This window comes from Pieris napi, chromosome 22 (assembly GCF_905475465.1).
Source record: "Pieris napi chromosome 22, ilPieNapi1.2, whole genome shotgun sequence".
NCBI lineage: Eukaryota > Metazoa > Arthropoda > Insecta > Lepidoptera > Pieridae > Pieris > Pieris napi.
Window position 1 is genome coordinate 7,976,371 of NC_062255.1, and position 131,345 is coordinate 8,107,715.

The 131,345-nt window shown below is 32.5% G+C and overlaps 10 protein-coding genes across 11 annotated transcripts; 6 read left to right on the plus strand and 4 right to left on the minus strand.

Annotated features, from left to right (window-relative positions):
- Positions 1-6,214: 6,214 nt before the first annotated feature.
- LOC125060833 lies at positions 6,215-12,484 on the plus strand. Its single transcript, XM_047665940.1, has 3 exons — positions 6,215-6,344; positions 10,500-10,707; positions 11,490-12,484. Exons 1-3 carry the CDS (start codon positions 6,342-6,344, stop codon positions 11,690-11,692), a joined length of 414 nt encoding a protein of 137 aa, XP_047521896.1. The 5' UTR covers positions 6,215-6,341; the 3' UTR covers positions 11,693-12,484.
- A 7,412-nt stretch (positions 12,485-19,896) lies between these two features.
- On the minus strand, positions 19,897-34,604 carry LOC125060857. The gene is made up of 11 exons (XM_047665966.1): positions 33,966-34,604; positions 32,919-33,884; positions 32,599-32,770; positions 28,493-29,022; positions 26,722-26,884; positions 24,030-24,162; positions 23,532-23,616; positions 22,741-22,826; positions 22,325-22,447; positions 21,232-21,352; positions 19,897-20,409 (listed from the first exon to the last, which is right to left on the minus strand). The coding sequence occupies exons 2-11, from the start codon at positions 33,761-33,763 to the stop codon at positions 20,217-20,219; spliced, it is 2,451 nt and encodes an 816-aa protein (XP_047521922.1). The 5' UTR covers positions 33,764-33,884; positions 33,966-34,604; the 3' UTR covers positions 19,897-20,216.
- A 42-nt stretch (positions 34,605-34,646) lies between these two features.
- Positions 34,647-41,131, plus strand: LOC125060858 (5-methylcytosine rRNA methyltransferase NSUN4). The gene is made up of 10 exons (XM_047665967.1): positions 34,647-34,859; positions 34,934-35,120; positions 35,268-35,508; positions 35,839-36,017; positions 36,767-36,895; positions 37,507-37,690; positions 38,294-38,414; positions 38,986-39,110; positions 39,890-40,027; positions 40,964-41,131. The coding sequence occupies exons 1-10, from the start codon at positions 34,773-34,775 to the stop codon at positions 41,109-41,111; spliced, it is 1,539 nt and encodes a 512-aa protein (XP_047521923.1). The 5' UTR covers positions 34,647-34,772; the 3' UTR covers positions 41,112-41,131.
- Positions 41,132-41,759: 628 nt separating this feature from the next.
- LOC125060956 (sialin) lies at positions 41,760-58,696 on the minus strand. The gene is made up of 11 exons (XM_047666086.1): positions 58,509-58,696; positions 54,635-54,843; positions 50,787-50,877; positions 49,804-49,952; positions 49,098-49,245; positions 48,066-48,232; positions 46,400-46,549; positions 45,391-45,523; positions 44,532-44,687; positions 43,703-43,788; positions 41,760-43,486 (listed from the first exon to the last, which is right to left on the minus strand). The coding sequence occupies exons 1-11, from the start codon at positions 58,540-58,542 to the stop codon at positions 43,304-43,306; spliced, it is 1,506 nt and encodes a 501-aa protein (XP_047522042.1). The 5' UTR covers positions 58,543-58,696; the 3' UTR covers positions 41,760-43,303.
- Positions 58,697-59,600: 904 nt separating this feature from the next.
- On the plus strand, positions 59,601-70,753 carry LOC125060621 (graves disease carrier protein-like). Of its 2 annotated transcripts, XM_047665577.1 has the most exons (7): positions 59,601-60,050; positions 60,313-60,539; positions 64,250-64,438; positions 66,580-66,736; positions 67,170-67,311; positions 69,389-69,391; positions 69,883-70,753. In XM_047665577.1, exons 1-7 carry the CDS (start codon positions 59,987-59,989, stop codon positions 70,058-70,060), a joined length of 960 nt encoding a protein of 319 aa, XP_047521533.1. In that variant the 5' UTR covers positions 59,601-59,986; the 3' UTR covers positions 70,061-70,753. The 2 variants fall into 2 exon arrangements, with proteins under 2 accessions (XP_047521533.1, XP_047521534.1); XM_047665578.1 differs by lacking the exon at positions 69,389-69,391 and having other exon boundaries at positions 59,604-60,050.
- An 864-nt stretch (positions 70,754-71,617) lies between these two features.
- On the minus strand, positions 71,618-91,319 carry LOC125060622 (serine/threonine-protein phosphatase 2A catalytic subunit beta isoform). The gene is made up of 7 exons (XM_047665579.1): positions 91,042-91,319; positions 87,168-87,377; positions 79,420-79,724; positions 75,863-76,048; positions 74,816-74,869; positions 73,384-73,463; positions 71,618-72,474 (listed from the first exon to the last, which is right to left on the minus strand). Exons 1-6 carry the CDS (start codon positions 91,141-91,143, stop codon positions 73,391-73,393), a joined length of 930 nt encoding a protein of 309 aa, XP_047521535.1. The 5' UTR covers positions 91,144-91,319; the 3' UTR covers positions 71,618-72,474; positions 73,384-73,390.
- Positions 91,320-92,942: 1,623 nt separating this feature from the next.
- Positions 92,943-95,080, plus strand: LOC125060661 (guanine nucleotide-binding protein subunit beta-like protein). The gene is made up of 5 exons (XM_047665652.1): positions 92,943-93,131; positions 93,411-93,619; positions 93,846-94,052; positions 94,359-94,610; positions 94,826-95,080. The coding sequence occupies exons 1-5, from the start codon at positions 93,023-93,025 to the stop codon at positions 95,003-95,005; spliced, it is 957 nt and encodes a 318-aa protein (XP_047521608.1). The 5' UTR covers positions 92,943-93,022; the 3' UTR covers positions 95,006-95,080.
- A 405-nt stretch (positions 95,081-95,485) lies between these two features.
- Positions 95,486-96,978, minus strand: LOC125060660 (diphosphomevalonate decarboxylase). Its single transcript, XM_047665650.1, has one exon. It carries the CDS (start codon positions 96,831-96,833, stop codon positions 95,667-95,669), a length of 1,167 nt encoding a protein of 388 aa, XP_047521606.1. The 5' UTR covers positions 96,834-96,978; the 3' UTR covers positions 95,486-95,666.
- Positions 96,979-97,492: 514 nt separating this feature from the next.
- Positions 97,493-125,913, plus strand: LOC125060739 (wiskott-Aldrich syndrome protein family member 3). Its single transcript, XM_047665771.1, has 10 exons — positions 97,493-97,692; positions 114,311-114,459; positions 116,301-116,452; positions 117,477-117,745; positions 118,399-118,579; positions 119,048-119,179; positions 120,458-120,599; positions 121,338-121,459; positions 121,770-121,979; positions 122,288-125,913. Exons 2-10 carry the CDS (start codon positions 114,338-114,340, stop codon positions 122,476-122,478), a joined length of 1,521 nt encoding a protein of 506 aa, XP_047521727.1. The 5' UTR covers positions 97,493-97,692; positions 114,311-114,337; the 3' UTR covers positions 122,479-125,913.
- Positions 125,914-127,619: 1,706 nt separating this feature from the next.
- LOC125060905 (inhibitor of growth protein 5) lies at positions 127,620-129,331 on the plus strand. Its single transcript, XM_047666021.1, has one exon. The coding sequence runs from the start codon at positions 127,860-127,862 to the stop codon at positions 128,682-128,684; it is 825 nt and encodes a 274-aa protein (XP_047521977.1). The 5' UTR covers positions 127,620-127,859; the 3' UTR covers positions 128,685-129,331.
- The last annotated feature ends 2,014 nt before the right edge of the window (positions 129,332-131,345 follow it).

A 131,345-nucleotide genomic window follows, 5' to 3' on the forward strand; every position in this document is an offset into this window, starting at 1 on the left:
AATTAAAAATAAATAATTATAATTGCATAAGTTGACTTTGAGATCTTTATTTTGTCATACGGGAGTAAATAGTAAGTCTAATTTCTGAATCGCACTCTAAAAGAGTGGTAATATGGAAACAAATATCCTAGTAAATTGTCAAAGTGACAAATGACCACGTAATAGGCGGAATGTCATATAAGTTTTATTTATCACAACAGTGATATTACTACCATAATTGCGTCACGCAGCCTAATGACACAATACTATTAGTATTCATACAAGAACACTAGACTCAACTCAAGAATTTTCATAGATACTAGGTACTTAAATTAAATGTAAGATAAACATAGCTACTTTCGGATATTTTATTAATTTATGATTAAGCTCATAAATGATATGAAATTAATAAATACTATGCGTGTCAATGTTTATACTGTCAATATTAGATTTTGATTTCTGTAATGTATCGAATTAAATATTATTTACTATAGTACACAAAAGATACGAGTCAAAAGTGATTAAAGAATAATAAAGTATCCTTTCCTTATACAAGAAAACTTTTCTAAGTGATTTGCTTTTGGATAGTTGTCCCTTGTTATATATTATTATGTAAGGTGTATGTAGATTTTATTTGGTAGAACAATAAATGTCATCCTTAGATAAGCTCAAAACTATGTATCGTTTTTTAATGTTTCATATTAAATGTGTTTACAAAAATCTTGTTTTTTTCCTGTGCATTTTAACCCCCATAACAATATATTAGACCAATTTGCCGTGACAACAAATGTATACGCCTGTCTCTTTTCATCACAGCGTTATCATAATTTGATAGTAAGAGGCAATAGTGCTTAAATAATTTGTATGGCTATACAAGCAGTCTAGTTTCACAGATTATGTTTCTTTAGATACATAATCTGCGGTCTTTGTTAAGTCCTATGAGACATTTGTGCGCTATACAGATAATTTTTGAATATCAGCTCCCATAAGTACTTATGTACTTGTAAGTTTTATTTGTAATTATTTTTCATTAAGCGGTTCTTATATCCAAATTACTATTTGAAATTGCAACTAAAAAGTCAGTTTCCTACGGAAAAAATACTCGTAGCAGTTACGGCAAATTCTTAATGTAGGAATCGGTCGTAAATCACCATCGCACTAACCATGAAGATAAAATCAAAGTCTTTTGTATACCTGTAATTATTTGATTCCGCAAACAATAGTTTCGTAACCGTCACGGTGGTAGCAGCTCTCTCTGATTTGAAATGCTATCTAATGAGCGACGACCCGTTAAGATGCTAGGATAATGAACAAGATTTCTAGATGAGACAGAAATGGCACAACCTTTGTCTCGCAAATAATCTCATAAATGGCAAGATTTAAAAATAATTTCAAATTATTAGTGACGTTAGATCCTACACAAATTTTAATTATGTTAACGATTGGCTTTAGAAATCCTGGGTTCGATCCCCGGCTGAGACGAACATCGATGTGATGAGCATTTGGTGTTGTGCTTAGGTCTTGGGTGTTTAAATATGTATTTATATGTCTATCTATCTATAATATGTATGTATATCCGTTGCCTAGTACCCATAACACAAGTTTCACCAGCTTAGCATGGGACTAGGTCAATTGGTGTGAATTGTCTTAAATAAAAAAATCTACAAGGAATTTGTTTAAACTATAAGCCGCTAGAAATTGTTGTAATGGGTAAATTGGTATTTTTTCTTTTCGTTCTTTATAACGAAAACTCTCTATAACGCAAAAAGGTAAGTCCCTTGAATACACTGTATTTGCAATTTTTATCAGAATATTATTCGAAAAATACTAAATTTCTTTAAAGAATACGAAACGTCGCGTCCGGATCATAATTTGTAAGTAAATTGTTTGATTCGGTTAATTTAAATACAATACTTGGGTAAATAAAAGTCGAAATTATAAACTTTTTTGCAATAAAAACTTATTGTAACCGTAACAGCTGTAAACAGTTGTTACTAATAGCAATCATTTCCGGTTACGAAGTTTCGTTTGCTTTCTTTTTTCTCATTATTCATGTTTTATCTGTTTACGCTTCTGTAAACTTAACTATTCATTATGTATTCAAACATATGTCATACCTAATATATTTAGAGATGAAATTACGTGATTTTGATAAATATCATGATTTTTTGTTGTGAAATTGAATAACTTCTACACAAATATTATAAAGAATAAAGATTTGATTGTTTGTTTGCATTGAATGGGCTCTAAAACTATTGAACGTATTTGAATCATTATTTCACCATTAGAATCCTGCATTGTCCTGATGAACATAGGCAGTAGAATATATTTAATAATTTAGGAATCCCTATGAAAACTTCGATAATGTCAAACTAACACCCAAACTATGCAAAAAATAACAATTAGATATTTATATCGCGTACGCTGCGATGACTATTGACAGTAGAGCAAAGTGATGTTTTATAGAAAACATCAATATCCGAAATACCATATGTTTATTACATATATAATCATATTCAGCCTCATTCAGCATTCAGAGTAAAATAATTTAAAATAACAATTACATCTGTTTCGACTGTGATGTCCGTTAAACTAGAAAAGACCTCAATAAAGAAAACTACGAAAATACTTTGTTGATTCCAGTTTTACTTTACGCGTTTTATTATCATTATTTCCATTATGTTTCACAATATACAAAGCTGAGACATTTCTAAAGATTATTCTAGTCTAATTAGATATTTAATTACCACATTTTTTAAATTTAAATACGTTCACTATGTCGTTAGGTAAATGGATTTACACGAACTTACTACGCTTACAAGAGCGTAAACATTATATTCAAAGTGGTTTTCTTGTCTATGACTAACCAAAGAATGAATTCATTAAATTCTTTTAAATTATTAATATATGTTCACGAATTATGTATTTTGTTTATTTATTTAGGCCAATTAATTATGTACTCAATTGATGACAACTTAAACTACGCTACATATTACATCTAAGTATCTAAGAGAATTATGTTAAAATAAATGTAAAGCTGTGTCTAGAAACAAAGATATTAAAAATTAGTTGAAAACAGTTTTTAAAAATTTAAATTAAAAAATATATATACGAGTTTATCTATAATATATTAAATTTGTAATATAATTAAGTTTCTTATGAAAGAGCTGGGGACCCTGACACAGGCATTTCTTATTAACCAGTAAACAGATTTGGCAACCACCAAATCTGTTTAATGCATAATTATAATGAATAAACACATTTTTATTTTATAAATTAATACAACATAAACTTAAATAAAGATTCAGTTAATATCTTTACGGTGAAACAGAAACCCAGTGATCTGAGTTGCTCTAGACTTTCACAATTACTAAACTGGATCCAGTAACATTGGGCTTGTTCATCAAGTACCTAAGTATAGCTTGTATTTGCGAAAGCGACTTTGGAAATCCACACCATTTTAGTACTTCAAATTAGGCTAATTATTTCTACTTAAGTTTACTTTTTAAGGCCACGGACTATAAGTATACCTAGAACTTATGTCTCAGATTTGGAGTGGGAGTCTCTCAGTGAGGTCTAACGCCCACTCTAGAAGGGGCTACCGATTTTCAATCCAGGCTGGGCACGTACAAGAATAACCATGGGGACAAAGGAAAATATCCGTAGCTGCGAGCCCTCAGGCCATGAAAAGAAAAACACACAATAAGTTGTTATAGTGAATAGTTTTAAAGGCTATTAAAAATATTTGCATATATAATTTGTAAATTTATTCTGTACAAACATTAGGTACCTGTCCACATCGTATCCCTAACTTTAATAATACCTACTTAAACTGACGCGAGTCTGATCTTAAATTAAATTATTATGATTCATGTGCACTTTTTATTATTATTATTATATTTTTTTCATGTATCCTTTATTAGTTTAGTTTTTTTTGACTTTTACATGTAATGATGTTATTTTTTCTATTATAATGTGTAAATAAATATATATAACATTTATTAAATATTTTTCTATTAATTCTGACATGTTTTAACTCAAGTAGACATTTTAACTACTTTAGACGTCAATAGATTTAGAACATACCAATTATTTATGATAAAATAATGACATCAACATCAATGAAACAGTAATTGAAACTAGATTAATTTAGATTTAAAGTGTTGAAGGTAATCACTTTCATTTCTTAATAAACTTGCTTGTGAGTTTTTTTAATTATCTGCTCCGTTGATTGCGACAATTATTATGTAATAGCAACACCATTGAATAAAATAAATAATTGCGGAAGTTGCAATATGCGGTAACTTGGAAAACTCTTGCGGTTTAAGAAAAAGTAATCGTTACTAAATACCATGAATACATTTAGCTGAACGCCACACGTTTTGTATATTTTGTTCGTTGGTTTTTGTTACAGACCGCGGAAATAATAAGATTTATAGACATGGATATATGCGAAGGGAAGCTAAAAATCGTTACATATTATTAGTAGTAGTACCCCACATACATAAAAAGAAGTGTTAATAAGGGAATAGACTAAGTCGGAAAACACAGGTCAGGGTGGAATAGATGAAGATAGAGAACTTTGTCAAGAATGATAAATGGACGCATGAATAGTAAAAGTAAAAAGTAAAAGTAAAAAAATCATTTAATCACGTCATAGGTGATCAATGTACACTTATGACATGTCAGTAAAGAAATACATATTAAAGCTTCTAATTTTACATTTACTGCCAGTTCTTCAATCAAGGGCGTAGAAAGGGAGAGAAGAACTGGCAATAAACTCTCCGCTACTCTTTTTAATCGCCATTTTTTTGTTTTACAAAATGTTTGTAAGGAGCCGCAACCATTGCACCATGTCCCATGTGACATTTTAAGTAATAAAAATAAATGGCAAATTTACAACGTCGAAACTCATTAATTTATGCAAACATTTCTCATTCATTTAATTTGTCTGAATACAGACTATAAATAAATAATTTACTTTCGTAGAAAATGATAAGCTAAGTTATACAAATACATAAACCTACTGTATACGTTATACGAATTTCTTTTTTTAAAGTTTTTATTTATAAACTTTCTGATAGATAAACATATAAAATATGGGTAATTAACCTTCAGGTCAAACAGTATTTTATTAAAAATCAATTGTTAAATGTTTAATATAGACCATATTCGGATAATATGAAAATTCCTTTCGCAAAACATTTAAGCGTTAAGTGAATGTCAAAAGGAACTCGGCTACGACCTTGAATAAAAAAAAAAACAAAGTTTACTTAAAGTACATTACGTACGTTTACTTTATGTTAATTAGTCTAGCTTCAACAGTGATTATCTTCTTATTTTAGTACTAAATCAATTCCTATTCTCCCTCAGTTAGTTAGTAACAACTTAATCTAAACTGATTTAATAATTAAGATTTTAATTTTGTGTAGGTACGATACTCAAATACCGCTGAACTGCTTTATATGACTTTCATACAAACCAATAAGCGATACATAAACCCCAATTTACAAAACTAGGTTACAAACGATATAATTTTAGCAGCTGTAAGCAAATGTAATATTACAATTCAAATTCAGTCCGCTCAACTTTTCAAAACTAACTTAAAAAAACAACTTCAACAAAAACTTGAAAGAGGTTTTACATTTCGACGTGTATGTTTTTTTTATTCTGTGCAATTATTTTTGACAGAATACTTGCGGGGATCGCAAGCTTTATTTACTGTTTCCTGGTGGTATACTTCTGACCTTTAACAATAAATTATTCAGTCACGTACCTCAGCATTGTGCGTATTATTATCTGTGAATATATAATATTAGTTATTGTGTAAGTATTTGATAATGATACCGGAGCTTATGTGGTATAAGGGCACTTTCGATTTTCTGAACCCACGGCCTATTGCCAAGCCGAACTCCGAAGGTTCTATTGTTAACTTTACGGCGGCCTATTTCAGTAACTACATTGATTGCGAAGTTAAAAAGGTATAAACACCGTATTTGGCCTCTTAAAACAATTTTAGGCTAATTTCGTCCGACTTATTACGATAATAAAAATTATTTTGGAGCGAATAAAAACTTTATTATATAAAAACCAAAAATAAACTACAAATGTTTCACATATATTTTTTTATATATGTATGTTTTTATATTGTTCTATTTAACCACTTATAATCAGAACACAATGAATATACGTTCGTTAATGTAATCCTGGGTGGTGTCTGTACGATTAAAGGTACGATAAGTAGATCAGTCGAGTCAAGAGAAAGTGAAACTTGGTTGGCCAGAGGTTGATATAAGATTGTGCTGCGCTGCGCCGGCGCAGTCGAGAAATCCCCTCGGACGCCGCTTGTCACGCCATACACCATGGTCAGTTATAGTGATTATCAATGTGTTTGAATTTAATGGATTTTTTACAATATCTTGTTAAAAAATCGTGAAAACTCCATTGAATTCAGTGTGTTTCTTGTGCTGTGTTTTCTGTGCTATTTCTTTCTTCTCTTCTTTTATAAGTATTACTTAGATACGTATGTATATACTTCTTTCTTGTGCTTTTTCTATCTCTTTAGTTATTAAGATTTTTTATGTATTTTCCATGTCGGACGAAATTCAAATATAACTTTTGTTATATTCAGGCCTTATTTGTGTTCATTCATACAAACTAAAGTAGACTACTTGAGTAGAATCTTTTAACTAGAGTTCTCTTTTGTCTCTTTCTATCAAATTGTATTAACGGTGTGATACAAAGAGTCAGAGTACCTTAGTTAAAACGGGGTTTACGTGCTTTATTTCGATTTTTTGTAATTATTTTATTTTTCTTAATACAAAATTACATAGTCTAACGGATTTTTAACGTATTGGTATCTTACTCTCAATATTATACGGAAATAATTTACCTTTGTAATAAATAATTTATAGAGTGAAACATTTTAATTGCAAGGCCGTCGACCAATTTATGAAATAATTACGAAACATAATTTTTTCATAAATATTAACACCAATAATATTCATCTCAGCTAAACAATAATTTCGACTAATCAATTAAAGAACTCATAAAATGTTTTCTATAATAAAGATTTCTTACTAAAATGCAGTAACAAAATATATTGACCCTGTAAAATGTACCAAACATTAGTACATCGTGAAACGCAGTTAGAAATCACATATTTAGCATTGAATTAATTACGCCATATTGGCGGAAAATTGCATGAAATTATGAAAACCTGTTCGACAAAAGCCCTTGTACTCTTTACTTCGAGGTTAATAGAAATTTAATGCAAAATTGTATTGTATTGTTAATGGATATTTTGCAATTATAATACACTTCATTGATTTGTTGTGTTTAATGCATATCTATTATAATTTGAACCTAATTTATTCTAAAATTCTTCTTCGCGTACATGCTTTGTTGAAGCGTTTTCATTACTATTAATTGTCAGATTCGTTAACGTACTTTAATTTCTTTTTTATTTGGAATATGTGGAAGACAGAAAAGAACAAAACATTGCTTAGCTATTCGAAGTTTATAGTACATTTATCCGTATACCTTCATAGTTCCGTGGTACAAGGAAAACGTCAATTTCGGATTCGGCTATAAATAGAACTGCAAAAAACTTTCAATTACTCATTAGTAAAAGCGAAAAGATATTATGTAACTTGACCGTTACTTCATGGTTATTTACGTTTTTGAGTTTGTACGCTGCTTTAGAAAGTGAATTGTAAGTAGGTACTGTCTGTTTACTACAATTTAAGGAGTAAAGTTTATTACTATAATATCTGAGATTGAAACTTCATATTTTAAGTAGTTAGTTATAGTGGCTTATTTTAATTATTAATTTTGATTAGTAAAAAGTCAAATATATATTTGTGTTCATAACATTATATGCCGCCTTTTGTTAAGTTTATGTACTTTGAAAGTAAAAGTCTTAAAGACACAAACTTAATAGCTATTTAAGGTACGTTTATTAATAACGGAGTTTAATAATTGCTTAATAAACGCCATATTAAGTCGGAAAAATCGCAATTCGCCGCTGTGACAAGACTCTCTATGACCCGTGTGTCAAAATACAGTTAAATTAAGTTTATGACAATCGGGAGTCACACTTATTTCTAAGTCTCGACTCTAAAGAACCTTAAGTTTGTCACTCAGATATTGATAACGGATATATCGATATATCATTATAACTCTGAACGAAGTCTACGCTATACTGGCTGACATTAAAACCTTTTTTGTTATTAGTACAGGAAGTAATAAGTATAACAGCCAACGCCCACTCGTTCACCTTCAGCGAGTAAAAGGTATTAAGAAAACAAAGCAAATATTTCCGTCGCCACACCAAATCAAGGCCTCGTTACAAAATCGCTCTTATTATCGTGTTTTTATTTGTACAGAATCCAGTTTGTGAAGGGCATTAAAATGACCTTAATGACATTTACGATTATTACAACCAGAATTTATTAAAACAGTATTCAATTGTCGAGGAAGAAACCTAATTTATTGATTTGTTTATGTAATGTTGTTGAAAACCGTCGGTTTAAGAAATAAACAACTGGACTGGCTTTAATAATTCGATTATGTCCTCACCTCCTCCACAATGATCCTCAACTTGTCTTGTTGGAAATCTTCCCCCACCTCGTGAATTCCCATTATATTCCTGAACGCAATCTTTCAGCCAAAGAAAGATAAGAAGACTTAAGAAGACCTAAGACGTTTTCGTAGGTCTCTCATTTTATTTTAATTTCTAACGTCATTATTTTAATTAGATTAATTAATGCGAAATATTAATTTGTTACCGTCGATACATTCTTGGGGCCAATTTGAAAGTTGTTTCGTATTGCGGAGGCGTTTAAGGGCCAAGAGGTGGGCGCTGTCATTTTACTCTCCATTAATTTTATTAATCATATTCTTAATATTACGGTCTCGAATGTTACCTTTTTAAGAACATAAAACATTTTAAACAAAATAAATCTTCTACAGGCTTTAAATTAATGACGTTGAGTGTGCCCATGGTCCAAAATCTCCGAAAAATTAACGGAGAAAGGGCAAAGTATGCAATATACGCGCCTGGCGTATAGTCCTAGAATCGATTTCAGGCAAAATTACAATCATTTCCGGTTGCTTACCAAAATCTAACTTGCCTTAAACATAAAGTAGAAACGATTCAAAATTGTTGCGTTAATCCGTGACTATCGTTATAAAAGCATCAACTAAACTCTGGGAATTTGAAACAATATATTCCGCGGTCAGTCAGCGCACTCCAATTACATAAGTTGCGCAAACGCACTGTCCGTGACGAGACTTACTACATCTTAACTTTACTTGACATACTTTAAATTTTCTCACGAAAATACGTATTATCTTAATCAACGATTACACACAGATAGTCCGAATTTTGCAAATTAAAATATGTAAACGAAATATATATTAGAGAGCAATTCAGTTCCAGCCAACTTCGTATTGAAAACTAGTGACAACTGAGCGTTTTCTAAGGCAGTTTTTGCCATGCACCACCAACTATGTGGAACCAGCTGCCCACAGAGGTATTTCCGAACCGATTCGACCATAGTGTCCTTCAAGAAAAGAGCGTACCAATTCTTGAAAGGCCGGCAACGCGAGCCTTCTGGCAATTTCAGTGTCCATGGGCAGCGGTATCACTTGACATCAGATGACCCTCCTGCCCGTTTGCCTCGTATTACATAAATAAAAACAGTATACAGTCACAAAACTTTCGCTAATAGTGACGATATATAAACAAAAGTTCACTACGCGATACCCACTGAATATTATTTATATAATAGCAATTCAATGTATACGTCATCGATAAACATTACTACATAGCTACCAAAATAAATGGGGCTTTCTAACAATAATGCAACAAGTATAGTCTTCGTAATATTATTGATACACCAATTTAATGGTTATTTAAAAACAGATGTAATCATATTAAATCTTACAACAAAATCTGCATTTGTTAAAGCAACAGTACCGGTACATTACCGCTATCATAGCGGCTATCAGCGCGATCCCAAAAACCATAGGTTTTTAAGAGAACTATCGATAATTACAAAACGTTTCGTTCAGGCACGTAAGTCACTTTCGCTTAAACATTACCGGTATTTGTTACGACATATCCGTCACAATGTTATCTATTTCTGACGTATTGTAGTTACACTCATTAATTTCGGCACGTTCTGTACGTGCAAGAAATACTTCAATGTTGCTTGTGCAATGGAACTTAAGTAGGTTGCATTCGATTAAGCACGAATGCACCACAGACTACAGCAGCATTTAGTTTCATAATATATTGGGAACTATGAAAATCTACTTAAAAAATAAACGCAAATAATAATAAATAAAAATTATTACAAATCCTTTAGAAACTTTTCGCTGCAAATTTGAATCAATTGACACCTATACTTGAAAATTTCGAAAGTTACCAATCAGTTTGAATTATGTGATATTTTTAATACATATTCTAATAGGTTATATTTAAGAACCATTTTAACCAACTCCGTTATCAACAGAACCTGTTCATCTTTACGGCAGTACTTGGTGCAGCATCAGCCCTTCCTTCCTACATAGCGGTACCATCAGATCAGATAGCCTTTCTGGATCTGACCGCTCTCCGCGCTCGTCGGGTGCCAAGGCAGACTCTGGAACCACCTTCCCTTCCACAAGCTGCTTACCAAGATGATTACCAGCCTGTACCGTTGGAACAGTATAACCAACCAAGTAAGTATTGTTTAAAATTTTATTAAATATTTTTTTTAAATTTATTTATACAGAGTTTAATTTTATGATTAACTGTTTTAATATAAAATATTATTGTAGACAAAAAATATCTTTAAAAATAATTGAAAGGAATAATGGAAATACGAAGACCCCCATAAGATACTTAAGGTACTTTATAACACCAACATATCAAGTCCTATTTCATGTCGCAATTCCCCTAATGTCCTTCTGTTATTATGTACACATTATGCTCAATAACTACCACAGACAGGACTTAAGTATTAAAATACTTGTGTATTGTACAATCACGTGGTAAATCGACCTCAACATTGCGACCTCAAGTGAAAGTTACAAAGGATCACTTTCTATTTAAGCGTAACATGTTTCACTTTGAATGGCATTCAAAATCACTTTCCTCTATTGTCCATTATATAAAGTCTAGTGAGCGGTACTTTCGATAACTTATATCATGTATGGTACAAGAAATTACCCGTATTATGTCATATGTAATCGTTATGAAAGCGTACGAGGCACTTTAAAGGTTATGGTTTCCATTCTGAATTGGTTTCTATCCAATAGATATGTTAATATAATTATATTATATAATCAATGAGCTTCATTGCCTATAAAAAACAATTATTTAGAAAACCGGTCCAGGAATTTGAGGTCAAGTCCAAGAGTTAAAGACGCCGCTGAATTCGAATTAATCGGTTTACACGTACATTAGATTGCGTCTTTAATTGTTAAAAAAAAACAGCTTTAGAAATGTATTACCTTTTCAGGCGTAGCTCTCGCACCTCCCCCACCACCACAAGCCCCAAGAATACAGCAACAAGAGAATAGAGCTGAACCATTAGAACAATATGCAGAAAGACCTGCAGATTTCGGGGAATATGTTGACTTTGGGGCTCAAACTGGAGATAACGGAGCCTTTGGATGGTATGCGGACTATCCACTCAACAATCAAGAATCGTATAAACATTAGAGTCTTTAATGACTTATCCAATCAGTATTAGACAATCTTGCCAAGTTAGGTATATAACCAAAGATTGACATTGCAGAATTACCGCACATTTGTTTTAGACGGTTAATTCCGCATTCAGAGATAGTTAGATAGATTAATAATGCAAAGTAAACTGTGATAAGCGCTACGATAGTTCACTTTAACACTCTATCTGCTTAAATAATGCATCTATCAAGATGCAGTATTGTATTTCCTATTACTTTTCTTGCTTCTTCTTACTTTCTTAAATACTTTATTCTTGTTCTATATTTCATGCTTCCTTTCTTTCTTCGCTTATTCTACGTTATCTATAATCTTGATTCTTTTTTTTCATTTCTATAGACATGCTTCTTTCTCTCTATCACTTCCTTATCGTACTTATTTCCTTTCATTACTTTCTATACTTATCTACGTTTATATCTTAATCTATTTCCACTTATTTTTTTAGACTTAGACTAGACACATACTTGATTTATATTTAAGAAATATCTACGGCTGATTTAGATTTGGCTTTGGTAATCTAGACAAGCAATTGCTGAGGTCGAAGATTTTATAAATAGCAACTATTTATTAAACATTTACAAAGACTACCCACGGCAATTTAAGCTGCGCCTTCTATTGAGTAGACTAGTATATGAAATATCTGTTCATGCAAGACCTATTGTGTCTAAAGTTTCATTTCTATCTTCCTATCAAGCCTTTTCTCTCTATTCTTAATCTTTATACACTTTCTCTCATCACGCTTTATGTCTCCAATCATCAATTAGTTTCTCTGTTTACCTATTTCATTTCATTTTCCTCATAAATCTATCATCATAAATACTACTTCCTAAACCTTTCTCTTCATTATTATAATTTTTATATATGATTTTTCTTCTTATTTTTCTATATTATGTACAGTAAAATCTCTTTATTCGCGGGGTATACGTTCCATAAATATGCCGCGAATACAGAAACCGTGAATACAGAATGGTAATTTATATGGGTTTATAGGGGATACGTTCCTAGGTGCCAAAATAAATAAACACAAGTATATAAGAAAATCAATTTTATTGATGTTATTGAACATTTTGATTATGTAATCATTATCCTCAGGCTTAGGCAATGGTTTGAAGAATTTTGTTATTTTCTCTTGCTTGGCAGTTTTAAATAGCTCCTTCAATTCAGACTGATACTCAGCAGTCGCATTAGCAATTTGCCTCTTAAAATTAAGACTTCGTTCCATAGATGAATCAATGTTCATAAAAAAATCGCAAAGCTCATTTGCCATTCTTAAACCAAAGTCAAAGTTTGAACTTGCACGGATTCTTCGTCATTTTCTGCAGTCAGAGCAGGCCATAGATTTTTCCAGCGTAACTTCAATGTGTGTGGTTTCAGTTCGTCCAATGATTCTTTTATGTTTACGATGCATTTTGCTACGTCAAATTTTTTCGAGCATTCCATAACATTCATATCAGGATTACACTCCATATTATCTATATGATATTGCGTTAAACACCTATTGGAATTTTGTATGAAATTTTAGATCCGCGAATAAAGAAATTTTTTACCGCGAATAAAGAAATTGGGTTGCATTTTTTTAATCCGCGAATAGTGAAAACGCGAATAAAGGAAGCGCGAATAGGGAGCTTTTACTGTACTTCCTTCAACTCAGTTTCAACCTTATTACTTTTTTCTATATCTATTATTAGCATAAACGTAATATTTTTTCTAGTATGAACTATCAATTTATACGTATTTGCCATTTCTATACTCTATTCACATTCTCCTTCCTTTCCTCTATTTATATTTTTTGTTTACATTCATTTATTTTATTTCACTTATCTATATTTAATTTTACCTATATCTTATCTTGATCGAAATTTCTCTTATTTTCTCATTATACATTCATACGTAATACATTCTCATTATATGTATATATTTAATATTATTTTTATCTCATCATTACCTGTTTTTGAACAAATTTTTACATACATCTTTTACTCTTTTCTTGATCGAAACTTCTCTTATTTTCCCACGATCTATATAATTCAATCTCATTATATTTATTATTATTTATTTACTCTTTTCTTGATCATTTATTTACTGTGTTTCACGAAACTTCTCTTATTTTCATACCATATATATATAATTCATTATTTTTATACCTACATATATTTATTTTTAATAATTTTTCTATCTCATTAAATATAATGTGTTTAAACAAAACTGTCATTTATCATGTTTTCTTTAAACCTTTCTTAGGTAAATACAACTCAAGTATTTCTTAATATTCAAACTTTCCATTTTTCTCTTAAATCTATCTACTTTGTTTTCATTTCTTGTATCTTCTTCTTTTTCTTAACAATTCTCTCTACTTTTCTTTCTTTTTCCTTCTATCTATATAATCTTTTAGTAAATCTATAATAATTGACAGCATTAAATTTTACTTTCAGTATCTTTTTCTTTCTTCTTTTTTCTGTCTTATATTTATATACCTAATTCTACATTAAAATTGTATTTTCCATTTCGTTTTTTATCTCATCTTCTATCTTATCATTTAGGAGCTGTTAAATTTTACTTCTTTTTTTAATTTTTAATAGCCCATTATTTCATTTCACTCTTGTACTCTTTTCTACCATAAGTCACAAACCATTTTCTATTTCTTACTCCATATCATATTTTTCGATTAGTTCTTTGCATTGTTTTCTTTCATTCACTATACACATTCACATTTACTACCACACTGTATTACATTCTTTCCTAAATTACTTCCTTATTCTTTTTATCACCAAAACTTCCATTTCAAGTACATAAATACATATTAAAATCGCCACATATTCTTTCTTTCATATTCACAATTTCACCAATCTTGACATATTGTTTCTTTATTTTTCTTATTTCAATTATATCCGCCATGTTTTAAAGCTATCGTGACAAGGTTTTACAATCTTTTACTTCTACTCTCTGTATTATTCTTGTTCCAATATATATTCTTTTTTATTCTTTAAACTTAAACACACCTTTACTTTATGTCTGTGCTTTAAACTATACTTTCCTATTTATACTTACATATGAGAATACCATTATCAATATCAAAATTATGTATGTATTAATTACTTAATATTTTATTTTCTTAATTTCTTTTCTTACCTATTTCTCTCTTATCTTCTTGCTTCTCCTTCCTTTCTATTTTTCTTATTCTATTCTATTAAGCATGCTTTTCTACTTTTCTACACTTTTTCTATCACTATGAACTATCGTTCGCTATTTGTTACGTTGTTGGTTTTATTGTTATTGTTATTAAAAATTTGTTACATATCCTGTTGTTTATTTTAAATCCTGAGCTAATAAAACACATTTTATTTTTCCCATTTATTATCATACAGTTAACATACATTTCATACAATATTTAAAATAGATTTTTTATTTCCATAACAGAGTAGTAGTAGGTGAGAAATACTAAGACTACATATCTACACACACAATTTAAATGCATTGGGATTACATCTGGTAAATCTTAAAAAATATACAGATAACAAAAAATAAATAACTACACGAAAAACGCCAGTAATTTTGGCACAATTCTTTAAATATCTTGATGAATACGCAAAACAACGAACAAAAAAACGTTGTGAGCATAAAAACTAAAAAAAAAAATATTTTGTACAACAACCATTTAAATAAGTTTTTTGGTCCTAAAATAATACTGATTGAATACAGAATCAGTCACAATAACCATCTATAAACCTAAAGTGTATTTGTGCTTACAACCCTCCTCAAGCTTTTAAACCTATATCCCAGGTTAATGCAAATATTAGAGTATCTCTAAATATTTAGATGATTCTCAAGTCGTTATTTAAATGTTTAGTAGTGGTTATATTTCTAAATTAATGATTTGTAAAATTTTCGGTCAAAATAATGAACGCACTTACTTAAATGTCGGTGTCAATGAAGTTTATCAAAAACCAATAAACTGATAAATTTTGAAAAATAGTTTTCTATTTGTTCATATTAACTATTTTTGAAGTTATACTTCTTTAGGCGCGTTATGAAAAATTTATGAGAGTGAAATTTTACGATGCGCGCGCACCGTGACACAAAATTAACAGAATGAAGTTGCCCACGGAAGATGCTATGGCATTGGACATAATTTAAAAACAACATTCGAATAATAATAGAATTTATGTTACAATTAATGTAATATTTATTTATTTAATTTTTCAAATGTAAACTGAACTTTATTGACTATAATGACTCCTTTTCCAGTCTTTGATTATTTAATTGTAATTCATTATTTGCATGCAATCAATAAAAATAGGTAAAAAAACTTTTTAAGTTAAACGGTTTTATGTTAAACATACATTGCAATGTTTAAGATAAATGTACTAAAAACCAAAAAATAATAAAATAGATACAGTCGTGGGAATTATAAACATATGCATAGACTAGACTAAAATAAAACCGTGGGGCACGTCAATTGTCTACAAATTATCGACTTAATGTGCGATAGAAGAATCGTTTAATTCGTCGTTAAAATAGGCAGTTGGCCCGCAGACGGTCAGGAAATTACTTACTATTTTCTTGCTCATGGAAATTCCAATAGTTATACACTCCATGTAAATAAAAGAGATGTTTCAACTAGTTTATCGTTGGACATTCACACTGCTGGCTGGCGAGGAATCGTTTCACTGCTCGTAGTTTGTCTTTAATCGACAAAACATATGATAAAAGTACTACTCGCTCACCACTATGAAACCCTAAAACTCGCTTATAATTGAGCTTGCTAGCTTGTTTCCACATTCTAGCCCTACTTATCACACGTCCATCGTTGAACAACTGCCTAATTATAGTGTAACATTACAAAACAAACATTTTAATCAACGATTGTAGACAATTGACATGCCCCACGGTTTTATTTTAGTCTAGTCTATGCATATGTTTATAATTCCCACGACTGTATCTATTTTATTATTTTTTGGTTTTTAGTACATTTATCTTAAACATTGCAATGTATGTTTAACATAAAACCGTTTAACTTAAAAAGTTTTTTTACCTATTTTTATTTTCTAGTTTTTAGTTTTTATTTCGCATTTTGTTTAATGCATTTAGTGCTTCATTATTGCAAGGTTCCTTGCCCGTTAGTTTATATAAATAAATAAATTCTAATATAAATATAATATATATTTAATTAATAAAATAGATACAGTTTTTAATATAATGTTATATATATATATAATATATATTTATATATTATATAATATTTATTTATTTATTTATTTTTATTTTATTTATTTAGTTTATTGTATTGTCACCAAAATCCAAAGTGTATACAAAATTTCAGATTAATCGGTTGACAGGAAGAGGGTGAAATTTGAATTACTAAATTTGACCCAAGAATAAAACAAACGGGGTGAGCTAAATAAAACCATTTAAAAACTATTTTAAATGCCAAAGAAGTATAACTTCTTACGCGCGTACATAAGTACACGCACCCTTTTTTATTAATAATTAAACGACTTTTCTGACTAAAGGTATTAATTAGTCTTTAATAAGCATTTTAATATTTGCGATAACCTCCATACTCGCCGCGTTTCCTAATATTTAGTAAGACACATTTTCTAATAATTACATTTTTAATATATGAAAATAATGACTAGATTAACGTATGCACGCTTTACAACAAGAGAAAGATTGAGCACCAAAACTTAAATGTTTAAAATATATACGTAAATATTTCCTCGCTTACACAATATCTTTTGAGATGAAGGCAGAAAAAAATAATCCATAAACATTATATTAATTACAAACTTATCATACACTTAATGTTTAAAATATATTATTGAAACAACCTGTAGTTTAGTCTCTTTTAAATTTTGTGTATTTGTTGAATGAAAATATTCCTACTGTTTTGCCATAACTAAAGGTTTTTAACACTGCTCAATATTAAGTTGCAACACCGTTATATTTTACCTCTACACGTTATTAAAATAGAATATTTTGTGTTAACAAAACTTTTAATAAATTTTTCGGCGGAAATTGATTAATTAAGCGTAAAACAAAACGTCTTGAGCACTGTCAACTGTCAAACTTGACGTTTGACAATTCATAAAAATGATTTATGTCTCACATATTTTTACAATAAAAGTATAATATGCACAACGAGACACGTACACATTTCTCATTATTATAAGGATATAAGGGGTACATAGTACATACTATATATATAATATAATTGGGTATAAATGCATACAACCCCAAAGAACGTTTTACACCTAAATACATATTCTTGAACATCTATTTTACCTTCATATTCCATAAATACGAAGAAAAAGATGTTTGAAGCACGGCTTAGATCAATTTTTTTTAAATATCATTCTTATAAGTTATGAACATTGTATAGCCTGTTACATATCCAGGCATATATTACTACACACATAATGCGTACAACTAGCCGATCAACATTGAACACCGTAAGTTTATTTTCAATTATTACACATCTACTTGTTTTTAAGTAAGTTTATTGTAAGGTATAGATACCGGCAAACTTCTTGAGCATTAAACAAGGGAGTGGGGTAAAGTTTGCGCTTCGTACACAAACGTCAACTGATTTACCAATTACGCGATCGACACGTCACTCTGCCGCCGCCCCCTCCCAGTGATACCTAAAGTCGCTTCTGCACAGGCAAGGACATATGTTCAAGATGTTTGCCGGTGTTTTTTATTTATAGACATTAGGGCTAAGATTCAGAGCCGAGAATTAGCGCTTAAAATGCCTGCCGTATGTCAAATCCAATACATTTTTGTTACAACGGAGATTGCGAAGTTTTACCCCATTAAAATATACGCCATCTATGGAAGAACTGTAGAACTAACAAATCTGAATAACCAAATATAGGTAAAAGTGTTTGCCGTGTCATACATCTGGTATGTTGATTGTTAAATAAACATATTTTTGATTTGAATGCGTTATTCAAATGTGTAATAATTGAAAATCTATATTAACATCCATTATTGATAGTTCCTACTCTACTGATATGACGATTACAAATAGTAACACTGTCATAAATACGTCAAAAATGTTACCTAACTTCAGAATTCTCACTGAAAATACATCGAAAATTCATATAAAATTAGATTTGTTGACTAGGAGATATTCGGATATATAATTAACACCTATTTAAAAACTTTTAACTATAAAAATTGATCAATTCCTTTATTGTAAAGTGTACTCGTACAAGCAAGTGCGAGTTAATTATTTAAGGCGCCATCTAGTTGATTCGATAATTAATAAGAGAAGACCAGAATTTTATAAGTGCCAAGACGACTTTTTGTGCCCAATTTCAATATTGTTACAATGCTCTAATGTCGCAATATTGGTACCACTGGTACAATAATTCCGGATCCCTATTTTTTCTGGCATTTACTAGTGGACAAAAATCGATGCTAATATTAATAATAAATAAAAAATAAAAATAATAAAATAAAAAGGTCTTTGAAAAAATGTTTTTTTATGAATTTCACCGTGAAACTAGGCTATGAGCAATTAAAGGATCTAAATAATCTACATTTACGTGAAAAGACAAAACATTCACAAAAGTGTTATTCAAAAAAGCGCGACATAATTAAATGAATTTTGTACAGTCTTAGTTCCTTTAAAATATTGTTAAACATGACAAAAAGCTACACCCGAAAACCTCCTAGTTACAAGACGCCTGTAAAGTAATCAAATATAAGAATTTCTATTAGAAATACCTTTAAATACCGATATTAGGCCTTAGTACTAAGATGAGCGATTTTTGCTTACATAGGATCTTAAGATTATCTTTCGTTCTTAAAATTACTTTACTTTCCAATATTTCGCTTAAAATTTTGACTCAACGTCAAATTGGTACCGATTACGGCAATACCGAAATACCGGCATATTTAAGTTTTCGAGTTATAAGACTTATTTGACTCCCGAGTCGAAAAAGACAATACCATACTCATTTTTAGTATTTCACGTATGTACAAATTTACACGAGATTTGCCATTCGATTTGACATTCAAGATGTTTCATATAACGTACAACATTATCTTTATATATATAATTCTACACTACGTGTGTATGTCACTGAACTCCGCTTAAACGGCTTGACCGATTTGAAAATTTATGTATGTATTTGGGTGGCGCCCTGCCTGGTTTAGATTCACAAATCAGTCCGGCTGATGGCGCTGCAGTCGGTAATTTCATACTTTGTTTAATATCCTAATCGCTTAAAATATTATACAGGACAACATCTATCGGGTCCGCTAGTTTTAGTACCCCTTATAAAAAATAAGTTTTGATTACTTAAAGCACTCTTGTCTTACACGATTTGGCAGACGAATATGAGCTCTTTAGTTTTTTATAAGGGAGTCAATTTCTGAGATTTTAAAATACCAATTCAACCATTTATTATGAAATTTTCATACTTACAAAATCCTGTTCGGATTCAAAAAGTGATGGTCCTTCGATCCGGAATCGATGCCAAATGCAAATATGATTTTAATTAGCCCACGCCATTACTATTTTAGAGAATGGCACAAAAACGGCTGTATTTTGAGGTGGAGTAAGGAAGTATCGTCTGCCCCGGTATGTACCGTCGTTACGGGGAAGTCCCGGATACTCCATACAGGAGAATTCAGCGCCTACAACAATGCCACTGTTGGCGGCAGTTCCACCGGCTATGCCCACGTATCTGAAAGAATTAAAGGATTAATTGCGAATAAAAAGCTTTTGTGGTTAGCTTAATAAACAAGAAGTCACATTAGGATTTTCTTAATATGTGCGTAATTTTTACTTGCTCCTTAGTAAGGAAACATCGTGAGGAAACCAGCTTGTTTCAAACCCAACGACGACAAAATCAATGGCGTGTGTCAGACACAGAAAGCTGATCACCTACTTGTCAATACAATAACTGATTGAATTCTGAGGCCAAGACTAGCTTGTAACACTGAATTATTATTATTATACAAAATTTAAAAAAAAATATACTTAATATACAAAAGGGTAATAGAATTACACGTTTTTTGAAGAAAAAAAAAAGTGTGTGCGTGTAATCTTTACGAGCGATTGAAGTAAAACTTCTTTGTAAAAATAATAAATATCATATTATAATTCAATTATGTTTATTATTCATGTAGTATGGATCTTCATTTTAAATATAAATATACTAATAATAACATAATTACAAGAATCAGTATTAAATAAAACTAGTGAATGCTATCCTAAATAAACACTACCAAAAAACTGAGTTAAATCAGTTTAAATAATGCACCACTAGATGGCGCTGACGGACTTATAAAACGCGCTATAGTTGTTATTTTTAAAAAGCGGATTACACAGACTATAGTACTTCTATAGCGTTACTCCCGTCAGAAAAAAAATCTGAGTTACTCCCTAGTCGCGCCTAAAGAAGTTTTACTTCAAAAATTACTCAGATTTATTTTGCTTATGTCAAGAAATTTACACTCCGCTGCATATTTTTGTTAATATAATAGCAGAATAAGAAAAACTGTACCTGACTCTGCCTACAGCCAATCTGCCTTGCGGAGTTATGAGTTTAACAGTATGCCCCAAGCGCAATTGTTTCGGCTCACCGGGGATGTACGGCTGACCAGTTCTATCAAAATGTGCGTCCACTGAAAATACATTTATCATATACAGCACTTTATTCATCAGACATTTTAACTGTGTCCAGTTTGTGTTTCCACCACGCCAACTTCTTTCTATTTAGGATCATGTATAGAATAAATAAATAAAATAAATAAAAAAAATAAAATGAACGAGAATGTAAGTGCGTGCTCCTATTTCAACATGCCTCCTGCTGATAGAGGACAAATCTTTGCTTTTAATTTATGTTATTATTATTAATTACTTAAGATGTCATGTGGAACATGGTGTATTGGTTGCAGCTCCTTACAAACGTTGTGTAAAAAAAACATGGCGATTAAAAAGAGTGGCGGAGAGTTTATTGCCAGTTCTTCTCTTGCGTTCTAAGCCCTTGAGTTGTGAACTGGAAGTAAATGTAAAGTTAGAAGCATTTAATGTATTTTTCTTTTTTTGACGTTTATAAGTGTACATTGTGTAACCTACATTTTTTTTTTAGGATATTAATGTAACATTAGTAAAGGAGACAGACAAAACAATTAATTATAGACAAGGAGAAATTAGGAGAAAATCATGAATTAAATAATAGTTTACATAAATTCCATGTCACCAAGCAGGCGCCTGCTTGGAACCGAAAGGGAAAGCGGAACACTAGCTAGCAAACTTGAGGACGTACAGTTGAGGCAAAGAGAGTCACAAAGACTGGTGAGGTAAAATGTGAAGCATAAGACCGCGATAGGAGGATAGAGGTCATAGGACATTAGGTCAAGTAAGTCAATAGTTTAGAAGCTTTAGTTATAGATAGTTAGTTGATTGGTAATAACTATATACTTATGCCGACTAAATCCTACTCAAGGCACCATTTTGAATTTTAATAGTAACATAACAGCTCTTTTAACGGAGCTTTTAAGAGACGTGTAAAAAAAGAGGAGAAAAGGGTTTTGTTGGAGAAATATTCGAAATACTAAAGAAAAAAATTACATTGAATAATCTTATCTACTTACGATCGAGTGACGTAGAGCGCAAATTGTCAATGGAGCGACGTAGGAATGTCTCAGTATCGCGGAGGAGAGTATCTGTGTCATCCCGAACATCCGGTAGAGATCCGCGCCAAGACATACACTCACCTGGTCAAATGAAAGTAAAATTAGAATTTAGTATCTACTACTGCCATTGTTGCATCAACGCACGAAGATACTGAAAAAATCCTTGAAAAAGAAGCTTTGATGGCGAGGTCTATGACCGTGATAACGATTTTACAATACCAAAGATTCTTCGAAATGTCTAATTGGAAATTTTCGGTTTAAAAAAACGAATAATTGATTGTGATTGGTCAACGTCCAACCAATCAAAATGAGGCATTCTGTTGTTCCATTTTCAAATATTTATTCTAACCTAGAATTGAAAAAAAAAAGTATACCTCGTGAAGTGTGACGCTGGTGCGGAGTCCACTCTGAACTTCGCTCTACACTCGCACTCGGCGAACGGTACGAACCACGGGTGTACCTAACACATAATACACAATAAGACCAATAATATATTACCCAGCTTTGTTTTAGTATAGTTCAAACATTTTACAAATATAGGAATAGGCCAAATACATAAAATATTCGCAAGCCTAAATTAAAATAAAGTGCGTGAGTACAAAGTACACATGTCAGAAGTGAATCTTCTTTGGAAAACTATTTTTTTAACTCTTGTTCATATTTATACAAATTTAAAACTTTTGATTTCCGAGACTTAGAGAGAGGGAAAAAGGAAGTTGTTAGGAATTGAATTATCATTAAAATATTAAGTGTCAAAAATTAATACAAATATTTTTTTTTTCTTCGATAATAAAAACACGTGGCATTTTAATTTAAAATTCGTTATTTGAGATTTCAATAAATTATTTTGCATAAAATATAAAATACTAATATTTTATAAATTCTCTTTACGCAATTTTTATATAGAATTATATATAGAATTTCTATAAGGTAATTCGCTCCTCTCACTCTATCTCAATCGGTTTCAATCGCTCTCTCCCTTTTCTTCATCAAAAACGCTGCACATTACTGTTTTAAAAAAAAATTACCCTCATAAAGAAAAATCTCACTTCAAAAAAACTTTGTATAAAAGCAGTTATATCTTTTATTAAACAAAGAGTACGCTGGGACGTTCTAGAACGGACCTTAGGTCTTAGTTACCTTGGTCTTGAAATGATTAAAGTACCTGTTATCTGAAGATTGTTGGGCTCTTCGTAGAGTCCACAATGGTTCAGCAGAGCGTGACAATTCTGGTACCATTGATGTGAATCCTATAATATAAGGTTTTATCTTTACAAACTATTTCAAGAAGTCTATTAGGTAAGTATGAGGGTTTGCAATTATTTAATCAATTACGCAATTTTTGTAGATTATTAAGTAGTAACGCGCCGTAACGTTTTTCTGTACCCAATAGTAAAACGTTTCGTGGCCACCCAGTGACTCTTTATAGCTAAAAGATACCATTATGTGCTGTAAAGTCGAAAATAATATTAACAATAACGCGTGATTCAATCCCCGCCCCGCATCGTAACGTTTTACAAAAGGACCAAATAATTCGTTACGTAATACTTGAACGCTCCCTAAGCCACTAGGCCAACATTGTTCTGCTTGGTGAAAATATCTATAATTATTTGATAATTATTACGAGTTCGTGAACAAAAAATAAACAAATTTAATAACTTACCTATGTCACTTAGTAGAACCCGCCTCGCTTCATCAGAACGGCGTTGGATGGGAGCTTTCTCTGGTATCGTGAGACGTCGGGCGGGACTGGCTCGTTGGGGCAAAGTTGTCACAACGCAGGGTGGAGGGGACATCTAAGTAATTGTCAATAATAACCTATACTATAATAATAGCCACTTTAATCAACTTTAACTGACAATAGGACAAATGCGAGAAAAAATCTCTGAAATCTCTTGTCGGATGAGCATTGCAACAAAATCTTAAATCTAGACATAAATAATAATAATCTAAACCACACACTTTAACAGGAAAACAGCACGCTTTGTACTAACAAAATAATCAAATAAAAATATGGGGCCGTTCAATTATTACGTAAGCAGATTTACTACAATTTATACCCGTCGTGTCGCCTCTTGTCAGCAAAAGTAAGCAAAGCTCAAAAAGCTCTCTCTCTCTTGTAGGAATCCTTGATAGTGAATTTCGTTTTCAAGCATAGACAATGTGTGGGTAATATGTGTAAAAAAGTAAATAATTAATCAAATATAAAAATCAAAGAACCCACCCCCTCTATAGTGCTTAATAACTACGTTGTCGGGTAATTAAATAAAAGAAACATCTTATATTCTCTTGCGCGTCTAAGTAGAAGCGAAGAAGGAAGAAGAGGATTTGATCCAGGTATGTGCGACAGGGCCTAACCGACTTCACCATCCACGATTGCCTTTGTATACTCTACTTGTTACCACTTCTGGCTCATCCGTTCTATATGTCCAAAGCACTAAAGCATTCCCTTTCATATCGTAATTACGTCCTGCTTTAACCCACACTGTTCACGTATATCACTATTGCATATCCTATCACGCAATGTTACAGCACCCACACTTCGTAACGCCCTTATTATTTTGAGGGTAGAAACAAAATTTGAAATTTGAATTTTTCAGCGGTTTTAAAGATATCACATTCTATTACTTATCCTATCACGCAATGTTACACCACCCACACTTCGTAACGCCCTTATTATTTTGAGGGTAGAAACAAAATTTGAAATTTGAATTTTTCAGCGGTTTTACAGATATCACATTCTATTACTTATCCTATCACGCAATGTTAAACCACACATACTTCGTAACGCCCTTATTATTTTGAGGGTAGAAACAAAATTTGAAATTTGAATTTTTCAGCGGTTTTAAAGATATCACATTCTATTACTTATCCTATCACGCAATGTTACACCACCCACACTTCGTAACGCCCTTATTATTTTGAGGGTAGAAACAAAATTTGAAATTTGAATTTTTCAGCGGTTTTAAAGATATCACATTCTATTACTTATCCTATCACGCAATCTTAAACCACACATACTTCGTAACGCCCTTATTATTTTGAGGGTAGAAACAAAATTTGAAATTTGAATTTTTCAGCGGTTTTAAAGATATCACATTCTATTACTTATCCTATCACGCAATGTTAAACCACACATACTTCGTAACGCCCTTATTATTTTGAGGGTAGAAACAAAATTTGAAATTTGAATTTTTCAGCGGTTTTAAAGATATCACATTCTATTAATTATCCTATCACGCAATGTTAAACCACACATACTTCGTAACGCCCTTATTATTTTGAGGGTAGAAACAAAATTTGAAATTTGAATTTTTCAGCGGTTTTAAAGATATCACATTCTATTACTTATCCTATCACGCAATCTTAAACCACACATACTTCGTAACGCCCTTATTATTTTGAGGGTAGAAACAAAATTTGAAATTTGAATTTTTCAGCGGTTTTAAAGATATCACATTCTATTACTTATCCTATCACGCAATGTTAAACCACACATACTTCGTAACGCCCTTATTATTTTGAGGGTAGAAACAAAATTTGAAATTTGAATTTTTCAGCGGTTTTAAAGATATCACATTCTATTAATTATCCTATCACGCAATGTTAAACCACACATACTTCGTAACGCCCTTATTATTTTGAGGGTAGAAACAAAATTTGAAATTTGAATTTTTCAGCGGTTTTAAAGATATCACATTCTATTACTTATCCTATCACGCAATGTTAAACCACACATACTTCGTAACGCCCTTATTATTTTGAGGGTAGAAACAAAATTTGAAATTTGAATTTTTCAGCGGTTTTACAGATATCACATTCTATTACTTATCCTATCACGCAATGTTAAACCACACATACTTCGTAACGCTCTCTTTTATTCTGCTGTAATTTTTTCTCTTCCCCATATTCACTCCCCTGGACTCGGCCAGTCGAGCCTTGTTTGAGATTTCTTGGCTACACACAAAGCAATGAAACGCTCCATTTACTCTATTCCTCTATTGATACTTAACGCTAACTTAATACTGTGAATCTTAGTGTAAATAAGTTTGATACTTCATATAAGAAATAGAAAAAGAGTGGCGGAGAGTTTATTGCCAGTCGTTCTCTTCCTGAGAACTGGCAGTAAAATAAGAAGCATTTCATACATTTATTTTGACGTGCATAAGTGTACAATGGGTTACCTATATGAATAAATAATTTTAAAATTTGAAACATATTAATCATCTCCTACCTTCTGTCACTTACATCCCAAGACTTTTAGGACTAACTCAAGTTCAAAAAATATTTTTAAACACTTTAATTAAGGAAGAAAACAAAAATAAGAAGCTGGGAATAAGGTATCAAAATAATACCTTATAAGCAAGATATCCATCTGAGGTCCATCGAGGTGGTAAGGCGGACATGTCCGTCTGAGCGGAGCCCTCTCTGCGCGGTCCATAACTTTCACGAAGGATGGGTCGTACCCGTCCAGCAATGGGTTTTTGTGTGCGTGATGATAAACGGGATGGTTGTAATCTGGAATTAATGATAAAATATTGTTTATAGATATATAGATATAAATATATTCACATGTGACTATGTTTCGTAATTATTATTTTAAATATAGTTGAACATATAAATATTGAAGAATCTAGTCCAATTTTGAACTATTTTGAAGTTTAAAACGCGTACTAAATGTATGTAAGAAAAATTGTGTGCCTCGCTATAATGTTTAATTCAACGATGTTTATTAGAATAGAACATACGCACAATGTTAATACTCGGAACAAACTATCTAAAGTTAGTAATTCTTTTTTGGGAAAAGGGATACTCTTCTTTAATAAAATCCCAGAGGCTCTTTTATCTCTGCCTAATAAATTTAAGAAATGTACGAGGCGTGTATTTAAAGTAAGGTCTCCATTTATTTTTTTCACATTAAATAACATGTATTTACAAAGTTTAATACATTGCTGTAAAGCTTGAAATCTAAGCTATTTTTCTATATAATCGCCATTCACTTCGATGAGTTTCTTCATTCGTACGACAAACTTTTGTATCCCCTCCTCGAACCATGATCCCGCCGCCTCGCGCAGGAACGAAATGAAACCCCGGAGCACAAAGTGAAACGTGTCCAATGTGCCCAAGAATTTCTCGCCAGTTTTGAAGAGGAAGGGGAAGAATTTCTCGCAAATTTCATTCCTCCTAGATGTTTTTTCAGGGCAGGAAACATGTGGAATTCACTAGGGGCGACGTCGGAACTGTAAGGAGTTAGTCGTACGAATGAAGAAACTCATCGAAGTGAATAGCGATTATATAGAAAAATAGCTTAGATTTCAAGCTTTACAGCAATGTATTAAACTTTGTAAATACATGTTATTTAATGTGAAAAAATAAATGGAGACCTTACTTTAAATACACGCCTCGTATTTGAAAAAAGCTATGTAAAAAGGCTTACAATAAAGTTAACAATTATCTAGTTGATAAAAGGGCCTGGGACTAGTGCTAGACAGGCTACTTCAAATTATTTGCGATATTTGTTTTAAAATAAGTGTTGTTTGACATTGTCATTTTGTATGATGATTTGCTATTTTAAAAAGTACCGAGAGTTTTTTACGCCGGCTTTTTCTCTCGGCCTACACCCTCTGTCTTCTTTGCCGATGAGTAGGGATGTCTACCGATTCAAATTTAAGTTGAATAAGTAATACCTGTATCTTATATTCCATAGTAAACATATTTCTTATTTTCATTACAAAATTCTGAAATTAGCTCACTATACTTCATAATTTAGTATAAAAAATAAAAATAAATCAGTGGCGCTCCAACCTCTTTAGGTCTTAGCCTCAGATTTCTGAATCTGTTTTATGATCATTTTTAAATCTAATAGGAAAGTAGGAGATCAGCCTCCAGTGCCTGACACACGCCGTCTAATTTCCTCGTGATGTTTTCCTTCACCGTTCGAACAAATGTTAAATGCGCACAAGAAAGAAAGTCCATTGGTGCACAGCCAAGGATCGAATCTACGACCTCAGGTATGAGAGTCGCACGCTGTAGTCACTAGGCCAACACTGCTTATAATTTAGTATAGAACACATAAAACACTCTCAACATATCAACTATTTTGATATAATTTCAAAAACTACTTACCTGTACTGATACGGGTTGGGGCACGTGTTCCTCCTCGAATTGAGATTCGCAGCCAAATCATCTTCAGAAATACCACATTTCGATATATCTGTTTCCCCAAACACTGAGAATCTATCAAATCTCGACCGAACACTATCCACACTCGCTTCACGATGAAGTATATCCATACTGGAACCTAATTCAAAGCTGGAGGACTTTGTGTGGTCCAAACTCCCCACGCTGTCCAATCTCCTAGTACTGGCATTTGGACTTCTTCTATACAACATATTATCGGACTTATTGTTAAAACTTTTCAAAATACCGCGTCCAGGCAAATCTAAACTTCCCTTATGTTTAAATTCTTTCTCGTTCGGCAGAGAGACTCTCTTCATTCTCAGTTGGTCGATATTGCCAAAGCTCTTATTGGCTGCCATTGGGCCAGTTTGAAAGTCAGGATCGAGGGTATGGAATTTTATCAGCACTGGAGTCGAGTGGGTTGACGCTGAACCGGGTGTCCAGTGATCTGAATCACGTATCGAGACGAGATCCTCCTAAAAATTACATATCATAAAAAATTGCAAGGAAAGCAATATATATGTTAACGTAAAATTGTAAAAACCGTTAGATTGTAATCTATCGGTTATCGGTTATCGGTATTCGGTAGATTGTACTACACTAACTTAGTTATCATTCAAACTTCTTTGGTCAATTACAGATTAATTTTACTTCCCAACAATTTCATATAACTACCGAATAATAATACGTTAATTTGTAAGCAGTTCGTTGAGGTTCACAATCTTTCGACAGTTTACAATCTCGCGAGATAGATTACAATCTAACGGTTTTTACAATTTTACGGTGACATATATAAAGAAAAAACTTTTTAACCGGATTAAAGTTATGTATAAATTAATCCGACGTTTCGCGTGCTTTACAGCGTGCGTGGTCACGGTGACCATATAATTATAAATTTATAATAATACATAACTTTAAACCGGTTAAAAAGTTTTTTCTTTAAATGTGTAAAGGTTATGTTAATCAAAGACAATACTAGAAAGCAATATAAATAAGATTGATTCCCTTTAATGGTCACATAATGCCTTATGTTGTGTTTTCTTTACACTTAGACTTACAAGCAGCTTACACACGTCGCTGATTGCTGGCTCATAGTTATCGCTAAGTGTCGACTTTGAATCAAAAATGATGAAAGATAATGCGACAGTTTAAAAACAATTAAAAAGTGGTAATAAAATAAAATCTGTTTCACCAAGGTCGTACAATTTCTACGAAAAGAGTGGTAATATATTAATACGTTCTAGACATTCATCAAAATGTGCCATCAGATACTGTGTCGGCAGTAATTAAGTTTAAATAGGGAAACAAGGTAAAACGCTTTTGCTCTTCATAATTACTGTAATGTACATTTAGTAATTTTTTAACTATTTAGGGAGCGTTCAAGTATTACGTAACGCAATTTTTGAAGATTATTGACCCCCCCCCCCAATGTAACTCGCCGTAACGTTTTTCAGAACCCAAGTATAGTACTGTTCCCAAGTCTAGTAAAACGTTTCGTGACAACCTGGTGACTCTATAGTTAGACGCTCCCTTACACTAAATAAATCACAACAATATTTAAATCGATATAGGAAAGAAATAAATATATATAATACATATATTTGTTATATACTTAGTATCCTGGTAATAATAGCATTACCTTCTTTTATTTTTCCTCAAAAAAATTTGCTTTTACGACTTTATTCTACGGGGCAAGCGAATACAGGTTAATTTGAATATTGTAAGTCGTATAAGAGAACGCATATACGATATCATAAATACAAAAGATAAATGTACAGTCGTGTGCACGTATCATTGCATTAAATCCACTTGAGCATGCAATTGAAGTTTTGAATTTACGACGTGAATGTACCAGGACTAACATACTTCGCCGCGATTGATAACAGTTTTACACGCAAGGCTCTTCACAATCGAACTGAAAATGGTGGTTAGAACCTCAATCGATTTCAGATTAAATCTAATTGAATTGCTTCGCAACGTGGTTTTTTGTCAATATATGTCGAACTTTCATTTAAATGTAGACCGCTGAAGAGGTTTTTTTATTGGAAGAAAAAATTATGATAAACATAATATATCACCTACTCCTTCTATTATGTATAAATCAAATACAAAAGACCTAATTTAGCGTTGTTCATTAAAATAAAATGTTTAGTCTTTTTAATCACAGGTCGAATTGACAACCTCTTTCTTCGATGTTTTTAGGAGTAGCAAAAAGAACATTCCGGTTCCAAGTAGGTATTGCTTAATTTTTTTTATTTATATAAGTCTTTATCTTGCAATCAGTCAGCTAGACTATGAGCAGATGTGTTGAGAGCTGTTAGGCGTTCAAAGCAAAATCTCCATCGAGACTGCTCCTCTCTTTCAACCGTGTCTATCAAGACTTAGAATTTGTCGCCTTTTAAGCCTATTTATTAGGTCCGGTATGGTTAGTTGCGTGGCAAGCTTATAAAAATGCATTTCTAGCCTTTTTCTGTATTTTATACTCCAGGTCTTGATCTCCTCTTTGACAGTCCTGGTATTGTTTAATAATCTCGTAATTATTTTTTCATCAAGGATTAACTCCAAGATCTTCGATGACACTAATGTGTAATCTACGCCAGTAGTAGTAGGCCTAACGAAATATCTTACTAAAACTAATTTAGTACGAAACTGTGTACTATATACTACATTGCATGAATAAACAAATTTAACTCCGAAGCTTTCAGTAAAAGCGGATTAAGTGATTACTTTCTCGTTATGTTTTAATTAATCAAAGTATTTTATGGGTGAATAAACATGCAAACACGAATAGCGTGATGTAAAATATGTGCAAAGCTTTACTATTAGCTAAATAGTTTTATTTTTTAAACTCAAAAGTATATTCGAATTATTGAATGTCTTATGTATACATTATTTTTATTTAATTATAATAATTAACTGTATGATACGATGAGTTAACATTTGTTTCAGGTGCTTGCAAATATTTTGTAAAAGAAAACTATTTAAAAGAGTGGCGGAGAGTTTATTGCCACTTCTGCTCGTCCGTTTCCTTGATTTGAGAATTGGGATAAGCATTATTTTCTGGCGATACCTACATGGATAAATGATATTTTAATTGCATGTAGTTTAAAAGAAAAAGTAATGTTATATTAAATAAATCACAACCATAGTTTTCAAAATCCCGCAAAACCATTTCTAAGCGCGATATAATAATCTTATTAAGACTTTTAGTAGATATATTAAATCATTTAAATATAATCCAGCACATTTCGCTTTTATTGCTACGATCATTATTTGCTGGGACTCAATAACATAGCCACCTTCTGGCCAGGTGTGCTTAAAAAGATTTGAAAATCAAGATTTGATTATTATTGATGTTTGGTAAGTTTGTTTGTTGCAAATCAAAATGAGCACAAGTCCTTTTAGGAGTTATTCTAGAATTTTCGCGGATGGTAAATGGTGGTTTCGGGAGGTCTAATAATTTAATACAATCGTGTACCTTTTGTGGGATTATTCAAATGGTGAAAAAATTACAGGGACTAGTTTTTTGTTCAATATTTTATAGCCTATACCTGGGAAGCATGGATACTTATTTATGGATTCACATTCTTTTTATTTCGTTTATAAAATCTCTATGTTTGCTATAGACTATAGTTTCTTGTAAGTATTGGGTATGGCAATACCTATTAAAGTTTAGTTATTAGTTATTTTATTGACTTAATCTATGAATGTTCTGTCTTGTCTATTGTTCTCTATATGACTTGAGCGTGTAAAATTTATGCAAATGATTTTTTCAGGGATATATTTATAGTATGGTTACTTAAATGTAAGTTTCTGGTGTATTATTATTCTGTGTAGTATAATATAAGTTCCACATCGTTTATTAGGGTTGCCTGGAAGATTTTGGAAGATTGATTATGCCACCTTAGGTTGTCTTTAAGTAGGTTTTTTTTAAAATAAAGAGTAAATAAGTAGATAAAAAAAAATTCTGCCTCAAATGTGGATAATTATTGAACAGAAAAAAAAAGTCAAAACCAATATCTTAGAAACTACTTGAATTAGCCGGGAATTACCTGTAAATTACTTATATCCTTAGACTCGTCTGTGGTAAATATCAGTTCTATATCATCAACTTCTTCCGACTCATTCCCACTATTTTCTTGATCCTGCTTCTCATCAAGAGCACTGTTCTCCATTGGTGTAGTCCCTTCAGAGAACACTGAGTTATCTCCTTCTGACATTGATCTGTTAAAAGAATATTAATATTAGTATAAGAAGAGTTGGTCTAGCACTTCTTGAACGAATAGAATTTATGTTCTGTAAGACAGGATAAAATTGTGTCTGACACATTGGAATGTGTGAAGACTCAGCAAATTTTCTAACTTATTTATACCTGACACTCAAAGTATCCACATCTAAGTTAAAAGTCTCCTTTCTCTTGGCTTTCTCCGTAGTCTCTTTAACAACGACATTATCCTCTGAAGTGATCTTCACCTGAACATCAAATTTATCTTTTTTGCTATCTGCTTCACTGGGAACGGCCATTTTTATATTCTCACTTGACACAGTCCTAATATTCACTATATCACCACTAGGAGTTTCAAACTTTTCAAAATGTTCTCTCTTTTCTTCAAATTCTGTATCAGCAGTTGGATTAACTTTATCTTCAATTGTTGAATCTGTTTCAGAGGTAGTTGTAGACAAACCTTCTTTTAAAGTTGTTACTTTAATTTTCACATCAAATTTTGATAATAGTTCTAGTTTAGTTTTAAAATTTGCTTTATCTATTACTTTTACTTCACTTTTTGGCTCTTCCTTATTTTCAGATGTCTCCGATTGATTTGATATAGAGGTCTCTTCAATAATTTCCTCTAGCTTATTGTCAAATTGGGGTTCTTGTGATTGTTCTATGTCTTCTATACCCTCAGCAGTAGCTGTTCTTATATATACATCGCTATATTCTTCGACATTGGGACTGTTTGAATAATTAATGTTTTGTGGACTATCACCATCAATAATTTTCCTTCTTAAAATGTGATTTTCAATAGTTAGCTGCTCTATAATATCTGTGTGTTCTAAACACCGTGACTGTTCTTTGTACTTTTCTTTCAATTCCTTTAGTTCACTCTTAGACAATTCCAAGGCAGTGCGAAGAGAGACTACAGTCTGATGCAAGGCTCTTACAGTGTCCAGATGGACCAACCCAGGAGGCATAACCTCCAGCTTACCGCCTTCCATGCCGTAGAACTCGCCTGATAAACAGTTTGCAACATCCCATACATGACTGGTAAATATTCTTCTCTAAAATACTTTTTAACTAGTCATCACTTTCACCAAAGTACGATACGCAGTTTTAAATCTACAAGAAAAGCAAAAATCATTCATAGTATCAGTTTAAATATTTATTCAAATTCTACAGGTATGTATATGAAAAACATACCTTTGCATCGTGATATCCGTACAACTGACACACATTTTAGTCTCACTGCACATTTTTTTATTCTTATCAAGTTACAAGATCGTATATCCAGTGTGTCGAATCACGGAAGGACTTTGCAATCGATAATACGTCTCGCTACACAGGTAATTAAGCTTAAAAGACCCCTAAAACTTCCAGGGGCTAAACTTTGCCTGGCACGATTAACTGATAAACACCTCAACACGGAAGGTGGTAATTAGGTACGATTATTATCTCCAAATCGTTTTCAGTCTTGACAAGGTTGTCGAGATATATGTAGTATAATAATATAGAACAACATCCAATTCTCCCATCCCAATCCTGGTAAACAAATCAATACCAAGGAATTTGTTGTTGGCGCGCGTTGTAAAAGCGGGAGCGCTAAATATTTTATCTCTTTCTTCCATTTTCTGACTGTGACAAACTATACAATAAAATAAACGTACTGAACAGCAACGACTTGTTTTGAAAACTTTAGAATTTAAGGATTTATATTTTATTGTGTAGTTTAAGTATGAGAGTTGAGACACTGCTAATCGAAAATGTTTCTCATTCACATTTCACACGCTAATTTTTAAATCAAAGATACCATAAACATCTCCAATCACCATTTTCGTATTAATCTGCTCTTAATAAACGGTCAATTGTCTTATATGACAATTAAAGCCATAACCTCTTAATATACACATAACACAACAAATAGTAATAACAGTATTGTTAAATCTTGTAAAAGTTATTGCCGCTTATTTATATTGTTTTAAGTAAATTATCAAGCCACTGCTAATAACAATGTTAAATGTTTTGAAGATTAATAAAAATACGTATTTATACCCATTAATTACTGCACAAATTCGACATAAAACCAAAACACACTGGGTATGTATTTTGAGTATTTTATATTGAAAATATTTGTTTTAATAAAATAAATTCTACTGAAACATTTACTGTAGGCGAAGCTGAAAAAGAAAACTGGACCCAAATATAAGGCAATAAATCATTTTGATGATTTTTACGGTTCTGTTTTCGGCGATCAGTGGATGTCAATGAGGGAAGCTCTCTTTCGACGTTCAAAGTATGTTGCTGTAGTAAATAACTACGGGGATACTGAAGAAACAATGGAAGACTTGTCGCACAAAGGTAATCATCCCGTTTAACTTATGCTTTAAAGATTTATTATAAAATTACAAAGCACTAATAGTTAAGTTTTTTAGATGTATACCACAGAGTTTTATATGAATATTATAATGAATATATGTCACATACATATGGAATTTATGTTTTCAGGAGCACACTGTTTAAAAAGGTTAATGTCTGTACAACAAGACTTTCATACAAATTATCCATTAGAACCTACTCAGGAGAAAGAAAGCAATGATAATTCAATTGGAAATTACATATCAAAACTTCAGAGTGATGAAATTACTAGTATTTATCCACAAAGTCAGGAACTGCCAGAAAAATTGGAACTAAAAGATACAATATTAAAAAACACAGACACAGTTCAAATTGAAAAAGAAAAATCAGTGTAAGTGTAAGAAGCTACCATATATTATTAACTTTATAAAAAAAGTTCAGTGAACACTCCAAATGTCAAGAACTGGGAAAACATTATTATCAATTCTTGAAAGGCAGCCGGCCTTCACACACTTTTTGGCACACTTGCTAGCCTTCTGGCATTGTGAGTGTCCATGAGCAGCGGTATCACTTAACATCAGGTGAGCCTCCTATTACTTAAAAAAAAAACCTTGCTAGAGACCAAAAAAAAAGAGAGAGGAGAGCTCACAAAATATCCGATATTTTCCATTACATTGCTGTTTTTTGGTTGTATATTTGGTTTATTAAATTTATTTTTAAGACATATATCAAAAAACTTGGACGAAGCAATAGATCAAGCAGACATAGACTATAGTCGAATCATAGATCCAGCAATGGGAATATCTTCAGAATCTTTATACCAGTACGTGCCAGCAACAAAATTAAAGGGCATGGAGGATTTTGTTCCTGAATCCCTACATTATTCTTTCTATTCTGCCCGTAAGTATTCTGTTTTATCATAGTATCTCAGCATGATAGGATAACATGCCAATTTAAGAATATTGTTTATTATTTATGTATTGTTTAGTATAATATGTTATTGTTAGTATTTGTACAGTCATCTCTCGATAATTTGAAACTCAAGGGACCAGAGATAAAATTCAAATTATCAAGAGTTCAAAATAACAAGTGTTTGAATAACCACGAGGGGGAGGGGCGACTGAAGGAAATAAGAATTTGATCAAAATTTGTTACTTATTATTTCTATATTCTTATTATGTATTCACAATTATTATAGCAATTATTAAAAAAAAATATTAAACAATTGACAAGTCTGTGCATGTATGTAAACAAACGACAGGTATGTGCATGATAGACACTTCAACTTATAGAGAGTAGGGAAGACCGGAGTTCAAATTATCGCATGTTGGCGAGCAAGATAATACTTTTTCAACTTCAAATTACCGAAGGGACCAATTATCATTGATTTTATTCAATTTATCAAGTATTTTTCAAGGGACCGGAATATTTTTTCAACTAATCGAGAGATTCAAATTAACGAGTGTCAAATTATCGGGAGTCGACTGTATTTGTTTTCAATGGCCTGTTAAGCTTAAGTTATAGAAAAATTTCTATCTTATACCTTGCTTACAGAATCTATTTTCTCTAAGAAAAATGTCATAGCAAAATTACTATTTACTGAAGTAACTTTCAACTTCAATTAAGTTTTTATTTAAATAATTTTTCAGAAAGTGGAGATTTCCCATTAGTAATAGAACCAGAAACTGAATTTAAATTTCCAGAATATTTGAAAATTATGACATATGAAACTGGTAGTGAAATGTATAAATTTTCTGAACCAAAGAGGTCTAATACAGGTATGATTAAAAGTTTTTTTATGAGTATTAGTCATTTGTATTGAAATAAATGATTATAGCTATGAATTAATTTTTTTCCACATAAACATGTGAAATGTATTCAATAACAAAACTTTGTTAATCCAAACCATTTTTTCTCTATTCTTACATTATTGTCAATGCTCAATTCAATACTCAATTCTGATGAAGAAAGATTTGATAAAATCTCATGTCAAGACAAAAAAGGCTGTAGTTCAAGTATAACAAAAATATCCAAACCACTTTAGTTTTTATTTATACATACTTAAAACGGTAAAGGCCGGCAACGCACTCGCGAGCCCTCTGGCATTGAGAGTGTCCATGGGCTGTGGTATCACTTAACATCAGGTGAGCCTCCTGCCCGTTTGCCCCCTTTCTATAAAAAAAAAAAACTTTAATTTCAAAAAAACACAACAAATTGACATTTAATTCCCTTTGAGACAAGATTTTATTGCAATAAATTAATTTAAGATGTAAGAGCAAATTTATTACACAATTTACATTTCTTGAAGTTTTGAGTGTTTTTCAGTTATCGTCAGCAAAAGACCACCACATCAAACTGACTATTTCATATTATGATTACTTTGTTTCAGGTGTATTCAATTACTACCCACTAGATGGTAGTAGTGTGCTGCCCGTATTGGCATTGTGTCTACAACAAGGCGATAGGGTATTAGATTTGTGTGCAGCACCTGGAGGCAAATCACTTATAGCTTTACAGACTTTGTTACCGGATGTACTTGTGTGTAATGATAGTTCTATATCTAGATCTAATAGGTAATGTATTAAGGAGCGTTCAAGTATTACGTAACGAATTTTGGAGGGGGGGGGGTCCTTTTGTAAAACGTTACGATGCGGGGCGAGGATTCAATTACGCGTTGTTAATATTATTTTCGGCTTTGCAGTACTTTACACCACATAATGGTAACTTTTAGGTATAAAGAGTCACTAGGTGGTCACGAAACGTTTTACTATACTTGGTAACAAAAAACGTTACGGCGCGTTACACGGGGGGAGGGGGTGTCAATAATCTCAAAAAATTGCGTGACTAGTAATAATAGTTTGCAAAGTTGTATTACAGGAAGCCTAATACACAATTATATTATGTTTTCATATAGAATTAGTCATCAGCTTTCTGTGCCCATAGGAACTTGTAAAGTTTTCATCACGAGAGCGAGTGTTAAATGTTTTCATAAAAATAAAAATCCATTGCAACGGTTTGAATGCACAACTTTGATAGAAATGCTCTATAGATGTAAAAAAAATATTTTTTTATACTTTTTCATTTTAAGAAGAAATTCATCAACGTGTTTTTGCCTTTAATTTAATTGCTTTGAATTTTTAGATAAATATATCATAAAAATTTGTTCTTTATTTCAGATTAAAAAACATATTACGCAATTACTTAATTGACTTTAGGACAAACAACAAATGGCAGGAGAGAGTTGTGTGCACTAACAAAGACGGAAGATTGTTCACAGATGATATGGGATTTGATAAGGTGATTTAATTATAAATGTTTAAGCCTTAAAAGTGCTCTATCGTCTCTTTCTGTCAAATTATGTTTACGCTGAGATGAAAAGAGACAGATGTATTTAATTGGTGCAATTAGACTTAATTTATAAACTATATCCGCGTACGCAAACAATTTCACAAATAATTAGGTAACTAGGTAATCAAAGACTGGAAAAGGAGTCATAAATTAAATAGATAAATATTCATTATTATTCTCTTACATAAAGTGTAACATAAATTCTATTATTATTCGAATGTTGTTTTTAAATTATGTCCAATGCCGTAGCATCTTCCGTGGGCAACTTCATTCTGTTAATTTTGTGTCACCGTGCGCGCGCATCGTAAAATTTCACTCTCATCAATTTTTCATAACGCGCCTAAAGAAGTATAACTTCATAAATTTAATAATTACTGTTGACGTAATCACCTCATAAGAAAATCAAAGATCGATTTTGATTATTTTTCTTTTTTTCGAGTGGGTTAGAGAATGGTTTAGATGTTTTTTTACGTGTGTACAAAACGTTTGTCGGGTCCGCTATTTTTAATTGTGTTTTCAGGTTTTAGTAGATGTTCCGTGTACAACAGACAGACATTCATTGAATGAGGATGATAATAATATATTCAGACCGGATCGGATAAGAGAGAGACTTAGGATACCGGAGTTACAGTCGCAGCTGCTGGTGTAAGTAGCAAAGTAATATATTTAATAATAATAATTTATTTGCAAGAATATCGTACAAAATGGAGGAGGCCTGTACCCGTAGGGTCCATAATGATTTAAAAAATGAATTATGATTTTGTTCCTTTTAATTTATCATTTAAAATTTATATACGTTGAAATTATTAATTACGATTGCAATTTAAATTTAAGGATTATTAATAGTAATATTTTATTTTGTTTAATGCATGCACATAGTATATAATAATTACTCATATGATATGATATGATTGTTAATTTTATTGTTCATTATGGAAATAGAGGCTATAATAAAAAAAAATATTATGGTATCTAGACTTCGCATATTCTGCCACACATAATATCGTCCTGTTACATAATTATAAGGTAGTGTTGGCCTAGTGGCTTCAGCGTGCGACTCTCATCCATCGTAGCCGTCGGTCGTGGGTTCGATCCCTGGCTGTGCAATGGACTTTCTTTGTAACCGGCTTGCCTTATTGGGTCTAAGGAAAAGTCGACGGCGTGTGTCAGGCACAGTAGGCTGTAAAAAGTATGACTGAGAAGCGACTTACCATCCAAGTGGGGTTAGTAGGCCTTGGTCGTATCTGGACCAAATGCAGGACGTACTAGAAAAGACAAGTTCCCATAATTGAAGGGAAGGTGAATTTCATGAAAGCAAATAAAACGAGCGAGGTATGGATCGTAGCAATCCGTGGTCCCTACCTATCCCTTCGGGAAAAAGAGACTTGGGATATTAAAATATTATAGGCGTTATATATTTTTAGAAATGCTCTACGGCTGGTACGTGTTGGCGGAGCGGTTGTATATTCGACATGTTCGCTAAGTCCCATACAAAATGATGGCGTCGTGCATTTAGCTCTCAAACAGGCATTTGTTGGTGATAATATAGTCGCTATTGTCAAGTACGTATCTTTATGTATGGATAAACCACAGCTTTAAAAAAACTTGATAAAAAATATAACCAAAATTTATTGCCCTGTGGGGTAATATACTATGTTTGTGAAGCTTAAAAAAGCCGTACAATTAACAGCCTAGCATTTTAATTAAACAGTGTCGTTTAACTAGCGGCCTGAAAGATATTCAGCCAGTTGATCAAATAGCTAGTTTTTATGTATTTCCGAACCAATTCGACTTAGAGTCCTTCAAGAAAAGAGCGTACCAATTCTTGAAAGGCCGGCAACGCACTTGCGAGCCTTCTGGCAATGTGAGTGTTCGTGGGTGTCACTTAACATCAGGTGAGCCTCCTGCCCGTTTGCCTCCTATTACATAAAAAAAAGTTGGCTTGGACATATATACGACGAAGATGAACTAATAATTTGCCTTTTGTTGTGTGTATGAAAATTAGTTTTTATGGTGTATTAAATGTTTCCTTCAATATTACGCGTTTAGAGTAAGTCGAGACTCACGTAGTCTTTATATATATTTATAATACGTGTAATTATCATATTTTGATAGTTCGAACCAAAATATGACATAACAGCTCAGTATGTCGACTTCTATTATCGACGATATCGATAGATATCGATATTAAACCTTTAAGTTTAATGTATTGTTCCATAAACCATTAATCTGATCTTAATTTATATTTATATGTTGTTATTTTGTACTGTTAAATTTTTATATTCTTATTTATTTCGCTTGTCTTAGAAAATGGTGTCTTTATACGCTATAGGAATCATTTTCTTATTTTTATACTATGACGTTTTTTAAAACATATCTTTGTCGAAATTTTGTTGTCCAACTAAAGAACTAAAATATAGTTTCCAGTAGTTTTCCTTATCCAAACGACATATTAATAATTGTATTTAAGGCGGACTTTGACCTAATTTTTTTTTCAGAGACATGACGGTACCCTTCAGTAGTCTTACTAGCACATTGATGCTTGGCCAAGGAAGCGCCAAGCCGAAGTACGGTCAACTTGTAGTTCCACATATTGATGCTAACTTCGGACCCGCCTATGTCGCCAGACTTGTAAGAGTTAAATAATAAAAAATTTAAATCACCAATTTTTGTTTAATTTATCAAATATCTTTAATCGATAACGTCAAAAACGATTCAATAATGTATTTTCTTTTTAATTCACTAAAAATTACAACAGGTCAAATACCGGAAAGAAAGAATTGTATCATCAGGGAGATTTTATTTAAAAAGTCCAAGGCACGAGGGTGTTAAATCACCGTTAACTCTGGAAATAGGCGGTGATTTAATTTATTCATAAAATTCGAAATGGCGTATTTTTCATAAACACTCGGGACTTGAACCCTAGACTTCATGTTCTGTATTCGAAAATGCTAGACCAAACCAATAAGACTGTAAACTACTGACTAAACCACATACATTCAAAATGAAAGTCACGTGAAACATAAACAAAGCTTTTATTAGCAAAAAAATATTACAAAATATAATCTCTAAGTACTTGAGTCAAAATGCCTTTGGCGATAGCAGTCGATTTGTCAATAACTTAAATACTATATATGTTAACGTAAAATTGTAAACACCGTTAGATTGTAATCTATCTCGCGAGATTATAAACTGTCGAAAGATTGTGAACCTCAGCTTACTGCTTACAATTTAACGTATTATTATTTGGTAGATTGTACTACACTAACTTAGTTATCATTCAAACTTCTTTGGTCAATTACAGATTAATTTTACTTTCCAACAATTTCATATAACTACCGAATAATAATACGTTAAATTGTAAGGTGTGGGTTAGGTGTAGGTTGGTGACTAAATAGTAAAAAGGAAGAGAATGCTTGCGTAGGTTTTCCTGCGCTTGATTCGTACCAATTGTTAAAACCTGATTGAGCAAAATGTACAGCCTTAGCTCACACTTTACACATAAAACATCTTCATTTTACAACGTTGTTGTTATATACCTGAGGTAATTTTTTAACTGTATTAGTACAGTATAAACTCTTTATAACGAATTTCAAGGAACCAAGCATTTTTATTTTTTATAGAGAGATTTCGATATAGGGAGGGAACAATTAATGTATGGGTGGTTGGTTAAACCAAATAAATTCAACTCAATGTTACGTTATAGAGAGCTTTTCGTTTTAACTAATGACGTTATAAAGAGTTTTCGCTGTATTTTTTCCGGAATTCGAACTGATAAATTCAAAAATCATTGATTAATATAGGTAACAAAATGTACACTAAACGTCAAAAATAAATATATATATGAAATTCTTCTATTTTACATTTCCTACCAGTTCTCAAATCAAGGGCGTAGAACGGAAGAGAAGAACTGGCAACAAACTCTCCGCCACTCTTTTAGTAGTTACTATAAAAAAAGTCTTGAGCTTAATTAGATAGGTACTATTTTTTGTATGTCACCCTCGAAAATATTCAACTATTTATGCTTAATACGATTATTAGTAATTCCTTACGATTCTGAATTTAAGTGTTAGAGTATGCTTTAAAAAATATACTAAATAACAGCTGCATAATGTTGATCAATATAAATTATTAAAATTATGTAATTCTTATTACAAATAAATATATAGTAAGTACGCTTCTAAGTCGCTTACAGTCAAAAATATGTTAATTTTTTTTTTACAAAATCAAAGATTAATTCACTTCTTAAAACACATAATGTACATAATATACGTATATGTTAAGTACCTATTATATAATTATAGCCTCAGTAAGCTACTTTTAAGTATTACCACCTAATAAACTAATTTAATTTAAAGCTAATTATGGCACAAGTAACCAGCCTATAAAATCAATTGAAATAGCATTTATTATATTATATAAAATGTTACCTTGATAACATAAAAAATAAATGTATTATGTAACTTAAAGTAGAACTTCATTATTGCTGAAACAATATCATATGAAATATTTGTAATGTTTAAAGAGCATTGCATTGAGATAAAAATATAGCTTGAAGGCTCATTATTTATGCGTAAATTTATTGCCGCCTTATCGAAAAATAGTTGCAAACATTATTAACTGTATAAAAAATGACGGCTGCAATTTAATAACACAATAAATATTGCTACACATTTTCACTAATATTATTTCCTTGAAAGACTTTATTCTACCCACTTGGGTAGCCTTCTGCCTTTAAATGAAAATTTTACCCTAGCTTTGACAATTGACATAGGAAAGAAGAAATTAAGCCAAAACAACAAACTAATCCACACTAAAGACATTTCAATAGGCATAGTCTAGACATGGGTTCTTTCGTCCATTTTAAAAGGCCTTTCTTCAGGGTTGCCATCGCTTTCATTGTCCTTTAAATTATTCCAAGGTTGCTCCTCACCAGAACCGAATATAGAATAAACTATAATTTCTACTATATATAGGGCTATTGTGACGAAGAAAATTATGCGCCATGCGGATATTGTTTGCTGAAAAAAAAATTTAAATTAAAAATTTGTTCTTTTAAAATTAATTATCTAAAAATTGGCTCACTCTATTATAATCTGTGATTAAGAAAATATAACTCGAATCCACAATAATAAATAAATTAGTATACAAGAACATGATGCTACTTTTAAACGCCTCCGTTTAAAATTGGAACGCATAAATTAGGAAAAACTGGGATAAAATTAAGGTTTACTTACATTTCCATGTGTCAACACCCCTACAAAAATTGGTACGACGATTCCAGGAATCGTGGCCACTGTGTTGGTAATTGCTACCAGAGTACCTGCAAAAACCGTTTATTACACCGATACAACAATATGTATAGAGAAATATATTACAGAAATAGTTACGATTCGTTTTTATACGTAGTCGGACATCTTGTTTTCCAAACCAATGTTTCACTCTTTTTAATAAAAAAATATTGGTTGTTTGTAAAGTAGGTTTACGATCGAGATGTTTACGTGATAACGTCTTATTGGTGATATAAGTTTTTGGGAAGTAAGGAATTAATGAAGATAACAATTTTTTCAAATTTTAAATTACATCTATCGTTTTATTCACACTTTTGATGATAAATTTCGGGTGTAAAATGACAAGTTTACTTATTCGACTATGATATACATTTTTCTTTATACATTCACGGAATGACTGGCAGCGCTCGAGATGAGACGGGAGATCGGTCCGTCTCTCTCTCGTTATACCTGCGATCGCGCTCGTGAGGTTTTGGTGTGACACAAGTTTCTGAACATGTCACCCGACTAAAACGATTTTAAAGACGTTATCACGTCAAAATAGATAGTGCGTAAAGTTCTAAAGAAAAACCAAACATTAAAACATTTTTTTTTATATTACAAACGGGGCTCACGTGATATTAAGTGATACCGCCGCCCATAGACACTTACATTGCCAGATGGCTCGCAAGTCCGTTGCCAGCCTTTGGTACGAATCAATTAATTACAAAGAAAGGTGTTAAGTTTATTCCCACGACATTTTCACCTTGCAAATCTAGTCTCATAGATTACTCACCAGCAAAGTTAGGTGCGATATCAATATGGTTAGATAAAAATCCACAAAACATTCCTCCTATACAGGTAACACCGATCGCCATGAGTGCTACCGCTGCCCCGCGGTTGCATCCGATGTAGCATACTGCCAGCAGACAGGACGCTGGTACCGCTGATGCTGTATTACAAAAATATTTATTTATCAATAAGTAAACATGTACACATCTTAAATACAAGCTATATAAAACAGAATACAAGTTATAATTATACAAGTGTCCGTTAATTGTTACAGAGATTTTAATAGTATGAGTAACGCAACTAAAATAAAAAGAAATACAATAAGTCACGAAAATGTAAACACAGCAATTTAGAGTACATACATTAAAGACAAAACAATTACAATGACGATTTTAAAACACCCTTGAAAGCTGTAGGGGCATGAAAACAAATCAACATTGAAATGTGAGTGTTATAGGAATAACACATTCTATGTATGGGGGTACGAAATCCGAAGTTAGTACGCGTAATATTGTAAGAGGGAAAAGAACTGGCATAAAAGTTTATCAGACCAAAGAGAGCGGAGAAGGTCAGCTCGCCATTTATTTATCATCAGAAACAAAACACACAATAATAGAAACGAAAAATATCAAAAATAACTGTATCATTTAAACATAAATAAACCGCAATCAAGCATTAAGGTCGAAATTTGCGTTCCTAAATGTTACTTCATTTACACCTATGACAGGGTACCATATGGTCTTCGCAGCGGTCATTACTAGACTATTACCTACTGACCTCCAACTAAAAAATCCAATTTCACTATCAATTTTAAGAAATTCAGCGGTGAGAGTTTTATTTTAACCATTTTTAGTACGTCTTACCGAATAGTGTTCCAATCTTCCTAGCTGTCGTGGTAGTGATGTAGTTCCTTCCCCGCAACCAATCCAAAGTCTTACTGAGAGCCATGCTAAAGAACCATAGTGATAGGAATGGAAGTGCTGTTGTAACTGCATTCTGAAATTGATTTTTAGAAGTTATAAAGAAAATGAATAATGAAATCACGTAATATTAAGCTACGCGATTATCTCTGATTCTCTTTAATTAGTTCAACAAAAATAGCAAGTCAAGGAACTCATCCGGGCTTTGGAAACATTGGATTTAGGATCGCTCAAGTATCATCATAGGATTTGCGAAGTAGCTTTAAGCTATGATTTAAAGTCGGCAACCGAAGGCAAAATATCGCGTGGACGTCAACGAGATGGACTCAAGGCAAAGAGTCGTCGTCATCAAAAATATACGCAGTTGTAATAGAAGTAAAGGACCAAAATTAGTGGAGGAAAATGATTCGCGCCAGTTCTTACTATACGGCTGACCACGATATTCAGACCTGAGTTACAAACCCAGATACAGAGAGAGAGAGAAGATTTGAAATTAGAGTATATTACATAGTTTAGTAACACATTGAAAGACATTCCTGTTCCGATATTCTCTTACTTAGTTTTGTCCGCAGCGCTGGCCGCAACCCTCCCAGGATTTGAAAGAAGTTATATATGCTATCTCTATTGAAAGGTCAGATAGAAAAAATATATAGCATAGGGGGGCAAACGAGTCTACGGGACGCCCAAAAAGGGCATTCGTCGCAGCCTATGAACATCCATTTTAGTGGGTGCGTTGCCGGTCTTTGAGGAATCACTATGCTCTTTTTTTAACAGAAGATTTGATATTGAAAATGTCTTGTGAAGCGGACCGTGGAAGACTTCGGAAGGTGATGAAACGAGGCAGGATGGATCAAACCAAATAATGTGTGTTCAAATAGCAACCTTCATAGATTGACTCGTTGAATAAGATTCAGAAATGAGACTTACTTTTAGTTTAATTTTATTGTCTTACCTCAGTCATATTGAACTTCAGTACTTGCTTCATGTAGAAGGGAAGTTCGATAAGCAGCATGTACCAGCCCCAATTTGAACAAGCATGAGCGACGACGATCGCCAGGAACGGACCAGATGTAAAGACTTTCCTCCATGGGACCGTCATGTTCTGAAAAGAAAGGATTATGATAAGGAAAATTTTGCCGCCAGTTATGTTAGGCTCAACCCGATTTTCGTATTAAAAAATATTTATTTTGTATTCGTATCTTTAATGTTATTTTAAAATTATGAAGGGGCAATCCGCAAAAATGACCCCTATAATTGGGAATGTTGTGGTGGCAACACTTTTGAATTTTGAAATGTCTAGGATACCGAAAAATTTGTTTTACATACGGCAATAGCGTTATGTCAACTCTCCGCTGCACAGTGGGCTGATATAAGGCCGCCGTGGACTTCATAAAATGTGACTTTGATTTTAATGTGCGTGTGTATATGTTTTACAATTAATAAGAAAAGTTAGTTTACTCGTAGTAAATTTTCTTTGGACCATTGCTCAAAGTGTCCTATAAAAAAACGTTCGTTATTTAAATTAAATTGTTCTCTTAAATAATATGTAGATTGAAATATCACCCCAATGTGCGCTGCTTTGCAGAATTTTACGACCGACCGTGGTCGGTAGGACAAGGTTGAGTGGAGTCGAACATGACTTTTTTATTTACAACTATTTAACATAATTTTAAATTTATCCGACTTTTTGGGTTCTTTACAGCGTGCGTGGTCACGGTGACTGAAGACAAAAGGTGTTGGATGTTAAATAGTTGTAAATTTATAATAATACATAACTTTAATCCGGTTAAAAAGTTTTTTCTATAAATTAAAAAAAAATGTTAAATTGGCTACCTCCTGACCTACACTTTATATAGCGTAAATATATTTGTCAAAAACTACACACAAAAAAGTTCAAAAGTAGATAAATTTATTTATAAAAAAAAACACAAATGAAAACATCGACTCCACTTATTAGACGCGAGACTATTTGAAATGAGCGCACAATTTAGAATGTTGCGCTCATTTTTTGAGGACGTTTTTTAGACGTTGATTGTGCATCTTGGGTTTTTTGTATGTATATCAATGTTTGCGAGTGGTATTTTTTCGGGGACATTTTAATAGTATAAATATGTTTGCACAGGAAATAGTTAACCTAATGATTAGATTTTTAAACGCACTTCTATAATGTGTGTTCTTAGGTAATTGATTTGATAATACATATGATAATTAACGATTTGCATTCTAGTTTGGTGTGGTTGATTGTTGAATTTTGAGCAAATAAATTATGTATTTATTTATTAGACAATTAGGGGGAGGAATCTCTTAAAGGTGCTATTTAAGGGGCCGTTCAAGTTTTACGTAAGCAGATGAACTGCAATTTATCCCCCCCTTCTTCCTCTCTCTCTCTCTCTCTCTCTCTCTCAGCTCTCAAAAATAATAGTATATAAACGTTGTTAATTTTTGGTAGGAATCCTCGAAAATGTATTTCATTTTCAAGCATAGACAATGTGTGGATAATATGTGTTAAAGAGTAAATTTATAATTACTGTTGACGTAATCACCAAATAAGCAAATCAAAGACCCCCTCCTAAAATCAGAAATCCTTTTTTCTTGTTTTGGCTAGTTACGTTAGTTACCTTATGCGAGTGGTCATTAGATTTTCCTCCAAGAGAAGTGATAATCAGATCTCTCTCCTCTAGGCTTATAAGCGGCTGTTCACCTGGTGAGTCTTTAATGAGGAAGACCCATAGAACACACCAGAGACAAGACAGACCTCCCATCACGTAGAACACGCTTTCCCAGCCTAAAAAATAATTCACTGTTAACACTATAAAAATATTGTCATTCATTATAAAAATCCGGAAGAAAAAAATGTGCTAAGTTTTAAACAAATATCAACTGGCCTGACTGGATTTTAACCGACTACAACAAAACGAAAGAGGTTATCAATTAGACATGTAATTTTTGTATGTTCAAGCTCCGCCGTCCGTGGACCACTCTGGATGATCTAGGTATCAAATGATTCGAATTTGCAGCGAATTGGTTTCATAGGAGATATATAACATTGATTTTTGGCACCGACATCCAAAAAAAAATCGTTTAAAACTTATAATAACCAATCAATAGAAATAAGAGTTACTTATATATTTTTTTTACTTTATTTCACCCATATTAGTCTAATCTGTCTCTCCATTTTCAGTTCAAATGAAAATTTGACAAGAGCTAGCAAGTTAAATTTTTAACAATATTAAGGTAAGAGGAAGACTTGGTGTATTACTTTTGGAAAAAAAATATTATTCAATAAATTATTAATTGCGTGAGACACTGTAGTTGATATAAATTTAATAACGTATGATATGATATGTACGATACAAATAATATAAGAACTGACCAATTCATATGACTAATAATGTAAAATGTAAAATTCCTTTAAATACAAATATGCGCGCCATTGTGGGTGGCAGAATACGCGAACTTACGTTGTACCACCTTACACATATGCAATTGCAATAAATTATTATTATTAAATAAATTCAAATAGCTAATACAAGAGTGGTTGCCTGGAAGAGATCGCTCGAAAGCGATAAGGCCGCCAGTCCTCCTTTTCATTTAATTTTGTCAATTTTTTTATGTTATTGCAACAATGTATTAATAAAAAAAAACTTTACCAAGAGTAGCTGTAAGTACTCCGGCCATTAGCATGGAGATGACAGTTCCGAGAGAAGTTCCCGCGTAAACAAGCGACGCCATGACACTGCGCTCAGCTGGCGGCGCCCATTTTGACAGCAACACATGCATCGCTGGGAATGTTACACCCTGAAATAATAAAGCACGAATGGATCTCCGTGGCTTGGTGGTGGCACATGGAAGATTTCCAACGACGCAATAATGACCCAATATGGCACGAAATAATTAACCTAACCTACAAATAAACAGTAATAAAACGCAGTCGGTTTCATGGGGCTTAGGAAGAGTCACAGTAGTGTGTGTAGAAAGTCAAAAACTAAATTTGTATGAAAATGACAGTTCGTGTCAACAAATTTTCATACAAATTTAGTTTTCCACTTTCAACATACATAGAAGTGCATCTTGACTAAGCCCCCATGCCTCTATATATACGAGACTTCAAGCTGCTTACGTAGGATGTGGAAATTAAATAAACCTTTATGGATCTAAAGGTTTACTCCTGCACACCACTCGTCTTGGTTTCCGAGATCCCTGGTCCCACTTGGCTAGTTCGACAAGCCCAGGGTTTCAGAAAAATATAGACTTTTTTAACGCACAATTTTTATAAGCGCCTGTACCCATCTGACACAACCAAGGTTTTAGAGAAAAACTGGCGAAGTTAAAAATATATATTATAAATATAATTACCCCGCCAATACCTTCACCAACTCTCATTATGACAGCTGCAATGTAATGAGCTTCTGCCATCACTGGCGTTAATATTGTGCATATCACATTGATGGTCACACTGAAGAACATCACCCATTTCGCAGAAAACAGTTCTGCTACTCTCCCTCCTGGAAATAGGTATAATTTGCTTTAGTATAGCTAGCTTGCCCAGCATCTGCCTAGGCTAGCTGCACAAAGGCATTTCGATAGAACTTAATAGTAGAATACTAAAATTTTAGCCACGAAACCAGTAAGAGTACCACTACTATATCTCGACACGGTTCAAGTTTGTTTTTTTAATAAGACCGTACACAAAGGTATTTTGTTACAATAAAGTACAAAAAAAAAACCAGTGGCGCTACAACCTTTTTTGGTCTGGGTCTCAGATATGTATCTGTTTCATGATCGTTTGTTAATCTAATCGGCAAGTAGGTGATCAGCCTCCTGTGCCTCACACACGCCGTCGTCTTTTTGGGTCTAAGGCAAGCCGGTTTCCTCACGATGTTTTCCTTCACGGTTCGAGCGAATGCTAAATGCGCACATAGAAAGAGTTCCAATCGAACCTACGACCTCAGGGATGAGTGTCGCACGCTAAAGCCACTTGGCCCACACTACTCCGTCTCCTACAACTTACAATACCATCCGCCAGTCCGCCCTATGAGGGACATGGTCATCGCTTAACAAAACTCAAATTGGGAGTTACGGAGCAAGCCTACTGGTTCTTTTATATTATTAAATTTTATTACAGTAAAAACTAGGCAAAAATAATTGATGATTGTGTGAAAATAAAAGTTCAGAAATGACCTAAAGCCAATATTGTTGCCGTCGTATATCCATATCGATATTGATAGTATATAATTATTCGAATTGACACCAAATCAATTCCGCATCAGTTTCACATAGTAGCCTAAATTGTGGTTTGTATTAGCAAAATGTACGATCATAGGTAACGCAGCACTTACCAGGAATTTGCGAAACAAAATATCCCCAGAAATAACAACTGAGGACAATGCCCTGAACTTCGGACGACCACAGGAATGGACCATCTGCATCCTAAATAGATAAACAAAAAGTTTAATCGATTTTTTATGTTATCATTTATTTACAACACACAAATATACAATTATAGTATGTATTTAATGTCAGACTCCCTAAAGCGTCGCACTTTGGTTGGTTTGACTTGTATAAAATTAAAATAAATCAGTGGCGCTACAACCTCTTTTAGGTCTGGGCCTCAGATTTATTAATCTGTCTATTAGGTGATCAGCCTCCTGTGCCTGACACACACCGTCGACTTTTTGGGTCTAGACATGTCGGTTTCCTCACGATGTTTTCCTTCACCGTTCGAGCAAATGTTAAATGCGCACATAGAAAGAAAGTCCATTGGTGCACAGCCTTGGACCAAACCTACGAACTCTGGTATGAGAGTCTTGTTTACCACACAATATAACGTTTCTTTTCATATAAAACAGAAAACCTAGGAAAATGTATTTTATAGAAAATTCATCACTAAAATATTTAAATTGTATCTGTTTCATATCCGATTGAGAAGTCAGAAGTTTTCAATTAATTATCATTTTAAATACTTTTAGATTATGGTTTTCATTTTTTGTGGAACCAGCTGCAATTACGTCTTAGGGGCTCTTAATAAAAAGCTCTTAAAGGCTAACCACGCACCCGTAAGCCTCTTGGCATTGAATGTGTTCATGGGCCTCTGTTCTAAGAAAAATCACGTACGCATTTGTAATAAAGCCCTACTTTAGATCATAGTTACTATACTCATCTCCCTATTATATCTCTTAATAAGAATTAAAATCGAAACTTTGATAAATTAATACTGTCGGTTAAATGTGAAAGCAGCATTTGGTTTAATTTATTCAATTGGTATTATTGTCGATAAAATCAGGCCGATTGACGTAGTCATAAACTCTATTTAGAGATTTGGGTTGAGACTTGAGGACGCGTCAAACAAAAAGTATAATAACAAAAATAATCTCATATAGTTGGGTCAATAAAAAGATTTCAATTGTTTAATATGTAGACAATTGTGGTCTTTTTTATATTTCCAAGAGTTGTAGTCTCGCCGGTCATAAATCTTTACATTTATAGTTTATACGTGAGTATGAACAACAAATTAGTTTATGTAAATATCACTCTATAATAAAGAGAATTATAATTTTTAAAGATGTCAATTGTAATAGAAAAAAATATTTACCTATACTATATAAATGCGTATGTGGGTGGGTCTCCATTTCCCAAAATCTACAGAACACTGATTTTTATAAAACTAAAACTGTTTCAAAGACAATTTAAAATAAACAAATATAGAGTAATTGCAATATTCTTAACCTGCATAATAATAATAATATTAAATAAAAATAATTTAAATAGTTTGGTCCCTGTGGCAGTGAACCTTTAACGCTGGCAGCATTTCCTCGCTGTATTGCGATACTTATTCGTTGAGCGAGGAAAGCACCAGCTCTGGGGTTTTGACTTAGTGAAATATACCAGATATAACCGATAAGATTTTTTCAATATTTCAATTAGAAGTTTCCGATAAACTTGGGTACAAAGCCGAGCAACAGTTTGAAATTCAACACACGCCTTCAATCTTAGATCAATACACTAGTTAGTTAACCTATTTTTAGTTAAGTTACATATGTAAACAATCATCACACTTGAGGCCAATATGAGCCCTTTAGTTTTTACCGCACTCATAAATTCTATTTTAAGATTTTCGTTTCCGTAATTAGTGTCATTTAGATTTATGAAACCTTAGATAAGCCATGTTTGTTTTTGTTAACGTTGTGTTAGTTATAAGCTCATATTTTAAAGCATTAAAGTCAGTTGTTACCCAGCTTCAAACAAAGAGTTTTATTTAAACATCTTCATACAACGACCGCCACCGATCATAAGTCACTTAAATATCTAATTCCAATAATATCACAGAGGTCAAACTGAGAACCCCTTTTTGAAGTCGTTAATATATTTGTTAGGATCTTCAATATCTATTTGATTAGAAAAAAATCTACATATAGGTCACCTATTTTTATCCATTTGTTGAAAGTTTATATTCACGTGTGTGCGTATTTATTCGCGAATATTGGAATCGTCCCAAAATAACGCAGTTTAGATTGACCTGTTGCAAGGTTAAACTTATTAATGTTTTATGTCCTTAAATAAATAATTCCAGGACGTTAATAAAAGGTAGGAGCTTGTAGTTTATTGTTTATCAGAATGCCAAATCATAAAATGACTGCTTCACGACTGATTTGAGAGCGACCGCCGATGCGAAAACCGCTGTGTGAGTTCGAAAAGTGAGTTACAGAATCACAAGGCTGATTTTATTAATGTTTTGTATACAGGACAAGTCTTTCGAGAAGACACTCTTGGACACAGGCGCTAATTAAGAATTAACAATTTATATTACTCAAAACTTGGCGATTAAAAAGAGTGGCGGAAAGTTTATTGCCAATTCTTCTTACCCGCTCTACGCCCTTGACTTGTGAACTGGTAGTAAATGTAAATTTACAATTTATATTCAATGAACGTTTTGTAAAAAGTATATTTTTATTTACTTAATTAACTTTAATTAAGATATATTAATAACAATTATTTAGATTGAAAAAAAAAAAAAAAAAAAACTTAACGTAAACTAAAATATATCATTAAAAGGAGTCCCTTTAGGCAACGTTCCGAAGATACTGGCAGCGTTCCCCCTTTGAATTGCTAGACTAATTCTTTGTCCGAGGTAGCTGCCAGATCTTCGGTCTCCTGTGATGTCGACTAACCTTTTTGAAATTTCTTTGAAAAGCCTTAAAGACAATTAATTATTTATTTGCAATAATAAATAATTTACAATTAATTTAACTTCTTTTTGACGTTCTTAAATGTACTTGTTTACCTATATGAATAAAGATATTTTGAGTTGGAGTTTGAGTTAAGGAGTTATGGAGTGCCTGGTACATAGTACCAGTGACCCCAGAGCCTGGTGCTCTCCTCGCTCAACAAATACAGCGAGGAAATGCTGCGAGCAATAGGAACACTGTCACAGAGACTTAACTTTTTTTTTGTTTTCTATTTATCAATAAAGTGTAAGATTAGTAAGTCTATGTGAGATTGTAACTGCCTATAGTTATTCCTTACAGATTCCATTTTTTTTATTCTCATTGTATTCGATTTTTTACACATATAGATGACTTGATGTCATAGATGTTATTCTTTTATACAAAAAAACGGCAGGAGACACACATTGCCAGAGCGTTTACCAAGTGCGTTGCTGGCCTGATGGTTACCAAATAGAAAAGAAAAAATAGTACCAAATAGATCAAGAAAATAGCGCACCAAGTTGGTACGCTATTTTCTTGAAGGACCCTAAGTCGAATTTGTTGAAGGACATGGCAATTATAAATATAAGAGCGCTTTTCAAGTTCATTTCAAGTTCTTGGAATTATGTGTTAGTCAGTGATATTATGTATTGTTTATAAATTATATTTATTAACTGATTAGTCAGCCTAATTACCATTAAATCTCGACATAGAAATGACTAAAGCTTGAAAAATAACAATAAGATAAATATTTATAGTGTTATTAGTTGTTAAAAATCTTGAATCATTTCTTTTTTAGTATATATTTCAGAATTCTAAATGATTTATAGAGTTAAATACTACTCCGCCGTGTAATTGTTAACTTATTTTGTATAACCCGGAGGCTTTGATTCCCAGCGAAACGAAAATTACGCCGAATTTCATGACAAATGAAAACACAAACACACAGATTAATGGATGAAACGAAATGAATAATAACTTACATTGCTACTAGTTGAGTTACTCGTTGGTTGACACTCCAGCTCCGAAGGTTGGGAAGCAGTTTCATGTGGTTCATCGTGAGCAGCCTGTTTTATAGCAGTATGGTTTAACATACCAACCATAGCCACAGATAAGTTTACTTTCAGTCCATACACGATGGCCATTCCTATAGATCCCAGGATGGCTAGAATATACCGTGCCGGGATGACACCTGAAAACATTTTTACCTATAGTGCTTTTTGATGTGAAACATCTATAGCCGCACGTAAAACCGATTTCTGGCGTGGCGACGCATGCCGTGGCGACGCGTCGCCTATGTACGCTATATGATGGTGTATATATATACAGTCTATATGCAGTAGTGTGTACAGTGTGTGTATTTCGAAGTCACTGATTAAACGAATTAAGTAGTCACGATTTGAAATAAATTCGTAAATTTTTGTATTTAATGAAAATAAATGTTTATTCAATAAATAGTCATCGTTATCTGGAAAAAAAATCGTAATATTTTATTTTATCATTATGACATATTTAGTTCCTATCACAATCTGTTCTTTTCTTCATATTACTTAATATGTTATATTACAAAATAATGTCGATGTTTTACATCTGCCAGGAGTCCCGTGACGGCTCACATTTTTTTTATTATAAATAATAATATTATTAATTAATAAATAAAAAAAATATCTTAACCAAAAAATAAACACGAAACTGCACTTAAAAGTATTTGTTACATATCCATTGCACCCCCTTTACCCCGCATAAGCAATACCTGCACCCCTCTGACGCAATAGCATTATAAAAGGAAGCTATACACGTATAGCTATACACTGCTCAAATAATAATAAAATAATTTATTAAATAACGATATTATTTATGAATATCATCATATCGTCTTTATTAAAAAATTAAATGCATGAATTGTTTATTAGTTTATTTATATAAAAACCTAAGTACGATTATTTTTTTAGTCTACTCATAATAGGCATGACGAAAAATTTTGAAATCTTCCATTATATGGGTGGAAGTTTGTGGGAAAAAAAAGTTCTTTAGCGCGTGAAAACAGCTCGCAGTGTCATGACGTCGGATCACGGATGTGACGTCGCGTGTAGGTAAACATCAAATGTGTTTATGTGCAGCCAAAGAAAGTAAATAAGTTTTATTATGAGATATTGATCATAATCGTTATAATCATTGAGTTTTGACCTCTCAATCATACAGATCAGTACACGGACGGAGTATCTATGCTTCAACATACAGAAAACTAGACACGTAATAATAAATCCTTCGCTTTCTTATGTCGGTTAAAAAAACGTAGGAGTAGTAGGAATAGGAATAAAAGAAGACTGATTGTTACTTAACTCGAAGTCGCTAGGTGATAGCTCTGTATTTGACAGAAGACGCGATCAACCAATTGTTGCGCTGGGTGAAGATAGTTCCCAAGTTAATTCGATATGCGCAAAATACGGGGAAAGTAATGTACAAAATAATAAATTTAAAAAAAAACATTTATTTTGATTAAGTATTTTTTCCCTTTGGAGAAGAGACTCTTGGGCTGTGGGTTTCAAGTGCACAGACCCTATTAAAGATTTAAATAAGCCCTTGGTAGATAGTGACCCCAGAGCTGGTGCATTCGTATCTCAACGAATAAGTATCGCATTTCAACGAGAAAATAACTTTAAAGGGACTAAACTTTTTTTTATTGGTTTAAATATCTATATAAGGTAGTAGTTAATTAATAATATTACTATGTAGGTTAAGAATATTGTAAATATTATATTTTTGTGTGTTGGAAATAAATATCTTATTATCTAACCAAAAATATCATTTAATTTTGTTTGACGCACAGTTTTCTTAACAAATTTACACATGAAAGGTTTAAAAAACAACAGATTAATTTTAATAGTAGTGTAGCCTATAAATCGTACGGTTCTCAATCTTGAGACGACGCATACAAATCCCAGATATGCAATTAACACTTGTAAATCGCGCGCACTTACATATGAAATTGACGTTTTGTCGTACTGGCCAAGTCAAAGTGACCTTAAATATTTCCTCTTTGGTTAAGAATTCCAAATTCATTTTTTTATAGCTATTTACTCGTGCATTTGTTTTTCGAAAACCGTGCTTCACACATCGCTACCAAATTAGAGTAGCTTCAAGTGGAATGTCTAAGACATCCACCGTATTATTGTTAATATTTGGATTACTTCTTGCAAGTTAAAAAATTCAACTCTGATGGTGCAGTCAAAACCGCCTTCAAAGATTTTATTGATTCCCGTCCGAATGTACCACTTTGATTAATTAAATATATTATATTTATACTACTTTTTATTCCTCCCATACAAAACGCCAATTTCGTATGTAAGGACCTAATATTACAGCGTCGTAGGTCGAACAGCAGGCTTCTTGTCTATTAAGAAAAACTATAAATTATACAACGTGCTAAGTATCGCGTGTCTCGTATAAAATCTTTTACGTTTAAATTGCATCAGTTCTTGGTACTGAATATAGCATTATGATTCATATACATTAATTGCATAATGATTCTATTGCATACTACCTTTGACGTCCTTCAGACGCGTAGAGGACACACAGTCGATATTTCAGGGCCATTGAACTTGATCTAGCTTGTCTCTTTAGTTTTGGTATTATAGTAACCAATTTCCGTAAGGGAGAAACCTTCTTAAGCAAAAGTAATATTTAGAACGTATGTAAACCTTTTTTTATAAGCAGGGGGAAAACGGGCTCATCCCGACACTCTCGCCTTTTAAGTCGCTGTATGCTCTTTTCTTTACCCTAAGTCGAATTGGTTCGGAAATATTCCAGTGGGCAGCTGGTTCCACATAGTGGTGGTGAGTGGAACGACGGACATCAGAGTGATACGGATGTTTTTTTGTATTCTGCCTTGACGTCCGATGATGAAACACAGCTGCAGGCATTAATCCGAACAACTCTTCTGAACATCGATCATTATTAGCAATTACCTATCGTTGTTGTTATGAGCAAGATTGATTTTAAATTCACAAAAAAATACTGTTAAAGTTTGCGTATGTTCACGGTCTCTTAAGAGGTGATTACTCGATAGTAAATTTCTTCACAATTTTAGTTTTAATTTCACAAGTTAATATGGAAATATTCTTAAGACTTCCGTATGCCACAAATGTATTGTAGTACACATACGGGAGCTATAATTCGCTTGAAATCCCGACAATTTATTTTTGAGATTTTTATTCATAATTCCATACACTATGGACGCTCCTAATTAAAAAAAGATGAAATTATTATGAAACATAGATTTGATAAGCCAGTTATATAAAATAGTTTAGTTAATATTTAAAGATACTTCAATTTAGAATCTAGGTACGTATATTAAAAAAAAAATCATTTCGACTTCGCTTCAAACAAATTGGTAATATCTTATTGAGATATTTAAGATACCAAATGACTAAACTAAACAATTACTAATTACGGTATTAATATATTCTAAGGATTAATAATATGTAAACAATTTTAATAACACATTTAAAAGTGGTATTAAAATTAATAAACTATAGTTTAGACATCTAAGTTTTAATGATTGTTTCAATCACGTTGGAATGGCTAAACAATTGATAATTCAGTCTGAAACGCTACATAGACTGTATAAAAATATGATATGGGATAGATTACACCGTAGAAGTTACAGAGTAAGGCTACATAGAAATAAAATAATATTATTTTGCTTCTTATAAGAGAAAACGATAAGTTATTTAAGGGTTTTTTCTATTTATGCTTGTTTCGTTAAAATATTTTTTTTGTTAAAAACAATAATGCAATTATATTTAATTATATTATTTTTAGTTAAACAAATGAATGTAATAATAATGAACTTACGGCCTAAAATATTTCCCTTTGCAGGCACGTCCATTTTTAAAACTACAATTTCATTAAATCTGTTGTAACACGTAAAAATTGTCTCAAAACTCGCGTGCGATTACACTGAGATGAGCTTTTCAAATAACCAATGTCGTACGTGAGTATACGCAATGTGGTGTAATATACTGGTATCAGACTGTATCGCCGATAAATATATTTAAATAGGATGGTCCGACGTGCATTCCGGCATGCAATGAAATTTGGATAAAAGATCGGTTTTTAAACGTTCCCGCTTTTTCAAGGTGACCTTCAAAGCTTCGAAGAGTACCGATCAATGAAAAGGTACCATAATACAAATGCCACGCCTGTTGATTTATCTAAGGATTTGTTATGGAAGTTTTATCATCATCAAATTGTTAATTAGATTGTTTAAATATAGGAAAAGTGTTTTAGTTAGAATATTAAGAATTGTTATTTCTGTTGTGGGTCACGATTTTATCGAATCGAACAAAATATAATTTATTAATTAGTGCATGCAATGCTCCCGTAAGCTTGTGCTTAAAGTCCCTAAGTGATCAAATATTCGAAAAATAATCGAATACAGGACCTCACGCTTCTGTCCTGCTAGGAAAATATTATAATTCAGCAGCCTAAAAGCCTAAATCCTAATGTTAAATTAACTACAAGCTTGATACCAGCGTTTTTGTGGAAATGTACCTCTAGCCATGAAGAAGTCGTATACTAAAGTTATTTCTATAATAACACATAGCTGATAGCTTCAAGTTACTTACCATAACATTGTCTTACGAGGTTTCGTTTAAAAAACCCGCGTGTAGCTTCCGGAAGTGACGTATTTATCATAGTGTAAGCTTCGCCATATAGATTATAAAAAATCTAATGTAATAAAAATATTTTTTAACCGTCATCAAACACGAAGAAGGAGTAGATTTTGTTATATAATTTATAGAATTTTTTTTTTCATTCTTTGTTAATTTTGTCTCTATATAAATTCATTCATTTATTTGATGATAGCAACACAAATGACCATTGTCATCTATCATTAACTAATGACATATCTGTCAGCGGCTTACGAATGCCCATTGCCCCATACAAATTACAAACCGACAAATATTTTCATTTGTCAATTCGCTAGCTTTCGAAGTGGAGTGGCAGTCTTGAAGTAAAGATTTATTTTTCCGCATATATTCTAACTTATTATTTTGTTAAAAAAGTGTTTCTTGAGAACATAATGTAACAATGCTTTAATAAAATAAGTCCGGTGGCTTAAAAAAATCACATTCATTTAAAAATAAGGTGAACTTTCAAACACCATAGAAAATGGTTTACGTTGGAGAAAGTTTATTCTAAAATGTTGCGTGCCTAATCGTAAAGAAATGTTTGGTTTGTAATTAATGTGAATTATTTTATCGACTTCACATGCAAATCAGTTGTGACGATTTCTCTTATTTTGGTCAAGTCAAACAATAATAACCAAGATGGCACTAAAAGTTGAACCAAAGAGTAACCTGGATTTTATCCTAAGAAATTTACTGGCTGGAGGTATGTGCTGTATTTTTTTCTTTATGTTATGGTGTGCGATTTTACATTCATACTTATATCATCTGCTTGGAATAATATGTTTTGTGATTAAAAACTGAATCACAAAATAATATTATTGGAACTTAAGCTTTAAATTTTTTTGGAGCTTTGTAGGACATATCTTATTTGTTCATGTACATTCATATGTAAATAAATTACATTGCAGATGTTTACATTCATAAATTTTTGTCCTCACTATTAAAAAACAAACCAATTTTTTTAGGTGTGGCTGGTATGTGTGCCAAGACCACTGTGGCCCCATTAGACAGAATAAAGATCCTATTACAAGCCCAGTCCTTACAATACAAACATCATGGTGTATTTGGAGGTCTTATGGCAATAGTGAAACACGAATCCTTTATCGCTCTTTATAAGGGAAATGGAGCTCAAATGGTCAGGATATTCCCATACGCAGCATCACAGTTTACGAGTTTTGAGATTTATAAAAAGGTAAGAATTCCATTTGGTATATGTTAGAAATAATTTACTTACTAAAAATAAGATTAAAATTAGTTCATTACTGTCAAAAAGGCTAATCCAACTTTATGTCCAGGTTATCTTTAATACCTGAAACAGTTGAAAACAATTATTTTATTGTCTTCTTCATTAAAGATGTTTATTTCTGTGTCAGTGTCCCATAATTTATTATTGAATTATCCTCAAGGTGAATATTATTGTTTGTAGAAAATTACATCACCTTAGTAGTTGGATTATGATTCTTAATTTAGTAATATATTTGTAATTCAAAGTTTATAATTAAAAGATATAAATTACCTACAAAATTTAAAATGGTTAAATAAAAGTTGAAACTAAATAAACACTACATATGTAATTAAAAGTAAAAATTTGAGAATAGTTTGCAATAATTAGTATACAATTAAAAGCTCATTTAGGTAATTAATATTTTTATGATGGATTTTACTAAAAAATAAATTATCCCTCTAATTACTTTTAATAATAGTTGTTACTGCAATATACAGTTAATGTTTAATTTTTATTGTTTTTATATTTTTATGAATATAAATTTTCTTACAATAGATTTTATATTTCATAATCATGACATTGTTAATGTACAATTATTATTTTATATTAGTTTTCTTCAAGGATATTATGGTAATACTAAAGCTGACTGATTTGTTTTATATCACATTGGCCTTAGAAATTATTTTCAAGAAGCAATCTCTTCTAGAACTAAAAAAATGTAATAAAATAAAAGTAGAATATTTTAGATAAAAGTTTAAGACTTTTGTTCTATAATACAAATAAAAGGCAAGAAAAAATCTATATAACTATATATATATTGTCAGCAAATAAGTTTATTTTATAAACATGAAGTTACAAAATGAACTCACACAGAAGTAAGTTTACTTAGGGTATTTACCTCCTTCGTCGTGTAACATTTTCGTCATCTGTTGTAGCTCTGTCGTAACTATCCTCTAGTCTAAACTATAATTAAATAGGTAAATAAATGACAATCGCGTTTGTCGCTTATTTAGTACTCCTGGTTTAACTTGTGGTTCAATACACAATGTTTCAGACTTAAATTCCGCTAGACGGATAATTTTACTAAAATTAAAAACTTTATTACATATTATGAAAAAGTGTGTATAGTTGAAAGAGAAAGTACTACCCCTTCCCGACAAAAAAGACCCGTAGGAGGCCCCGACATGTCCTAATGGATCCGGATGATCCAATCACGATAGCTAATGATAAATTAAAAGTACGGCAAAGAAAAGTCAAAATCAGATTAGAGTAAAAAACTGCCTTCACCGGGGAAGGCGTGGATCTTTACTTCGTACTTCACTGACTCCAAAATAGCCTGAGCTGAGTTGTAAAGGCCCTTAAGGCCAACAGCGAGATTCCATTCAAAAAAATAATAGAAAGTGCACTAACCCCCAAACTAGGATTTACTGTCGGGGGCAGCTAGTTTTTTAAATCTACTTCCTATATTTAGGCCCAGCACACATGGTGAAACGCAATTGCAACGAAACTGCAACTTCTAGTTACTTTTGAGTTGCATCTAAGTTTCTGCCATAGATTCCTTTGAGAGACCACACATGACGCGACCAGTTTGAAACGCGTTTCAAATGAGTCGCATAAAAACCGTTGTGCAGGAAACTCGCGTTGCGTTTCATACATCGGATTTGGCTTCTTTTGAACAAAATGGCTGACGACGAACAAAAAAACATTACATTTATGTTAGAAGTGGAAAAGTTTCCTTGCTTGATAATACCACACTAATTCTTGTAATTCTTTGGCAGCCACAAACATACGACAGTTGATATTCTTCTCGATGTAGGGATGTATCCACATAGTTCTTCTTTTACGCCTCCTTCTTTGTGGAAGATACAAATACAGAACCAGAACTTCTTCATCACTTGAACTAGACATTTTGGAGACGTCTGTCTGGTCTCAAAATGATTGAGACTAATTTCATCATATTTAGGTTGCGGCGTGTGTGGAAAACGTTTGAAACTGGTTTCAAACCTATAATTTCAAAAGGGTTTCGTTGCAGTTGCGTTTCACCATGTGTGGCTGGGCCCTTACTCCTTTATATAAGGTGTGTAATTCAACGTATACGGTTTACATTAAGGGTAAGACAGAAACGAGAGTTAGCTCGAACTATGACTTGTATGTCAAAATCTAATATGTTGACATACGAGAGACGAATACTCATTCCTGAATATCACCCTAACTTTCAATAGGGGAATTATAAATGAATTGTTATTGCCAATAAAGCACAGACAGCGTTCGGGTCACTAGAACGTAAAATTGGAGTCAATCTTCGTGTCCGTTATAATGAAGGTGAAACTTCAAATATTTGATAAGAACCGGCCGAGATGCTCGTATTTGGCACGCGGATAGCACACTCCTTACATACTTGATTAACTTGCCGTGTTAGTTTAACATATACATAAACCTTGTACTATGCTCTGTACATAATTAATGTCTGCGAAATAATATTGAATAGTAAATATTAGAACATTTGGAATGTGTTAGTCCAAGATACTAATACTGTATGCATACAATACAGATTTTAGCACTATATATCTCTTTGAATTGTTATTTTATATTGGTCTGACTGAGCTTCTCAAAAAAAAATATACAGTGTCTTATAAACATATGGAGCAGTGTTGGCCTAGTGGCTTCAGCGTGCGACTCTCATCCCTGATGTCGTAGGTTCGATCACCGGCTGTCCACCAATGGACTCTCTATGTGCGCATTTAACATTCGCTCGAACGGTGAAGGAAAACATCGCGAGGAAACCGACATGTCTTAGACCCAAAAAGTCGACGGTGTGTGTCAGGCACAGGAGGCTGATAGTAGGTGACTTGCCTATTAGATGAAAAATGATCATTAAACAGATTAAGAAATCTGAGGCCCAGACCTAAAAGAGGTTGTAGCACCACTGATTTATTTATTTTTTTATAAAAATATGTACTAAAGACATTGTGTTTACTATAGCTATTTAATAAGCTATCCAGCATAAAGAGTTTCGATTCGAGCCCTTTTAATTTCAATCATAGCTATTTGATGTAAAGCGACCTTCACTCGGTGATAATCTTTATATCATTAAAAAAAAAAACAGCAAACAAATTTTTTTTTATTACATAGTTTTGATATACGTAGTTGCGTAAGAAATTATTAAATTATAATTTATTTACATTTAATATAGAAATTTTTATTATGACACTAGCAGTCCGGCGTTGCTGTGGCTAAGGTTTTTGTTATATTACATAGTAGCAAACTATTCGAGGGAAACGGTAGGAGAACACCATTCATGGGGACCACCATGCTTTTTTGGTGGTTATGCCATTAAATTGTAGCTTATGTGAAACGTTGGTACTTTCAACACAGCGCCATCTGTTAGAATTGTGACTGTCAAATAATAAACAAATAATTTGCAATAAAATAATATTACGGGTATAAATGAAGATGTAAGCTATCCTATCTTTTAAGTTAGATCAAACTACACACGGTGTGCAAATTTGATTGATATCGGTTCGGTAGTTTAGGAGTCCATAGCGGACAAACAACGTGACACGTAATTTATATATATTAAGATAAGATAATAAGCTTAAAAAATATTTCGCATGTAATGTACAAAATGCATGAAATAAAACCCATGTTATCATTTATTTTGGCATATTTCTTTACAGTATTTAAGCGGTCTAAGCATACCCATGATTCAACATGGGGACAAATTTATTGCGGGAGCTGGAGCAGGTCTCACTTCAGTGACGCTCACATATCCTCTTGATACTATCCGAGCTCGTCTGGCCTTCCAAATCACAGGCGAACACAGATATACAGGAATTGCTCATGCTGCATCTACTATGTTTAAATCGGTAAGAATATTTATAAGGTTGCCAGTTAATGTGCTATTTCAGAGAAAAAAAGCGTTATAGAGTAAAATTACTTCTACTATATTAAAAAATCAATAATTGAAAATATAGATTATCAATTTTGTTAGGTACTCGTGACAAAACGTTCACAGATTAGTCGAATCGACGAATGACGTAGCACCTGTAAATAATGTTTTCGTCTGTCTAATCCCGATTTTGCCTTGGAGATTGAGATATCGTACATATATGTGAATTTTAAGAATGATTATTAACACGTAAAAAGCTGTTTTTTGCAACGCCATCTGCCTAGAGTAGCATTTTGGCGAATTCTTTAAATTATAATGTTTTAAACCCAATTCTTAACAGAATAATATACAGTATATACCATTTCAGATTATTTATTACTAGACTCACTAATAAATAATCTGAAATGGTTTATAAAATCTTGTCTAGTAGCCTAGGGAGCGTTCAAGTATTACGTCACGCAATTTTTGGAAATTATTGCCCCCCCCCCCCCATGTTACGCGCCGTAACGTTTTTCTGTACCCAAGTATAGTAAAACGATTCGTGACCACCTAGTGACTCTTTATACCTAAAAGTTAACATTATGTGGTGTAAAGTACTGGGAAGTCGAAAATAATATTAACAATAAGGGCTTAATCTCCGCCCTGCAACGTAACATTTTACAAAAGGACCCCCCCCCCCGAATTCGTTACGTAATGCTTTTCTCTGAACGCTCCCCTATTCTCTGCCCTCAGCTGTCTAATATATTAACTCGGCAACTTTCAAGATTATAATAAGACGTAACATCCATTACTTACAAAAAAGGATCCAAAATTTACTATTGCACTTATTCTTATTTTAAAGAATTGAGAACAAAAATTATTCACAAAGTATTTTACAATAATTAGAGGTTATTAGGGTGACATATTAACATTGTCTGGATGAGATATTAAATACTTATTTCCTTTTTTAAGTGACTTTTAACGATAATATATACACATAACTTAATACCTCTGATCTAGTCGAGAGATTAGCCAAAGAATATTTGAAAAAAAGGTAACCCCTTTTTTCATCAGTATGAAATCCTTATGTCAAACGACAGATTTATGTATTTGTTCATTTGTTTCTTCCAATAGGCAAGTTGTTCAGTATTCTGTACTTGAACATGATGTCGTGATGGATTGAAGGCTATGGCCTCGCGTCAGCGTGCGACTCGCGAAGAGATACCCTGCATTGCTACAGCGATTTATCTTATATCATCGCTGTAGCTAACCTCGTATGTCCAGCGAACCAAACATTACAGGAAACGAAAAAAATGTTTCATTTTGTCAATGTTCGTTAAAATATTATCATGTGCTTCTGTCCATAGTTTAAGATAAAAAGGACTTATTTATTATATCCTAAGTATATAATAAAAAATAAATGTTTTTTTGACATACGAGGTTATCATTCTACAGTGACGATATATTAACTCAAACTCAAAATATCTTTATTCAAGTGGCTAACCAAGTACACTTTTGAATCGTCAAGTTAAATTAATCGTAAATTTACATTTACTACCAGTTCGCAAGTCAAGGGCGTAGAGCGGGTAAGAAGAACTGGCAAGAAACTTTCCGCCACTCTTTTTAATCGCCAAGTATTGTCATACAAATTGTTTGAACTGGAGCAATTCAATCCCAAGGATTAGGATCATTTAAGTAGTCCTCAAATTTATAAAAAGCTTTGTTGATTAATTTTCGTTTAACGACGGCTTTGAATTTATTTAGTGATAATTCTCTAATTTCGCTTGGGAGTTTGTTGTAAAAACGAATACAATTTCCATATAAGGAGTGGTTTATCTTTTAGAGCCTGGTTGGTCGTACACTCAAATTAGTTCTATTTCGCGTATTATACTGGTGAAAGTCACCATTTGTTTTAAAATCGTTTATATTTTTTTGGACATACAACAAGGCATCAAGAATATATTGACCAGATAGTGTCATAATATTTAATTCCTTAAACTTATTCCGTACCGACTCCCTCGGAGAAACACAACAAATACCCCGAACAGCCCGCTTCTGCAGCACAATTATCTAATCCTATACCTTTTAAGTTAGTCTCTTAACAATTTTAAGATGTTTTTTAAATTTGTACGTTAACAGGAGGGCGGTATACGTGCATTGTACCGTGGTTTCGTTCCAACAATGGTAGGAATGGTACCGTATGCAGGTTTCAGTTTTTACTGCTTCGAGTCACTGAAATATCTATGTATGAAGTATTTCCCGACGTCCTTGTGTAGAAAATGCGATAGGAATACTGGTATGTATATGACTTTTTGATATAAACAAAAGTAATTTTTACAGTCGCGGTACATATACAATTTTTATGTCTTAAGTGACAATCTAGTTATGAGCATTGTCAATCAATAATATCAAACTCCATAGTACGGTTTGACACCTCTTGAATGTTTTCAAATCTGACGGATGGTGCTGATGATGGTTTAAAGCATTAAACATATGCCGATAAAATGTTTATTATATCCAAAAACATTATATTAAGTATAAAAGTAAATTACCTCGAGTTTGTTTCAAGGGAAAAATATGTTAACATTAAAAACAAAAAGTTAGATTAAATATTCTATACGTCTTTTCTATATAGGTTCTGTGGCAATTGCATAGATTATATATAATATTGTCTTTGATACATATAAACGCTAATGAATAATTATGTAATTTTTGTTTTGTTGTTTTAGGCGGCCTAGTCCTGTCAGTACCAGGAAAATTGGTGTGCGGTGGACTAGCAGGGGCAGTTGCACAATCTGTGTCCTATCCACTAGACGTCACGAGACGGCGGATGCAATTGGCGGCTATGGACCCAGCTACGAAACATTTCGGGTGAGATTAATAACATATATATTGGTTTTATTTTATTACGTGACAACGTCTTATAATTCGATGGAGCCGGCTGCACGCACGAAAAAACGTGACGCATACGGCGTTATCTCGCTCTGAGGCGTTCCATTTAAGGCTTGAAGTGCAAGCGAGAGCGCGGAACGAGCGAAAAAGAGGCACAATCGGCCTCCGCGTTCGGCAGCGTTCGACATCTTTATTGTATATAAAGTATATATCGTATTATATCGATTGTAATCGATCAATTCTACCTGATCTATTTACCTCCTTCTCTATATCCCTACACAATATCTATCAAACAAATAATTTTTTTTTTTTTTTAATGCAACCATTCCATCAGTATTTTCTTATGACGTTGTCACGTTCAACTATCGTCAGTAAACCGACTTTACAGACAACCGATTTTTTTTTTGCAAAACCATATAATATGTATATAATGTGCACAAGAAATATCCTTGTTACTCAGGTAGAATTCTAATAGTAATAGTGATAACTTTTGAAATCTTTCGTGCTTATAACCTTCTTTGGCATTGACTTTAAAGGGTTCTATTTAGTTTCTATATGGTATAAAATAAAAATAAATTACAAGATTTTTAACAATATTATTATCAGAACCATGGTACTTAAGTACGCATTAAATACTCGCTCGTGCGATTAAGGAAAGCATCGTGAGGAAATCGGCACGTGTCAGGCACAGAAAGATGCTTTCCTGTGAAAAAGTGATTACGAAAAAGTACAGGAATTTGTGAGCAAGGCTTGTAGCGCCACTTTGTTTTCATATATGTATATATTTTATTATAATATTTATTAGAAAATGTATCTTCACTTTATCTTCACCGTCAAACTTCCAAAGTTCACCGAAAATAGTTATCAATACACGTGCTTCACGCATGTAGACGATTTAATGAATAACGTATGTATATTAAAATTTTATTGAAGTGCTTGTTGATGATAGCAATTTTAATGCTATATATTACTTGCGAGGATAAGAAACTCTATACTTCTGAATCTATAATTTAGCAAATATAGTCTATATAATTAGAAGTAACTGTGTAATAATAATTATAAATTAGCGAAAGATTTTCAGAACACCTAAAAAATTCTACTTGTACTGAATGTTCACCAGTTTTTACAAAAATAGCTTAGCTGGACGTAAATAAAACTTAAAATAATATTTTTCTGTCACACAATTATAGTCATTTGATCGCCTGTTGAATCAGTCAATTTAAAATTTACAATAGTAACAAAATTTACATCTGATTAAATACTTTTATAGTTAAATAGTGTCATATGTGATATATTCACATGAGTATAACACCATTAAAAATACACTTAACACACGTTTATTGTTTTGAATTAAATCATAAAACTTCAGTTCGTTTTATACATAGTTTATGTTATAGCTTTTGAGTATATATTTTTTATATTAATAATTTAGTTATGTAAAACAAAAAACAAATTAATGATGCGTTTCGTTAGGATTTTACGGCTTTAGCCTCAATACATAATACGACTCATGGTAGTAGACTTCTTCTGGTCTTTTGACTGTATATTAATTTTTATTTCAAGACATTATGTATGTATTCAAAGTCGATAAGTTATAGTTAGGGTCTGTTTCACAATGTACTGATAAGTTCTACATAAGTTCCAAATTAGCTATTTATTACTTATTGGTGGGATAAACACTATTGTTGCGTTTCACGACTGTCAGATAGATTCGTCACATAAAGTCCATCATAAGTTATGAGTCCAATGAAGTGTCAAATATCACAATTTATCTTCCAAATAATTTATGTATTATATAACTATTTGGTACTTTATCCATACATTGTGAAACGGACCCTTAATAAAGTATAAATCAAATATGGTCATAGAAAAAAAAAATTACGTAGCCTATTTAGATACGAGACGAGTTTTCAATTGACTAAAATTGGTGCCGAGGTTCAAAGTGTATCACATATTGTTGTCATACTAACGGGTTATATTTTTATTTCTTATATAATTTTCTAACACCACCATTTCTATTGCATATTTCTTGCACTGGGGTTGGCAACAATAACAGAAGGTTTGTACTTTTTGTATATAATTTTGTTTTAATGTGTTTGTATTATTTTTATTTTAACTTTTGTTTTTAAAATTATATCTACAAAACAACTACATTTATTATTATTATTCTTAAGCTATCTATGTCTATGTAATTATTTTTTATGGTTTGTTTAACCGTGGCTTATTAACGCTCATATAACTCTGGAGGTTACAGGTTTAAAAATATATAGTTCGGCTTAAATATCTACTTGCTATTATAGAAAGCATAATCAAAATCCTAACCTGTGCTCCATTGGGATAAACTTACTCACTTTTATATATGCAATAAATGAATCTAAAAATACTAATTATCTTCCAGAGCTAATTACTAATTTATCAATTTTGTATCGGCAACGTAACGTAACGTGTTTTGCGTGAGGGCGGCATATGCTTTTTGTAGAAGACCATTTGCATTTTAAATGCAATACGTCAATTTTGGAGATAAAAAACTAATAAACAAATATTTTACAGCATTGGTATGTTTTCAACACTCGCGCATATTTACCGCGAAAACGGCGTCATAAAAGGATTATATCGTGGTATGAGTGTGAATTACATCAGGGCTATTCCTATGGTAGCTACCTCCTTCTCCACATACGAGCTGATGAAGCAGCTCCTCAACCTTGATACTGGCATGAAGGTATCATAAGGATTATTCTATAAGACTTCTAATGTGACATTAAATATATGTATATTTTGTCTTATTACGTCGCAAATATAAGTTGATATTAATAAAGATGTATGAAGGATTGTGGATACTTCGACTTGTATTCCAAGTTTAATATACAATTATTCCGTAAATTATTAGGCGGTTAAAAACCGCAATACGAACTTAGAATTATTGAAGACAGAATTTCCATTTGTATTAGGCAGCAGGCGATAAGTTTTGGAGTGAATTAAATTCACGATAGAAAATAAAAATAATTTAATGTGATTCAAACAAATCTTGAAAAACGCCAGGATCTATTCACTTTTGTTTCCTGGGCGTCATATTTATCTATATTTAAAAATTATAATTTGACATATATTAATAATTAGTAATTTAACAGGTATTATTGTAATAAATTGTATGGGATAGGGTAGAAATAATTAGTTTAAGTTAATCAGTATTTGTTTTGCTGTTAAAAATAAATTTGAATTGGTTTCAACTGACAATAATAATAATTTTCGTTGTGTTAGCTTTAGCTCAATACTTACCACATTGGCATTAATTTGGTTTATTTGTGAACTCGTTCTAATCCGATTTTTTTGTATTAATGTGCTTTAAACCAAATTTATTCAAATAAGAACAAAATAAATGAAAATGTATATTTATTGTATGTAACGAAATTGAATACAGATCATATTTAATATTTTTTTGTTTTATTTGTCCGTGAACAAGGGAACATCAATGAAAGATTTGTGTATAATTAATTTTATTTATTAACTAATGCCTATTTACGGTCATAGTACAGAGTTGTAAGAATAAACTGTTTTAATCCGACATTATTGCCAACACTGTATAATTTTAGTAAATGTATCAATTTGCAACATTGCACGTATTCGCTCTATACATATTCTCAGCGTTTGCCAGGAAAGCCTTATACGAACCGAGCTACGATCGCGACTCACAAATGGAGCTCGAAGATTTTTTTGTTCTTTTTTATTTATTTACCTAACTTACATAACTTAATACTTATCAAAGAAACGTGTGGCGTCCGATTGGTGGGAAAATCTTTGTATACACACGCTCTCAGTGCAGATTTGAAAAAGATCGCTTATTCATATAATGGCACTGACAGAACTTCGTCGAGCGTCGCGTCTGCCAGAAGTTTCGTTCTCGCCCATTACGACCTATTCATATAAAATTCTATGTTCTCCGCATTTGATACATTGAATACCGAGCTTACACTATAACAACCTACTACTTGATCTTTAGGTATGTACAAATACGTAACTGAAAAGCTCCACGCTATTAAACAGGTACCAAAAGAGGAGGAATAAAATGCATATTTCGGGGGACACAGCGTTTGCAAATTTGATTATTAACATCGCAATCAGCGTTTGCGTCAAAAAATTAAATGCTTAATAACGTACGTACGTTATTATTGTGCTCGTGCGAAGCGTACGACCGATACATTAATTTAAAATACATAATTTCCACACTAGTACACCTTAGAGCCACCCTCTATATGGTGGTATGTCCATAGATAGAAATGAAACTCAGTTTTATAAAATGTTTTTAATGAGTTCTAACTTGTATTTGATACATAAATAATACATACAATTGTGTCGCGTTGTCCGTCCGTGTATAAAATTCAATGAACATACCAGCATAACGCAAGGCAAGTCTAAGCTACGCACTGGTAAATTAAAATATCGCCCCCGCCATTTTGTTACAACTACTGCACGCGTTTAGTGTATAACGCGTATTTATTAGTAATTTACAATTCCAATGGTCTATGACAATTCAAAGACAAAAGATTATGTGTGTTCTTTATCATTTTAACACAATACCGTTCGAAACAAAGACAAAGAAAAAAAAACAGAAATTTTACAGAGATCCTTTTCGAGTATATTTGTCCGAAAATGATAATTATAAAGCTTCATTATGGTAAAGAGCAAATTTAAACCACATTTTTCTTTGGCCCTATTACAAATATTTGAGAAAAAACGGCACACCTCTTTGGTATTGAAAATGCATAAAGAAAACACGTGACCTTTTAGCAGACAATTCTGAAAGTATCTCATTAAATGAAACGGAGCATGTTATAATAATTTTTGTATTTTTAATTGGTTTAAACAATTTTTAGAAAACAAGGTAATAGTATAAAAATTCCTGAAAACAAAATTTTGAAGGTAAATAAAGTTTTTCTGAGGATAAAAAATTTACATACATATTTTGGTAAAATAGTAAAAAAAAAATGAGATTGAAGGTGTTTTGAACCCATATATGGCCGAGCTCGGGGCAAGGGACCCGGTTGAGGTATTTTGGGGTATGGGGTAAATAAATCGTTTGCGGGGGCGTTCGGACGACAATGTGGCTGCGATCTTGTACCACTTCTGCTGGGAATACGGCTTTCACTGAAAAATTATTTATTGTTAAGACCGTGTATATTAATAACATTATTAATATTAATGAATTTACGTTTGGAAGACATATTTGATGCCTGGTGAGAAAAATGATTGGTGAAACTCGAGGTTCACATTTTTATGTATTTTATTCAAGAAAGCCACTTACGTATTATGTCAGTTCTCCAATTGAAAAAAAACGTCGTGATCGTAGAACAATGTCGGATTTGAAAAAAAAATCCAAAATCCACTTTTTATCATATTTGGCTACTACATTGACTAAATATTACGGCTACAATAAAAAAAATGGCATGTGTTTTCAAATTAATCGGTCGGTAAAGTGACGGATAGAAGATAGAAGCATGTGATTTTTCTAGAAAACTGTGTAATTTAATGTTATTATTTTTATTTTGTTAAACAAAACAAACCCTTCTGTTTGCTTGTATGTAAATTTTCATAATAAAAGAATATGAATTAAAAAGGTTATGATAAAAAAACTAACATGATTATATTATTTCGAAATGGCTGCCCTGTAAAGTTTACTATATGTCAGATCCGTCACTATTCTACGACTATGACGACATTGTCTTAACGGGGTTTACTGCACCCATTATTCATACAGTACTGGTTTCATATATTTTGTCCATTTATTGCAAGAATAGTAAAAACACCAATTTTGATCGCCTACATTACGTTGCATAAGGTTAGAATTCGATCAAAACAAATTTCCTTTAAAAATTATCAATGAAATGAGATTGGGGAACTTACCGCTATATAATTAATATTATGAAACATTTTTGAACTTAAAAAATGTATTCATAAATCTTAAAAAGTATATTATTTGGGGAGTCATAAATACAATTTTTTGAAATGTATTAATTGGTTTCACAGTAATTTAGAAAAAGTAAAAAAAATACTCACAGACAGCCTACATAAAATAATCAGGCGTCCGCCTCGTGACATGAGGCTCGCCGCGTCTCGGGGCCGGATCGAATTGCAGGCTGCGAAACAAGTAATCTTATAATAAACCGTACTCACCTAACAATTACTTATCTTACTTATAATAAGCGGTCATAAACTTTAAGTATCCACAATTAACGGTTTGAACCGATTGATTTGTATCGTTCGATACTTATCAAAACGTCATCACTTTGCGCTTCTAATCATTCCGCTTTTAGAAACCTAATAACTTCTGTAATTTTTGTTACAAAACTAGGTCTTGGATAGGATTCAGAGTTGAGATTTTGATACAGTATTCCCTCTACAACGCGGTACACCCGGGCGGCGTTATAAGAAAACGCGTTGTAGAAGTATTCTCGTAAAACTGATTTTTTTAAACAATACATAAACTAGGAATATGAATATAATAGAGTTATTTAGTTTAATTTTATAACAACACAATTGAAACAGGTGCAAAGGTACGCAAAACTAATTATAGACTTGACATATTATAAATTTCACATTACAGAAATATAGCTCGAGAAATCTCCGCGTTATAGAGGGAAAATACCGCGTTATATGTGGGGCGGAAATCGCGTTATAGGGGGATTACTGTATATGAGTTTTAGTTTTTAATAAGTCTCGTTTCTGAAGGGTAAACATTATACAACTATCACCCTTTTTTATTTAATATGACAAAGGTTTCTATTTCTATATATTTTTATTCATATATAATAGCTATCGTTTCAAAATAATCCTTTTTATTAGTATAAATTATGATTAAACACGCTGCAGTTTTAGTTTTATATGCGAGACACGATGTCGTTAACAACGTCGATTAGTTTTAAATTCTACCTCTAATATATAATTATATTAGAGGTGGAATTCAAAACTAATATATTTTATATATTTTACCTTTCATTATAAGATTTTTTGTGAGATATAGTCATGGGTGATAAGACACATTGATAACACTATGACTCACTTCAAACAAACTAAGAGACTTTTCCTTAATAATCATAAACGAAATAAAAACATTTCTACTATCTTTTTTTCGAAAGCAACATTTCTGGCTTATCATAACTATTTTAAAGTCAAAACTCAATTCTGCCCTGTTCACTATGTTTTTTTAATAATATATGATAAAAATAATTCAAGAGGATTTAATTTTGTACATTGTTTTTTTACATATAAATATCCATACCAGAAGCTCTCACTTGTTTAAGTGCAATCAGAATAAAATAGCAAATTCAAAATATCAAAGTTTACCGTAACAATATGATAATAAAACTGCAGTTAATTCTTAAGTTACATAACCATTTCTATTATAACATTCTCGTGAGACACGTGTAATAGTAATAATTTAAATAATTACGCAATTGTAATCCAGTAATTACAAGATTAGAATACTTACAACGAGTACTTAAGCGCATCATCCAATTCCATTATGGCGGCTTGGTTCCCGCACCTGTAATACAATTTTATAAATGTAAGAAGAACTTCGAAAAAAAAATGGTAATAGAATGTGATATCCTTAAAACCTCTGGAAAACTCAACTTTCAAATTTCGTTTCTACCCTCTAAATAATAAGAGTGTTAAGAAGTATGTGTGGTTTAAATTGTGTGATAGGATAAGCAATAGTGATATAAGTGACCACTGTGGGAAATGACAAGGATTTGATTCACATTTCAAGGATCGTCATGCTCGCTTAAATGTCATTGCTTGTGGCGGCGTCCATGCGTCGGGTTGTCTCTCTCCCTAAAATATAACGAGGGGGCCGATGGCTGGCCATGCGTCATACTCGTGAACGGGTGCTACTTGTGGTGACAAGTCGTACTTGAATTAGTGTATACGGCGATGTTAGTTGTTTCGACTATGTATTTGCGTGTTGTTCCAACGAAAATGTAAGTGACTTACAAACGTTGTGTAAAACAAAAACTTGGCAATTAAAAAGAGTGGCGGAGAGTTTATTGCCAGTTCTTCTCTTCCGATCTACGCCCTTGATTTAAGAACTGGCAGTAAATGTAAAATTAGAAGCATTTAATATATTTTTTTTGACGTCCATAAGTGTACATTGTGTTACCTACATGAATAAATGAGTTTTGTTTGTTTGTTTGTACAAGTAATTTACAAGGCAACCGGCTGGTGAGATTTGGTTGGATAGGCCATGTCGTACATGGCTGGACGGAAAATTGACAAAATCAAAGGTCCCGGCTGAATTCTATTAGACTAGTAGTCATCGGCTGTTACGACTATCGGTTTTTACGACCAAATGTGAGTAGTCCCTTCGATGTCGTTATTAACAGATTTTGACTTTACAGTCCTCGATAAACAAAGACTGATCAGCAGGATGTTGTGAGACCACATAAACAATGCGCATCTCTATGTTCTTTTGTACTGTCTAACTGCTACGCAAACAATTTCAGCACTCTATTGGTACCTTCCTGACAATTGAACCTACCTGTAGCAATAGTTCGGCGCCGAGAATATGGTGACAACATTGCGATCGTGGCACCAATTGTATCCCTCCATGACGAGCTGGTGAGCGCGGGACACCAGCGTCAGCCCATTGCTGTGGTTGAACGTCTCGGAGATATCTTGACCGAACGTGTAGCCCGCGCCACGGGGGGATATTCCCCATCCACCTCTGTAATATACATCATCATATAAATAAAATAAACTGGGTGTTATCATATTTTTTGGTCAGGTCTGGCCCTCCGATGTCTGTATGTGTATCATTTGTTTCTCATAGGCAAGTAAGCGATCGGCCCTCTGTGCCTAGCAAACGCTGTGGACAGCGGTGCAGCAGAAGTTCGAATTTACGATGAGGGCCACTAGGCCAACACTGTTCTTAGCAACATGCTGCATTTAAGACTTGGACCAGGCAAATTTTGAGTAAAAAAATTTGAAATATGTGGAACGATATGTAAGGTGTTTGTTACAATTGAAACATACATATCTAGAAATAGCCAATTTTGGATTAGCAAATTATTTGGCTCTAGTATATCGTACATTTATCCATCCACGAATATATATGGTTTCTCCTACTATATACTCATCATTTATCATTTTTAGACTTTAAAGTAGCCTTTGCTAACCCGAATCAAATCTAACTAGATATCGAACCCACAGCCTCCATGTTATATGCCTTAACATCTAAGCTTCTGGTTAGAGTTGTTTCCATTATCATTATCACTTTACGTAACCATAGTACTGAATGCTTCGCGGCGTAACACATCATAGTCTTTGATGTCACAGTTTACTACCTGATTTAGATACTAGCTAAACATTGCAACGCCTCTATATACGCAACTAAATTTATAACCACAGCAGCCTAAGCTGTTTCTCTTTTAAAGGTTTTTGATACTTTTTCCAAAATATTTCAAGGTTGAATATATGCTATTTCACATTTTCTTATGACACGCAAAACTCAAAAAATTTTAGGTATTCACCATACGCAATATACTTAATATTACAGGAAGCCTAGGCGAGATTTACACCATTAATTGTATTAAAAGACAGGTACTAAAAAGGATTATTATTTATTTTTTCTATCTAATAATATAAACGATTTTGCTAAGAAAAAATATTTTTAAAACGCTTATAAAGGATCATGAACATTTCAATTATCATGAAATTGTTATTAAATGTTTTGTCCTCATCATTCTCACGAGACTGCAGAAGATCCGTAACAAAATATTAAATTATAGTCCGATTATGAGTAACGTCGTTAAAGGATGTTTAGATAAAATTTGTTTTTTTTTTAAATTTAATAATTTCAATGTTATAATGGAACATAAGATACAGGTATCACTTATTTCACGTCATTAAATTTGAAACTGTAGGCATCCCTACTCATCGTCAAAGACAGAGGGTGTAAGCCGAGAGAAAAAGCCGGCGTAAAAAACTCTCGGTACTCTTTTAAAATAGCAAAATCATCAAACAACACTTATTTTAAAACCAATATCGCAAATTAATTAGAAGTCAACCTACTAATTAACACTGCTACAAATAACACTACGAACTGTGCAAAGAATTCTCAACTAGAAGAATGTTTTGTGATAAGATCACGCTCGTGGTACTAGCAAATATAAAAACGTGACAATTACACATATAAATAACACTGTAAGTCAATAACGATAATCGTAAAACGACACGTCAATTACGCCAAAACTGGTTCAGTAGAACATGCACAGATTGGACAAGATAAGTCTACACATTCGATACAAACAACAAAGCATCAAAACCTAGTAAAATTTATAACGTCGGTATTTCTTGTGTGAATTATATGATATGTTTTTGAAGTGAAACTTCTCTAGGCGCATAAGGGTAAAATTTTTACGGATGAAACGCAATAATAATAATATTAGCGTCACGAAGATGTGCAGCGTTTTTGTCGAAGAAAAGGGAGAGAGCGATTGAGAGAGAGTCATACCTTATAGAAATTCTATTTTTAAAATTAAAATTTCACCACGTGTTTTTATTATCGAAGAAATAAATTTAAAAAATTCCATTTATAATTTGTATTGATTTTCGACACTTAATATTTTAATGACACAATAATTCCTAACATATCTTCCTTTTTCTCTCCCTCTAAGTCTCGGAAATCTAAAGTATTAGATTTGTATAAATATGAACAAGAGTTAAAAATTAGTTTGCCAAAGAAGTTTCACTTCTGAAACGTGTAGGTTTCAACTTTCTAAGCTTTTTCATAGATCGTTTTATGGTATAGGCTGATCACTAAAATCGGCCTTCTGTGCTTATGCATTTTGTGGATAAGATTCGTCGAGACTAAGCGCTAAATAAAACCGTTCATGATTAGTCGTAGTATTGGATTATTACATACGGGAGTGATACTTCCTATTTCGTTTTCCTTCACCGTATAAGCAAATAATTACACGTAAAATTATAAATTAGTGCACAACCTGGGAAAGTACGATTTAAGTTGTAAGTTCCTTGATTAGAACTCTATTAATAAATTGCCGGCCAAAAAGGGGCTAAAGGGGAACTTTGTGTGTGACGCGTATAGTCAAAATCTATTTAATATTACTTATGAAATACTAAACACTAATTGAAATTTAGATACATATATATATATATATATATATATATATATATATATAATATAATGAAACTTATACCATAAGCAATATTCGTTTCATTATTTAAATTCTCGTAAATAACGATGTATTGCTTTATTGATGGTTTATTTGACTGATTCCGTGCACGAAAACATTAAGAATTGTTATACATATATACATTACCAGACGTAATTGCTACGAGTCGTAAATTCTCGAAAGAAAATGGTACCCTTTTATACCCTTGTATGTAAAAAATGTATTATACGTTAAAAGGTTGTGACGTTCCCAAATCAAATTTCTGTTACTCAGCGTTTAGCACAACCAGTTAACAACTATATTATAACTGAATTATCAGATGCATTATGTTTTGTTTCAAGTCTTCTATACTGTAACATTCATAAATGCACTATAAGCCTTCATTAGTTAAAGAATGTTTTATGATTTTGAAAGGTGATAAGGAAAAGGACCACGCAAAACCACGTAGCTAAGGAGGCGGTTATTTAACATTCCAAAATGTTATAATTCATCTTTTAAACGCGTAAAAAATATATCGATATAATCATTTACCATTTAGACGACTCATTGGTCTAGTGGTTAGTACCCCTGACTGCGAATCCATGGGTCCCGGGTTCGATCCCCGGCTGACACGAACATCGATGTGATGAGCATTTGGTGTTGTGCTTAGGTCTTGGGTGTTTAAATATGTATTTATATGTATATCATCTATAATATGTATGTATATCCGTTGCCTAGTATCCATAACTAGGTCAATTGGTGTGAATTATCTTAAAAAAAAAAAACTAAATAACCTTCATAAAAGGCCGGCAACGTACTTGCGAGCCTTCTGACAATGTCATTGTCCATGGGCTTCGGTATTGAACCTTATACCCGTTTGCCGCCTGTTATATAAAAAAATAGCCTTTATCTTTAGACTTACCTATCATCAGGGTCACTCCATAGGAGATCGCACATGGGTCCTTCATGGGGCACCTCCTGTACGCGATCGAGGGCGCGAATGTGATCCAATGTATCAATTGAGGGACTGAGACCTCCGTGAAGACAGAATATCTGTCCGTCCACTAGCGCCGTGAGTGGCAGAAAATCGAATAAATCGGTGAAGTGTTTCCAAACGGACGCATTTCCGTATTTGCGAAGGCATTCGTCATAGAATCCGTACACTTGAGTGATCTGACGGGACTCGTGGTTACCACGAAGAATTGTTATTCTCTCACGGTATCTAACCTGCAAGTGAAAAAAAAAACAATTTTATGAAGTGAAAAAAAATACGTCAAACAATTGCAATCATATTAAGAATAAGACCTTCAAAAACCTGACTTAAAAAATAATGATTTTTGAATTATCCTTCATTTATTCATTGAACAGACCCTATAAGTTAAATTTTTCGATGCAGGTACGAAGCCAGTTTTTGCGCTAAATAAAACCTAATTTGAAGAAAAAAAAACAGTGGCTCTACAACCTTTTGGGTCAGAACTCAGAACCTAAGATTTTAGTATATACTATCAGACCGGCCAAGCGTTGCTGTGGCTTAGGTTTTTGTTATATTACATAGTAGTAAACTATTCAAGGGAAACGGTAGGGCAACTTATGTGAAAGGTAGATAGCTTATGTGAAACGTTGGTACTTTTAACACACCGCCATCTGTTAGAATTGTATCAAATAATAAACAAATATTTGCAATAAAATAATATTGCGGGTATAAATTGATAAATGAGATGTATGCTATACTATCTTTCAAGTTAAATCAAGTTATATATATTAAGATTAAGAAGATGTTACGTGATTTTTTCTAACTGCCGTCGACTATTTACGAGGTAGTGTTAAATGCGCACATAGACTGAACCTACGACCTCAGCCGGATAAGACCTCACTAGGCCAACAGTACTCAAAATTTCCCAACTCTAAAAATACAGCGTCGAATAAGAATTTTGAATCCGAACTCGAGTGAGAATCACACATTAGCAGTTTTTTGTATGACGTCAGTCTCGCAAAAATATTAAGTTATTACACCTCCAAAACAGGAAACAACAATTTTAGATAATTAAAAACCTCCTATGCCTTATAAGAAACTTGTGAAACGCGAATTTATATCTTCCATAACAGTAGTATAAGTTTAACATAGCTTAGATCATGAATAACCATTTAGGGTTGTATTATGTTGGTGAAAACGGAAATATGTTGTCGAAGTGAAATTGGAAAGGTAGCCTTTTTATATACATATATTTTAATATGAATTTAAATATATATTTTAATTGAATCTTTAACAAGAGCACCAATAAGACAGAAAAGGCATCAGAGAAATATTTGTTAAAGTTTTTTATATTAGGTAACATTGATATTATATTGTATTATGCAGTGTTGGCCTAGTGAGTCCAGCGTGCGACTCTCATACTTGAGGTCGTAGGTTCGATCCCCGGCTGTGCACCAATGGATTTTCTTTCTATGTGCGTATTTAACATTTGCTCGAACGGTGAAGGAAACATCGTAAGAAAACCGACATGTCTTAGACCCAAAAAGTCGACGGCGTGTGTCAGGCACTGGAGGCTGATCACCACCTTCTTGCCAATTAGATTGACAAATGATCATGAAACAGATTCAGAAATCTGCGGCCCAGACCTAGAGGTTGTAGCGCCATTGATTAATTTTATTATAGTGAAACAAAAACTTCTCGCTAGACCAATCGTATTATTTGTATTTTTTTTTAATAGAAAAATATACGGGTATCCGCTATAATCTGTCAACCCAAGTTATTTACATAAAAATGAATGGTACAAATTGTCAATGGGCATTTCATTCAAATATAATGTCGCCACTATGATGAATGACACAAAGGTCCGTGAATGAAAGTTCACACTATTTATAGAATTCAAAGCGTTCTCGGTTATAAACAAACTTTTTACGCATTTGAAAAATATCACTACAGATCATAGTTCATTGAACGAACGAACGATCGTTTATAGAATTAATCGTAGATTATTGTTTGGTTACAGTCGTGCATTTAACGAAGGTTTCTTATAAAATATTTATATTTTATGTTTAACAATAAAATCACTTTTATTACGTTAACAAGGTCGTTTGTTTTTTTATTTATAATAATAATAATAGCCTTTAATTCAGATACATTTAAACACGTTTCTATTTCAATCTTCTTTTAGGTATCTGTGTGCCCTTTTTTGACAAACTCCTCCTCTAAAACCCGCTATTCCTCTCTGCACTATGCCACTCTCTGCCATTTAACACCTGCTGTTTCTTTAATTTGGTCTATCCACCTTCTAAGTTGTCGCTCTCTTTTTCGTTTTGCTCCACTTTTCTGTTCTTCTTGCCATGTGCCCCGCCCATTTCCACATTAGTTTATTTATTTTCCGTAAAGCTGTATTCTTTATTTTGTCTATTCTTTTCTTCCCTATCATACATCGTTCCATCGATTGATGTTTTGCATAGAGCGTCCTAAATGTACGATTATATCGATAAAAATAGCTTGTGTCAATAAACGGCGTTACACTTGGATTTAGATGAAATTGCCGTATTTTTAAAGTTATTCTTTAAATAGAAAAATTGTTTTTTCGGTAATTTAATTACTACACTTGTAATTAAGATAATGGAGATTAAAGCTTTGTTTGCCGTATCACTTCAAATTACGAGATAAAAATTTATCTGTTTTCTCCGAGACAATTTGCTACATCTATTTGACAGTACAAGAAGTCTATGACCTACAAATTTTTTACTCAGCCCTAGACATAATGGTCACGATCGATAGCGTGGTCATTTTGCGATTTTAGGTGAGCTGTCTGCAGTTCTGACCTACTTATGTACCTATCATGCATTGTATTGATTCGTCACGTATCATAGTACCTTTACCCTTGAAGAAACGGCAAACTATTTATGTTCATGGGTTAGCATTCGATATATGAGATTTTTTTTTATCATAGACCATAGAATTTTGTCAAAGGACAGTTTAGTTATTTAGTCTATGGCTCCATTTCAAACAGTTTATATTCGAACACTGTTAAATATTTATTAGATTTTGACAGATAGAATTGTAAGCTGTGCTCTAAACCGGAGTTATGTTATTATGGTTAAGCTGGCTTATTTACGTTACAACTATACAGGGCCGTCATATACATATTATAAAGAGAGAGTTGGAAGAATAATATGTTTATACTTAAAAATAGAATTGGTAACGTGATTCTCAATTCGTTGGGAAAAAATACTGTGCGTCGACTGTTATTCAGTTTACGGTTAAAATAATCGGTATTTGATTTCCAATGTTGGACTGACGAATCAAAGATTGATTTATAAGTTTTTTATTAATATTAAGTGCACGACTGATTTATAATGATTAATTCATGAACATTTCTGTTTAATAATGTTCCAAGGTCCATTTTACTTCATAGAGAAATGTTTACGAAGTCATTTATTAGCTTTATGGCTAATTATAACTATACTGTTCACTATTTCCGCAATAATATTGAGAGACAATTTAGATAAGTTCAGATATGAAGATTCTATTCTAGAATTTATTTGTGAATACTATGTTTATAGCACCTGTATTTTAAGTTAAAATATTTCAATAACTCTCTCAATACTATCGATCCGTCGATCCACACAAATTATTTAAGAGAAATCTATAAACTATGATTACCGTCACAAATTCGCAATATTATTGTATAGCTATAACAGAAGACTGAAGATAGAAATAAAAAAAACTGTTCAACGGCGACGTGTAATTCTTATTAAGTAAGAAAAAATACTGATTTTTGTTCATAAAAATTTTCTTTAAACATTGCTTTACCCGACTATGTAAAAGTTGATAGACACCTTGTTATCCTTCTCTAATGTAAACGAAATTCAGCGATTACTGTTTGTTAAATGTCGGATGTAAATCTCAGTTGAAGATGATAATAAACGGCTTGTCTAAGTCTCAAAAATGACTACGTAACTGTTATGAATATACAGAAAAACATATAATTGAATAGAATCTGATGACATCCCACAGCGATAAAGGGTTCTAACGCCTCGACGTCCGTCGTTCCACAACTGAGCGTTTTCTAAGGCAGTTTTTGCCGCGCACCACCACTATGTGGAACCAGCTGCCCACTGAAGTATTTCCGAACCAATTCGACTTAGGGTCCTTCAAGAAAAGAGCGTACCAATTCTTGAAAGGCCGGCAACGCACTTGCGAGCCTTCTGGCATTGTGAGCGTCCATGGGCGGCGGTATCACTTAACATCAGGTGAGCCTCCTGCCCGCCCATTACATAAAAAAAAAACTTCGTTCTAACTATTCATTACTAATTAGATAATATAATACCAACGGATTATAGCACATATAATATGTCTAATATTAAAGCATCTGATAAAATCTATAAGACAACGGGTGACGGTTAAGTTTAGTAAAGTTTTTACAATAAAAAAGAACGTTAGTTATCAAATGCAGCGCTGCAGTGTTGGCCTAGCGACTTCAGCGTGCGACCCTCATCCCCGAGGTCATGCGAATCACGGCTGTGTACCAATGGAATTTTCTTTCTATGTGCGCAATTAACACTTGCTCCTACAGTGAAGAACATCGTCAGGTAACCGGTTGTCAAACCCAAAATTCGATCACACGTGTGAGACACAACAATGCTAAGACTAAAAAGACTTGCATTGAAAAGATGAAACACTTTTTCTGTTGCTGCTACCGTATCAGCTTAAACAGCTATCTAAAGAGTAAGATCAAATTTTAAAAAAATATCGTTTAAACCTCACTTTACAATCACAATTTTTTTTTTATAAAACGGGGGGCAAACGGGCAGGAGGCTCACCTGATGTTAAGTGATACCGCCGCCCATGGACACTCTCAATACCAGAGGGCTCGCGAGTGCGTTGCCGGCCTTTCAAGAATTGGTACGCTCTTTTCTTGAAGGACCCTAAGTCGAATTGGTTCGGAAATACTTCAGTGGGCAGCTGGTTCCACATAGTGGTGGTGCACGGCAAAAACTGCCTTGAAAAACGCTCAGTAGTGGAACGGAGAAATCAGTGCATTGCTTGTCATATTAGTAAATAAACAAATATTAACAGACTTTCTTTATCACAAAACCACGAAAAATAGACTTAAATACCTACTGTTTTACCTATTATCAGCGAGCGAACATTAGTTTGATAACAACATAGTTTCAGGTTTTATTCATGAGCTAATTTCAACCGGAAATACACGAGGCTAATAATTAACAATTGAATGACGTATGGCTTGTTATAAAATTGTGGATACCTCAGTTTCATAGGTGTTGTAGTTATTATAGTATGGTCTTTGCTTTACGCAAGTACTCATTTATAATGTTTTTCAACGGAGCGGGGACCTCGTGTCTGACAGCCTACCTCCAATAATGCATAGGCACGATTGGTATTGTTTTTTAAATTCGACTGATATATACGAAGTTTATGTACCCATTTATTAAATCGTGGGTAGGTTAAAAATAAACGATAAATATATAATAAAAGTCCGTGAGACAACACATATACATTTTTAATCAATAATCTTGGTGATTTCTGACCGATATATCTTAGATATTCCTTAATAGATGCAATCTGATATACTTTTTTATCAAAGCTATTGGAGTAAAGAGGCGAAAAATATTGTTATTGCGTAAAATAGGTAAACGTTGATGACATCATATCATTTACATATATAAGCTATAAATACAATCTGATACCTACGATTTTAACCGAACTAGTGTTAATCTTCTAATACATAAAATTCTCGTGTCACAATGTTCGTTCCCATACTCCTCCAAAACAGCTCGACCGATTCTTATGAAATTTTTTATGTATTTTCAGTAAGTCTGAGAATCGGACAACATCTATATTTCATACCCATTTCATATGTTAAGGGTGGGTCTAAGTTTTTATTTTTATTTTTTAGACAAACCTTTTTGTTTTTATTTTTTTATGATACAGCATACAAAAATACATACAACCCTTAATTGTCACCCCTCTACGATCAACCCCTATTTTTTATTATAGTAGATAAAAAATACTACCAAGAATAAAGTTTAAAGATACCCACTATTATTATGAATCTCGTTCTTCTACCAGAAATAAGTCTCCTATATAGATTAATGTACGAGAAAAACACTGTAACAACACTAAATAAACGCGACCCCCTATAGGAACGGAATCAAATGTCTTCAATTTTAAGACTGGGCAAAAATGTTTTAGAAGAAAAGTTATTTAAAACTAAATAATAATCTTTAGTTAACGTAATGAGCGAGTAGAAAGTAATGTCACGTTCGACTTGACTAGGTTACATGTATTAACTAGTGCATAACGTGTCTTATAGCCTAAGGTCTTGAGACCTAGAATCTTTAATTACTGTCAAATCTTAATTGATTGTATCATACACACTATGACTGTTAACTTAAGTTAGGTAATGTTAGGAAATGTCGACTTCATCTAGTTTAGGAAGACATTGTAAAAGTGATTTATATAGTCCTACTTGCAAGAATAAACTATTTCATTTCATTTCATTAACATGTTTGTACAAACACGATTCATAAAGAACCAAAGTAATATTAAAACAATCTTGCTAAGTAAACAAAAGTTATTCATTCACATTCTATGTGAGATATATTCTATGAGAAATAATGCCATTAAAAACATAACTTGTAAAAAAAATGCAACTCAGTTCTTCGGCCTACCCTACAACTACGATCTTGTGTGTTAAGTTATTTCGTAATTAGCTAACCTAACAAAATCTTATAGTTACCATATCAATATTAAAAATCTTTTGTTTCAAATAAAGAGATTGGGCATTGAACATGTCTAATACGAAGAGTTTTGATGATCGATCAGTCAGTTAGCCAGTGACAAAATTAAAAAACTTTGACTATTTATAACTACTGGTTCAAATTAAATGGAATTTAAAGTATACCGTGCCGTCTTGGTTACTGAAAATTCCTGCTTCTTTCTTTATCCACAATAAAGTTATAGGGGGTTCGAAAATGGCCTAAGCTGTTTCGAGAAAAGGATGCCGCATTTTTGTTCGACGAAATTTTCGCTTTAAAGGAATAGAAAAAGCATTTTTAAAATGTGAGGGTAGACGCCGAACCAGACACACAAATTAATACTGTCCTAATACACAGTCGCAAATTAATTAAGCGCTCGAAACGTCGATATGTTAAATGTAATAATAGATCCGCGCTTTTTAATGTTATATATACAATACAAGTTATATAATTATTTTCCTTCCTAATGTTTCTATCGTGTATATTTTAATTTACATACCTAAATTTACAATTACTCGGCGAAATTAAAACATAACCGCGTATATACTTGTTAGTTACTGAATTCTAGTTTCCACAGAACTGGAGTTCTATAAATAAATTTTTAAGAAATTTCAGTTGTAACAATAACAAATAACAAATAAAATGTTATTGTAATAAAAGTCTTAGGAAAATCCAGATCGAACTGCCATAAAACGCAATGCGATAAAATTAACAAAAGGCAAACGATGGCGCTTGTTTTTTCTCAGCCTACCTAAATATTATTTAGTACAAAAGGATCTCAGAGGACTGCCATATTTCACCACTTTAACTAGACTTCGAACGAACAAAGTATTGAAGTTAGCTTTTGACTTTAAAGATAACAGTGTGTTCACTTCACATTAGATTTTTAAACGAGTTTGGACTCACCTTTAAGGCAACAAGCAATGTGACAGTCTCAACACTGTAGTATCCACGATCCACGTAATCGCCCATAAACAGGTAGTTGGTGTCGGGGGAGCGTCCACCAATGCGGAACAGCTCCATGAGATCGTGGAACTGACCGTGGACATCTCCACACACGGTCACTGGGCAATTCACTTCTTGCACATTGGATTCTTTTGTTAGAATCTCTTTTGCCTGTAAGAGATATAAAAAATATTAATTAAATTTAAAAATTATTAAAAATAATAATTAATAAATAATAAAAAATATAATTAATTAATATTATTTATTATTATTAAAATATCACATATCAAACTGATACACACTTATACACAATCATTTTTAACTCTAACAATAAAATGCCATCCCGTTTATAACATTAAAAATGTCCCGGTAGCAAGAAGCAAATATTTAATAGCTATCAGAAGATATGGCTTTACCTCTGTTACGAAATATAATCATTTTATCAGAAAGTAAGGCAAGACAAATACCATTAGATTAGAAAGAATATGGTATTTACAACTCATTTTAATTTTCAGAAATACTGCAAATTATATTTTCAAGGATATTGGCCATAATTAAATAAACAAAAACTGTATAAAGTATCGTATTCAAGGTCACCGCTGTCTCAACAAAAATTCAAATAACTTCATTGAAACCTACTTGAGTGAAATAACATTTACAAAAAATATAATACGAATTAGAACACGTACGTATAACCTTAACATTTGCGTTTTATTTAATATTTTAACTAAGCACACAACATGCCCGCGGGTGATTTCGTTTGTATGAGGAAATAAGATTCTTTTACTATAATATTCAAGAAATTCATTTGAACATACGTTCAATCCGAGCCTTGAGTGAAATTAAATGCCCAACGTAAATACAATAATACAATACATGAATCAATTCAATTGAAGAAAAAAACAAGTAGAATGTGTATGTTTGAATTTCCTCGTATCAGTCATGGACACATCCTCGAAACGGTTTCTTTAATGTAATTGATATAACTTTTACATAACTCCATTGACCTGCCGTGATTGGAATAACGTGTGTTGTCTTTGCATCTTTCATATGATCTCACGAGAAACGGAGAACAACGCTCTATTTTCAGTTTTTTTACAAGCTACGAAAACTCACTTTGAAACAGGACCACGTATTGTTACAGAGTACTTCAGCAACGTTTTAAGAACGCAGCTTGAAAGTGGGCAAGCAAATAATGCTTCGAAATTGCAGCGCACAACACGACAAGTATTTTTACGGGCTGTTTGTGTTCTTTGCTGATAATACGCTTTAAAATGAACAAACGATTGTTTTCAGATATAAAGGTGTAGTCGGAGGAGCCTTCAACTTCCTATGAAATGACAAACCTCTCTCAACGGTGATTGTGTACGAATGATGCTTCTGATATGCTCCAATATAGCACCTAAATTCATTGTATAGGCAACAAAAACTTGATATGTCAATGTTTAAAAATAGCAAGTAATTATAGCGTAGCAGGTTTATAAACCTACTTTAACGGACGTACGATGGCGTAGCATTAATTTTAATATTATCATTTAGAAGTTCTGCAACATCCTCTGATAAATTAATTACTCGACATTTCATGTATGTTGTATGATATTTTTTACAGTTTAAGATTTATATCTAGGTTATATAAATAGACAATGCCACAATTATGCAACAATTGCGAGACAGGAAATCCGATTTCCGCCATATTAGTAGGATCAGTATAATAATATTGGGAAAATTTTGCTGTGATGCTGGAATCATTAAAAGATGTCTATCTAATTTAAACTATAATAATTACCTTTTTTTAAAAGATGTTTCAAGAACTTAGCAGGGAACAAAACATGGCAAATAATGGGTTGACTAGTTAAGTATTTTTAAACTAATTTAAATATAGTAAGTTTATGTAACTATAAATCACATAATAATTGCAATAATAGGATGAAGACTATTGCATGAGTTGCATAACAAGAGTGGGTAATGGTAGTCTTTATAACAAAGGTACCAATTTCATGCATTTAATAGAACAACCGGTATCAATTCAAGGTCTTTGCTCTTTTATTCGTAATTCAGTTGCATCTGTCCCTCAAGTCACTTTACATACAAAGTTGTCTAATATTCTATCATAAGTGAGATATATTTTAGATAATACTAATAGATATTGATAGATAAATTTTACACAATTATTAATGTGGTGGAAAACAAAGGAATAAAAATTTAGTAACAGTGATGTATAAATTACAGATTTTATGAATAATACAAGTAATACATGGCCATGGAGAAGAGAATGTTTACAAATATTAAGCAATCTTAAATATTCAGAAGACCTTAATTAACAAGTAATATTAATATAAAACTGCATTTTTTTTAAATATAAATGCTCAATATTATAAGGTGGCATAATATACATTAAGTTTTTTGAGGTATCCATAAAAATTCAACCTAAATTTAGACTTCATTTTTTTTTCACAAGTCAGCATAAATCATTGTAGCAATCAGTGAACTGGAGTGAACAACCTATAATAACAAGATATGACCTTGAAAAAAAACAATAGTAGTTTCATTCAAAGAAAGTTAATAAACTTACATGTTAAATTTATTAAATTTTCCATCTTCTTCATTATAGAACTGATACCTTATTTTAATCAAAGTATATGATCAAAACTATATACAAGACCAATTTTTTTTAGAAAAGATTGCTGTTATTACTCATTAGAACTAATTGACTTTTACTGTATGTTTTTGTATTGACTTAATAGATGTGTTGTTTGGAAAGCTGGTCAAATTAAAAAAATATTATAAACAATGTCATTCTAATAAGATCAATGGTAGCTTCAATGACACAATGTATACATAATAATATATATGATAATTATCAATAAAAACAAGAAAGGCTTAGGCTTTTCAAGCTAACTTGAACATATTATGTCTTAAAGTATATTTTTTAGTACTCTAATCAATCACTAATTAAATTGCAAGATAGTCAGAAAATAAAAACAAAATCAAATTATTTAGGGATTATTTTTTTGACTGTTTAAGGAATACCCAATTATTGCCTGCCATATATATAAAATACAGCTAAATACAAGTCATGAAGCATTCTTAATATATTATGACACTACTCCAAAAGGATATATTTCAGAAATAGTAAGTAATTTGATATCAAAGATTTGTTCAATCTAAAGATGATTAATAAAGTTTAAGATACCAATATTTTAATTCAACAAACACACAACATCCAACACTACTAAGGTATCTGTATAACTATTGAAAGTGGAATATAATCATAAAAGTTTATATGTACCATTACTGGTCAGATATTAAGTAGTAGAGTATATCTCTGAATGTTTCTCTAACGTTTCTCCATTTAAATACCTCTAGTTCAGCAATGTAAAAATGATTTCAATAACATTTACAATTAGTTTTGAACATACACAAAAATTTAGATTTTAATGTTTAAACTAATGTCCAAAGATTATCATATTGTCTGGATTACTAGAAATAATATTGCTTGCATTAATTTCAGGTATAGCCCAGTCTAAAAATACAATTTCGCGTATTATCGATAGAACCAAATTTCCTGGGTGTGGTAAAGTGAAGAACTAATGATAATCCATGTTCATGTAAACAAAATTGAAAACATCACTAGGTAACAAAATTTCTAAACGTTCATCTTTTAACGTATAAAGCACTACCATTACACTGCGTCCGCGTTCGAAGACGTATTATATGTAAGTACATGAATCACCCATCTAGGTACATGGATCCAACCTAACCAAAATTCTTATTCTAAACATATTTCAAAATAACAACTTATATCATAAAAAAACATAATTTATTATAAAATTACCTTATCGCATAACGTTTTCACTTGGTTTTCTGTCAATTGCTTGCATTCATTTAGCTGTTCTATCCATTGATCCAGTTCTTTTAATGACGCCTTGTCCTCCATATTTAAACTGTGTGAAATTAACGCCTAAGACGTTAACTCGGTTTTTAAGATGTTTTTAACTAAGTATTATACACAAAACCATGCGAATTTTATAAATTACACTGTGTCTAGAAATACTGACTTTGGTAGACACTTACAAAATGGCGTTGATACTACTTGCGTGACGTCAATTTTGATCAAAAAGGGCGACAAACGCCTCCAAGCGGAAATTTGCAGTACCAATTGTGACGCTTAGATGTCTGCGTTCATAAATTATATAAATATAGACAGATAAAAAATTCCAATAATAAAATAAAATAGTTATAGCTTTGAGAAATATTCCTCATAGATTAATAACAAAAGCATAGATATAAAAATCATGCTTAAATTACAAAGAAAGAACACACAATTTCTTTCTTTTGTTTGTGTTCAAACAAATTATCGCTATACATTTTACAAATTTATATTTATTATTAAAAGTGATCCATTAGATACACGAGCCATTGACAACATTAAAAAGGGAGATGATTATACAAACTAAGATTAAGTACCAATAGATGGATCCAAAGCGTGGCCTCGAAAGCAATAATTACATTAGTATTTTTTACAGTGTTACTGAGATGGCAATAATTTCGCCATAGTGAATTTTATCAAAATTACTCCCCATTGCCGTACTTTGTGGAAGGCTTTTGTCCAGCAGTGGACGTCTGTTAGCCGATATAATGATGATGATTATCAATTGATTAGGATAACAAGGTAGAATATTTGACATCGTGACAAACTATGATGGAGATAGGGTGAGACAAACTGAATGCTTTTCTTAGTAGGAATTCGTGAAAGAAAAGGAGGCAGGCCATTGACCATCATTAGGATGTTATGGGCTTATAATAATAGACATAACATTTATTACTAACAAAAACACACACGCATAGACACATAAAATAACAAAAATCAAAGAAAAAAAATATAATGAGAGTATACTATTAATTGATATCCAGCTAGGCGGTTTAATTTACACCACAGCTTGTCTTACATATTTTATTTCACAAGCAAATTCCACAAATTTCATGGATTACGACGTAATTTATTTAAAGACTAAAATAGTTTAGAGTTAAATTTCTCTTTTCTGAAAATTAACCATTTTAATAAATATTCTTTTTACTGTAACAAAGCAATTAAAATGAGCTAAATAATTATAATGTAAAATTTTATAAACAGAGAAATCTAAAATACATACATGATATAAAAATATTAATATTTATGTTTCAAATTCGCATTTAATTAATATAGTTAATATGGTTTTTATTGGAAAAATAATGTATGTAAAGGTATGTTTGTAACACTAATGCGTTAGCTTCCTAAGTTTAGTTATTATATCAGCAATAAACAAATAACTAACAAACTAAATACCTTACATAAGAGAATTATTATTATTAAAATATTTAATATTAAGGGTCTGTTTCACAATGTATGGATAAAGTACCAAATATGTCATTTGGTACACAACATAAATTATTTGGAAGATAAATTTTGCTATTTGACACTTCATCGGACTCATAACTTATGATGGACTTTATGTGCCGAATCTGACAGTCGTGAAACGCACGAATAGTGTTTATCCTACCGATAAGTAATAAATAGCTAATTTGGAACTTATTATCCGTACATTGTGAAACAGAAAATTAGTATAGTTAAATATTTATATTTCGATTATCATTTATCATTTTTGACGACGTTTGACAAATGAAATAAGTTTATTGTCAGTTGTCAAGTTCTCAATTTGACATCCTGAGATTGGACGAATTCTGAATTCTGATTTAGACTTCAAATTTCTTTCTTTTTGTGTTCGGTAGAAGCCGGGTCAGGCGGTTGCTGCTAGTCCGCTCTATTGTTAATTACAATGACTGAAACTTTGAAGTTAAGAGGCACTCTTTGTGGCCACAATGGCTGGGTTACGCAAATTGCCACTAATCCTAAATATCCTGACATGATTTTGTCATCATCCCGTGGTAAGTTTTTATCGTGTACTTTTCAATGAAATGCAAGATGGCACAACTTTTAAATCCTTTTCAATCACATGAAATTCGGGTTCTTATTATTGTATTAGCATCCTAATTTGTTAGTTACTTCGTGAATTATCTATTAAAGCTTATATTTTCTAATTTTAATGATGACAAAACTTTGCCACGTGAATCTTGAGCGGCAGCGGATATGGGCCTGATGAATTTCTATCTATTAATACGCCAAATTTCTCTTGAATTGGATTAATATATTTTTTAAATTTTCAGACAAAACTCTAATCGTTTGGAAATTGACGAGAGACGAAACTAACTACGGTTTACCCCAAAAGCGTCTTTACGGTCATTCTCATTTCATCTCCGACGTTGTTTTGTCTAGTGATGGAAACTACGCCCTCTCTGGTTCTTGGGATAAAACTCTGCGTTTGTGGGATCTAGCTGCAGGCAAAACCACTAGACGTTTCGAAGACCATACTAAGGTGTGAAAGAACTTTTATTTAGTTAGTTTAAGTGCCGATACGCGGCAGAAGATTAGTGTTTTGAGCCTATGCGAGGCAGAAGAAACTAGCATCTCTACCACACATGGTTTTGATGCCTGAACATAGGATTCGGCTAATTAGCCGTAAGTAAATAAATAGTATGCAATGTAAATTATTAGCTTTAATATGGTCAAAAAGGGTATTTAACATTTTGTTTTCTGTTTAGGATGTGCTGTCAGTTGCTTTCTCAGTGGACAACCGTCAAATTGTATCTGGATCTCGGGACAAGACTATTAAGTTGTGGAACACTTTAGCTGAGTGCAAATACACAATTCAAGATGATGGCCACAGTGACTGGGTCTCATGTGTCAGATTCTCACCAAACCACGCAAACCCAATCATTGTATCTGCTGGGTGGGATCGTACTGTTAAGGTAAATTATCTTTTCTTAGAAAACATATAGCTAAATATTTTTTAAAAGCATTACTTGAAAATTAAATATCGAGAAACTGTATTGTGATAGAGGGTTTAGAAAAAGTAAAATTGCTTTCTTTGGAGAGCTGATCTTAGGGTCTTATGGGGAGGTATTATTAGATACTTAGAATTGAAATACTGATTCTTAAAAAAGTGTTCATTTCTTTCTAATATTTCATTTCATTAAAGATGTCAACTTGAATGTGACATCATACCAACCTTGATTGTATAAATGTTGAATAACATAAAATTTGATATTTTACAGGTATGGCACTTGACTAACTGCAAGTTGAAGATCAACCATCTTGGACACTCTGGTTACTTGAACACAGTGACTGTTTCACCTGACGGCTCTTTGTGTGCATCTGGAGGCAAGGACATGAAGGCCATGCTTTGGGACCTTAATGATGGCAAGCACCTTCACACCTTGGACCACAATGACATCATCACTGCATTATGTTTCTCACCAAACAGATATTGGCTCTGTGCTGCCTTTGGACCATCCATCAAAATATGGGTAAGAATGTTAACATAATGCAAACAGAATTTAAATTTTGATCAGCAGTCATTTTTTTTACTATGTAGCAGATTCATCAATTTTCTTTGATTTTAATTTAATACAACTGAACAGATTAACTTTTTCATTTAATGATAATTTACCAACACCCATTCACATTGGTGAACTTTAACCATAGCTTATCAAGGAATCTTATTGACCATATTTGGTTTTAGGACTTGGAAAGCAAGGAGATGGTTGAAGAACTCAAACCAGAAGTCATCAATGAAACTCGCTCTAAAGCTGACCCACCCCAATGTCTCTCACTTGCCTGGTCAACAGATGGACAGACTCTATTTGCTGGATACACTGATAATATCATCAGAGTCTGGCAGGTTTCAGTCTCTGCTCGATGAAGTGTATAAGCATCTAGTTTCATTTATTTTTGTCCTCTGCATAAAAGTATAAAAATAAATGAAATTATCATTTTACATCTTCGTTTTTATTGTGATCTCCTTGGCTTAAGTTTAGATGTAAGATAACATTCATGGCAATGTTTTGTAATATTATTGTTATAAAAATAAATCTTCAGATATATTTTCTATTCTTTGATTCTTATTGTCATGAAAAAATCTAATGAATATAAATTAGTTATTGTTATTTATGCATTTCACAATACTCTATTATGACAATTGCTACTATTATAATCAAATTATCTCTATAAAAAATTATGAACAAGACCAGGACAAGACATCCAGTATTAAATTATTACACTTGGATAATAAATTTTGAGGCAAATTTAAAAGTCAAGACTGAACTAGTAATATAAGGTTAGGTTATAATGCCTTAATATATCAATTCGCCCAATGAATCGCACTTTTAATAAAATGCTAGCATTAAGATTGTTCTTATATTGACATACAATGTAAAAGATATGAAAAATATTTTTTTTTTTTTTACAACCACCAAGCTATCCCTTAAAAACATGTGCACCTTTGGATACCATTAATAACTTAATAATATTAAAGTATATAAATCTAGAGAATACTGGAACAATTAGTAATTAACAAAACTATTTTAAATTTTCTTTTCATGAGGCTTTCCATGTTCGTTGAGCAAATGGGGTCCATCTTTTAAAACAATAGGACCTTCGCCTACCTTTGTATAAATTATATAATTAATTAAGTCCTTCTCTGGAGCTGATTTGTAGATATGAGATTCAATTGGAAATTCTTTGATAGGTGGAGCCTTTAACCCCTTAATAAAGTCTTCACTAGAGAATGGGAAGAAATATTTTATTACAGACAAAATTTTTGGGACTTCTTCCTCCAGCAGATACAAACAAGCATTCGGTCCTGCGTCAAAGGTATATGCAACTTTAATAGTCCCACAAATATTGTTGTAGTAATGAACCATCTCAATTATTTTAAGTGAGGTGTTAGTTAAGTATACACAGGGAGGGAATGCTGATAAGCAAACTGCATGAAACTCATTACTATCCTTCATTGTCAGTTCTGCAAAAGTAGGAAAATCCTTTTTTACAATTGCCTCACAAAGTTTCTCAATTCGAGACGGCACAGACACTTGAATACGATGTTTCATTAATTCAGAAGTTTCAACTGTTGTTTTCATACCCTTTGTTGAACTAGTATGTTTCTTAGTGTCAGCAATTACAAGAACTAGTACTCTCATATCAGGCCAATGTGACGAATCCACCACTGGTTTTGCTATAGAGTCGCTTCCGTCTGGATTAGAACCAGCATACCACCGTACAAATCCTCCGTACACACTTCTACATGCACTCCCTGAACCTATACGCGCTAGGGCACTGATGTCAGTTTTCACTTTATAAAGTGTAGCTAAGGCAGTTACTAAACATGCGTAACCAGCAGCTGACGAAGCTAGGCCAGCAGCTGTAGGGAAATTATTCTCAGAACAAATATGAACTTTGAATTTCAAAAATTCTTCGTCAACACTCTTTTGTTCAACAGCCAACTCCCTTATTTTCTTAAGGCAATTTTGCAGCCTCTCGCTTGTAATTGATTCTTTTATACCATTTAACCATAATACGTCTTCTTCAAATGCAGATCGTGCACACACAGAAGTTTTAGCACACATAACTTTCGGATCCAATGTTCCGCTAACGGAATCATTTAACGGTATAATTAATTTCTCATCCCGTTTGCCCCAATATTTTATTACTGCCATATTAATCGGGGCAATAACACTTATAATATCAGTCATTTTATTATTATTTTTTTCAAATAAATTTGACTTGGCTCTTTTTAAAATGTATTTAACTTTTCTTCGCCAACGTCCAACACTAACATTAATTTTGAATTTTATGCCATATTCCAGCTCGCACTTGAAAGTTATACCCAGAACATCATTCCAATTGTCTAGTAGCAAATGGCAATTGGCACATGACATTTGGATTGCGTTTTATAATTTACTATTTTAAATATTACCACAGAATACACTTAATACCTCTTAATAGTTACAAAAAAATACCCCCCTGTGGCTGGGAGAAAAATAATGCTGTCATACTCATAAAAGTAAAACTACCCTTATAAAATAGATTATTTAAGTTTTATGTTGTAGTTTTTAAATTTGAAATAACTAGTCATTTATTTTAGTTGATATGTTCCAACATCATTTTGATTTTAGATTCATAATTATTATATAATAATTATATATAATAACATAAATAGCACATAATACAACGAGAAATAATGAGATAATTTTGAACAATATTATTATTTAATGTTATTCACGCATCAATTATTTTGAACAGTATGGCGTAGTAAGAAATTAACTTTTGTACTAAAAACAATTTATCAGTACCGACTGATTTTTAAAACTTTTTTTTTCTTATAGGTACTAACATTTAAAGCTTGCAACACTTACTAGCGCTGCCATTTTCGTTTTGTGGCACGGTTGTAGCGGCGGTCGAAGTGATTTAACTATTGATAACTTTATGTTATTTTCAATCGCAATAGCTCTAAAAGACATTGAATTTTGTGTTTTAATCTAGTGAAATTACTAGAAGACATAGTTAGATGTGCTAATTATATGTAATTGTTGACTTCCTTCGGTGGATTTGGTGAGTACGCCTTGTATCAATATTTTACTGAATTCGGTCTACTTACACGTTTAATATTATCTTAAAGGTGTGATTGTTGACGGTAAATATTTAGAATACAAATTAATAATGTAAAAAGACCAAAGATAACTTAAATAACATGGAAATTTTCTCATAAGATTTGAAATGGGCGTAGGGGTGGTAAGTCGTAACAATCACATACCGTCACTAGCTTGCTTAAAAAGGACTTGACGTTTGTATATCATATTCATAAAGATTCTTTACTAATTATATACGTTATATTCTTTTAAAGCATAATATATTACCTAAAAGTATTTTTAAAATAAAAATTTCATTTCTTAATCACTACTGTTTATCAAATTAACCTTGAAGAGAACAAGAGCCTAAATAAGTAAATTTTCCTTAGTCCTAATGTTTAAATCAACTGTAGATATGTTGGTATGATTGATATACTTGAAATAGTTACTACAATTTATTACTTTTATGTTTAATTTCACATACAAGATTTCCTTATAAAAATATATTATATAGTTTATAGTCTTAATTTCCTGACAAAATAGCTTTCAGGAAATATATAATTTATAATAACACAGTACACAATTAAGAGCTTAATTGTTTTCGTAGTTAAATGAATAAACAAATTAGGATTTTATCATAATTGCTTATAGCACATTCCTACTACTAAGGTACTACTCAAATGATAGTATTCCAGTATAATTATACAGTTCTAACATAAATTATTTAGTATGTAGCTTAATATCAACAAGTTTTATCCATATTGTTCTGGGGTTAACTTGTAGTTACTACTACTACTTGACATTTATTATGTATAGATCTGAGGGTTTAATCCTCAGAGAAATGTAAAATCAATATAAATGTAGAGTACTTAACTAGAGACCACTATTGAATTGTTACTATATATTGAACACTTATATTGTAAGTACTGTGCATTATTATATATATGTTTCTAATGTTTATAAGTTACTGCAGTTGGTTAATTATTTAAAATTTGTCTCAAATACACTAACTATGTCTATCCCATACCACTCATGGTTTACAGAAATTACACTTTACTTTATTCATCCACAGAAAGAAAATCACAACATGCACTATTTCATTTGTCATGCTCCACTTTTGGTTAGTGGGTTGTGTTGCTTGTTTTTTTTAATTTATACTTATTTAATTGCATACCCTAGCTTTCATATCTATTATGTATATATTTTCTACTACAGGCACTAAGTTAATATTAAAAAAAACAAGGAAATAATATCTCATAATTGGTTGCAAATTAAGAAAAGACATAATTAAAAAAAATCTATATTTTGTCATATATCCTAGTGTTTTGTAGTAGCTATTTTGGGCTGTATTGCACCCTTACCAACATTTGAAGTTATTATACATGGCCCCCTTTTATTACCCCTCAGCACTTATTTATGCACCTCACCCATGGAGTATTGTAGTAACACAAAAATACCAATTAGTCATGCTTTTGATAAGGTTGGAGTTATAAATAGATTTAATAAACTTGTAATCTAAGTTTGAAATTAATTTTGTGCGAATTAACGAGAATTTAAAAATAATTTTGTGTTGCAAAGTTGTTTATAATGTTTCTTATGCCCTTTTATTTATTTTTAATTAACGAATTTATAACATTGCCTACATCATATAATAACTATTACATAATAACATTAAAGTGTGTATTTTGTGGTGTCTGTGACATAATCATAACTTTCTTAAGAAACATGAAAGTTTTTAATTTACAGTAACTCATTAATATTTATTTATGCAAATACATATTTACCTCATTTATTGATTAACTAAACTTTACTTCCAGATATTACATAAAAACAAAATGACTTCAGTATTGATCAATTCTTTATAATACTGCTGTGCTTTAACACAAAAATCTCAGGGACAGGTTTAAATGGAATAGAATTCTGTGTTGGGTACTCCATATATGAATTAAGGCTTTAGGCCGAATCAACATAAGTGCAACCACAGGACCCAGTTAGTTCTATAATAAGCCTTATCAACGCCTATTATTTGCAATAATAGGCGTTGTATAAAATTATGAATATTGTATAAATAACATGAATACAAAAAATATTGTTTCCATGTTTCTGTATTTAAGTTCACCTCAAGTAGTTTAAAAAAAATTATTGAAGATTTAGTTTATTTCTAACTGTATAACTCAAATATTGAGGAATTTAATCAAGAGTTTTGCGCTTCAATTGTAAGAATCCTTGACATTTAACATAGTATTATGATGATAAATCTAGGTTATCTGTGATCTAACAAAATACATGTTTAGTTCATAGGTACACGAGAATGGTTAAAGAGCTTACATAACAATGCAAGATTAACATCGTCTTCCTGTGTCATTGAGCAGTATATAACACAAAAGTTGATTTTATTGAAAACTGAGGACATTTTATTATGGAGACCAAAATAGTTTAAAGTATTATGCCATTTGATTTTATAGTTTTAAACATTCCGTAAAATGAAATTGGATATAAATCTCCACAGTTTAATAATGAAAATATATAGAACCGTCAAAATGACTGGTTTGACAATATAAATTATATATTATTAATAAGTTATATTTCTATTTAATGTGTCAGTTTTATTAACTTATATGTTATGTATACCTATGGTGATTTAACTATGAACCTAATATGCTAAACTTATATGACATCATATCTTAATCATATGATATCATATTAAAGCAATTAGAATTTCTCACACAATGTTTATAATAATATAGATGAATGTTGTTAAGGAACATATGATTTATAAAAAGTGTAAATTTAAATCAACTGTATTATATATACTATATACTATTAGGAGAATAAATAATTTTGTTTTGATCTGGTTTGCCGTTCATGACATCACTTGATGCTCTTTGACAGTGATGCTAACTCATATATTTTTCTCTAGTTCTAAATTAAAATTTCCCCAAATATTGATGACAAAGTTTAAAGTTCTTGTTGTAGATTCAGTTTGAGGGGTAATTTCAAAAATAAATTAAAAATAGTTTTTTTGTATTTCGGTCATAGCTACGCTTGGTTTATATTTGGGTAAATTGGTTGTTTGGGATTAATATAAATTGTATAGGTTCGTCCGTTTTTATATAAAATTTATTGAATGTACCCTTTTTAATCCCCTAAAAACCCCCTTGACATCATGCTTTCAATAAATTTGGGGGGAAAACCCCCAAGTTGGCATCACTGCTCTTTGATATGTGCTTGCTGTACATATAATTGTAAATATGTTTACTAAATCCCAAGTACGTTTGTGTTGAAATACTTCATATATCCGGAATTAAAGATAAAACATGAATGTAACATTAACAGTATCGCCAACTAAATCCCATCGCGTATATTAAATGGCGCATGTTTTGGCGCATATATTTGCGATAATATATAACATATTAATTTAAATTGCCCGGTGTAAATAACAGCTATTCTCGTAATGCCCCCAAATAGTATTTGTGTCCAATATGTAGGATTTTAGGTAATATATTACGTTTTTAAAAAAATAATGGCATACAAGAATGATCTACAAAATAAAATATTAATTTTATTGTCACACTCTTTCTCATACAAAACTCGCACACTTATATTATAATTTACCAGGGTACCTTTAGTTTTATATAGAATGATTTTGCTTTTGCCTACTTAAATAAATAAAGCTTTTATGCTGTAAACGCAAAATCCTTCCTTCGTTCACTGGCCAAACAGTGTTAGCCTAGTGCCCTGACGTCGGGCGTATGAATCTTGGCTGAACAGCAATGGGATTTCTATGAGCGCAATTAACTGTTTCTCACGATGAACAAAACCTGATGAGGAAGGCTGATCACCTGCTTAAAGCCAAGCCAAGGACTAGTCAAGAGTTACGCCTGATATTATAAGTAAATTAGCTGTTCCACGCAGATTTACAGTTTTGATCAGATTCTTCTCTCTCTTGATCCGTTCTGGACTATCCAACAAAGAATATTAAGTAATAATATTTTCAAATTTCTTACAAGCTGTTATTATCATTTTTAACTATAAAAACGTTCAGCTTTATATATGAGCATTAATATTTGACACTGAAACCGAATCGTATTCCTATTTTACCAAACATCTGAAAAATAAGGTATTTTGGGAATAGCACACTCCAAGCTTGACTTAGGGTGAGATCTATAGTGCGCACTTGGACTTTGCTCAGACTTTACTTACGAAAAACACTAAGGTTAAACTATGATTTAGTATATTTATAGACATTTTAACGGTGAGATTAAGCTAAGCTCAAGCTAAGACAGAAATTGATGTTTCATTTCATGCAATACCTTCTTTATTATCCTTTAAAAAAGTAAAGAATGGTTATACTTAAGTCTGAGCAAAGTCTAAGGGTGAGATCTATAGTGCGCACTTGGACTTTGCTCAGACTTACCTTACGAAAAACTTTGCTTAGTGTACACTAAGGTTAAACTATGATTTCGTATTTATAGACATTTTAACGGTGAGATTAAGCTAAGCCCAAGCTAAGACAGAAAATGTCAAAATACTAATTGATGTTTCATTTCATGCAATACTTTGTTTATTATCCTTTAAAAAAGTAAACAATAACAAATATTTAAACATCTAAAACGGTACACATATATCTTCAATTTATTGTTATTTATGTATTCATTTATTTTATTATTGCAATAACTAGAAATTTACGAGTAACCTTTAGAAAATGTATTAATTATTTAAAGATGACAATAATTTTATTACGTAGAACGGATCGCAATGTTTTGACAACAGCAACAGAGCACTTGTATCAACTATCAACAATTGAAAATTTTAAACCACTTTTTCTCTTTTCTGTTTCTGTTTGTATGAGCGCTTGGAAATATCAATATCGAAAGTGACATGATGGAGAGAGAGAGTTCTATCTTCAATAGAAAACATTGAAAGGGTAGGAACTGCAGCCGATATGAATCCACGAATGCATAAAGTGTTGTATATGTTCGGAACTAATAAAACCAAAATCCTTCCATCCTGTACGGTGAGAATGAATTCAATAGAAGGAACCGTATTTTGAAACACACGGTATTAAATGTGATCCTGACGCTGATCATTACAAACTTGCAACCTTATAACAACAGAGGATCGCCAAACCTACCGCAATTGCAAATACTTATTGCATTAAGGCATAAAAATGCAACTGGATGTTTTCAGGTAATATTGTGTTCATAAATATGTATGGTTTTTCAATTTGATATATTATACCTCTTCTCAAATGATTTTAAATACATATGTTGAAGACTTTTGTCTTCTGACTTTCAGAAACATATCATATACATATGTGACTAATAATAATTTATTGACATTACAGATGGTGTGTGGTGATCTGAACGGCATAAGCCAATCTACAGTCTGTTTAATTATAAATAAAGTCTCTGCAGAGTTGAGTAAATTACTTCCTAGATTTGTAAATTTTCCAAGAAATATGAACACAGCCAAAACGAAGTTTGAAGAATTAGGAAGATCTAATACTCACCATGGCCTGAACAGTATAATCGGAGCTATTGACTGCACCCATATAAAAATTAATAGACCCAAAGGTATCGCTCACTCTGAAGCATACAGAAATAAAAAAGGGTTATTTTTCTGTAAATGTGCAAGCAATAATAGGGCCTGATATGGAAATATTTGCTATAGTGACTAGGTGGCCTGGCAGTTCACACGACAGCAGGATATTTAGAAAATGCCTGTTTTAGTAGGTGACAGCGGTTATCCAGCACTTAACTTCATGTTAACAACACTTTTACATCCAATGACAAGAGCTGACAATATTTATAATTATTCTCAAATAAGAACTAGGCATATTTTTTAAAGGTTTTTCGGAGTGTGAAAAAGGAAATTTCCATGTTTACAGCTAGGACTACAGTCAAAATTGACAAATACTAGTTATATATAATTATAGCTTGTGCTGTATTGCATAATATAGGTATACAGAGAGGCAATGCTTATGATGATGGTGATCTTGCTGACAGCAGAAGTTGAGTAACACAGAAACAATGAAAGATCTCCTACAGGTCTAGCATTCTGGCAATCTGTGATTGCACAATTTAACTAGGTAATTTGTTTGGTAATAAAGAATATCAAAACAAAACTTGTTTCATTTTAATCATTTATTTTCTGATTCTTTTTTTAAGTGTAATACATATTTCTAATACTAATTTATATTTTTGTTGAAGAAATTCTATTTCTAACAGATTTTTTAATTTCATATGTTCCACTCCTATCTCAAATTTTTTAGGATAGTCAGGTAATAAATGGTAGAAGATTCAGGGAAACGAAAATAACAGATGTGAAGCGAGAGACATCGGTTAGGTTATAGTTTGAATTTCGTTGTCACTATAATATGCCAGGGCTGCCAGGTGACATACAAAATCACACCAGTTATTTTTAAGATTTCTCAAAAATGGGGTTTGAACAATTACATAAATAATATAAATAAACAACAATAAGTACCATAATAATGTGTAACTATTTTAATTCATGCATTTCATAGGTATTTATCAAGATCATTTATAATTTCTTTGAATTCAAATTCTATTTTTCCCAAAGTCTATGGAACTCCGATACAAAATGGCAACACCGTTTATTAAAAACCGACAAAAATAAAAAGTCCAGTAAAAGATATGATGGTAAAGCAAATTTTGGGCCATTATTTTTGTTAGGCTTATAGTCAAAGTTTTTGGTAAGTCGTCGATTTCGTGGACTTGAGATTAAGCTAAGCCAACACTAGGGAGAGATTCGCAGTTTGCTCTATAAATACCGACTGTGTCTTAGCTCGATAGTTAAGTCAGAGCAAAGTCTAAGTGCGCACTATAGATCTCACCCTAAGTGCGCTCTATAGATCTCACCCTAAGTATTACCTAGTGTACTGAAATGCAGGCCCCAGTTGGCACTGACCGTACAAATTGAGTCTGCAATTGCAGAGGTCTTACGTATTAAGAATATAAATGCAGGCTATTTGACGTTGGATTACCTAACTATTAACATTGTTATAAAGCCAACAGTGCATCAAATATTGATGCTGGGAGATCAGCGGCTAATTCTATTGTGGAACAGATAATAACTTGTCTATACTAATATTATAAAGAGGACAGGTTTGATATTTTGTTTGTTTGAAATGATTAGGATCCGAAACTACTGGACCGATTTCAAAAATTATTTCACCGTTGGCAAGCTACACTATTCCCGAGTGACATAGGCTATGTTTCATTTTCAAAAAAAATAGGGATGCTTACTAAAACTTGAATAATCTAACCCAAGGTGTAAAAAAATAAACAAAAAACTTCCTTCAATCGTGTGCTCTGCGAAAACTATTAATGATAGAACAAAATGATGTATTACAATTTTTCAAGACACATCACTATCTATAAAAAATGTCGCGACAGCATGTCTCTATCTTTATAGTTACGTCACAATAAGCGTCCTTTTATTAATTTTATTAAAATACCACCGCTAGAAAAGGCTCTTTATTCGTACCTAGGTATTGATCCTTATCAAAATAATTACCAACGTTTCTATAAGTTCTTATAAGCTACAATTTAATGGCCAAAAAAGCATGGTGGATTGGTGATCTCCTGCCGTTTTTCTTGAATAGTTTACTACTATGTAATATAACAAAAATCTTAGCCACAGCAACGCTTGGCCGAGTCTACTAGTTTGTAATAAATAAGTTTAAATTTTGAGTAAGATTGTTTGACACCTTACATATGTTAATTCATACATAAATTATCATATAGATTTTAATAGAATTTTGTGTGATGAGGAAATGTGTGAAATAGTTTGATGGCAAGCCTACGTTAATATAAACAAATATGCAATAGTTATATCGTGTTTTGAAACGTGGTCTAAAAAGTGTCGTGCTTGTTGCTATGATTATTTTTCAAGTATTGGTAACCATGGTAACAATGTTTCAGTCCTTACCTTAAAGTATTATATATAAAATTCTCGTGTCGAATGTTCGTTCCCATACACCCCCGAAACGGCTAGACCGATTCTTATTAATTTTTTTATGCATATTCAGTAAGTCTGAGTATCGGCTACTATCTATCTTTCAAACCACTTAGTGACAAGGGGTGTCCACCCCAAAACCTTTATTTTTTAGACAACATTTTTTGCTTTAATTTTTTTATGATACAGCAAACAAAAATACATACAATCCTTAATATTCATCTACCCTCAAACAGTTAGTTAAGAACTTATAACTTGAACTCTGAGGTTTATATAGAGAAAAATCACAGAAAACCTAAAAAGTTTTCATTCCGGAAAACCGAACAGTCTCTGGGGTAGCATAGCAAAATGTTCCATGTTGGTATGTACTAAAATGATATGCTAGGCATTAAGGAGAAACGGAGCGGGAACGGGGAAGCTAGTTATATTATATTACAGTAACAGGTAATATTTTCTATTTACGAATCATATCAATATACATTTAACAGATTAAAGCGGTATTCATATAATTTGACGAGTAAAACTGTGACTGTTTTGTGTAAACCACGCAAATTGTACGGACAGGAAAGCGTAATTTTGATTACATTTTTTACATAACGGACTTAATTCTTGCTCTAATTTAATTATGATAAATTACTTTTAGAGTCGATTAGCATTAATCTTGTGCATGGAATTCTCAATTCTGAAATTTTACAGTTTTGCCTTGCACAATAAAAACTTGCCCGTATAAGGAAACCGAAAAAATATATTATTCTAGCTATGAAACATTGTTCATTCTTGTGTGCCCTTAATACATAATACAAATCTCGCCATTTCTGTCAGCGCTAAAGCCACTCTGCCATGTCCACACTGCCTATAAAGTAAAAATTATCACAGAAACAGAAGTTACATAGTAGTAGCTTCTACTGATCTATGCTCTCAATTAATACTTTCGCGGACACCATAATGTCTCCCACGTTGCATAATTTGCTGCATTGCGTCACTAACGCTTTCGGTTTAATCTATTACCGGTTTTGTATTTAGGGATATTGGTCACTAACGGCCGTACTCAGAGTTGTTGATTTAAAGTTAACGGTTAAATTAGTGAACGTTTCACGATTTACGAACGTGAAACGTTAGTTACGAGTTAGATACAAAATATTTATATCAAATCGAATACGTATGATTCTGAAACGGGACTTAAGTTTGACTTCAGAACGACAAAAGCTTTTGGATTTGACATAAGGATGACATAGTTAAGTGTCGACTCTAAATCTGACCTTTATTTATAAACCTTAAATCGTTTTGTATTTATTTGCAATGACACAAGAGTGATAAGGGCAAAACTATCAATAGCTTTTGAATTCAAAGTCAATAAAGATGTTGTACTACAATAACCTATTTTGTCAAACAAGCCTGCCTGTTATTCGGGATTCGTTTCGAATCAAAAATCATGCATAGAAGGCTACTAATTTTCCTTGCATATTTCCATTTTCTTCATAGTGAACAGTATACACAGTGTCAAAATTAGTATTATTTCTGTTAAATATAAATAAACTTTTGTATAGTCAATTGAACTAATTTTAGTCTGGTTCTAGGTTTTGTTTGTCGTCTTTGAATGTAAATATCTCTTTATCGCAATCGTAAAAAATTGCGATAAAATAGCGCGGTCATCGACCTTTCACGGTAATATTAATTCCATACAATATTCTACCCGTTTTTCCATCGTAATTGGGTCAGGAAGCTATTGTTCTTCACTTGTCCTTTTTCCTAAGTGGGGTTGTAAAACTGATGTTTCTTTCTGTGGTATGATATATTTGTATCTAGTTGAAAATTAATAAACATAAGTTTACACGCACACAAACATATTTATGATTTTAAATGTGTGAAAAAATATTCCTAGACATATATTTTCACAGTAATTTTGTCAGTGGATTTACGAGTTAATTTATTGCGTCGGGAATTCAACTGGAAGCTAAATGTCACGAGAATTAACCACTAACCACTAAACTACTGTTTGCCTTAATTAACCATTGTTTTTGTCCTTATTACTCTCGCGTCACTGCAGATACATGTGACTAAACATGATAGCTTTCGTCTATAATTAATTAACTGCTGTCCACCACTGGAAAAGAGCAGACCGTAACAGAATTTGTAAGGTTAGACGCCGTCTGCGTGACATTTTGTATAATCCTATTCAAGATAATTGTCATCTTCCTTTATTACCAAGCGTTATTGCTTTAACTTAATAAGAATTTTGATACTATTGTCTTTGATTAACATAACCTTTACACATTTACGTCACGGTCACGGTGACCACGCACGCTGTAAAGCACGCAAAACGTCGGATAAATTTAAAATTATGTTAAATAATTGTAAATTTATAATAATACATAACTTTAATCCGGTAAAAAGTTTTTTTCTTTAAGTTTGATACTATCGAATTAATCGTTCCGTGTACACAGAATTTATTTTACGGTAGCAATTACCTGATCGTGTACACCGTGTAATTACCGCGACGGTTCCTGTACGAAAGTGAACTAATTATGTATTCTATTTGAATTCCTTCCTCCACAGCGCTAGATCTAAAATGATTTGTTGTTTTTTTTTATGGCTCTGGCACGGTTTGTGCATAGCCAGCGTCAAGTATAAGATTTTTATAAATCGTGCTTTTTGCCTTAGAAATTCGACCATGTCCTCCATGTACGGTTTAGGCACTCGCCCGGTACCGCACAACCCTCCCAAAGGCCGAGAACAAATTTAAATTAAATTAAAACTTGCCCTCGAACCGGGAATCGAACCCGGTACCCCTCACCTAGCTGCCACTTAATAAGACCGCTAGGCTATGAGGCCCCTCTAAAATGATTTATCAACCGTTCGATGTATTTTGTTTGTCGCCAGCGCGTCAATGCGTCCGGAAGTAAAATAAAAGGATGTAATCTGTGAATTAGTTAATAATATGTGGTGATTTCAATCCCTCTTCTGACTTAAATATTTAGGTTGCCACGTATTTACTATTTTAAACATAGTTTATTTTTTATTTTAGTTAATATGCTAGTGGTACTGTAATACAAGTTCGATAATTAAATAATATGTTTATCTAGAATTATGTTTTTTTTTAATCTAGAAAACGCAGAATGGTAAATTATATTAACATAAAATTCATATTTTAATTTCTGTTTTAAGCGAAGTATTATTTTGCAAAAATTTAGTCTATATTTATTTGATACACATAGGATGGTTTATAATATTATTCAGGTTACCTTATAATATTGTAAATAAACATTTTGAAATTTACCCTCAGCTATATCAATATATAGAGTCGTGGGAAATAAATGTTATTTATTGATACTTCGGTGCTACGTACTTTTTATGATACGATAAAAATGCTTTTAAATTTCGGTACCAATAATCTGAATTTTCATTTTCATACGATATTATAAGTACGAAAGACGGGTTTGTGTTCTAACAACAATAAACGTATTATTTATAAGAGTTTTTATGTAGTCACTTGACAATGGAAAAGGTTTCTTTTTTCGTTTTTAATGTAAAATTTCCTAAATCAAACTGAAAACAGTCGATTATTTATTTCTTGAACAGACCGACGAACAATTAAATCGTTCATCTAGAAACATATAAAACATTTAGATATGTTTTGTTTTCGCTCTGTTTTTATATATTAGTAATATTTTTACCGTTTAGTAAACCGTTTTCTTAAATCAGAAAAAATTGTCGTTTAATCGAAACTAGAAAGCAGCGCGAGTCAACTTTTTCACTTAGATCATTATGGGCAGATAATTAAAAAGTTAATTCAACTACGTCGTTAGTAATGGTGACGAAAACACGTTTAATTAAAATTTCTCGGTAAACCGCAATAAATATTAGAATGATAAAGTAATTTGCACGACATGAACATTATTGCTTGTACCGCTATAACGCAAAACATTAGTAGGAATGTGAGGAACTCAAAAAGACATTGTATATAATGTATTTACTGTGTATTATTTACCGTAATTTAAATAATGTTAACTTAAACTTAACAAATCCTTGTTATGGAAATTGAGATTTTTTTATCCAAGACAAATTGTAAATTAATTACATATATCAAAAATACTTTATACTTTTAAAAAACTTATTCTTGGCGTCACAACGCACTTCTTTTATTTAGCCTCTTCTTTTATTATACATATACATTTATTACGATGCTATTAAAAATGACTGCATTTTTATTTCAAGGAAACAGATTGCTATTTTTTATATATTTTTATTTATATAACATACAACAGAAATTAAAATAAATAGGTTACTATTGTGACCACCGAAGCGTGGACATTTATTACAATAGTAATATATTTAATAATAAAAATAACTGCTAAATATTAAAAGGCATAAAAATATGTATGGGTACCTAAACGTTAACAATCTTAAAGTATAAGTTAGGTACAAAGTACGACTGAGTTAACATTGCTTAAGCCGAGACTATATGCTTTTTTTTTATTTTATGGCCTGGTAACGAGACCTTTAAGCCAAGTCTTATTTTCAGTCCCAAGACTATATGTTACCATAGGGACGCCCGTATTGACATACGGGAGTAATTCTCTTGGAATTATAGTAGACTTATGGAGCGTTCAAGTATTACGTCACGCAATTTTTGGACCCCCCCCCCCATGTAACGCGCCGTAACGTTTTTCGGTACCCAATATACAGTACTGTACCCAAGTATAGTAAAACGTTTCATGACCACCTAGTGACTCTTTATACGTTACCATTATGTGGTGTATCTGATTTTATATATCACACAACACAAAAACAGCGCTAAGCGTCCACTCATTTTTATATAGTTTTAGCATAGTGACATTAAAATACAGGTAATGTCATAATACGATTTCCTTTTTATTATAATTTGTATCCCTGCCCGTTTCGTTCGTCGGGGAACGCAATAAAACTAACTAGAGGATGTGGTTAAATGAGGTTGTGACCTCGCTTTAGTATGATTTTCTTGAAGAATACAGCTTTGCTCAAAACATACTGCGTAATGAGTTCAAGGGGTTTTTATAACATAGCTAATTATATAAGAGTGTGAATGAAATTATATAGGCCGTGCTCTTATTTATACAGTGCATCTAGGCCTAGCATGCATGTACATTTCTACTCGTCCTACGTTTGTTTATATGTGGCGATTTTAATAAGTGAACAAAATACTACACAAAGCTGGAACAACGATTGTGCCCTTAAAAAACATGAAATAATAAATCAAAAAATCTTTATTTCTGACAAAATTCATATATCGCTAGGTAACTAAAAAACAATTATTCTGTGGTATATGTTTAAAACAGTTTTTTTTTAAAGTAATTTTAGTGTTACAACTATGTCTTATAAGACATTAAGTATGAGTGAATGTGTGAGTGAGTGAATGGGTGCGTATGCGCGTGTATTTGAGAGTGTAGCTGAGAGTTATGATCGTGCAGTGTAGTCATGCCATGATACGTAGTAATAGAGCAAGATCCCAGGGCCGCCAGACGTCACGTATTTTCTGACGGATGAAATGTGGACGATTGGGTAGTGTTAGTATGTACTATGATCGTATGCCTACCTGCTAGCTTGGTCAAACGGCCAATTTCCAGGTATCAGGTAATCAAGGTACACAAAAACATTACTTACTTCACGTAAATTCTCATGGCTGATTTTTATACATGTTTTCGAGTGTATAGTTAAAAATAAATTGTCAATACTCCCAGACACTTTCCGTCGGCCATATTGCTTAACAGACGCTTAAAGGGTCTCAAAATAATTAGTCAACTTCACGTAAATTCTGACGCTCCATTTTTCTATATGTTCATCCGACAACTATTTTAAAAGCTTTGACAAGAAGACAGACCGATCCAAGGGGCCAATCATCCCCTAAACTAAATTTTAATATCTCTATGAGTGGGAGAGCATTATCTACGCGCATGAGACTGAGTGAGACCGACTGCGCTGTTAAAGCCATGAAAATTACTTGAACAGATATTTTATAATTTTTAGAACTTTTGTTGACAAGTAAATTATAGCAACAAAAATAAGAAAAAAATTGACACATAATAAATAATACTAAAGTTAGCCGACATTTTTTTTTTCAATTTATTAATTAGAACTAAAAAATATTTTTTAAAAATACCACTTATATTTAAATAGCACCAATTTTTTTAATTAATTATTTATTGGAAATTTGGAAACAAAGTGGAAAAATATTCATTCTTCAATATTTCTTAACAGTGGCTTTTAATCTTCATTATCATCATCATCAAATATCTATCTTGAAATTGAATATCTAAATCGTGATCGTCATCATCAGCATTATCCTTATTCTCTTCCTCTGTAAAAAACAAGTTAAACAATGAAGGTCTGAAAAAACTAAAAAGATACAAATAATATGAGAAACGAAAAAACCTGATTGTTCTTCCAGCGACTCACTGACAAAACCCGGTAATTGATCTCCATCGAACCAATGAAAATCATATTTACCATCTTGTAGTGTCCAGCCATTGTTTTCGGGGTTGAAAATATTTATCATCTTCATACTTAAAGAAAAACGCTTTTTACCGGATTAAAGTTATGTATTATTATTATAAATTTACAACTATTTGACATAATTTTAAATTTATCCGACGTTTCGCGTGCTTTACAGCGTGCGTGGTCACGGTGACTTCATACTTGCATTGTTCCAAAGCTAGCCCGTCGAAACTGTTGCCAAAGCTCACTTTTACAATTTGGTAAGTTACTGGCATCGAAGTTTCTTAAATTCTTTCGATTGAATTCTTCATTTATATCAGATACCATGTATGTAAATGATAAACAACTGTAGTCTGACAGCATCTACATCAATTATTCCAGGAACGTTGTAAACATCACAGATAAATTTTTGTATTATGTTGAATACACGTTCTTCTTCATCTACATCACCAACAAAATCCAACGTACCAAAACGGTGAAATGCTTGTTGGTACTCTTCATTTTTCTTCAAAATATTAAACGGCTTTTGCTTGCCCTTTTTGAATAATAATAATTTTTCAAGTAATTTTCATGGCTTTAACAGCGCAGTCGGTCTCACTCAGTCTCATGCGCGTAGATAATGCTCTCGCGCTCCCACTCATAGAGATATTAAAATTTAGTTTAGGGGATGATTGGCCCCTTGGATCGGTCTGTCTTCTTGTCAAAGCTTTTAATATAGTTGTGGGATGAACATATATAAAAATGGGGCGTCAGAATTTACGTGAAGTTGACTAATTATTTTGAGACCCTTAAAGCGTCTGTCAAGCAATATGGCCGACGGAAAGTGTCTGGGAGTATTGACAATTTATTTTTAACTATACACTCGAAAACATATATAAAAATCAGCCATGAGAATTTACGTGAAGTAAGTAATGTTTTTGTGTACCTTGATTACCTGATACCTGGAAATTGGCCGTTTGACCAAGCTAGCAGGTAGGCATACGATCATAGTACATACTAACACTACCCAATCGTCCACATTTCATCCGTCAGAAAATACGTGACGTCTGGCGGCCCTGGGATCTTGGACCATAAGGCCTCTGTAGATTCTAAATCCAACATTATAAAACCTTCCGTAAAAAAAGGTAAAAATTTAGCGATTATGTGGTCTTGATGAAAGCACCCGTGCTTGCACGACTACTCTCTAATTGAGACTGAAGTAAAATGAGCCGTAGATACCACATCCGGATCAAACCTATTTTCACCACAGATAACAAATAAGGCGTTGAAATTTATATATTACTAGCTGCCCCCGCGAACTTTGTTTCTCCTTAATGTGATTTTACTTTGCCTACCTTTTTAGTACATAGCATAGTAAAATGCTCCATCATTTTGCTATTCTACCCCAGAGACTGTTCGTTTTTCTGGAATGAAAACTTTTTAGGTTTTTCTGTGAATGTTTCTCTATATAAACCTAAGAGTTCAAGTCATAAGATTTTAATTAACAAATAAACAATAGGAGTTGATCCTAAAGGGGTAAAAATTGTATGTATTTTTGTTTATATTATATAAAAAAATAAAAACAAAAAATTGGGCTGGACACCCCTTATCACTTCGGGGTTTGAAGGATAGATAGTAGCAGATTCTCAGACTTATTGAAAATGCATGAATTTCATAAGAATCGTTCGAGCCGCTTCGGAGGAGTATGGAAACGAACATTGTGACACGAGAATTTTATATATTAGATATATTTATTGTATAAGTTCTATAGAGCACTGATAGCTTAGTTGCTAATCCAACGACTTAAGCTAGGGCAGCGTGTTAACCCTGAGGTCGTGCATTTGAACTCCGAGCGATGAACTATTGATCTTTATGTACGCGCAATTAACACTTTTGTACGGCAAAGGAATTCGTACAATTACATGTGTCGGAAGCCAAAAGTTCTTTCTTGTGTAGTTCTTTTTTTTTCAATGTCTAATTCTAAATTTAAAATTCCAGTTCTTTCTTGTGTAGTTCTTTTTTTGTCAATGTCTAATTCTAAATTTAAAATTCCAGTTCTTTCTTGTGTAGTTCTTTTTTTTCAATGTCTAATTCTAAATTTAAAATTCCAGTTCTTTCTTGTGTAGTTCTTTTTTTTTCAATGTCTAATTCTAAATTTAAAATTCCAGTGATGTCCAGAAGGTAGCCACATCGCCATGCCGCTGCCGAAGCGGTGCGTGGAGCCGGTACACGTGTCACGTGGCACTGTGCCGGAGCGACTGGCCGTGCCGTCGGAGCTCGAAGCCGTCACTAATGGCACCCTTGCAAATACTGTCAGGTGAGACCTTTCACTATGATTTATAGCTGATGGAAAATAGCCCACTGTTTGATGGTTATGTTAACGTAAAATTGTAAACACCGTTAGATTGTAATCTATCTCGCGAGATTATCAACTGTCGAAAGATTGTGAACCTCAGCTTACTGCTTACAATTTAACATATTATTATTTGGTAGATTGTACTACTCTAACTTAGTTATCATTCAAACTTCTTTGGTCAATTACGGATTAATTTTACTTTCCAACAATTTCATATAACTACCGAATAATAATACGTTAAATTGTAAGCAGTTCGTTTAGGTTCACAATCTTTCGACAGTTTATAATCTCGCGAGATAGATTACAATCTAACGGTGTTTACAATTTTACGGTGACAGTTACAAGTCGTATACGATTTAGCATTGAAGCATGGGGAAGATCTCGATGGATATTTTTTGCTTGAAAGTCAACACCAATAACTTCATATCCAAGAAATAATTGCCGGGAATCGAAAGACTTTTTTGCTGTGTATGTTATGAATTCCTGATTAGGGTATAATGGATGCAGTATTTTTTGTATATTTCTATAAAATACCAATATACTTTCTATACAGTATTAACTAAAATTAGAATGTACTAATAACTCATTCATGTACGAAATCTAGTTTTTAATCCGCTCAAAAATATTTATTTATCCATTTGTTAACAATTTTTTTTTCTTTAAAGAACAAGGTACGTTCTAAGTGTGTAATGCGTGTGTGTTGTTGTAACTGGCCGTGACTCAGCATTATGCTGAAAAGCAGACTGTTTCACAGCGCTGGTCATTCTGCCAGAGACCACAACAGCTAGTTTGCGCCTCAGTCGCAAAAAAAAAGAAAAAAACTGTAACAATAATAATACTTAAAAAAAATAATAATAGTAAAATTAGCGGTGTAAGTAAAGAAGTCTTGTGTAAAAGTAAATAAAAAATAATAATTGTTAAGATTATTTATTGATTCTGACCTATGAGTGATCCAACACACACACTTACCAAGAACACAATAACAATGCCGATTACCAGAAGTCGATACTATGTTGCATATAGATGAATCTGGAATCATGGAATGTTTAATATCACAAATATGCGCCGGAATCACTAGGACCATTGTATTATATATGTCTATTAAACATTCCTATATGGAAGGAATAAAATGTATAGTATTTACGATTGGTATTTGACTATTAAATTATTGGCCATAAACATACGTATATGTATGTAAAATATACAATGATATAGTAAATGTATAAATTTATTATTTTTACAAGAAGTTGTGAGAAGTCTATGAATAATTAGTCACAGAAGAAAAATATATACAAAAAATTAATCTTTTATATAAAAATGAAACCCGTTTTCCGTTGTCACGACATAACATGAAAACGGCTTGACCGATTTGTCTGATTTTTTTTATATAATATTCCTTGAAGTACGAGGATGGTTCTTACGGAGAGAAAAATAAAAAAAATTGAGAGAAAAAGTCTTAAAACAACACTTCTATATTCCCATACAAAATATTCGTAATAATACTTAAAAGTCAATTTGAACTTTAATACCATATCATAAAGTTCAAATGTTAGTGGAGGGGTTCCGGGAAGGTACATTTTTATTTTTTGACATAATGTATTTGTTGTCTTATCAACTTTATTTTTTTTATCTTACAAGCTAGACCGGTGTCCCGAATAGCAGAATAAGTATTAAAAAAAAAATCGACTGTTAGGCGGTACGATGTTCGCCAGGCCAGCTAGTAATTTATAAATTCAGATAATACGTCTATATTTTTCGACAAGTCCTAACTAATAAGTTAAACAACTCTTATCAAATTTCAGGCAGTTATCCTCATTGTCGAAACATGCGGAGGATATGTTTGGTGAGCTGACGCGAGAAGCGACCGGCCTCGCTGAACGAACAAACATTTTGCAGGCGAGGATAGACAGGCTTGCTGTTAAGGTTACCCAATTGGACTCTGGGGTGGAGGAAGGTGAGCGTTCTTGCGTTTTTAACTATGGCAATAATAATAATATATAGAAAAAAAAATGTGTGCGTGTACTAGGTGTACACACGTAAGAAGTGAAACTTATATTAAACCTTTGTTGTACGCAGAGCCATAATTGGTTTGTTTTAAGTTTAGAGGTCCGAAACTATTTCTTTAAACACAGTAAATTTTGATACACTGCCTAGCATACAATTTACAAATTAATTGCTACAAATTGCGATTAGCAAATTTCAAGTCGAAAATGTAATCCGTTGTCAAACTTCAAAGTCAAAAACATACTATATGTCATATTTTAACGCCGATAAAGAAGTTTGACTTCAAAAAGCAACATGGCGCGTAACGGAAAAATGTGTACACTACATTTTTTTCCAACCCCGATAAAGAAGTTTCACTTCAAAAATTCAGACAAATGAATAACGATGGAAAGATCCAATCTTAGATTTTCCTGTGTTAAAGAGACTTCGTAAACAATACCTTTACTACTTATGAAATATAAATACAATAGTATTTATTCGTGTAGCAGTTTTGGCTAGGTGGCTTCAGGCGTTATCCCTGAGGTCGTAGGTTCGATCCCCGGCTGTGCACCAATGGACTTTTATGTCTATGTGCGCATGGCTTGCTTTAGACTCAAAAAAAATCGAGGGCGTGCGTCAGGCACAGAAGGCTGATCACCAACTGGCCTATTAGATAAACAAATGTTCATGAAACATATACAGAAATCTGAGGCCCTGACCTAAAAGGTTGTAACGCCATTGATTTTTTAAAATTATTCGTGTAAAATTCCTCGTTTCCACATTTACACACAAAATTCCATATTTCCGAAATGAAATTCCGAAAAGACTTGAAGGTATTTTTCTTCAGCATACTATTTATATGATAATTTTGATTTACTGCGATAAGCTCAAGAACTACTCGAAGCTAATTTTTTTTTTCAACCGTCCATTTATTGAAGCCACACTACATTCTCCTGTAAACTGGCTATTAATATTTAATTTATTTTAATTTTCAGTTTCTCTCCAAGATATACAAATGCGAAAAGCCTTCCGCTCGACGCGTACGTTCCAACAGCAATTGTTTGCGCGTACCTCAATGCCGTCCGCCATGTTGGCGACGTACGCGCGTTGTGATCGCCCTCCGCCCCTGGAACGGCTCAACGAGTTTCGCGATGATGGAAGGGATGCGAGGAAGTTCTACACTGATCCGGATTACTTCTTTGAGCTATGGAGACGGGAGATGCTGCAGGATACGGAAAGAATTCAGCATGATAGGGGGAAGAAGGTATGTAACTCATTCAGTGGATTCATGTTGGTGTTGGTACAAGGCACAAATAAAACTATTGCTACATATTTTTTTAAAACAGTTTATTTAGAAATTGCTAAAAAAATACATATTGAGCGCAATGTATTCATGTAGGTAATGTACACTTATGAACCACAAAGAAAAAAGAAATATACATTAAATGCTTCTAATTTTACATTTACTGCCAGTTCTCAAATCAAGGGCGTAGAACGGAAGAGAAGAACTGGAAATAAACTCTCCGCCATTCTTTTTAATCGCCAAGTTTTTTGTTTTGTAAACCATTACACCATGTTCCACATGACATCTTAAGTAATCAATAATAATAAAATAAATTAAACAAAAGATTATATGATGACAAATATGTATGCATCTAGGTTTTTAAAAATTTACTGGGTTTTTACTTATAAGAACACATACATGCATTGCAGCCAATTATTTTTATACATTATGTATCTAAGCAAGTATTGAAATCTTTCACTTTTACTATAATATAGGTTTTACATAAATCTAGATTTTATTAGAGATTTCAAGTGAAACAATAATGTACACAAGGCTTAGGAATGTTTTAAATTTAATTTATACTTTAAAATTAGTATTGTGTACTTTTTGTCATAGAATTAATATTTTTCCAGGTGCGTCAGCCCCGTGCCAACAACACAGAAGGGCGTGGCACTCGGCGGGTGAGAGTCCCGCATTCGACTCGCGACAGGCAAAAGGCGGAAGTCGTGAATCGCGGTGAACACATAATGGCCCCTACGCAACTGCGACGGTACAATATTGAACCGCAGTATCGGCCCGAAGCTTTATACCAAGGTGAGATGGAGATCTGATGATCAGAGAGGGTGAAGTAGAGTAGTTTTTGATACAGCAAAACTGGTTTCAAATTTATGCATAGGAAATGTGAAGATTTTAAGAAATCATAATGAGTACAAGAATATTGTTGAAAATCAAAATCATAACAATAGCTGATAAGCTGGATTAAATTAATCTTTTATAGTATAAGATAGCTAATAAGATAATATAAGAAATATTAATTAAAATACTCTGGACTGAAATTTGCTAGGCAACCCATATGGATCATATTTATTGACATATTAAATTAAATATAAAATACGTTTCATTAAATAAGCATTTCGGTGGAGGTCGTTGTATATCGGGATCTTAGACCATTATTGAATTGGTAAATTTGCCAATTATTAAGTATTATTGGGAGTTATTGATATTATTGACAAATCTCAATCTAGTAAGGTTCTGTTGTGTTTAACGGTATATATATTTCAGCTACAACAGTGACGGACGGTGGTTATCGCACGCCGCAGACTCGTGCTCCAAGCGTACAACCAGCTCGGCCTAATTCCATTGAAATAGAGAACCAGCAGAATAGGCCTCCGCGTCTTACTGGAAATGGACATGGTATGAAATGTATTCACACTCTTTTATAAGTTTAGTATCTTGGTAGCCGCTAGAGGTAGCAGATACTTCTCGAGGTAGCGATTTTAGGGAGCGTTCAAGTATTAAGTCAGGCAGTTCTTGGAGATTATATTTCCCCCCCCCCCCCATGTAACGCGCCGTAACGATTTTCTGTACCCAATAGTAAAACGTTTTGTGACCACCTAGTGACTCTTTATACCTAAAAGTTACCATTATGTAACGTAACGTTTTACAAAAGGACCCCCCCCCCAAATTCGTTACGTAATACTTGATCGCTCCCTTACTTAAAATTAATAAAATAAAACATATGAATTAAACAATATATAGACGAGTGGAGGTGGATGCTGATATATTTTCCCTTGACAAGAATTAAATGTAATCTTACAAGATAAAGTCTACGGAATATCGGATTTAAACAAGTTTGTAAAATCAATAGGGCTGTGTAAAGGGTAAGTTAATATTTAGGGCTTGTGAAAAGTCCTAAAACAACATGCATGCTTAAAAATACTAGGAAAATATGACATATAAACTGAAATACATATCAATAATATTTCAGTAGAAATTACGAAACAAAATTTATAAACTTTGGATTGTTGAAAATTAAAAACACAATAAATAAAAAATGACAATCTTAAAAATGGCAAAATATACGAAATTATATATTGTATATTATGATTATGTATGTAATAAGCATTACCAACAAAATACAACATTTTACTGAGTGTAAGATCCTTGCCAAAAACAGCCATCTTGTTTACTATGTGGACTATACTGGTCTGTAGCTAGAAGTTCTATAGCTATCTCTCACCTAGCCTGTCTTAACTGGACATATTTTTTGTATATTTTGGAAATACATAATATATCAAGTATTACGTAACGAATTTTGGGAGGGAGGGGGTCCTTTTGTAAAACGTTACGATGCGGGGCGGGGATTGAATTACGCGTTTGTTAATATTATTTTCGATTTTCCAGTACTTTACAGCACATATTGGTAACTTTTAGCTATAAAGAGTCACTGGGTGGTCACGAAACGTTTAACTATTGGGTACAGAAAAACGTTACGGCGCGTTACACGGGGGGAGGGGTCAATAATCTCTAAAAAATTGCGTGACGTAATACTTGAACGCTCCCTTACTCTACTAGATTCTAATTTTAGGAATTGGTCCAATAGTTTTTTAATTTATTCATAAAAACAAATTGGTTCTCTTTAAAATATTGCTTTTATTCTAGTTTCATTCAGTTGCATATGTTTTTTTACAGTGGTGAACGATGAGAGTCCATATGGTCCAGTGGAGTCAATCTACGGAGGGAGTATTGCTGGTACGCCACGACGAGCGCGGCCTTCCATCCCACCACCGGCACCACCTGCGCCTACCCATAACGAAGTTAATACACCCACTAGGTATGCCTCAATTGACAGCTGTCGCCTATTTTTACTTTTTTCCCTTTATTAGCAAGCCATTTTCAAATGAATTAAATTTTTAAAACACCTGTGAATAAATTAAGTGTAAATAGATAAGAAACGTAAAGGAAATAGTTTTATGTTAAAATAAATATTTATATGCTGCGATTATTAACCGATTGTACAAATGAATATATTTTTATGTTATTAATCTCTCGCATAATAATAAAAAATATATGCGCCGTTTATTTCCAATTTTTTTACAGTTTATATTTATATTTTCTTCATCTTACGTAACTTCAATCAGTACCATTAATCGAAACCCCTTCATGTGTATAAAGCCCTTCTCCAACTTTTCCAGAACTTTCTATCTATTGCTTCCTACGCTTCTATATCTTCACTTCTTCTTGTTCTCTCTTGGTTCTTTCCAGTCTTTAAAGTTCTTACTATATGCTACTTTCCTTCGATAAATATATCGAAGAAACTGGCTTCGACTTAAAAATCGACGAGACCAGACTAGATATAAAGATTTTTTTATTTACAACATAGTTTCATATTTTTACAAACATATAATCTTTTTTATACCATTATCAGAAAACTTCTTTATATACATTAATATTCTTTATTCGCGTTTTTATATAAGAATGAAATAGATGTACGAATTTTAAGTATATAATTGTCTATATATAGTCGTATGTAAATCGGGCTATGTGTATTTATCCGTTGATCATTTTTCAGATCGAGTCTGCCGCCGCCCCCACCACCACCTGAGAGCGTTTCTCCTCCGCCGGTCAACGGCGCCTCACCACCTCATCGCACGGCCCTCGACGCGCATCTGGACCATATGCACGCGGTCATTGGTGAGAAAAATTCCTATTTAAAACTTAAAGAAATACTAATTTGGTGAAAAATAGGAGAAATAGTATGGAATCGACTTTATGTGAAACATCATTATAATTGTCAAATGTAAATATTATAATGTTCAGTACCATGCAGGTCACATTTATCACCAAGAAGTTTCCGAAGTGTGAAAGTATAAAAAAGGCTTAGACACTCGTTTTATTCTTCACACTTGTCCTTTACATAAACCTATTTTAGTTTCGATATTCTGTGAATAAAGTATTAAAGAATCTTTTGACGAAATATTTTTAATAAAATAATCCTATTCAGGCATGATGTCATCCGAAGAGAGTCCGATAGCAGCGCCTACCCCTCCTCCAGCTCCACTGGCTCCACCCGCCCCGCCGCCGCCTGAAGACCGGCCACGCCCTCCGTCACCAGCCACTCTGCTGCGAGGAGCCTCCGCCCTGAAGCCTCCCACGCTGGACAACCATCCTGCGCCCGATCCACGCTCCGATCTCCTCAAAGCGATACGGGAAGGTGAGATTTTATTTCAAATTATTTTCTTAATGCGTATGTAAGTGACAGACATACCAGCAAATAAACTAACTGTATATCAATCAAAGTTTAATGAGTAAACTAAAATATTTAACTATAAAATAAAATTCATGACTGCAAACTTCCCATTATTTTATTATTAAATATAAATTTTTATTATTAAATTTAATTTTTTATTATTAAATTTAATTTTTTATTATTAAATTTAATTTTTTATTATTAAATTTAATTTTTATTACTAAATTTAATTTTGTATTATTAAATATATTAAAAATCTTGACAATTCGCAGGTATAAAACTCCGCAAGGTTGACAAGCGTTGCGAGGAGAATGTGGGCAAATACGATACACTTCGGGGCGCACCCGCTTTACACGACGTGGCGTCTATTCTGGCTCGTCGAGTCGCCGTGGAACAGAGCGATTCCGATGAAGAAGACGATTCCGACCTAGACGACGACGAGTGGGCCGACTGTCGCGCGTGACGTTGCGCCACCCCGCGGAATGACGCGAATTACAAGCCGGACCAAGAGAAAATCTACGAAACACAGAAAATAACAAAGCCCGATGACAAAGTATATGAAACACAGAAAATACAAGCCAAACCAGACGATAAAGTCTACGAAACACAAAAGATTCAAGTGAAACCTGATGATGCAATCGTCTATGAAACACAGAAAATTGAAATGAAGTCCGACAGCCGAAACTCTTTCAAGATCGACAAAGTCAAAGACTCCCCCAGAAATGAAGTCGCCGTCCCTGTAAGGAAGAGCAGCCTCAAGAAAATCAACGATGTCTCTCCTCCTCAGGAACCGCTACCTTCACCCCCCGTAAAAGCCAGAGAAAGTTCCCCAACTGTGAAAGAAATTGCCAAAAATTATTCACCTCCCACCAATTCTCCTATTAATAAGGATGTACTGTCCCCTCCTTTTAAAAATACTGTCGCTTCGCCCCCATGGAGCAAAGTCTCTCCTTTTAGAAAGGAAATACACTCCCCTTCACCCGTTAGTAGCTCCAGTTCACCTCCAAGCACTATTCTAAAGCCTATCAAAGACACGCCTAAGGAAGAATGTATCATGCCTCCTAAAGTGAAAAGAGACTCTGTTACTGCCAAGGATATTCCCAAAACAGATAAATTGTCACTGCCAAATACAAATGATACTAACGAAAATGATTTAAGTAATATAGATATTGAAAAGGCGAAAAACGAGGACACGAATGGCGTGGGTGATAAGATTAAAATTTTTGAAAAGGCTGCAGAAGAAGCTGGAAAATTATCTCGACCGGGCTCCATGCGTCGAGCAAGAGTTGATAGAATAGGATCGGACAGTAAAGAAGATCTACCCCCACCGGCCACTCCATTCAAAGACAATATCTTCTTTGAAATCGGGAATACAGAAAAAAACCCTCCAGCAAACGAACCCCCGCCTGCAAAACTCGAAAGACAGCTGAGCGTCAAATGTTCAACAATGAGTAATAAATGGCAACGCGGCAGCAACTCCCTTGAAGAGAAAATTCAAAAACCGGAACCGAAAATCATCAAACCGGAGTTTAAACCTATGCCATCCCCGATAGATTTAACAATCCGTTCTCCAAGTATTGTTGGTAAGATTCCAGAACAGTTTCCCTCGCATGGCACAGCATTCCGAAACGTCGCCTCGCCTGACACTTCCCGAAACAAACCCACAGAAGACCAATTCAAGACGTGCAAAGTAAAAAATAAAGAAAAGTACTCCGTGAGCAAGGGATCCAGCTACTTCACGAGGGGCTCGGAAGAGATTTGGCTCGTGAAGAAGAAAGATATAGAGGAAATTGAGGAGCGGGTGTTGGACTCTTTCCGTCGGGCAGGCGGTAACTTCTGCAACCGAAGTGAGTCTGTGCGTCCCTCCTCCGATGGCGGCCAGTCGTTCCCGCACGCAACAATGGGACGGAACAAACGTCAGACGTACGGAAGAAGCGAGTCTTTGGACCCACAATGGGCTGGGAATAGGTCGCAGACGTTAAAACGGCAGACCTCTGTGGCGTGCACTTGTGGCCATGATAAGAAAGCAAGGTCAAAAAGCGCGGGTTCCGATGCGAGTCGGCAACGGTCCAAAAGTCATGGAGATGATCAAAGCCAAGTCTTGGACAAGTATGAGACACTGGTGTAATTTGTGATAGTCGAGATTCGGCAGAGTTTGAAGTAGATCAGAGTGAATGGTGAATTAAGTAAAGTATTATGTCGGCCAATTATGTCATCGCCTCAGGCATGTAGAGTAGATCATTGTAATTCTTAGGTCATCGTATTTTGTAACATGTGCATATTGTGCATATGCCTTGCCAACCAGAATTTAGTAGCAGTTAATAATATATTTGGAATTTTATGTTTTACATCATAATTCAACAAAAAAAAAATACAAATGTTTACTAGTAAAAAATACCTAAATTTCTTGTTTACATCACGATCAAATAAACGGTTATTAAGATTGTAAATTATAATTGGATAGCCTTGTATAGGTTTGGGCTTTTTAAAAAAAGTAAAAAGTGCTAATAATTAACTACAATCATTCTATAAATAATTCCTAATTTTTTAAACAATTTGAACTATAGAACATGCTTCCGATACATGTTGTATTGGTGACTGATAACACATATTCTATATCATAGACAATCTATGAACTTCCATTGTTTAGCCATTGTTCAATATCCTCCCACCTAAGCACAATCAGTATGAATGGTGCTTCGCTTGTTAAAATATTTTTAAAAATTATTTTATTAGCGGTTGTGAAAATATGTTTCAGATTTTTATATTAATTTATGGCGTGAATTGTTGGGATGATATATTTGAGGCATTGCTAGTCTTTTAATTTGACTATATAATTGACATTAGTAGACTGAAAACTGAAACATCAGGTCGGGTTGAGGGCAGACGACAACGTTATTTCAGAATTCAGCCAATTTCATTATGACAACATTTTAGTTTTAAATCACAATAATCTAAGTAACTGCATGTTTAGTGCCAATTATCACAAAGTATCCAATACTTCCATTATCAAATAGAAATCGGTCCATTTAGAAGGATTATTAAAGACTATATTTAATTATTTATGCATTCCATATTTTGGTTTGTTCTTGCAACCACTCTTGGTTTGTTATAAACGGTAACAGGAGCAACGAATGTGTACCAAATTTATGTGTAGACTTGTATGTAGTTAGCCTTAAGTTCATCTAAGTACCTTTTATGTATATGCAACAAATTCTACCTATAGCATTTATAATAAGTGAAGATCATCAAATTTTAAGGCGCCCTGGCAGAGTTGTGGCATTTTGTAATCTATTTAGAATATAACCTCTCGAAATTTTTTATATCCGTATGTTATATAGCTGTCCAAATATTCCCAAATAATTGTATAATCGTTAGGTAACGCTATCTGATACTGCGTTAAGCAATACACCATTGTATAACGTTTTGTAGTATACACTGTATGATCACGAATAGTTAAGAAATGTAAAGTATAGATAAGTTAAAGCATGTTTTATATCATGTAGATTATGTAAACGCATCTAATTGCCATGTGTTGGCGTACGCTAATTATTTATTTGCAATTTTTATCTTAATGTTTTTAATTTTTAATGTTTATATTAATTCAATGGCAATGTCGTTGTAAACACTGAAATTATACGTTTCGTTATTTGCGCCATTGTTTTGTCGTTTTAAAAATAATGCTATGTAATTTAACCAAGCTTTTGAAATTAACTAATTTTAAATATTTGAATACAAATTGTATGTGGTACTTTGTGTGAGCATTCGTATTTTTAAAATGTACAAAACAATCTGTAAAACCTAAAGTGCTTTGTATTCCGGATTAGCGTCATTTCTATTAAGAGAATATTTTATATCTTGTTTATTTGCTAATAATATAATAAAATCATTAAAAATACACATTGTTTTAATCATATCACTTAACTATCTAGCCAACCAATCTTGTTACCATAGTGATTGCAGTATATTAATCGTTACAGAATATTTTATTTTTATAGAAAAAATTATACTAATGTACACAAATTGGACTAAATTTAGTTTAGTCATTAGTGTTGTAAACGTGCTTATCTAATGATAGTATAATCTTTGATTTTAAAATTATTAAAAAATACGACAGGACTTAAATTTTTATTTAGTTTTTGACTAACTGCAAAAGTATACGGCCGACTTCAAATTCCCCTTAAGTTTTCGTTGTACACTCGGTTTGAGAGGTAATTTCAATAATTATGAATTAAAAATACATTCAAGTAGTATAAAATAGCTGTTATTTCGATCTTGGAATGTTAGAGCTTTATTATATTTCAGTTATAGCCATGTTTGGAATTAATATTTGGTTTTCGTTGGTTGGTTGGAAAGGCTTAATACAAATTGTAAAGTAAAAAACCACCTGGTCATTTTGATTACCCGTAAATTTAAGGAGAAAACCCCCAAGTTGGCATCACTGCAGCGGAGCCAATTTTGACAGTACGGCTATATTAATTGTCGTTGTCAGTTTACTTTCACCCCGATAGCAATTGCCAATTACATTTTTAGTACGACGGCATTGCCATCGTGTATCGTTATGACAAAATTCAATACGTTTTTGACATACGGGACTCGGCACTATAACTTGTTTCTGAATCTTACTATTAGAATTCAGGGTTAGTTTTGATGAGATAGAATAAGACGCTGGAGAGAGCTAAATAAGCAATGTGAAATATCTGGAAGATTCTAATTCTTGAGACAAAGGCACTTTGCAACAGGCATGACCCACTAACTCCTAACGAAATTTATATAACATAGAGTACATTAAGTATAGGGTGTTGTATACAAATAATAAGCTAACGCTTTGTCACGTGACTAGTTCCATAGACATTCGACACCAATATCGAGATTCGTTAATTGTTGAGTGTTTTAACCAACATAATAATTGCTGTTAGCAGTCGTTTTCTAATTTCTATATTCGCTTGTTATTTGACCCCCCCTTCCTATGACGCCGTTTCGCCAAGGAGTAGAAGTTACTTAGTTATTTTTTCACAGGGCTTATAAGAACTAAATTCATCACTATACAATTACGCTTTGAAAGCTATGGATAAGTATCAGTCTGAATTATTATCAAAGAAACAAAACTTGATAAAAATTAGGTTTTTAAAGCACTCTGGTAAAAACTATACCATCATAAAGTCGTGCGATTTAAAAAACAAAGAAATTTCAATAAAATATATAACTTATAAATTTAAGAGGTGTGTCAAAATCCAACACCTTTTTATATACTTTAAGCATTGTCTTGACTCTTCGATGGTGTCCTTAGAGTCAGAGATTCGATGTTAAATCTAATACGTTTTTGTCATGCATAACGCAAGGTCTCGACTCTAAAATATACCAGTAGTATTTTACGTAGATTCGATTTCACATTTATTTTACATTTCACATTTATGACTAAGAATACTCTATGTTAATAATTGTCTAAGTCTTAATAAATTATAGTTTAGAGTTTAGACAATAAATATTGTAAGCGTTTTCAGGCAAAACCAACAAACAATAATAATGAACAGAATAAAATAAACATCATAAAAACCATAGACATTTTTAGGAAATGATGTCACTGTGATTATGGTATTTTTCTATGTTTTTGTTCTGTAGTCTATTCCTAATTTCCAAACTGAGGCGACATGAAATTTAATAATGGTTTTAATTTTAATTGCAACTTTTCAAAAATTATTAAATTAAAATCAGTGAGAGTGCATAGTGATAAATTATTTTGACCAAGGTTTCGCTTCAAATCCTCCTATAAAATCTCAATCTTAACATTGTTATTACCATTTATAATTTTATTAAGAGGGAAAATACTTCGTTATTTTAATAATGACTTCAGCACTTTATTTGGAGCATTATCTTGATAGTCTCCAGCACTTGCCCATAGAATTACAAAGAAATTTCAAGTTGATGCGGGATTTAGACGATAGAGCTCATGGTTTAATGAGGACAATTGATCTTATGGCTGATGAATTACTGCCGAATATTCCTAAAATGGACGAAGAAACGCAAAAAGAAAAGGAAAATACAATACAAGGGCTATTTAATAAAGCTAAGGAATACGGTGACGATAAGGTTCAGCTCGCAATTCAAACATACGAGTTAGTGGACAAACACATACGGCGCCTTGACTCTGACCTCGCACGTTTCGAGTCCGAAATTCAAGAGAAAGTCATGAGTTCTCGGGCAGCTCAACAAGCTGCTAGTGAACAGGAAGTTACTCCAACAACTGTTAAGAAGGGCAGAAAGAAGAATAAAAGTAGTGACAAGACTGTTTCATCGACGGGAAAGAAAAAACGACAAGGTGCGTCGAGTGAAGACGACGCCGTCGCGAGTGGTAGGTCGGCAGCTAAGAAGAAGGCATCAAAGAAAGGTTCAGGAGGTTCAGCTAACCCAACTAAAGAACAAGAAGAAAGTGGTGACTTGGATTCTGTGGCTGGCATGACCCATCCTAGTGATGTATTAGACATGCCTGTTGATCCAAATGAACCCACATATTGTTTGTGTCATCAAGTGTCCTATGGTGAAATGATTGGTTGTGATAACCCAGATTGCCCTATTGAATGGTTCCATTTTGCATGTGTTGACCTTAAAATTAAACCTAAAGGTAAATGGTATTGTCCTAAATGTACCCAGGATAGAAAAAAGAAATGATCTATAATAAAACCGTCACTAAAGACAGAAGCTAATATCTTAGAGGAAGAAGCTGCTGAAAAGACTGTTAGTGTATAAAATGAAATTTAATTACTTTACTTTAATATATTAATATTAATTATTTAGTAAGATATTAAATTTAAGTTACTTATGTGATCATGAAGTGTAATAATGCAATGATAGACAAAACATATTCTAAGAAATTATTATGTATGTGAAAGCAAATTACATAATGCTCTTTTGCATTTCAGATTTGACTTACCTTAACAGTATGTTGTTTTTTAGTAATTTAAAAATAATTTATTTAAACTTGTCTTGATTTGAATTATATTATTAAAATTTACTATTTAAAAGTGCTAATGAAATCAATTTACTTTTAAAATAAAGTCTTGTATATCAACATCATCAAATGTTTATTGAGTATAGTAAATACTTATTAAGTAAAACTACAGTTACAATCTCTGGCACCTTTACTATAGTTGGTTTTCTTTTGACAATAATTTTGTAATGTGTAGGGTGCACGAGATTCTAACAGCGTGTAAAAATGATTATGCCGGATAAATAAGTTTTGTAAATAATGAGATGAAATTTGTAAATGTATTGTCACATCTGATTTTGAATCAAATTAATTAATTTGATAAATTTAATAAGTACATTTGGGACAACTATTTAAGAAATGTGACCATCACAATGACTATTTAATATTATAAATATTGTTCCAATGAAGACATTTTTATATCATATATAACACATCAGTGGAATAATAATACCATAATAATAATATAATATATATATAGGTATATATATTTATATAGGTAATAATATATTACCTATTATAAAGTATCTGAGGTTTTACAAAGTTATTTAGTAATTTTATCACATATGCAAATGAAACACATCAATACTTGTTTACAAATAGATGATTTTCGGGACAAATATGTATTAACATTTTTGATATTCAATTTTAAGTGTGCATATATTTGAATAAGTATTGTTTGTATAATAATTAGTTTGTAAACAATTAATTCAATGTATTTCACTGTATACATGAATGACTTGTGAATGTTGTAAGTTTAAGTGTACCTAGCTGCCGAAGTTTTACTTTGTAACATTCTTATAAAAGTAATATCATTTCAATTTTTGTATGAATTGGATTATTTGTAATTAATTTAGATATAAACTGCAAAAAATAATATTTTGACATTTCTAGTAGACAAATTATGTCAAAGACATCTAGTTGCAAAGCTTGGTACAAAAATAAATAATATATTTAATTTATTATCAAATCTTATTCCACTATATGTTCTATAGTTTAGTTATAATTATGTAGTTTTTATATAATGCTGGTTTTAAAAATGTGATTATTAAATCTAGTTTATGACCTGTCATGTCAGTCATTATGTCAATATGAATTTTAAAATATGATTTGACAGCTCATGATTAGATTTTTACTTCATATCCGTTTTTTAATAAGACCCATTTTTTTGTATATTGTAACTTGCCCTTAACATCAATATTGTTTTATTTTGTTTTTGTTGCATTATTTTATGATTACATAAATGAAATTTAAATTATATTTTTATTATGTATCCCTATTAATAATTTTACAATTATTGCGGTATCTAGAACAGTTTAAGCATGAAAATATAAATAAATTGGTTTCGTTGTGTCACTCACACAATGTAATTATAATTTGATTTTTCAAGATTCAAACCCAATACTCAAAATGATTAACCACCTCTGTGGCTTAGGGTGAGATCTATAGTGCGCACTTAGACTTTGCTCAGACTTAACTATAACCATTCTTTACTTTTTTAAAGGATAATAAAGAAGGTATTGCAAGAAATGAAACATCAATTTCTGTCTTAGCTTGAGCTTAGCTTAATCTCACCGTTAAAATGTCTATAAATATACTAAATCATAGTTTAACCTTAGTGTTTTTCGTAAGTAAAGTCTGAGCAAAGTCCAAGTGCGCACTATAGATCTCACCCTTAGTAGTTAACATATATGCCGTAGCGGGACTTCTGTTTCAATTCCTCCTCCATAAATAATTGTTAGTAGACGGACAAAGGCACAGAGATATCTAAAGTGCGTGTGCCTTATAACCCTATAGGAATTCATAGAAAAATTAATATAAGTTTTTAATATTTTTTTAATACAGAACTGGACAGACGTATGAGCAACAATCCTTGATGTTAAGTGAGTCGCGGCCTGTCCAGTAGATGCCTATTTAAATGCAGCTTAAATTAACCAATGTTTTACTCTCTATGAAAGATTGAAGGGGCAAGGAGTTCGTTATCCGCTCCCTCGTTGTTTTAACAAGAAACGACGATTGAAATCGTGTAGTGCGGCACTTGAGGATGTCAACAAGGAATGGGTGAAACTTCACCGTGCTACTAGGCGAGCGTAGTTTGAAAGGGGATAACGGAATCAGGTTGTTCCGTTCCAAGGAGCATACTCCAGAACGAAACATTCACGAATGGTCTTGGGCTTGATGAAGTTAAGAAGCTGTTCCGGTGTGGAGAACTCTCGGATTTCTTCCAGAATACCAAGTGTTTTGCTGGCTGGCTTAAGAATAAATGAAACGCCCAAATTTTAGATCGGCTGACAGAGTACCTAACGCTAAGCAAAGTTTGCTATTTCCAAACATACATCATCATA

Coding starts and splice junctions, on each gene's coding strand:
- LOC125060833 (XM_047665940.1), top strand. Junction 10,708..11,489: donor GGAACAGTATAACCAACCAA/GTAAGTATTGTT, acceptor TTACCTTTTCAG/GCGTAGCTCTCGCACCTCCC.
- LOC125060857 (XM_047665966.1), bottom strand. CDS start 33,763: ATGGAAGGCGGTAAGCTGGAGGTTATGCCTCCTGGGTTGGTCCATCTG. Junction 23,617..24,029: donor GGTTCTACTAAGTGACATAG/GTAAGTTATTAA, acceptor CTTATATTATAG/GATTCACATCAATGGTACCA. Junction 22,448..22,740: donor CCAGCGTCACACTTCACGAG/GTATACTTTTTT, acceptor TCATTTGACCAG/GTGAGTGTATGTCTTGGCGC.
- LOC125060858 (XM_047665967.1), top strand. CDS start 34,773: ATGTTAAATGTTTTGAAGATTAATAAAAATACGTATTTATACCCATTA. Junction 36,018..36,766: donor TTATTCTTTCTATTCTGCCC/GTAAGTATTCTG, acceptor ATAATTTTTCAG/AAAGTGGAGATTTCCCATTA. Junction 39,111..39,889: donor TTACAGTCGCAGCTGCTGGT/GTAAGTAGCAAA, acceptor ATATATTTTTAG/AAATGCTCTACGGCTGGTAC.
- LOC125060956 (XM_047666086.1), bottom strand. CDS start 58,542: ATGGACGTGCCTGCAAAGGGAAATATTTTAGGCC. Junction 50,878..54,634: donor GTAACTCAACTAGTAGCAAT/GTAAGTTATTAT, acceptor TTATCTATTTAG/GATGCAGATGGTCCATTCCT. Junction 49,953..50,786: donor TTTTGTTTCGCAAATTCCTG/GTAAGTGCTGCG, acceptor ACCTATTTCCAG/GAGGGAGAGTAGCAGAACTG.
- LOC125060621 (XM_047665577.1), top strand. CDS start 59,987: ATGGCACTAAAAGTTGAACCAAAGAGTAACCTGGATTTTATCCTAAGA. Junction 60,051..60,312: donor AAGAAATTTACTGGCTGGAG/GTATGTGCTGTA, acceptor CAATTTTTTTAG/GTGTGGCTGGTATGTGTGCC. Junction 60,540..64,249: donor GTTTTGAGATTTATAAAAAG/GTAAGAATTCCA, acceptor ATTTCTTTACAG/TATTTAAGCGGTCTAAGCAT.
- LOC125060622 (XM_047665579.1), bottom strand. CDS start 91,143: ATGGAGGACAAGGCGTCATTAAAAGAACTGGATCAATGGATAGAACAG. Junction 87,378..91,041: donor TGAAAACGTTATGCGATAAG/GTAATTTTATAA, acceptor TATCTCTTACAG/GCAAAAGAGATTCTAACAAA. Junction 74,870..75,862: donor GCGCCGAACTATTGCTACAG/GTAGGTTCAATT, acceptor ATTGTATTACAG/GTGCGGGAACCAAGCCGCCA.
- LOC125060661 (XM_047665652.1), top strand. CDS start 93,023: ATGACTGAAACTTTGAAGTTAAGAGGCACTCTTTGTGGCCACAATGGC. Junction 93,620..93,845: donor GTTTCGAAGACCATACTAAG/GTGTGAAAGAAC, acceptor TTTTCTGTTTAG/GATGTGCTGTCAGTTGCTTT. Junction 94,611..94,825: donor GACCATCCATCAAAATATGG/GTAAGAATGTTA, acceptor ATTTGGTTTTAG/GACTTGGAAAGCAAGGAGAT.
- LOC125060660 (XM_047665650.1), bottom strand. CDS start 96,833: ATGACTGATATTATAAGTGTTATTGCCCCGATTAATATGGCAGTAATA.
- LOC125060739 (XM_047665771.1), top strand. CDS start 114,338: ATGCCGCTGCCGAAGCGGTGCGTGGAGCCGGTACACGTGTCACGTGGC. Junction 118,580..119,047: donor GCCCGAAGCTTTATACCAAG/GTGAGATGGAGA, acceptor TATATATTTCAG/CTACAACAGTGACGGACGGT. Junction 121,460..121,769: donor CCATATGCACGCGGTCATTG/GTGAGAAAAATT, acceptor AATCCTATTCAG/GCATGATGTCATCCGAAGAG.
- LOC125060905 (XM_047666021.1), top strand. CDS start 127,860: ATGACTTCAGCACTTTATTTGGAGCATTATCTTGATAGTCTCCAGCAC.